This window comes from Pinus tabuliformis, chromosome 4_1 (genome assembly GCF_031772625.1).
Source record: "Pinus tabuliformis cultivar Carrire ecotype Pingquan chromosome 4_1, CPIR1, whole genome shotgun sequence".
NCBI classification, from domain to species: Eukaryota; Viridiplantae; Streptophyta; class Pinopsida; order Pinales; family Pinaceae; genus Pinus; species Pinus tabuliformis.
In genome coordinates, this window is record NC_142303.1 from 895,269,589 (window position 1) to 895,413,767 (window position 144,179).

General features: G+C 37.9%; 1 pseudogene; it reads left to right on the forward strand.

The window, feature by feature from the left end:
• The first annotated feature begins 13,926 nt into the window (after positions 1-13,926).
• On the forward strand, positions 13,927-68,809 carry LOC149179052 (putative histone-arginine methyltransferase CARM1 pseudogene; annotated as a pseudogene).
• The last annotated feature ends 75,370 nt before the right edge of the window (positions 68,810-144,179 follow it).

The following is a 144,179-nucleotide window of genomic DNA, read 5'->3' on the forward strand; positions in this document are numbered from 1 at the left end:
TGAAACCAGCTCAAGAAAAAGATAGAAAAGATATATCAACGCCTTAGAATTCAGCCTCTTCAAGGGGGCAACCTCCTTTACATTACATAAATGAACAATTCTTGGATGATTCAAACGACAAAACCTCCTTTCTATATATAGGAGTCTATGGAGTCACAATATAACCTAGACAACCTAACAATAATAATATAAAGCCACAAAAATAACAATGGGGCACAATAATAAAAATATGGGGACAATAGGGGCTCAACAATATTAATAAGGGATACAACTAAAATAGTAATGGGGTAATCACTAGTATTATAGGGACCTAACACATACATTTCTACAAGATTGTTTTTTTATCCAAGCCCCAAGCATACTTTAATTCCTATGCTCCATCAAGATTTAAGAGAATCCATCCCCGTCCTGCCACCCTTGGATTCCTTTTAGAAGTTATATCAAAGAAGAGGATCCATTTTTTTGTATGGTTCACCAAAATTCAAATTCCACACATGAGAGATGAAGTTTCTAATTCACTTTAACTAGAGGGTTTGTATAAACAAAGGAAGGAAGTTGGCCTATTGGATCGACAAGAAAATCCATACATTGGCTTTCATGATAGTCCAAAGAACGATCATGAACCTTTATTTTCACTCTATTGGATTCCACACATAGGGAGATGGATTTAATAGTAGTTATCTTTTGAGGGATTGAGTTATTTTTGAAAATGGAGTTGTTTTTAGAGAGTTGAATCTGCTAGAAGATATACTTTGGGAGAGAGATCAAAATATTTTGAAACTGGGCTTACTAATTAAATAACCCAAGTAATGTTTGTGTTAGCTAATACTGAGGCTAGAGATATCTATAGGCATATTCATATGGATAAATGAGGGACCCAATGCAACGTACCAAACCTGAGAAGAGTAGGGGAGGGATACAAACAAGTGAGGGATAGGTTATTCCTGCTAATTCCAAATGGGGCAACACGATGGACCACTAATCCCTCTTTTTATGATATTTCCAAAGGTAGGTATTTTCTTGTAGAGAAGGAGCTAGTAGAAAATATTGACTTTGGGGATGGAATTTTTCAACCAGATTTTTTCCATATGGATCATTTTGGATGGATTTGCACAAAGAAAAGAAATTTTTCATAACTCGCTTTAACCATAGAAACAGGATATTTCAAACACAACTTATCTTTCATTTGACAATTTAAGGGGGCATAACTTGATAGACTATCTTTGATGATATATGCGAGGTGGACAAATTTGATGGGGATATCATTGATATACCACCCCATCAATGTTCATGTGTCATTACATTTGGAGATGTTAGTTAACAGAGAGATCACTTAGTTGATTAAATAATTTTGGAGTGCTTGATGAATTCATATTCTTTGAGAGGGGGTTGTTCATGATAAAATCAAACCATAGAAGGATATTAGATCCATTTCCTAATGTCCAAATGAGATTATTGTTGATGATGCCAAATGAGGTAGAGATAGACTTCCAAGCAGGTGAACAAGGTCTTAGAGATGAGGGAGGGTCAATCCTATTCCCAATGGAAAACCTCAAATATTTGTTCGTGAGAAATCGGGCCCACCAAGCTCCTTTGTTTGTTCTCATTTTCTAGGAGAGTTTAGCTCCCATAGCCTGGTTCATAAGGGCTAGGTCCCTGGGTGCACGGATGTTAACCTAATTGATCAAATGGATTTTATTATAATATAATTTACTTCCTTATCAAAGGAACTTACAGATAGCCTTCCCAAGTGTCTATATGAAATATTGAGGAGCTGAAAAAGAAAATAACTGGTATAGAGGGATGGTCGATATGACATATATGATGAGGATGATGCAACCAACTATAGCAAGCCAGCGGGCACCCCAGGATTCCATTTTTTGGTTTTTATCTTTGAAAGAACAGAATTCCAAGCCTAGGGAGAGAGAGATTTTAAGAATATAGGGATTCCCAAGTACCTGAATTCTTTCCATCCTTCAATTGTGCTAAAACCAAAAATTACCTCAATTTGAAGGCACTTGGCCATTGATATGTTCCAAGTAAAGGTTTGTGACTTAGTTGAGTAGGTTATTCCCCTTGAAGTAGCAAGGAAGTGATCGAGGACCAATTTGAAGCGTCTAGCAATAACCACCAAGGCACCCCCAAGTAGAATTGTATCATCAACAAATTAAGAATTATTGGAACTTTTAATTGCAAGAGTGAGTTAGAGATTGGCAAGGTGACCATTGTTGTGTTTATATTCTAGTTGCTTACTCATTATATCAGCTAGCATAAAGGAAGGGGGGTAAATAACACCCTTGACGTAGACTGCCAGAGGCTAGGAAGAATCTCATTAATCTTACATTAACTAGGGGAGAAATCCATGAAGAACCAATGCAAAGAGAGATCCATTGGATGAAAGTGTTTTTGAATCCCAATCTACTCAACACTTTGAAAAGAAAGTTGTGTCTGACTCTGTTGAAGGCATTGGCCATGTCTATTTGAATGGCCATTCCCTTATCCCCTCTTGCTATACTAGAGAATATGACTTCCTGGACCATAATGATGCTATTAAATATTTGTCTCCTAGAACAAAATCCTACGTTATTTTATGATATAATAGGAGGAACGATCATTTTTAATCTTTTAGCAAGGATTTTGTAAATATTTTTATAGGGGAAATTTCATGGATATAGTTTTATAGGGGAAATTGCACAGACATATGGGGTAGAATTTGTGGAAGGATGAGGAATTGTTTTCTTTGGGACCCAAGGTGAGAAAAGAGGAATTGATCCCCCCACCCATGTCACACTTTTTCCAGGAATAACTTATCATTCTAAAAAGGTACCTCTTAATAAACTCTCATAAATGATGATAAAATTGAGCTAAGAAACCATATGGGAATGGGGATTTCTCCAGGTGGGAAGAGAAAGTAGTTTTTTGAATCTCCGCTTCAGTAGGTCATAGATTTAACTATCTATTCATACCTTTAGTGAGGAACTGCATAGTGTGATCTGAAATTTATTTTTTAGATTCTACGAAAGGGGGCTCATTTTGGGAATAAAGGTTGCTAAATAAAGTAACCACTTATTCCTAAATGTGATGAAAATCACCTACCTTGGTGCCATCTGCCATAATTTCCTAAATAGTTTTTTTCCTTTCCCTATTTTTGGCTTGTTTATGATATCACCTCCCTCGAGAAATACACTTCGGGATTTCAGTCTCCAATACTCTTGTTCTTCTTTCACCAATTCATGATACTTATCAAACAAGACTTTATCCTGCTTCATCATTTCCTTTGTTACAGGCTCCTTTTCCAGGGTGGAGTGAAGGTGACTAATTATTTGTTCCATATCTTGAATAGTTACCTCGTTTTCCCTCTATGAGGATTTTTCTGAGGCTTTAATGTGACTTGTCATCATTTTTATATTTTTTTCCCAGATTTGAATTGGGCTTCATTCAATGAAAGGGCGACCATATTGAGCAACCACCTCATTGGAACTAGGGTATTGGATCCAAATAGGCTTGAATATGAAAGGGATGGGGTCAAAATTCATAGGGGGTACAATTTGGTTAGATGATGGTTAAAACCATTCTAGGGTAGATTGGAGGATTTGTTTGTGAAATTGCAGTGAAGAAAGTCATCAGAGATTATAAATTTGTCCATTGTGGTAGCAATATGATTAGGCTCCACCTACTTATTATTCTAGGTGTATTTTAGGACAACACATTTAATTTCCATCATTTTTCCTGAGACATAAAATATTCCATTTTTTATTTGAAAGGATCTCTCATAGATGATCCCCCTTTTATCTCCCAGTTACTTAAAGTGATGTTGAAATCATCCCCAAATATACTAAATGTCTGAATTCATAACCTATAAGGCTATGAAGAGAAACCCAATAATAATTATTTTAACTAAGGTGAATAGGCATGTAAACATTAACCACAAAGCATACCTGATTTATAGGGAGATTTAGAAAGGAAGAAGCGACCCAGTGGTAATTTTTATGGGAATTAAGGAAGTGAACTTGAGATGGATCCGAAAGAGTAAATAGGCCTTCAACTAGACCTTGGGATACAAATAGGTTAGAGGGTAGATATAATATTGGAGGATCTTGATGAAGGATCTCCCCCCTCTTATCTTTCATTGGTAAGAACATCATACATGTTGCTTGTATTTCCATGATTAAATGATTTCCTTATGCCTTCCCCGATCTCAGAAGATTTGTTCTTAGGGGTGGATTTCCAAAATTCCTTCAAGGGGCCTTGCTTCTACTATTGGGAAGAGAGAGTTTGTTACTTTTGGGGGCCTTTTCTCATTTTTTCGAATTTCTATTGATCTCCCAATTCACCTTATTTTTCAAGTCTATCTAGTTTCTTAAAGAAGTTTCTTGCAAAATGCCCATAATCATGGAAAATTTTGCATTTGAAAAGGAGTTGGTTGTATTCCACCTCTTGAATGTTCATGCAACTATTTATGCTTAAGTTTATGGAAATAGGGATACCCTTTTCCAAATCTACCCATACACATATTCAAGCACAGGAAAATAACCCATCACGAGGCACAAACAGAATCAATGTATTTCCAAAGGGAATTTCCAATCTTCCTTAATGTGGCATCTTTCCAGCAGTGAAACGAGAGAAAAGGAAACTTCACCTAAACTAGAAAAATGGAGGAAGCATCACTATTTGGATTGAAGTTTGGGCTCCAACAACTGAGGTAAAGCCTTTTCACACCCATAAAGTACAAACTACTATAAAATATCTTGTTTTGATTTGATTTTTTCTCAAAGAAGAAGGTGAAAAAACCCTTGTTATAGAAGGACTTGGTAACTTCGTCCTTGATCAAGGGTTTCCGGTTGTTCAAGTTCCATAGGCGAGCAAATCTAGGGGAATTCCATAATACCATAAAATGTCCCATGAGGACCTAACCTGCCAACTGAAGAGAATGAAGTCTGGCCTAACAGGCAGAGAGATTAACCTTAGGGATCTCACCAATATTTTTTATGAAATGGGAGGGCGAAGCCTTATAGAACTTAGGGCCATTCAAGACTAAGGAGTTAAAAGTTGTGATCTCCTAGTTTAGCCAAGAGGGAGAGTTTGGATTGGTGATGATTGACCACCTGGTCAAATCGAGGTCCAACAAGGCAGGGGAAGGAAGGAGTGAAAAGCTAAGACAAAAATCAAGGCACATGGGAGTAAAGAGAAAAAAGAGGGAGGTGCAGTGAGAGACATCAGAGAGGAAGATAGGTTTGCTACGACCAATGATGTAGGCATGGTAGATCAAGGGGGAGCTCAGGGCCAAGAGACCATAGAGCTACAAAGTGGATAATCCAAAATATTGAATAAATACGTATCCAATATTGAAATAATGAATATTATAAATAATCCTAGAGGATATTGCAATATCACTAGGAGGATTAGAATGATTACCATGACTTTTGAATAATAGCACTAGGGAACCTACAACTCACTATGACTTTGATGATTTGTTTTCTCATCAAGCTATATTTATTTTCATGGCTTTGAATCTAGCATTTCATGGGAATAAATCATATATATTTTAAAAGAGAGGAATGGTTGAAGCATTCAACTACTCAGGTTCTTTGAGTGTGTCCAAATGAACATGAACAAGACTAAACTAGCCTTGGGTACACAATAATTTGATGAGGTCCACTACTATAATAACCCAGACAGCAACATGCACTTATCTATGATCAAGGGAATATGAAGACATCTTCCATTGAATATCAAATATTTGTAGCAATAAACATATAAAAATTAGAGATGATGCAATCAAGGGAAAGAAGAAAAAGGATGTCCAATGCCCAGTGCACCACAATGAGAAAGAACATATAGATTACAAAAGGATTCACTGTGACAATGTTGCAACAAACCATTGTAGTTCACATACCAATTGCGAAGTGTTGCACCACTCTGTCGGTGCAACAGATAGTAGTAGCCCACCTGATAATTGCAAAAGAATGCACCACACTACTCACCTCTTCTATGTTCTGACATAATTCTCCACTCACCACATCGTGGTTAGCTTTGTATATGTTTCAACTCCTTTATGACATAGTTCAATATTATAGATTCTTAAAAACATTTTAAGGCACATATGCGGCTTAGCCTAACCATTTTTCACAATAAATAGAAGGGTTCATTCCACAATATGATTATAGAGGACAACCCACACTTGGGGATGTAGTGGAATGTAGTATTGATGATCAATTAAAGAAGAATAATAACATATACAAGTCATAGAGCCAAGGATAAAACATTGTTTCATTTCCAAAATATTGTTGTTCAGTGTTTGAAGTATGGCCTTGAAATAAAAAATAGTCTTGTACCTGTAGTGTTAGCTAGACATTATATGTGTGGTGAGGTTCAAGCTGAAAATATTGGAGAGACACCTATAATGGATCTATATAGTTGGTAAAGTTTGTTGTATAAGACTTAAGGATGCCAATAGGCTTGCAAGCAAATCATTACTTGAAGCACTTGTGTTTGCACAAAGAGAAGAGTTTTGATAAATGAACGAGACTAATCTAACCTTGGCTACACAATAATTTGATGAGGTCCACTACTATAAGAACCTAGAGACCAACATGCAATTATTTATGATTAAGGGAATAGGAAGACATCTTCCATTGAATCTCAAATATTTGGAACTATAAACATATAAACATGAGAGATGATGCAATCAAGGGAATTAGACAAAAGGATATGCAACACCCAATGCATCATAATGAGAAAGGACATACAGATTACAAAAGGATTCGCTGCAACAATGGTGCAACAAACCATTGTAATTCACATACAAATTGTGAAGGGTTGCAGCATACCACCAGTGCAACAGATAGTAGTAGCCCACTTGATAATTGCAAAAAAATGCACTGCACTACTCACCTCTTCTACTTTGTGACACGATTCTCCACTCACCACATCGTAGGTTATCTTTGTATATGTTTCAACTCCTTTATGACATATTTCAATATTATAGAATTTTAAAAACATTTTAAGGCACATATGTGGCTTAGCTTGACCACTTTCCACAATAACTATAGAAGCGTTCATGCCACAATATGATTATAGAGGACAACCCACACCTGGGGATGTAGTGGGACGTAGTATTGGTGATTGATTAAACAAGAAGAATAAGATATACACTCTATTGGATATATGTCGCAGAGCCAAGGAGAAAAAATTATGTCATTTACAAAATATTGTTGTTGATTGTTTGAAGTATGGCCTTCAAATAAAAAATAGTCCTATACCTGTAGCGTTAGCTAGACATTATGTGTGTGGTGAGGTTCAAGGTAAAATTCTTGGAGAGACACCCATAATGTATCTATATAGTTGGTGAAGTTTCTTGTATATGACTTAAGAATGCCAATAGGCTTGCAAGAAAATCATTACCTGGAGCACCTGTGTTTGCATAGAGAGAAGAGTGTTCATATTAATTCCAAAATTTCTCTAATGAATGTTGGTCACAACCTATCATAGCTAGTGACTATTGCTTGAACTAATTATTTGGTGGAAAAGCAAACTTGTAGAGATACATGTCAGAGATGGATGGATGCCAAGACTAATTATTGGCTTATTTAGATTTGACAAGTCACACCACCAAAATGTTGAGCTCAAATTTTAGATTTGTTGCAATAGATGATCTCTAGTAGATTTACGAGTATGATATTCAGGCCTGCAAGGCTTACTTAATCCATGGTATCATATGTTCCAAGTTGAGTGGAGTTCATGGGCTCCATGGTAAGCAGCTAGCAAGTCAAAATAAGGGAGAAGATACCGAAATGGGCGTGTCAAGGCTAACCAATTCAAATTGTATCAGTCAAAACCCTCTAAATACTTTTATAACCCTAGTGTGATTTATGAATGGTAGACTGCTAATTTTAAATAACAACTGTATGTTCTATGCTTAAGAGAAATTTACTTCAACTTTTCTTATTATCCTAATAGCAATTTCCATATTAGTAATCACATTAACATGACATTAAATGTAGATAAAACATAAATAAAAAGAAGAAGACAAGCCAAGACAAGAGGACACAATATTTGACGGACACCATGGAAAAACCCCAATGTGGGGAAACCCTTTAATGAAGTCTTCTTGTTATTCTTCAAAAGTTCAGTAGAGAGAGAGTACAATATACACAATTCACTTGCCCAATTAAATTCAAATCTATCTACTCAAACAATAGTCAACAAGATGCCCTAACCAAAAATTCAATGCTGGTCATTAGTATAAATCTTCCTCCAATCAGCTTGGTCAAACCGAGTCAACTGGGCCTCCAAAGATAGTCCAAATTAACCCAAAAGAGTCTCAAAAATATCAGTCAAACTCAGTCAATGCAAAGTTAAACCTACGGTCAACACTAGTCAAACACTTTAGAATGCCTCGATTTTTGTTCCTAGAAATGCGGCCTGTTAACACCCAGGTTGTTCCCTTTGACTCTAAGGGAATACGGCCGGGGTAACCACTAACCAATCTTTTGATTACAGTACCTAGCCAGACTGTAATCAGAGAGGGCTCTCTCTTTATAGTTTGTCTCTGTTCTGTGGAGATTTTAGGCTAGCTATAAGTTCAGGTTTGTTTAAAGTTTTGGTTGGATGATAATTTCAGTCAAGGTGCATATGCATTCTCCTAGCTGTTCTAGTCCATTGGGCTATGGAGTCAGTGGTCCTTTAAATGTTTGATGTGCTGCTGTGATACTGTAGTGATGCTGCAGAGCCAGATTAGTGTCTGAGAAACAACGTTTATAATAGTGATTGAGTGGAGTGTATCCAGTTAGTGCAAGGCAATTAAGAATCTTACAGTAAACTGTTGGAGTAAGACAGTGAGAATATTGACCCAGGAGCATTTAAGAATTTCTAGGTGATATTCATACATATAGAATTAACAGACACATGAGCAGTTAAGAATTCATGTACATATTTAACCCTGAAGACAAACATTTACAGCAGTAAAAATTGAGCACAAGGTGTAATAAAACAAATCTTGTACTATTCTTTTTCTTCACTGCTAGCTTAGTGTGAGATAAGTATGATTTGATAAACATAAGAAAAACAAGAACAGAGTTTTGAAGAAAACTTGTTATTTCATCAGACAGCACAGGAATTCTGCATCAACACATGGAGCATCCTCCAGACATCAAATAATTTCAGGAAATCACTGAGCTCATCCAGCCCTTTGTATTAGATAATTCTGAAAGTGTACAATACAAGTCTCATAGAGAAAATTACCAACCCCTTATGAGTTACTCAGGGGAGTATATATACAAAATTTTACATCAAAAATATCAGCGAATGAGTTAGTATCTCATTTATGATATGCTAATCTCCGGAATGCAGTAGCTGAAGGAGTGAATGCTGCAGTAATTCCTTAATGCTTCAGCTGTCAAAATAGTCAGAAGATATTTGGACTTTATGGCTGTTAGAGTCGGTTGGAGATGCGCTGTTCAAAACTTGGCTAGCTGTCATCGTTTATGTGATGAGTCACTTTTTAGCTGTTTTTAAATGCTAACCCTTTTCTGCTGTTTGTCTTCTAGTGACCTGGAGCTGGCAGTGACCGAATGACTGAAGCTACCGTGGCAAAATCTGAAGCATAAATTGCCACCAATCCTCCTTAGGCATTTGATGTCTGCGCATCTTTATTAATGTTTCCTCGGCCTCGGTATGTCTATAAAGATTGGGAGGGGTTTCAAACAAGTGATTCACTTCATTCTCAATGAATAACAGGCCTTCAAGTTTGTCATATAAGCTCTTCCCTATGGGAGGCCCTGTTTGTTCAGATGAACTGCCAGATGCAATAATCTAATTTTCGATAGTGGTTGCCATTCTGTTGGCCATTTGATCTGGAGAGATCAGTTTTCCTGCACCACTTAATAAGCTGGGCAGGCCTTTTGCTTGCAGCACTCCCATTTTTACTTTGTATTCCTCCACATCTGCTTGCATCTCATAGTACTTTCTCTCCACTGTTTGTATATAGTTTCTGAGAGTTAGTACCTTCTTGGCAGCGAGGACAGCCTCTGTTCTGTTGGGAATGCCTATAGCTGCCAATTCCTCCCTTTCTTGCCTGTTCAGGAAGTCTATCATCCTGTTTGCCTGCTCTGCTCTGTTCCCCAGCACTGTCTTGGCCCTCTGAATGTCTGCTTGAGCTTGGCCCATTAAATCCATCTGCTCATGCATTATTTTTATTGACCTCCATTGTTGTTTGATGGATTGGCCAATTTTGGCCCACAGAATTCTCTTGATGTCGGCCATAGCAGTCTCTAGATTCAGCTCTTTTTCTAGGGCCTTTCTCTTGTCCTTTTGGGCCTTTATTTCTCTGCCCTGTTCTGCTACAGTCATTTTGGACTTGTCATACTTGGCATCCAGTTTTGCCAACTCCTCCTTGGCCTTCTTTATTTCATCTGCCTGGAGCTCCATTGCTTTGACGGCCTTGGTCAATTCCTCTACACTTGGGCTGGCATCTGGAGCTGCTGTTGTTCCTGCTGCTTCTGTTGTGGGGGCCACTGCTGCCCCTGAAGTTGCTGCTGTTGTGGAAGTAGTTGGAGGATCTTGGGAAGTGGATTCTCCCTGTTTATCTTGTAGTGCTCTTTCCAGCTCTTTCTCCAATTCCCTGATCCTCTGGTCTTGCTGCATTAAGAGGTCTAGTTGGTCCTCAGCTTGTTTTTGCTTTTGAAGTTCTGCTGTTTGAGGATGCTCTGTGGGCTACAGCTTTAACCTCTTCTTCAATGCATTGAGGTCATCATCTTTCTTCTTCATGAGGGCCTTTACACCCTTTGGATCACTAGGATCATGTCCAAGATCAATGATGATGTCCTCCAAAGATTTTATTCTGTTATCTTTGGCCAGAGAGGACATTCTCTCAAAGTCCAACTGTGTGTTGGTATTCTTTAGGGATTCTTTCAGCTCATGGGCCATAGTTGCCTTCTCCACCAAGGTTGCATAAACCATTTCTCCAGCTTGCTTGTGGAGTTCTATTTGGTCCATGGGATGGATGTCTTTGGCCAAGACCTCCACCCTTGTCTTTATAAAATCTGCAGCTGACTTAGGCTCCGACCCTTTGGGCTTAAAGTGGCTGAAGATTATCTTTTCCTGCTGAATGTCATACACCGACATTAGCCTTTCTTGCTGGGCTGGTGTTGCATTTATAAATTGCTTGTAGACCTCAGCCCTCAGCAGCTCATTCTGAGCCTTTATTTCTTTGAAAGAAGCCTTGGTGCTCTTGGGCTTCTTGCTTTGTTGGGAAGAAGAGGACACCTCCAAACCAAGCTGTAAAGTTTGCTCCTGCTGAAAGGAGCTTGTACCTGTATGCTGACTGCCCTCCCTGTCCTTTCTTTCACTGTCCAAGACATCTTCAGTAATGTCTTCTACCTCCGGGGACTCTGCTCTTTGTCTTTTAGCTTCTGGCTGGTGGGAGGATCCACTGAGAGGAGTGGACTCTTCTCTTTCTCTTTTTGTACCCCTTTCCTCATGTGCTGGGGTTTGCAAAATTGGGGTAGTCAATGGCTCAGTTTGAGCTGGTGGTGTTTGCATTATTGGAGCTGCTGGCAGCCCAGTCTGTGGCAGGACAGTTTTCCCTTGCTGCTGTTCTGGCTGCTGCTCTGTTACAGGGGCAGATTTTTCCTTCACTGCTTCCTCCTCTGCACCCATTATGCCTTTGCCTTTGTCTGTCAGTGGTGCTGATGTAGATGGCGCCTGTGGTGCAGTCCTTGTGGCCGAGGTCCCTTCTCCCACTGAATAAGGCGGTCTGAAAGGTACCTGCTGCACATAGTCCAGGTCAATAGTTTTTTCAAGCTCCCTCCTATTCTTTAGCACTCTCTCTTCCTCCGTTAGATTTTCAATTAGAGTATCCATCTGCCATTCTTGCAGGTTGGCATATTTTTCAATATGTGGGTACTGGCAATGTTTAATGCCTATAAGCCTATACTTGTTTCTCCTAGCAGTGATGAAACCTTCAGGGTCATAATGGACCCACCGAAAACTATAGTACAGCTTGTATTTGTCCTTAAGGACTAGGTCTGCCTCTTCCCACCCTTCTTTCTTGTTCATGATGAAGGGACCCAACTGATGTTTGAACTTGAGGTGGGCCTTCTTTTTGGAGCTGTGGAAATGGGTGAGGTCGGACTGAATCAATTGCCTGTAATACTCCAAGGCAAATAACCTCATAGGTACATATTTTGGGAGCCTGTATGGACAGAGCTCACAGCCATAGATCCTAATGACGGTATGGTTCTCATATAGGTACCAGTCACCTATTTTATATTTTTTGGAAAGCTGCAGAGCTTTCTTTATCTCATTTGATATTCTGGGAGGAGGGGACTTCATCAACAGGCAAGAGACTGGGTATACAAATTGGTCAACAAATTCATAGTAGGTATAGGGTGAATTTGTGACTTTGTGATAGACAGAGGTCCAGAAGATGACAGATCTTCTTTCCCCTTTGTGATCCAGCCTTCTGATGTAGCATGGGAAGGCTTCAGAATGGTAGTACATGAACAGGTGGTAAATATAGGCTGAGTACCTGAAGACCCCCTGTCTATCCACTTTGCTCAACTGATCATGAATCTTGTTAGCTATGAACTTAGCAAAGTTATATTTGCGGGCAGGGGGTTGGCGTGGGCTGTAAGCAGATAGCAATACCAGCATTGTTTCATCCACATGCTCACTGTTTTTGTATCCCAACACATAGGCAATCATGTCTAGTAAAAGCCTGCCTACATCATTGAAATAGACACCCAGGTAGGGAGGTGGCCCTGTAGGCTGGCACTCAGGTCTCATGAAGGTCCTGGTGACCTTTTGAAGCTCCTCACTGGTCATCTTGGCACCAGTTTCCAGCAAATAGCTCATGGAAAATGGGATCAGCAACTCTGTCTGATCAAAATGTAGCATTTTGTTAATGGACTCAGCATTAATGTAGAAAAGGATCCTCCCAGATGGAGTGCTAATAGCTCTGTGCTGCACATCATAGTTTTCAGCACATAGGTGAATGATTTCTGGGAAGACATTTACAGCTGGGAGACAGTAATATGGTAGGTTTGACTCCCATATCCCATGTGTACCATGACCATCCTTATAGTCCTCTCTTAGTTGAGTGAAGGTCTGCAAGAAGTCCCTGCTACCCTCAAAGTCTTCAATAAGATAGTCCTTGTCAGCAAATGCCAAGGCCTCCAGCTCTTTATTGGGTGGATTTAATGGAGCAACACTGAGGGATGAGGATGCAGAGGCTGCCATGATATAATCTGAAATTGAATAGGTAATGGCAATGGTTTGGGAAGTTTCTTTAAGAGTTTCAGTGATAGGTCAAATGCAGACACAGTCTGAGGAGTTTTTCTCAGTGAAAAAATGCAGGCTGGCTTCTGCAGTTTGCTGCAAATTCACAGGGATGTGAATCGCTAATGGTAAGTTGCAGAGAGTATGAGGTTTCCTTTGTCAGAGATTGAAGCTGGCCTGTACTCGGAAAAAGGGAACAATGCCGAGCACCTCGAGGAGAATTTTACAGTTTCTGGCCCGCGAATTGACTGCTTTGATGCTGAATTTGTGGTTCTGGGGATCAATAGGTCAGCTTAGCTTGTTTTAGGTAGTAGGTGCAGAGTTTATGTGGACTTCTACAGGTGTTTTAATGGCAATTTTACAGAGAAAAGGAATGCATGGGTGAAAAGTAAGCTTTACGGTGAATACCTGGACAAACGAGCTTGAAAGCCTGCGGGCTGGACCGTGAAGGCTTAAGGCAGCTGAATTCTTGACTTGTAGCGGTCTGAAACTTGAATTTGATGGCTGGAAACAAATTTTCGCGGCAGCTGGTTGACAATGGCTACGTCTTTTGCGCGTGAAAATGACCGCAAACGGCTAATTTGGTCGTTTATAACGACGAATTTGGACAAAACGTGCAATTGGCGCTTTTCCGCCGATGACGTCAGCATGACGTCATGGTGGGGCCCCGGGTACGGAGGTGACATGGCTGCTGAGGTGTCGGCCAGGGTGTCAGGACACGGTGGCTGGTGGATAAGGTGGCAGGGTTACGTGGAGGGCCACACGGCGCAGGGGCGGGGGAGGGCGCTACGTCAGGATGACGCAAGCATGACGCAAGGGGGAGGCGGTAACGGGATGGTGGTAAGCGGGTTCCCCGCACCGCCTTTGCTGATAAGTGGTATTGGGGAGGGGGGCTCCGAACAACCCCAGCGTTTGACACGCGTCCAGGGTACGGCGCCCAAAACCACTTTCCCCGGACGCTAAAGGTCGGCAGGTCGGGGGGTGAAAATGACCGCCCACCGTTAGATCTGGGCGGCATAGATCGGACGGCTGGCGGGTCCTCCGACGGATCGCGCAGGTTGGGGGGGTCCCGCCGGTTTATTTAAATATTCAATTAAATACCTTCGGCGGAAAACTTTAGGATTGTGGGTTTTCGTGAGTTTTTGGGGTTTTTTGGGTTTTTCAAGGGTTTTATAAGGGAAAAGGGGTTTAGGAGTGGGCTTAGCAGGGGGAAAAGGGTTTTCTGTGGCATTTTTTAGCAGAAGGAAGGTAAGGGCTTAGGGGAAAGGTTATCACTCCAACCAAAGGTTAAAGCAATCCCATCACAGGGTTGACCATAGTCCCAGTTGGACCACAGTCTCCCTAAACAACTTATTTAGCTATAGTGCCAAGGGAGGATATTTAGATAATGCTGGGATTTATACACCATAGTGTTATTATAGTAGGGAAAAGGGACTATAGGGGATTTAGATAATAGAGTTAGTGGTTAATATGGATGAAATGGGTGGATGAGGGGAAATATCACTAAGTTTATTTGAAAATCACTTAGTTTAGGGAGTAGATCAAAATGAAAAGATTTTTAGACAAGAAATGTGGCTTTTAAGTGAACAAGAACAACCATGAAACCATAAATTTTTCCATGCATCTCAACTGATGAGGGGATGTTAGTAACAAATGGGAAAAGGGAAAGAAGGGAGGTTAGACATGCTTCTTTGCTTTGCTGCCATCTGATGGAGAAGAACACCTTCTCAATTCATTGATTTTGCTTTGTGAACATGGGCCAACACACATTCCATTGTAATGAATGACACTTCTGCAACCCCATCTGCCTACCCATCTACTTGCCTAGCATTTTTTGTTTCTTCTTGGAGGGTGCACTTAGACTTGCAGACCCTTTGTGTGCCTTTTCTTTTCCTTTGGCTTTTTCCTTTGATTTTCTATCTAATGCTGCCCTTATTGCTTCCAAGGTCCCAGATTAAGCAGTTGGGAACCTTACTTCTCTACCTAAGCTACTTGTCTGCCAAGATTAAGCAGTTTGGACAGACTTCTTTCTCTATTCTACAACTAAAATTTAAAACATGGCATGATCCAGATTAGACTATTGGACCATCCATCAAACTTTGAGAGAACATGAAACTATTTACATACCTTGTCTTCTTGGAAATATGGGAGCTTTGTACCATCAAAGCAGAGCATATTTGGCTCTGGAATTTGCCAATCATGAAATATGAAACCTATTGGTATAGGTATCCAACACGAACTTCCCAAAAAGAATTTATCCAAGGAAAATCGCAGTTAAACAAGGTCAATTGTTGCCCTGTCAACACTAGTCAACCCTTCTACAATTCGTTCAACGCATAAAAGGAAATATTACAGACTTGTCCTTCGCACGTGTGGAGGAGAGAAGATGCCCAAGAATATGTACACCCAATCAAATGAAGAGAGAGAGATATGTGTGATGAGCCTCGGTATTGCAACAAGAATGTTGCAACTCCCAAGGATATCAACTTTAAATTATCAACCTGGGGTTCATAAAAACTTAAGAGGTATCAACACTATATGCATAGCATACAATGTGTCCTTCCTTTGTTGTCATGATGTAATGGAGTGCATGTACTGAAATCAAACCCTAAACTAATTGTAGAAAATGAACTGAAATGAAAACCCTAACCTATTGCAAGAAATAAAGTACAAGGAAAGAAACATATTCTAATTGCATAAAGATCATGAACTAAATGTAAAAGAAACCTAACTTAACCCTATTTATCACATGTGATGATTTAAACTAACTCAGCATGGAATCTGATATAGAGAGTTCTTACTATTGTGTGCATGAGTAAATATAAAATAACTTTTTCCTTTTTATCGTTTTGCTTGAAAAATGTAAATGCTAATCTTGCTTGGTTCTTTGGCAGGGGAGACAGGTGTGGAGGAAAAGGAGTAAAATGGTTCAGACATCTTGGAGGGCAAGTAGGGGCCTAATCCTAGAGTCTAGTGATGATTTTTCTTAATTCGGTCTCAAAACATGTCACTACAAGTTTTCCTATAGGATGTCTACAGGAAGTACTAGTTCCTATAGGATGTCTACAGGATCCCCGTTTTATTACAAAAAGCAGGCCGAAAGCTTAGGAAGTGGTCTAGAGGGTGGAATGGAGCTTGGGAAAGGTGGATAATGGAATAATAAGTCATGGAGGTTTGGACACAACGTAGAACTCAAGCAAGGGCTTCAAGATGGATAGATTTGATCAATGGAAATGACGATTTTTGCTTTGGCGACATGGGTGGATGAGGCTTGAATGAGGTGAACAAGATGAGGTCTCCCTACAACGTAGAAGCTCCTACAACAACACACATTTTTGTCTGCACCTATCCACAAATTCATCTATACATGGGTAATATTTATTAAATAAGGGAAAATTACTTAGTCTAAAAATCCAAAATTCGAGAACCAGTGAGCTAATAAATCTATCAAATGCCTAACCTAATCAAGTAAAAATTCAATGGGGTAATTTTTTTTATTAAATAGAATGCTTTTGTGATCTAATGCAAGTGGAACCAACTCTATTGAACATCGTTAGCATGCTCTAAAAAATAACATAAATTTATTGTTCTTTGCTAAAAAGGAGTTCCATAAATCTAGATTTGGGAATAAGAAGACTAATCTAAGTAACTCAATGATTACTACAAAGTTCCAAAGATTTTCCAAGGATTGAATGATGCTTTTTATCCTACAAAGGAACTTACATCGACCATTTAATCCAATCCTACACCAATAAATCATTAATACTAAATGCAACAATAGGAAGAAACAAAAACAAGAGATGCATGTGAATAAGAAGCGAAAGAATAAAAAAAATGATACAAAAGGGATCTGAGCCTCCTGGGATGTCCAAGCCCAAGGAAAATTAGAGACCTATGGAGGAGAACAAGATTTAGAAGCTGAACATGACACCAATCTTCAATATTTTCATCAATACAATTACATCACTGCAACAAAATACAATGTAGCTCCAAAAATACGAGTTCTCTCCACAAAAAGACTAATCAAAATCTCTCTCTAGAGGAAAATTCAACTTGGTACTTATACAAAATGATTAGGAATCATTCCCCTTGAAAGGAGGAAGCTTTCCCCACCAAAATCCCTTGATTAGTGGATCTGGTTCCCAATGCTAGGAATCTGCATTAAATGGCACGTAACACATTCCTAGATTTTCTCAATGATTGGAGTTCCACAATCTATGCCATAATTCCATAATCTTGTTGATTTATTATTTAATATTGATCCTCCTATAGTAGGAAGAAAGTCATTAAATTATCTCCTCCTCCAAATCTTCATAATTTGCCCAATATTCTCATAATATTCCACAAAAATAAATAATATTAGGCACAAATATGCAATTATTCATAAACCTTCCTAATGAATATATTAAAGTTAAAAATACATTATCTAATGTAAAAAGAGAGGTTTAATGTGCTGAAGGATGGTCATAATCCTTAATTTATGTTTAATTTAGAGGCATGGGCCTTAATTTATCTCTAATTTAGAGGCCCATCATACCCCCCTGCTAAAAGTGTTGCTCATCCTTTGAGCAACTCAGTGACCTCATTGTGCCTCATTCATGGCCCTAGTGGCCTCTCTCTTGTGCACCCCTCAATCCTTTCTCTTGAGAATCTTGGTTGTAGGTTATGTAAGGACAAGCCCAAAAATCTATTTGTGCATAGAAAAATCAATATTTCTTAAGACCATTAGCTTTCCTTCTTCCCCTTATTCAAGATGGGTTCTTGAATATTTTTCAATTTGGCAAGGTCTTCCACATCATTATCAACTTTCTACTACCTTGTTCCACCATTTTGGCACCTCTAAAACCTTGAAGATTCCTTTAGATGAGAACTAGGACATCTTGTAGTAATTCCTGTGAAAACTATAGGAAACCCTATTAAAATTATAGGAAATTTGTTTTGAGCATAAATGATAGTCTGAGGTTAGGGCAGGCCCTTAACTTGACTTCCATGCATTTCTCCCATATTTTAGGCCTTGGAAAAAATCTAGAAATAAATTAGGGACCTCTTAGAAAGCCTATTTTTATCACTGCATTTTGAGTTCTGTTTTGATGGAGAATGCCTCATTTCCTTTTGTTGCCTTATTCTTCTCTCTTGTGGCCTAGATGATTGCCTAATGGCCTTGAAGTTTTCTATTTTGATTAGGTTTGTCTTAGGTACTGTCGTTTTTTTGTTTTAGCACCATTTGTTCCTTTCTTCCTTCTTATAGCAACCATTCCTTCTCTTTCAAAGTATTTTAACTGTATGGTAGTGATGAGAAATGATGTAGAGGGTTTGGAGGATGATGCTAGGGCTCAGAGAGTAGTGTACATTTGTGAAAATGGAGAGGATGATCTATTTGTTTTTTCAAATATTTTTTAGGGTGAGAAAGAGTGTCGGGTTTTTTCTTGAAATTATGAAATGGGATGGATGAATGATGGATAGATAATGAATATGAAGTGGATGGAGGGCTTGGAGTGTTGTGGTGACTTGGCCTTTGCAAAAAATTCTTCTTTTAACTACCATCCTCATTCCTTGAAATCATCACCCTTTATAATTTGACTTTTCAAAATTGCCTGAGTGCAGGAGTTAGTTGCAATTGACTAGTTGAAGGCATCTGAGACTGCTGAACCATCCTTAGCTTATAAAACCTCATCTCTCATGCATTGACAACAAATTTATAACTATAATATGCTCAAGAGAAGAGTTCAATAATATTGCATACCTGTGCCTACCTGATGGTTGTTGGTGAGACATGCATTGTACTATTGAGTTGATGTTGTGTTGCTAACGACTCAGGTACATCTTCTTGACTGCCTTTTTCTTTTTTGTTGATCTCATTTTGTTGATGGGTTGTCTTCTTGTTGATGTGAAAGTGTTGGGGGACCTATATCAACCTTCCTTAAAGAATATCTGACCTTTGACCCATTTCTCCATCATATTGCCTCTTGTAGCTTCTTCTTGGCCTTCCTGTAGAGATCCTGTAGTAATTTAGAACTTCCTGTAGAGATCCTGTAGTAATTCAGGACAACCTCTTCTAACAGACTTGTTTTTTCCCTATCTCCCAAATGGTAGAATAAATTGAGCTAAAATTTTCTAATCATGTTGCCATAATCATTATGAACCTCCCCATCAAAAAATATTGGCGAATGGATGCATGAATCTTGAGAAAAACAGAAAATGGTTGAAGGCGATGGATGCCAATTTATTGGAAATTGGGCATTGGAATTTGCCGAAATTTCTTGGGCATGTTACCATCATCCATATGCATCTCCCCATCAATAAAATTTTTAAATGTATGCATAGATATTGATAAAATTCAAAAATGTTTGTAGGTGATGGAGGTTGATTTCTAGGAAACCGTGCACTGGAATGTGCTGAAATTGCTTGATCAGGTTACCATCACCCATATGTGTGATATAAGTAATGTTCCCTCTATGGACAGAGGCAACCCCTCTATCCCTAGAGTGGATCTAGTCACAGCAAGACAAAACAACAGCTAATTTCCTTAAACAGTCATTGTTGAAAGAGCCTATCTCAAACCGGTGTTCAATGGAGATTTTGTTGTACCGCTTCAGCTATCGTTTCCTTTTCCTCGATGAGCAATTCACCTAAAACAACAAAAGAGAAAAAAAAACACATAACAAAGCACAACAATGATCTATTGACCTACAAATTCAAGGAACCACAAGCTATCAAGTATATTTTACACATGACATAGGAAATCACCATTGATTGTATTAAAATGAATAAAAGCAAAACATACAACCAAGCCTTAACGTCGCAAGCTTCCTCGAAGGGTCCAGCCAATATGTTTATTAAAGCATTCACTCCCAAAAGGGTCTCCCAAAAGGTTGATAACTCTCTCTCTCACTCAAAATCACTAGTACAAGGCTAAAGCAATCCACAACCAATTGCTAGATTGTCAATAATTGACACTGCAAACTATCAATCTCACACCAAAACTAGCTAATTTGCTCCAAACCAAAAACTAGCTGATCATAGCAATGAGGACTACTTTTATAAGAGGAGGAGCCTCGATAAATGAGGGAGAGGGAGCTTATCCTCAAGGGAGGTTTCCAAAAAGGCGGAACCACCATCCCAGAGGAGGAAAAACAAACTTCCTCGACCCAACAACGAGTTCCAAAACCACCCAGAAGCTTTTTGTTTGAACTAATTCGCCATATCTGGGTCATCGTGAGTCAAACACTGGGACTTAGAGATAACGTCATGGGGAAATAGTGCATTTAGAGTTATCTTCGCAAGAAATACCTTGAGGACTTGCAACGAGCCCTAAAATACGACCATCATAGGGAACAGATGTACCCATGCGATGATGTCACGATGTTCTAGTTCATTACAGAAAATTGTCGCAGGTAGAATGGGGTTTACTTGTGATGATCTTGAAACATGGGTAAAAATGGGAAATCTTTAGGATTAAAGAGCATTTGTTAATCTTCTAGAATGATAGGGAAGATGTGGACACATTTGTTTGAGGTATGACACAAAATGAGATGTCACTCAAGGACTGACTTTATCTGAGATCAGGGGATACAAGGTCAGTGACAAATTACTATGTAACAGATGCCCCCTAAAGCATAAAGGCTGAGAGTGTGGGAGGGGTGAAATGATTTACTAAATCATAACCAAACGGGAACACCATTACTGAGGACCTGCAGGCGCAAGTATAACTGATATCTCTAATAGTGAAAGAAATACATGTAGTCTAGGCATGGGCATAGCCATCCAAAAGACAAAATAGAATTGGCCTGCGGTATGGACGTAGCCATCCAGTCGATAAGACCATATAAAAATATAGGTATGGTCGCAGCCATCCAGAAAGACTTAGGTATGGTCGTAGCCACCCAATTAAAGAGTCATGTATGCAATCACGAACCAATCCAGCCAACCCGAACTTATGTAATCTTAGTCTGGGGTCTTGAATCCCAACTGATCATAGTACAATTTCTAATATGCGAATAGATGTGCTGAAGTCGAGCATACTAGAAAATCACTTGATTACCGGTCAATGATATAAACTATGAACAAGCACAAGAGAAACCACCAGTAATGTCAATGGTTCTCAAGGTACTGTCTGTACAATCCAAAAAGTGTGAAAAATGATCTGGAGTCGAACACTTACAGAATCACCCGATCTAAGACCAATAGTGCAAGCCTATCGTCGAGTGTGAAGAACTTTCCATTGAGGCATGTAAGCTCCAAGGTACCGAAAGGAATCTCTAGATCAACTTCCTGGATAATGAGTTGATGTCGATAGGAAGCGATCTATCGCAGGAGGGCCATAATGTTTCCCACATAAATGACACGAGAAAAGGAACAAGATGAATATGGGTGAAACAGAATCAGAGGAGGGCGTAAGGATGCAAAATATAGAAGGATTAGACTCTTGAACATATCAGCAACATGACTCCAGAATGCGGCAGCATTTTGATACCAAGGGATCGAAGGTTCGGCTGAGACTACAAGGATCAAATGGAATGAGGCAAGATGAAAAACCCAAATCCCAGAAGGCCAATGGTGATGTGAGGATATCCCAAACCCGGCAAGAGGAAAAAGTGTCGATGTTAAGAGAGACTAGCTACCGTAGGTAACCAATGGAATATTTCCAAATTTTTTCCCCCACCATTGCTGGTGAGTATCCCAATTATTTTTGAAAAACAAGCTTGAAGGGGATAACATATGCTTGTGATATAAGTTCATCCTTCAGATAAATCCAGACTAGTTAAATTTTAATGAGCCCTAGGGAGGAGAAGCTCGGGTCTCATCATGGTGATGAGTCCAATGTCAACATGTTTTAATGAGTCTGACATAGGTAAAACTCGAAGTCTTTTTCATGTTTAGAGAGTTCGAAAAAGACATGTTTGTTCCCTCTACGGACAAACATAACCCCTCTTTCCCTAGAGTGGGTCTAGTCACAGAAAGACAAAACAACAGCTAATTTCCTTAAACAGTCATTGTTGAAAGAGACTACCTCAAACCGGTGTTTGATGGAGCTTTTGTTGTACCGCTTTAGCTATCGTTTCCTTTTCCTCGATGAGAACTTCACCTGAAACAACACAAGAGAACAACAAAACACATAACAAAGCACAACAATGATCTATTCACCTATAGAGTCAAGGAACCATAAGCTATCAAGTATATTTTCCACATGACATAGGAAATCACCATTAATTGTATTAAAATAAATAAAATCAAAGCTTACAACCAAGCTTTGATGTCACAAGCTTCCTCGAAGGGTCCAGCTAGTATGTTTCTTCAAGAATTCACTCTCAAAAGGGTCTCCCAAAAGGTTGATAACACTCTCTCTTACTCAAAAGCACTAGTACAAGGCTAAATCAATCCACAACCGATTGCTAGATTGTCAATAATTCACACTACAAACTATCAATCTCACACCAAAACTAGCTAATTTGCTTCAAACCAAAAACTAGCTGATCATAGCAATGGGGACTACTTTTATAAGAGGAAGAGCCTCCATAAATGAGGGAGAGGGAGCTTATCCTCAAGGGAGGTTTCCAAAAAGGTGGAACCACCATCCCAGAGGAGGAAAAGCGAACTTCCTTGACCCAACAACCAGTTATAGAACAACCCAAAAGCTTTTTTTTGAACTAATTCGTCATATCTGGGTCATCGTGAGTTAAACATTGGGACTCAGAGACGACGTCACGGGGCAATAGTGCATTCAGAGTTATCGTCGCAAGAAATACCTTGAGGGCTTGCAACGAGCCATAAAATTCAACCATCACAAGGAATAGATGTACCCCTGTGATGACGTCACGACATTCTAGTTCACTATAGAAAATCATCATAGGAAGAATGGGGCTTAGTTGTGATGATCTTGAAACATGGGTAAAAAGGGGCAATCTTCAGGATTAAAGAGCATTTGTTAATCTTCTTGATTGATTGGGAAGATGTGGACACATTTGTTTGAGGTATGACACAGAATGAGATGTTGCTCAAGGACTGACTTTATCCAAGATTAGCGGATACAGGATTAGTGACAAATCACTATGTAACAATATGCATCTCCCCCTGAAAATGTTTGGCAAATGGATGCATGTTTTGCAAGATATAGCAAAAATAGTGTTTTTCTCTATGTATTTCTATTTCATCTAGAGATCTTGTAGTAATTCAGGACTACAAGGAAACTGAATGGGAAAAGCTTTAGAATTATGGGTGGATGGTGGAAATAGATGAGGGTGATGGATTGCCATGGCCTTGGCCTTGCTGGAGCATTTGAGCAAAGGAGGAGAAAGTAAAAATTTGACTTATTTTGACTAGGCTTGACCAATTTTTCATTTGGTACCAACTTGTTTTTGTTGCTTGGAGATGTTGGAGAGTACATGTATTCATTAGAGAGATACATGGAGCAAAGTTCTTTTTATTTTTTTTTTCTTTTTTTCTTCTAGGTCTACTAGCCGCCTCAAGGAGGTTTTCAACTAGTAGGTATGCCTAGGCACCTCAAATGAGGTTTTCACCTAGGATCTTTTCTTTTTATCCGTTTTTCTCTTTTTTTCCAACCCATTGACTGTCTCATGGAGGTTTTAAATCAATGAGCCAATTTGAGGCACCTCAAAGGAGGTTTTCACCTGAGAATATTTTTCTCTTATTTTTCAAATTTTCTTTCTACACTTCCCTACTTGAAAAACAAAATCACTTTCAAGTATAAGAATACTTCCAATGGAGCCATGTGCACATCCAGATGATATAGAAACTAATGTCTAGGCTTGAAATGTATGCTTTGACATGTACCTAAATTTGAGTGATAAAATTCTTTGACTTTGATGATATCAAGCATGATTGAAGAAGATAGTATTGCTGCGACTTAGTGACTGTTTGGAACCATATTTCAATATAGTTGTGATGCCCCTGGTTCACTTGCTGATTTCGATCATCTTCGATGTATTCTTCTTCCAATGACCTTCAAATCTTCCTTTTTTGTTGGTTGTTCTCTTGAACACAAGGAGGATTTGATGATAACCAGGAGGGAGCTTTCTCAATCTATGATTTTTATGTATGCTCTTCATCAAATGAAACCCATGGTCCTTTGGTATTCTCATTTGAATCTTCTTCTTTTGGATGTGGTCCTTCAACAATATCAAGAGAATTTTTTTTTGCAATACTCTTCCTGAGCTATGGTGAATACCATTTAGCTCAAGAGGAGATGTTTGGAAGTGTTGTACCTCAACATGATAAGTGGGCTGAGCTACTTCAATGTGTGGGTTTGGAAATTGTGGCACAAGTAGTTGAGTGGGAGTGGATATTTGAGATCGATGTGATTGGGGTTGTGGTTGTGGTGGAGGTGGATGGTAGGGATTACATGGAGTTGGGTATGGAGGATATTGAAAAAAATATTGAGGATATTGTGGATGACTCCCAGAAGTTCCTTGCCAACCTTGTTGCTAAAATTGGTTTTGGGGTTGAGATGGCTAATGTTGCCAAGGAAAGGGTGTGTTCCAATTACTTTGAGATGGATGCGCATAAGATTGAAATTGTGAATTAGGCCCTTGCACTATAATAGGTTGAATAGGCTGCCATGGTCCTCTTTGAGCTACATAACATAGCTGCATTGGCAATTGACTTGCTCCATTGTCCTCTTGGTAAACTTCCTTCAACCTTGGTAATGATGGACAATGTTTAACATCATGTGCTTATGCATGGACAACACAAATATCAACATCTTCTTTTTCTTCATCTTGCATTCTTAACATTTCTACTTGTTTGGTTAGATTTCTTAGAATTTCTATTTTAAAATCATCAAATGAATTTCTAAGTTTAGCTTGACTTACCGATCTTGATGCCGATTTACCTGCTCTTACCCTTCCTCTTGATATGTGTTTGCATATTTCACAAATTTCTTCAAATGATAATCGGTATACATCACCTATACTCATGAGATAAAGGAAATCAATCCATTCATCCCCAATTGTTCCAAGTAGGAGGGTTTTTAGTGTGTCGGATCCTAAATGATGTAGTTTTTCCCTCTTAACATTATACATGAGCCTCTCTCTCAAATCCTCTAGACTCTCATCTTCTCTTTGATTCATCCTGAAGGTTTCTTCTTTAAGCTCATGATCTTTATTTTTTTCTAGGAATATATTTTGCATATCATTCCATGATCTTATTGAATTACTCCCTAAACTCATGAACCATTTAAGAGCTCTATCCTTCAATGTAGACGGAAAAAACCTCAATTTTTGAGCTTTCAATAAGTAACCATAAGATCTACAAACAATTTCAAATTCAAAGGGAAAGGTTTCCGGATCCCATAACCTTAGACGATGAAATTTTAGAAGAAAATATGGAGCGATGTTCTTCAGGTGCACATTAACATCAATATCTTTAGGAAATCCGAGAGGATATTCCTCATTTTCATCATCTCCATCCATTTCTTCTACATTCTTTTTCATATCTTCTTATTGTACCTGCAAAAGTGGATGCTAATGTGGCTCTTACTATACCACATGATGAAATAGGGGGGTGGGTTGGTGTTGGAGAATTTTTTCTTTTTATGATTGAATGGAAACACTAATGGAATGCACTTCTTTATTTTTGAAATGAAATATTCCTAAAGTAATTTATTTATTTATTTTTTTCCAAAAAGTAAAAATAAATGAATCAACTAGGGAAGAAAAAACTGCATACTTTGACACCTCCCCAATGACGGCGCCAAAAAGTGATGAGCGATGGTATTGCAACAAGAATGTTGCAACTCCCAAGGCTACCAATTTTAAATTATCAACTCGGGGTTCGTACGAGATTAAGAGGTATCAACACTATCTGTGCAGCATACAATGTATCTCCTTTGTTGTCATGATGTAATGGAGTGCATGTACTGAAATCAAACCCTAAACTAATTGCATAAAATGAACTGAAATGGAAACCCTAACCTATTGCAAGAAAAAAGTACAAGGAGCGAAACATATTCTAATTGTGTAAAGATCATGAACTAAATGTAAAAGAAACCTAACTTAACCCTATTTATCACATGTGATGATTTAAACTAACTGAGCATGGAATCTGATCTAGAGAGTGCTAACTACTAAGTGGATGGGTAAATATAAAATAACTTTTTCCATTTTATCTTTTTACTTGAAAAATGTAAATGCTAATCTTGCTTGGTTCTTTGGCAGGGAATACAGGTGTGGAGGAAAAGGAGTACAATGGTTTAGATGGATTGGAGGGAATGTAGGGGCCTAATCCTGACTTCTAGTGATGATTTTTCTTGATTCGGGCTCAAAATAGGCCACTACAACTTTTCCTATAGTAAGTACTAGTTCCGATAGGATGTCTACAGGATCCCCTGTTTTATTAAGAAAAGCAGGCCAAAAGCTTAGGAAGTGGTCTAGAAGGTGGAATGGAGCTTGGGAAAGGTGGATAATGGAAGAATAATGTTATGCTCTTGACTTGCGAGAAGATACCAAAATACCAAATATGTGAAGAAATATACCCAGAACAAAGAACAATGTGAAATAACAACATGTATTTTATTATTCAGAAAGGAAAGCAATGTTCACTTTCCTCTTCGAGGGGGCAACCTCCAATAGAGCTGGGCTCGATCACAAAATAAGACATGACGCTCCTCAAGGGGAGTCTCTATCTTTTATATAGGATTCATACATACGATACCATGGGTTAGTACCATGGTTCTTATTAATACCATCTATCTAATACCATGGCCCATTTGCGACTAACTGTGGTCCCTTCCTTAAATGTGGGTCAACCACTTACAATTATTAATATGGGCTTTATTGACTCTTTAACTAACTATAACTATGGTTTGACCCTATTACATAAATAAGGGGGTTAGGGTTAGACCCTAACATGCCCTCCCCCATAAAAATAGCCTTGTCCTCAAGGCTAAAGCTGTAGAAACTGTTGAAGGACAGTGGATGGTTCCCAGGTCGCATCTTCTGGGGGGGAGTATTTCCACTTGACGAGGATTTCCTTGATCATGCGGCCGCGGAGGTGTCGTTCTCGTGTGTCAAGAACCTGTTTAGGTTGGAGCCAGGTTGAACCTTTTTCATCCAATTCTGGTAGACTGGTTTGAATTTGGCAATGGTTCCCAACCACTTTCTTGAGGCATGGGACATGGAAGACTAGATGGATTTTTGTAGGCTACTTCTCCGATGCGCTGAAGTACTTGATATGGTCCATAGAATTTTGGAGATAATTTCTAACAACCCTTGTCTTTGAGTGATGTTTGCTTATATGGTTGCAGCCTCAAGAATACCTGATCCCCTTCTTGAAATTTGTGTGCTGAATGATGCTGATCTGCCTGTTGCTTCATTCGGTTTTGAGCTTGATGGAGATTCTCTCTGAGGTGGGCCAACATGGTTGTGCGTTTCTGTAGGAGTTGATCCACTGCTTGTACCTTCGAGCATCCTTGGATATAAGAAGTAGGTGAAGGAGGGAGTTGAACATAAACTGCTTCATGTGGGGTCATTTTGGTGGTGGCATGATAGTTAGTGTTATACCACCATTTGGCTAGAGGTAACCACTATACCCATAGATGTTGATTTTCTGAAGTGAAACACCTAAGGTAGGTCTCCAGACATTTGTTGACTACTTCAGTTTGACCATCAGTTTGGGGATGATAGGAAGTACTAAGTTGTAGTTGTGTACCTTGTAGCCTGAAGAGTTCCTGCCAAAAGTTACTGGTAAAGATCTAGTCACGATCAGACACAATGGAAGTGGGAATGCCATGCAATTTGAAGATCTGGTCCATGAAAGATTGAGCCACCAAAGCTGGTCTAAAAGGGTGGGGTAGGGCACAAAAATGAGCATACTTAGAAAGTCTGTCCACAACCACCATGATAACTAACTTGTTGCCTGACTTTGGAAGACTCATAATGAAGTCCATAGAAACCTCCGTCCAGATTGAGGTCGGGATGGGCAATGGCTGTAATTATCCTAGGGATTTGACTATTTCTCCTTTGTGGCGCTGACACACATCACACTCAACTACAAAAGTAAGAATGTCCTTTTTCATTCCTATCCAAAAGAATGAACGTAGAGTGCGAGTATAAGTCTTCTGAAAGCCTAAATGGCTTGTAGTGGGAGATGAATGCAACTCCGCCAAAATGAAACTTTTGAGGGTGGATGTTGGTGATATCACTACTCTGTCCTTGTAGCGAAGAATCTCATCCTACCAAGAGTATCTCACTGTGGGATTTGGATCTGCCTGCAATTTATTAATGAGTTGGGAGAGCAAAGGATGTGAAAACTGTTCCTTGCGAGCCTCTTCAATCCATTATAGAATGGGAAGGGAGATTTCGAGCAGGGTGCTTTCCTCCTCAAATTGGTGTGATAAAGCATCTGTTATGACATTTTCGTGCCCTTTCTTGTAAATTATCTCATAATCATATCCCAACATTTTGGTGAGCCATTTATTTTCTTGTGGTGAGGATAGGCGTTGCTCCAAAAAATATTTAAGGCTTTGATGGTCTGTGTGGATTTGGAAACACCGCCCCAATAAGTATGGTCGCCAGGTATCCACTGCATGTAAGATGGCCATCATCTCCTTCTCATAGGTAGATTGTCCAAGATTTGTCCCACTTAGTTGTTGGCTAGTGAAGTCCAAGGGTGGACCTTCCTGCATTAAGACCGCCCCAATACTTGTACTTGAAGCATCACATTCAATCAAAAATGATTTGGTGAAGTCGGGTAGTGCTAATACGGGAGTGGAACACATGGCATGTTTGAGAGCTTGTTGAAAGGCCCGAAAATCAGGTCGACAACAAGGGGGATACCCACCCGGTCCAGACCTTGGTTGGCAGCTCCTTATCTGTTTGGTATAGCGGGTCCGACTGTGGATAATGGGACCAGTTTCCCAATCTAAGGGTGTGTGTGTGTGTGCAAAGTTGGATGATGCTGATCTAAGAGTTCTAATCTAAGCTACTTTAATCTAATTCTATGCTATTGTAATCTAATGAAAACAGCACATCTAATCTATGCTAACCCGGGGTGTATTTCTTCTATTATGCGATCTAAAGAGATTTCAAACAATAACTAGTAATAAAGATCATTCAGCTATCATAAGAATGGAAATCAATTAAGATGAACCACTTTGCATAAAAAGTTAGGCAAAATAGTTATGAACAGCATGTCGCATAATAAGTTATTCATATATCAAACATAAATAAATGACTCCACCCTACAAAAGTGCCAAATGGTAACTCACACATTCATGCAATAAAATATAAACAACTAAAAACTGTATATCACTTTAAGAATATAAGCAGAAATGGTCAAGAGATAAAAGTACCATTTATGACAAGTCCTACTCATAAGCTTCAAGCAACAATGATTTATCTCTCCTTGTTCCAATATCTACCAAGAGTACAAAAGTGCAACATCAGTAGCAGATATCAAATGCAAACATTGATAAATCTCGATCCATCCATTCATTAAAACCTCCTCTGAGGGTGCAGAAGTGCATGTTCTGAGGACAAGTTTTTGACAAATTTCTGGACCCTTCTCTAAATGCATGAGAAGGGTTTAAATACTGCTAACTAAATAACTTAATTACATAAATTTCGGATACGGTTTAAATGACCGCCCTTTATCTAAGCAAACTTATTTCTAAAAATTGAATCTAATTTCTAACTATTTCTGCATTTGCTCCTTAATGCTGCGAGCATGCAACATTTTTTCTGGGAAGAGTTGGCTGGTCATCTTCTGCTTTCGTTTGAGTTACGAAAATAGAAATGGCAAGTGCTGGCACCACTTTTTAGTAAACTAGAAGATATTTTTGAGAATCATCTTCTGGTTGGGCGAATTTACTGCGTGTATGCTTGGTAACAACCCAGATTCTTCTTAAACTGCCTCTGCTTTTGCTATCTCGGCTTCCGGACTCGCGGATGACTGAGCAAGTTAGGGACTTTGCATTCTGAACAATTTTCTTAGCCTAATCGCGCATCAAAAACTGCCTCCGTTCTTTGATCTGGGCCTTTCTGGTGCATTTTCCGCCTTTAGCGCTTTTTCCTTTACCGGGTATGAGCTTCCGAATTTTGTAAACATGCTGATTTTGTGAGTTTTTTGACCTTGAGTGTCGAATCGCCTATTGATATCAGCACCTGTTCAGTAACACTCTGAAATCTGCGTTTCTGTTGCATGCGGTATCCGTTTATGATGGCATCTCTTCTCTGTTCTCCGAGCATTGGCGCTTTCCCTTTTTCCTTAGATGTTTCCTGCAGTTCACGCAAAGGAAAAAGTAATGATAATAAATTTTGACATGAAAGCTTTAAGTTCTACGAATGTGTAAAATCATGACACCCACAGTGAACTGACTCTTCGAAAAACACAAAACTGTCCTTCATGAATACCTTGGCGTACATTCATTAATTTTCTTTAAGGCGTGAGCCCAATTTTTTGGTTTAGGGACAACTTTTCTTGAATGCTGAGCCGAGGAAAATTTGCGATGGGTGATTTCTGCGACTCGTATCGCAGAATCGTGCAGATCGCATCATCGCAAGATCGCAGATCGCAGCATCGCAGCATAGCGAGATCGCAGATTGCTTTTATCGCAGATCGCAGATCGCAGCATCGCTTTTATCGCAGATCGCAGCATCGCAGATCACAGATCGCAGATTGCTGCAATTTGTTAAGTTATTCGTGTGCTGTTTATGCGACGTTGCGATATGCGATGTCGCATATCGGCCATCGGAGATTTCTTAAGATTATTCATTTATGGGCGCTTCTTAATGTATGCGATGCAGTGAATTTCGCGCTGTTTCTTCGCAGTTGTTTTAATGTGCTCATAAAGGAATGCTTGACTCTTCTCCGTGCAATGTATTTTTTAGGAGTATAATACAAAAAAAAATTATAAAATCTTTTTGGAATTTTTACTAAGGGTCCCCACTTCTTTAGCGTTATTGCTAATACTAAAGAAGGAGGGGGGTTGTTGGTGGTCACAACAATGGCGATTCACTTGGAAGAACCAATTATCTCTACTTTTCTATTGAATTCTTTAAACTTCTAAAACAGAAAAATTTTCATAAATCTAAACTTTGTTATGGATAGATAGAGTACATTATGCCTTATTCTATCAATGATATTTTGTTTCAACTTCTTTCTTTTCTAATTGTTTGCTTCCTTAAGCTTGTCTGTGTATCTACATCAGCCATTACTAGGTCATGTAAAGATAAAATAAAGTCTTCTCTGTGTGCTAGCCTTAAAATATGCTCATTTGCCGTAGGTAGAGCCTCTGCTGCCAGCAAGCATCCATAGCCTCGACAGGGTTACCTGTTACCCAACAATGATCCTTTATCCTGTTTAAAGTTATCTACAACCCTCAAAGAAAAATGGATTTTGACACTTTTTCCTTTTTTATTCTTAAAGAACAATGTCTTGGTTTGGTAGCCAAATTATGACACAGTCATTCACTTAATTTACACTTTTGCTGAACAAGCTGGCTCGTGATGAGACCCCTTGTCTTTTGATTTCAATAATCTTGAGTCATAGCCCTGTTTTGATGGACAGTGTTTGGCAAAGTCAGCAAAGTTATAATATATGTGATCATGATAAGCCGGCTCGTGATGAGACCTCTTATTCTTTGAGATATAGTGTTTCTTGGATTGTCCCTCTGAATGCTGCGATTTTCTTTAACAGGGAGGATATCATTGTTTTCCTTAAGAAAGCTCTGGACGACAATAATAGAGTTTGAAAACAGCAATTTTACATAGAATCTTTATTTTGTTATTGATACCTTTCATTGTGCTGATATAAAACAATTCCTTCGCTAAAGGTTGCTTTCATCAAATTTTTGAAGTTGAAACTAATATCATATCTAGGCTAAAGTTTTTTTTAACTGTATTTGTCAATAATAAAGATCAGATTTTCAAAAATTTTCTATTTATACAAGCGAAAAGCTCAAAATCTGAAAGAGAATTGGTGTCTTTTCGCGAATACCGATAGTAACCATTAACAACCGGTTTTATTATGAAAAAGAAAATAGAAAAAAAAAAAAAAAAACTATTCTACAAAATAGAAGAATAATCTTCTATGGAAAATATTTTTTAAGGATTTGACCATTAATAGGTAAAGAATCCCTTCTACCTGTTAGATCCTGTAAGACAAACGTTGATGGACCTATGACTTCAACAATCTGAAAAGGACCAAGCCACATATTTTGAAATTTTGTATGTTTGCCCTTTTCTTCATGAGCCTTATCCCATTTTAAAACTAAATCTCCCATCTGAAAATTTTCTCTGGTCATTTTGTTTGAATCGAAAGAGGATTTTATTAGCACTTGATGATGAGCATGGGTTCTCTTAGCTTGTTCTCGCTGTTCTTCTAATTTAATTATTTCCATTTGTCTTAATTGTATGGATGAAGTAGGCACTTCATCAATGTATTGTATTAAAGACAAAGAGGGAATGACTAAGTGAGTTGGAAGAACTGCTTCTTTCGAATAAACTAAATTAAAGGGGGAAGTGCCGATCGAAGCTTCTTTTGTTATTCTATCTGCCCATAAAGCATTTATCAAAGATTTATGCCAATTCTTTTGGTTCTGGTCAACTGTTCTTTGAATAATCCTGATTAGGTTTTTATTTGTTGACTCAGCTAACCCATTACCTTGCAGATAGTAATTGGCCAAATATTTTAGTTTGAATCCTCTTTTAAGTGCAAACTCAGTCATTGCATTTCCAGAAAAGTATGATGCATTATCAAACATTAAAGTCGTTGGCAATCCAAACCTAGTGATTACAAATTGATCTATGAATTCGATAATATTTTCAGAATTAGCTGTCTTGAGAGGAACTGTCTCTACCCATTTAGTAAAATAATTTGTTGCCATGAGGATGTATCTATGCTGCTTAGAAGAGTGAGGAAAAATCTTACCTATTATGTCCAAGCCCCACTGGCTGAATGGTTGCTCGATGTTTACCGGTTGTAGTGGCAGGGACGGCTTCTTTTGTCTTCCAGCAGTAGTTTGGCAGACTTGACATTTCCTCACGTAACTGTGTGAATCTTTGAACAACGTAGGCCAGTAATATCCTGCACGTAAAATTTTATGTGCAGTAGCATCTCCAGCATAGTGTCTGCCTGCTGGTCCATCGTGGAGTTCCTGCAAAACTTTTTCGGCTTTAGTTTTTTTAAGACATCTAAGAAGAACAGAATTATAATTCTTTCTAAAAAGAATATCATTTATGAGCTAATATTGTTTAGCTTTCAATCTTAGAGCTCTTTTCTTAGTGTGATCCAGGTGCGATGGAGCATACCCGTTCTTAAGATAATAAATGATATCAACATACAATGATTCTGCATCGTTTAGGCTTACCTCATACATTTGTACCTCTTCGGATGAAATTTCAGTGATTTGCGATGCTCCAGCCAACATTTTGCAGAAGCCTTGACCTCTTACGATGTTTGCTGGTTTAATCTCAAGATCGTATTCCTGTAAAGCAGTGATCCAATTTGCTCTTTTCTCGCCCATATCCTTCTGTACTAGAAGATTTCTTACCGCTGGAAACGGTACTATGATCTTAATATGGGTTTTGAGTAAGAAAGGTCTGAAATATTTGACCGCTTTGAAAACAGCATAGGTCTGTTTCTCTACGTCTGAATAATTGAGTTCAGCACCTTGTAAATTTGAGCTAAAAAACGCAATTGGAGCTTCTGTTTTTTCTTGATTTGCTTGGGTTAGAATCACAGCATATGATTTCTCTGAGGCAAATGTGTATAAAACAAAAGATTCTGAAAAATTCGGGGTTGCTAAAGATGGAGCATTAATAATAGCTTGTTTGATCAGGTTGAATGCTTCATGTTCATCTTGAACCCATTTGAAAGTTGAATTCTTTTTAATCATGGTTTGCAAAGGAGACACAATTCGTGACAAATCTGGGACAAACCTCTTTACAAAATTGATTTGACCAAGGAAAGATTGCATGGCTTTTTTATTATGAGGTATGGATATTTCAGAGATCTCTTTCATTCTGTCAGGATCAATGTGAATACCAGACTTTGACACTATGAATCCTAGAAGTTTTCCTTCACTTAATGCGAAAAAGGATTTCTTTGGGTTAAGTGAAATCCCATACCTTAAACATTGTTGAAAAATTTGTTTTAAATCTCTGAGATGGTCACTTCGCTTCTTGGAATACACTGTTATAGCATCCAAATAAATCACTACAGATTTGTTGACTAAACCCTTAAATGCGATGTCCATCGCTCTTTGAAATATAGCGCCGACATTAATCAAACCAAATGGCATCTTCCGATATGCGTATGTGCCCCATTTAGTTCTGAATGTGGTTTTCAATTGATCATTGGGATGTACCAGCACTTTATTATATCCTGAAAATCCGTCCAAGAAAGACATCAGTTTTGAGCCTGCCACTGCTTGTAACATCTGTTCCATAGGTGGAAGAGGAAAATTGTCTTTTCGAGAGGCTTTGTTAAGATTTCGAAAATCGATACAGATTCTAATATCTCCGTTTTTCTTCCTAACGGGTACCATATTGGAGACCGATTTGGAATGTCTGACGGGGAAAATTATTCTAGCTTTTAATAACTTATTTAGCTCAGTTTTTATCTGAGTTTCTAAATTAGGGTGGATCTTCCTCAGTTTCTGTTGGACAGGTTTTTCGTTGTCAATCATAGGAATAGTGTGTTGAATGATAAAAGTGTCGTATGTCTTCAGCTCATCGTAATTCCAGGAAAAAACATTTTTATATTGTCTCAAAAGACAAATATACGCTAGTTTTTCTTCAGGGGCGAGGCCTATGCCTAGATTAACGTTTTGTGGTTTATCATCGATTCCTAGGTTTACTAATTCGTAGTTCAGAGTTGAACTGTAAAGCTTTGAATTGGTAGACCTTTTAAACCGATTTTTCAAATCGTACAAGTCTTCTAACTTAACCACCGATTTAGGTATAGCATTATCAGTGCTATTTTGTTGTGTTTGTCGATCGTGATGGTCTTCGTCAATTATCTGATTGGAGTAGGATCCTTCAGAAGTGAGGAAATTTACAATATCAGGATCATCATTGAATACTCTCCAATTTGTAATGTTGTCAGGGATGGATGGTCTAAAGATTATTTATATTGAGAATCTATCTGGACTAAAATTTTCGGAGGGAATAACCCTAGAGGCTACATTAACCAAAAGGTCTGCGCTCGCGTTTTGGAGTCGCGGGATTGAAGAAATATTAAATGCTATGAAATGCTCAGTCAGATCTTGTACTAAAGATTGATAGTGTTTTAAATGACCTGATAGGCAATGTATAGTGTTACGTACCTGTTTGACGATAATCTCAGAGTCTCCAAAGACCTGGAGATACTTGACGCTTAACCCGATTGCTTTGTATAGGCCTTGCACCAAGGCCTCATATTCTGTTGTATTGTTTGTGCAATTGAATTCGAGTATGCATGTAAGCATGGTCTTGTTTCCTTCTGGACTAATCAGAACGCATCCTGCTCCTGCTCCTTCGTTAGATTTAGAGCCATCGAAATATAATTTCCAAAACAAAGATGTATTTACAGGTTCATCTACAAAATTAACACACTTTGAACTATTAGTTTGGGAAAATTTTTCGACTTGGGACTGTTACACTAAAAATGTCACCATGGCTATTTACAGTTAGTATGGCTCTATCAACAGTCATGCTATCCTCCTGGGCAAGTCTTATGCCTCTGCTCTCCATGTCAAACTCCAAGAAGAGAGAAAGTCTTTGTAAATGTGTTTATCTCTGGGTACGCAGATTCTCTCGGCCTTACCTGCGTATACGTACCTAATGTTCACAAAAACTGCGTACTTGTACGCTCTGTATGTAAAGGGGCAGGTGCGTACCCCTGTAAAGGTCAAAAGGCGCGAGTTTCATCTTTAAAAAGTTACTTGTGGTCATTTCTAGAGCATTCTAGAAGGTTGTTCAACGTGTATTGAGCGCCTCCAGATGGTTCATGTACCCCTATGAAAGAGGAACTTATCCCATCAAGAGAGGAGCTATCCCATCCAAAGAGGGGATTATCCCATTGATGGTGGACCTGATTAACTTCCTCTTGAGCACTATAAATACAGGCATTGGGCCAGAAGGAGGGGAGGTTGAAAGCTAAACATTTCTAAGGGTAGATGCTGCTGGAATTAGGACTCCCATTTAGAAGCTTGTGAGGAGAGATTCCCATCCTTTCTTGTTTCATTTGGAAGTGGGTGAGCTTTGTCAAAGTAAAGGAGAACTCTTGATGGACCCTGGGAGGGACTTGCACAACACCAAGGCTCAGGTTGTAATTGTTCCTTTTGTTTCCTATTAATGCAAATGAGTCCATTCTTCTCAATAACTTGTTATTTATGAGTTGTTTCATGTACTCCTTGGTCTATATGTTAAATATGTTTTATTTTATGAGATTATCAAGTGCTATTTAATCGTTTGATTGTTAGTGAATGCAGGTTTCGAAGTGAAGGAGGAGCTCATCCGGATCAGCGAGGCTGGACTACTACAACAGCGTTGGACTACAGGTAGGATCTAAACACTTGATTTCTCGTATGGTAAATGCATGTTTAGAGAAGGATCGCTCTTGTTTGTCTTGTTTGTCACTAGAGAGTCTTAGGCTCCTAGGGAGGTTGGTTGTGTCCGCACTATCGACTCTTTCCGCCTGACAAAATGGCGACCATACTGGGGACTCCATTGATGTGAAAGTTTTTTCCTTTGTATGCAACTTTGATCTGAGAAAAGTCATTTATTTTCTGGTTTTTGGCTGTGTGACTTTGTATTTGGGTGGGCTAGCTTAGGGATAAATTAGATTTAGTTTTTCTTGGTTTTTCCAGTAGTACGCACCCTCTGAGTATTGCACAATGCGTACCTGTACGCACTGTTGCTGTGTGCACAGAGCGGGCCCGCACCTGTCTTAACAGGTTGCCTGCGTACCTTGCTAAAAATTAAGAAATTTCCATTTTTTACATTTTTCCTCTTAGATTTTGCTTTTTCTTAGTTTTTACTGCCCAGATCCATTAGTCTCCTGTCAAAGATCTTCACCTGAACTTGTTTCGATAGCATTGAGTGTTTTAGTGGATTTCATAGAAGTTTAAGCCCTAGGGTTTGATTTTTGAGTAGGTCCTGTAGTGACTTTGGCGGTGGAAGTTGTCAAGCCTTAGATCTCTCTGGTTTTGTCAGCCTTCTTAGGAGTCGGACCTGTCATAAAGTCTACCTGTGAGAGCAACTTACATTTGAGTTGTCTCTTTGGCAAATTTCGAAGTGCTTGTTGATTGAGTATTGAATTCCATTTTACAAAAAGAACAAAAAGATTTGAGTTTTGTTTTGACTGGTTTTTTGATTCTGCATTAGCTGGTCCTTGGCTTGATTGTGGTCAAGTAAAACAACCTAGAATCATCCTTGTAGGCTTTTGCCTCGTTAGGTTTGCTTTAGAGTAAATTTCCTTTTGATTTGCTTGTGAGTCAATTTTTCATAGATTTTATAGATTTTGAGATTGATTTTCGTTAAAATAGATTTATATGCTTTATTTAAAAAAAAAAAATACAAAAACATCTCCTTTGAAAAGTCTTGTTTCAAGTAGCTTTGGAGTATTTTGAAAGAAAAAGAATTTTTCGTGCACGTAAGGAGTGGTCATGTTTGTATGCTTGGAAAGATAAAGAGAATTGTTTCTTTGATTGTCTTTACTAAGAAAGTTGTTTTCTATAAAATTTGCATTTTCCAACTCTCTTGGTTAGGAGTTTCATTGAAAGAGAAAAGTAGCGTAAATCATCTTAGGTGCATCTTTGTAGTGGTTTGAGTCGAGTCTACACACCATTGGTTTCATTTCCGCTACCTTTTGTCTTTAAAGAAAACCATAAAATTAACGCTTAAAGTAAAATCAACTTAGTAACTTTTATTTACTAGGGCTCTGAAACACCAATTTAGATCAGGCTAGTGTCTTGGAGTAGGAGAGTAATTAACTCTCCAGGACAACAAAACCAAACAAGTAGCTTATCTTGTGATAGAATAAATCCAATTGTCTCTTTTGTACTCTGGGAAAGCTCCTCTTAAAGGAGAAGCACGAGCTCGTGTCCGAACCAGTGAGGGGATCAATCCTCCCTCGTTGGGAACGATGCCAGACACGCACGTATTACAAACGGTAAACCTCGGATTAACCATTGTCGAGGAGCCAGGGGTCACTTGTCGGTAAACCTTGGATTATTGTCAAGGAATCGGCAAGGGGATTGAGCTTGATACTCTGCCCTTGCGTGCTGTCGGAGTGTAGACTGTTCCCCCAGGTGCATTTGTTGCGGTTGGGAACCTTAGTGACCATTATCTTTAGGATTCTACCGAGGTGACGGTGGAGGGAAGATCCCACTGTACCTGGAGCAGACGTCGGCTAGACTCACTTGGATTTTCCGGGGGGTTCACTTCACTCGAGACGGTTAAAGTGGAGGAACTTGTGCCGGTCTATTCATTAAGCAGGTTGCCGGGGTAACTGTTCCACCCGCCACTTCTGTACTGAATCCGGCGATGTTGGGTTTCATCTCCAACTAGCGTTTTCGGTCTGGAAGGCTACTGTTTGTGCTTGGTTTGACGCCCTAGATTCTTTAGGCGTGTGATTCAAATTTGTTTGGTTCTTTAGCGACTTTAGGTGGTTTGATTTGAGTTTTTACTTTGTTTTCGTGTGTAGTAGTTAAAAGTTTTTAGCTGTGGCGGAATTACCGAGACAGTCCCGTAGACTTCGGGGCAAGTCACCTGAGATTGTTACCGGAACTGATTTGTTGAGGAAACTCCGTAGATCGCGGGGTGGACCTCCTGAAGACGTCCCGGGTCAGTACGAAGGATTGAAGGTCCTTGTAACTCCTCCTAGTGGCAGTAGAGTAGGTTCACCTGAAGAAGGAGAGTCTTCCTTGGTAGTCCATCAAGATTACCAAAGTCTAGAGACAGGTTATAATCCCGAAGCTGTTACAGTTTCTGAGCTTGTTGGTAGTTTTTCATCTACTAGTGATATAGGCGAAGAACCTGAAATATCTGAACCTGTTACTCCAACTTCTAGTGTACCAGATTCACCCAGGGTAGAAAGAGTCATCACCGAAAATCTTCCTATTGGTTTGATAGCTATTGAAGAACTTGCTCCAGAGGAAGAATTAGGCGTATCTACCCTTGAAGATCAACCTACTATTGAGCTTAGGGAGCGTGAATCTATCTTTTACAGTCCTCCTAGAAGTACTACTTGGTACCTTTCGTTAACCAATTATTTAGACAACTCAGGGGTAGGTTTTACTCCACCTCGTACTCCTTTTCCACCTGGAGGTATTTATACTCCTGTAAATATGTCTGGTCAGTCGTCCGTGTTCACTCAATCTCCTGAATCTTTCTTACACGGCGGTCCTTCGGTTCCCACCGGGTATCAGTCACTTTCTGGTACCTTTGCGGGGGCATCTCCTCAACCCATTGATCATGGGTTATTAGCTGGAAACAATGGTAATAAACCGTTGGGTGTAGGAGACATTTACATGATGTCAGGATCAGTTCCCGTTTCTCAACCTCAAGGTGGCCAATTACCGCCTGGGGGGCAGCCTCAATTAACGCCTGGGGGGCAACCTCAAGGTACACAAATTGTGTCTGGGGGGCAGCCTCAAGGTCAGTATGTACCTATGGTACAATACATGCCTCAAGGTCAACCCCAGCCTCAATATGTACCCCAGGGTCAACCTCAGTATCAATATTTACCTCAAGGGTATCAACCTCAAGGTCAAGGTCAACCCCAGTATCAGTATTTACCCCAAGGTTATCAACCTCAAGGTCAATACTCGAGTCAAGGTTATCAACCACCTCAAGGTCAGTCATATGTTCAAGGTATGGGAACTGTACCTTTCAATTATCAATCCTATCCTCAATCCGGTTATGGATCTCAGTATCCTCAACCTGTTACAGGTCAATACCCCGGAATGATAGTGTGGGATCCATCACAAGGTCAACAGGTGTTGCAGCCAAGTATACAGTTGGTACCTCAAACTGGACAACCCGTAGTTTCTGGTCCACCCCAGCAACCGCAACCTGTCCAGTCAAATGTTCAAACTTCTGTAACTTCGGTAGTTACTCAGCCGCCAATTGCACCTAGTACTCCATCTCAAACGGCTGCTGCAACTACCGCAACATCTACCGCACTTACTTCTGGAGTATTGACAGCTCCAGTTTCTACTGTCTCTGCAACCACTCCTCAGACATCTTTACCGTTGTCCGGATCTACGATTCAAACCACGGTCCAAATGCCTGTAGGGCAGCCCGGTTCAAGTACTGTTGTAACAACTCAACCTCAATTTACTCACCAACAGTACTAGGGACAGTACCAATACGGTCCTGCTGTCCAACAACCGATTTACCAGTATCAACCGTATCCTGGGTACACTTATCAACAACCTCAACAACCCCAGTATGGTCCGGTTAATCCTGGTTTTCCAAGAGGATATAATATCCCTAATGCGATTCCTGTTCCTAGTTATCCTGGGTATCCTCCTCCTGGGACTGGTCTTGTGACCCAGAGTTTTAGAGATCCTAACCGGCAATTACCGTTTATCGCAACTTTGGATTTACCAGACTTGACGCGCCTAACGAACGATCCAATTCAATATCTTCCGTTCTGGCCGCCAATGCCAAATAAGTTGCCCAGTGATATACCCAAGTTCGAAGGTAAGTCTGGAGAGGATCCGTCCAATCACGTGATGACTTACCACCTTTGGTGTGCTTCCAATTCTATCTCGGATGATTCGATCCGCTTACGTCTTTTCCAGCGTACACTCATTGGTCTCGCGGCCAAGTGGTACATTGAGTTACTACGGGCCTCTTTTTACAATTTTAGCCAGTTAGCTACCTCGTTCTTAACTCACTTTCAGTTGCCGGTCAGATACGATAACGGCACGGAGTTATTAACTTCACTAAAACAATCGACGTCCACGTATATTTCCGATCACATTCATGAGTGGAGACGTCGAAGAAGGTTAGTGAAAGTTTTTATTCCGGAGCAAATCTTAGCTGAATGGTTTGTTAAATCATTATTACCGAAGATTACTGAAGATGTAGCTAAGGCCGGAGTAGTTACTGAGGAGCAAGTTATTGCTCAGGTGCAGTACCTTGACTTAGTTTATACTCAGTCGGGTACGTTACACGAGAAGATCCCAGATCTTCCAAAATCAAATCAAATCGCTGCTGCTCCTTCGGGATCTCATGCCGCTGATGGTATGATTGGTACGGTGAACACAAAGAGCAAGAAGAAGTCTTCCAAGAATTCTACTACTCCTATAATCACCTTGCCTGATTCCTCGACAGGAGAGTCTTCTCCTGAACTTTCCGCCGATATTCACGCTGTAGAGTCATCTACGGCCAAATCAAAAAACGGTGGAAAGAAGAAAGGAAAGAAGAAGGCTAAAGCAGACAAGGCTCCGAAGGAGAAAACAGAAAAGTCGGAAACCCATGACCAAAAGCGCAAACCTCGATATCCTTGTCTTATTTGTGAAGAGGATCATTTTACAAGAGATTACCCTCATCGGGCCGAGGTTGTGAAAATAGTCAAAGGTTCTCCCACTCCTGCTGTGTTGAAAGATCCATTTCCAAAGCAGGAGAGTAAGATGATAGGTTCTTCCTCGACTGCCAGTGAAGAACCCATTTTGATGATGTCTCATGTGAGGATTGCGACTCGGTCGCAAGATTATGGTAGTAAGAATCCTGTTGATGGTAAGGAAGCAGAATCTTCTCATTCTAATCCATCAACCTCAGCTCCTGGTTCCGATCCACTACAGATCGAAAAACCTAACCCGGACTTAGTAATCAAACCGCCCACCAAGGGTGTTCTTCGAAGGTCTGCTTTCAATCCACATGCGAGAGCGGCCCAGAATTACAACATTGTTGAGGACTTAGCTGTTTCACCCTCAGCAATGTCGGCTTTAGAAGTGCTGCAATCATGCCCAGCACAACGAAAATTACTTTTGTCGGCTATCGGAGCTGTTGATGTTCAAGACCCGAATCTGATAATCTTCGATCTAGAAAATAGTATACCGCGCCTACCCCATCAAATGGCTTTCCAGATTCCAGTGATAGTAAAAAACATGCCTATTCATCGGACTGTAATTGATGAGGGAGCTTCCACGTGTATTATGTCGATTCAGTGTTGGAGATCGCTTGGTTCTCCTTCGTTGAACCAATCCCCGACCATCCTTAAGGCCTTTGATGGCCGTGGGTTCCGTCCGTTTGGTATTTTACAGGAATTGCCTATAGGGGTAGAAGGTAAAACCATTAGTCTAGATGTGGAGGTGGTTGATGCCCCTCTAGACTACAACCTTCTTTTGGGTCGAAGTTGGTCATATGCTATGACGGCGGTTGTTTCATCGGTCTTCAGAGTAATAAAGTTTCCACATAACGGCAAGATCGTGACAATTGATCAGCTGACATACTTTTCATCCGACCCAGCCTCTTCAGAGAGTATCCAGCATGTCGGTAAGACGACAATCCCTTATAGGGACGTTGGCATAGGTTTAGTTAAAGATTCTGGTTTACTGGGAACTTTTCCTTTCCCTCCAATCAACGCAGACCCTTCATTTGCATCAATTCATATGATTACATCGGACACCATTATTTACAATGATCCTTGGATTGTCCCATGTGAATCTGAGATAGACTCATTCGGTGATGCTATGCCTTTGAGTCCATATGAAATTGCTTATGAAGCCGTCGTGTCTTTTACCGACTCGCGTTCAACCCAAATCGACCAAATGAATGTGGTCAGTGAGGAATCACTTTTCACATCAATCTCAGAACAGATAGCGTTTCCTGAAGTCGTGTCATCTGACGAACAACTTCGCGAAATCCTAAGTGTAGACGATCTACCATGGGAAGATCTCCATCATAGATCTTCGTTTTTACCTGAGGATGATGCTTTTGAAAACGATTTTTCATCTATTTTTACCACTGAATATGTCAAAGACGCTCAGAATCCAACGAAACATTCTGATTCAGAGTTGAATTTAGGGAATATTTCTCGCACTATTCCCATTGACATTTCAGTGAAGCCCGGAATTGAGGAAAACATTCATATAGGTGCCTCATGTACAGAAGATGAAATTCAAATTTACAAGGCCCTATTCGAAGAATTCCGCGATGTGTTTGCCTGGTCTTACGAGAAAATGCCAGGAATCGATCCTGCCATTGTTGTTCATGAAATAAAGACCTACCCGGACGCTAAACCCGTCCGGCAACGGTTGCGTCAGAGTCACCCTCGAAAAGCAGCTGCGATTAAAGCAGAAGTCGAAAAGCTGTTGAAAGCAAGTTTCATTTATCCAATCCCGTTAACAGATTGGGTATCGAATATTGTTCCGGTTAACAAGAAACAAGGAACAATAAGAATCTGTATCGACTATAGGGATATAAATCGAGCTTGTCCAAAAGACAACTATCCTACGCCCTATATCGATCAAATAATTGATGATTGTGCCGGAAGTGAAATGTTTTCCTTTATGGATGGTTTTTCGGGCTATAATCAAATCAATATTCTACCTGCCGATCAACCAAAAACGACATTCATTTGTCCATGGGGGACGTTTGCTTACTGCAAATTACCTTTTGGGCTTAAGAATTCCGGAGCCACTTTTCAACGGGCGATGTCTTATGCATTTCATGACATCAAGCACATTGTGCAACCGTACCTCGATGATTTGCCTGCTCATTCTTTACATCGAGCTGATCACCTTATCCACTTACGAGCAATCTTTATGAGGTGTAGGCATTATCCTATTCGGTTGAATCCGCACAAGTGTGTATTCTGTATAGAAGCGGGTCGATTGCTGGATTTGTTGTTTCAAAAGCCGGCATTCGCGTCGATCCCTCGAAGGTCGAAGCTATCATCAAATTGCCTCCTCCGTCGAGTTTGCGCCAACTCCAAAGTTTGCAAGGGAAAGCAAATTTTTACGCCGATTCATTCCAAACTACGCCGAGGTCACTAAGGGTTTTACACGGTTGTTGAAACAGAACGCTCAATTCTTTTGGGACGAGATTGCCCAACAATCTTTTGATGCACTTAAGCATGCGTTGACCCATGCACCGTTGTTGCATCCTCCCAACTACAACCAGGACTACTTCTTATACCTCGCAGCTTCGCATTCCACTATTGGAATGGTGTTAGTCCAAGAAGATGAATTCGGAACGGAACATGTGATATATTATCTTAGTAGGACGTTAAACCCCACTGAGCTAAAATATTCGCATGTGGAGAAATTGGCTCTGGCAGCCATTCAAGCTGTCCAGCATTTTCGTCACTACATTCTTCTCCGTAAAACTACAGTTATTTCGGATTGCAACCCTATGATTTATATTTTGACTAAACAACTGCTAGGGGGCAAGTACTCTAAATGGATCGTTATCCTGCAAGAGTTCGACTTGGAGTTCGAGAAGTCCAAGTCTAAGAAATCCTTAGTTTTTGCGGAATTGATGTGTGATTTCCCGCGTACTGACACAGAGACTGTGGCAGAGGAGTCCATTGTGGACGAATCTTTGTTTCTTATCAGTACTTTAGATCCGTGGTATGGGGATATAATCATCTATCTCCAAACCCAAACCTTTCGGCCTGAAGCTTCAAAGTTGGAGCGTCGAAAAATTCGGTTTCAATCCCAACAATACAGAATTATTAGAGATACACTTTATCGCCGGGGGGCAGACTTGGTTTTTCGACGTTGTTTAACTCACGAAGAGGCTGAGAGAGTTTTGAATGATTGTCACTCTGGAGCATGTGGCGGTCATATGTCTGGGTATGCCACAGCTCAGAAGGTGTTGCGTGCTGGCTATTTCTGGCCGTCCATGTTTAAAGATTGTATCATTGCGGTCCGAAAATGCCACAACTGTCAAGTGTTTGATCGCAAGATGCGCGCACCACCTGCTCCTCTCCATCCTATGATTGCCGTTGGTCCTTTCGCCAAATGGGGTATCGATTTTATTACTTGTAACCCTCACTCGGCCGGGGGGCATGCGTATATCATCCTCGCGGTTGATTATTTTACTAAATGGGCCGAGGTGATGCCTACATTCGACGCAAGCGGCAAAACAGCTGCAGTTTTCGTATTCAATCACATTATAACTAGGTTTGGTGTCCCGCAAGCGATCATCACTGACCATGGGAGCCATTTTCGAAACATCATGATGACTGAGCTTACAAGCCAGCTTGGTTTACGCCACGATAGCTCTACTCCTTATTATCCGCAAGCCAACAGTTTGGTTGAGTCTATCAACAAAGTTCTGGTTATCATGATCCGACGAATCATTGGTATTCATCGGTCGAATTAGCACAACATGTTATTTTCAGCGCTATGGGCATACCGAACTTCAGTGAAAACTTCAACAGGGTTCACTCCTTTCCAGCTAGTTTATGGCTTGGAAGCTGTGTTACCCATTGAATGCGAAATCCCATCACTTCAAATGGCTGTCGAATTACTCCCAGCTACTTCCGAAGAGGAGAAACATTTATTATACTTAGCTCAGTTAGATGAGACTCGACGTGACGCTGCATTGGCAATCGAGACTCACGCGAAGCGAATTAAAGCTCAGTATGATAGAAATGTGACCCCTCGAAGTTTTTCGGAGGGAGACCTAGTGTTATTATATGATCAAGCTAACGATAAGCTAGGAGCTGGAAAATTCGTTCCTATGTGGCATGGACCCTACATTGTAAAGTGAAAGCTAGCAAAAGGGGCCTATGAGCTGGTAGATTTTGATGGGGACTCTTTGGGTAAACCCAGAAATGGACTTTACCTAAAGAGGTATTATGCTTAAATGATGGGTATGGAGAATTTTTAGTTAGGTTAGGTAGTATGTTTGTTAGTTTAGATAGTGTGCTTAGCTTAGAAAGTGTGTTTTTCGTCGTTATTCTGGCTTATCTTGGTTTTACTCTTGATATTGCAGATGTCGACGCCTCTCCAAACGTACATTGGATTCGTCGATGGTGCTTGTCGTAGTACACGGAATATCTCTTCCGCAGCTTGGGTTATCTATTCGCCCTCTGACGAGTTAGTTTCTATGCATGGGGTGAGCCTCAGTCAAACAACGAACAACATTGCAGAATACAGTGCAGTGGTTGAATTATTGTCTGAATCTATTTCATTTGGAATTCGACGTTTGATAGTGAGGTTAGATTCTGAACTCGTTGTATTACAGCTTAATAGAGTATATGCCATTAGAAATCCTGTGTTATTAAGGTTGTTTTTGAGAGTGCGTCTCTTGGAACGTGAATTTGATTACATTGAATATCAGCATATTCCAAGATCTTTAAATACATTAGCAGATGCAATTGCTTCTCGAATGTTGGACAGACATTTGCGATAATCATGCAAGTAAATTTAAAAACATTTCATCACATATGTTAAACAAGATAAGCCGGTAATAATGATATATATATATAGATAGGAGTGTGTCAAAAATATACATCGTCTTCGATCATAGGTTGAAAAACACCTTATGATCGGAAAAAATGATAAGTAAAAAAAACCAAAAATGTCATATGTGTCTACAAAAGTGACTAGCCAATCACTGGTGGTGCTCTCTATACGAGACCACTGCCCGCGCTACCCTACACAGGAACCTCCTGAAAGGTCCTGGGACTACGACCACATAGCGCTGAAGCCGAATAGGAATGTCATCTATGGTGGTCTCTGGTATACCCGCCGTCAGACGCTCTAGATCCTGTTCCAGCTCGGCTAAGGTCTCTGCGGCCGCATCCTGTGGGGCTGGTGCTGGTATAGCTGGTACTCTCCTCTCAAAAGCCCGGAGGTTGGCCGGACGCCGTGGACCTACATCTGCATTTTGAAAATTTGTGCTGTCAGTTTTGAGGCGATATATAAAAACAAAAAAAAAAATACATAATTTAAAAACTTGTGAAAAATGGAATACCTCTGTCGTCCCACTGTTCTCCCTGTGGAAGAACCATGTCCGGATCATTCCGAAAATCCATTCCGGCATAAGGAAAATCCTGAATAGCAAAGACCTGGCCCTCTAGCCAGTGAAAGTAACCATCAGGAAATCGAACAGCTGTCGCGCCCTCATCAGGATGCCGGGCCATTACCGCAACCCATCTCGTCAACTTAGGTTCCCAAGGAGCCCCAACTGGGACAGTAAGATGCTGGGGGATCAGCATTGGTACTCTCTCTAGGGCAAAGCTCACAACTAAAGGCCCATATCCAAAGGTCTTTAGTTGTCCGTTCTTTTCCCTGGTTAGTTGGCCCTTCATATTGGCCAACACAGCATCGCACCAGTTGAAAATGGTGCCTCGGTAGCAATCTATCGCCATCCGCATTTGGGACCCGGTGGCAATGTGCAAGGCGGCTGCGCCGCAGAGTCTGGTAACAGTAAAGGCTATCACCATAAGTTCGGGCAGGGATATGTACTTGATTTCTATCCCTTTCTCCTGGTTTTGATTGTTGCACCACTCTAGCCGGAGGCTAGCAAGGGATTGGCCACCCGGCCTAGTCCCGGACAGAGTCAGTTGCTCGCCCCTATTAGGCAAGCCAGAGAGAAAATATATGTCGGAGGGCTCTATCTCGAGCTGGTTCTCTCCGATGTAGAAGCATTGGTCCTGAATGTTCCACCTTTCAACTAGCCACTCAAGGAATGGCACCTGGCCCCTCATGCCAGGTATGGCCCAGTATTTGTACAGACCGCATGCTTTTAACGCATCAATAGAAGGTTGATGACCAATTGCGGCCAAATCAACGTCCTCGTGTTCTCTTTCTCTCCAATCTAGCATGGTGAATGCCCTACACACCAAAAAACAATAGCTAGAATTAATGAAATAAAATTTGGTTGGTTGAAATTGGAGTTTGGGGTTTCAAAATGCGTGTTTCACGGGGTACGCACCCCGCGTTCAGAACACAGAGCGGCAGTACGCAGCTGGTCTGAAGGCGGGCTGCGTACCCCGACCTTTTTCCTATGTACGAAAAAGGTCGGGGTACGCAGGTAGCCCATAGGGCACCTGCGTACCCCGAGAAACATATCCTAAAACCCTAAACCCCCTAAAAAATCAAACTAAAACTTGAAATGAAATTCTAAACGGATGAAATTGAAGAGGAGGATGTTGTGGAATACCTGAAAGAGACGGCACTCGATTCTGACGGTCGGATTCTCCGCAATGTCCACGGGAAGTTTTCTTGTCAAAAGCCCTTTTCTCAACCTCAACAGTAAAATGGTAAAAAGTCTTTTTATAGGTTTTTTGGATGAATGAATGCTAAGTTTGTTTATTTTTCACCATGAAAGGATATTTTTCAATGTATTTTTGTCCATCTTAAACAGGTATGAGTAATGTGTTGTTTTTGTGCAGGACAAAAGGACTTTAGGGTAAAATCATCATTTTTCACGAACCAAAATATCAGAGTCATCTTTTAAGCTCTTTTCTGACTCCTAAAACATGAAAAGATTGCCGAGCGTTTCTTTTACACTCGTTAAAATGGAACTAAAAGACGGTCCCCTTATAGCTCTTTCCTGACCATAAAAACAAGAAAAGATTGTCGGGTTTTTGTCGTTTCAAACTCGATAAGGAAATAAAACGACGTGTCCTTGATCGCTTTTTACTTTTCAGGTCAGTGGCACTAATCATGAAAGTACTCCTTGGTCGCAAGATCAAGCGGTTCTCCCAGGTATTATTTTATACTTTTTTGGGCTTGGGGGACACAGATTTACGAAAAAGTTCAACCTGGAGTCTTCTTAAGTTTTTCAGACTCTCTAAAATTGAAAAACGCCGAGTTTCTCCTATACTGGGCTCGTTAAAATTTCACAGTAAAGGACCTGTTCAATTACAAACAGGAACGAACCACTCCTTCCTAGGGTTCGAATCAAAACTAGGTTGGACTCATCCGAAGGATGAGCTTATAATCAAGCATATGTTATCCTCCTCAAGCTTGTTAAAAATAAAGAGGTACTTGCCAGAAATGGTGGGGGAAAAGAGAGAAGAATGAACCGATTTGTCATCCTTTGTTACAGAAGAACCTTATCACCGCTCTTGAACACGACACTTTCCATTCACCTGGGTTGGGAAATCCTTTGCCTTAAAAGTTGATCAAACCACTTTGAAAGTCTTCAACCATTTCCGGGTATTAACTTTGGGTCAATCGTCACCAAACCATCTGTCGTGTCGTTATGTGTTCAAGAGGTCTCTGCAAATAAACCATTCATATGCAAAATACTTATCATCCATTTGACCATCCCTGAGTCAGTCCTTACAGCAACATTTCTTCAACTTGAACAATGATTTCGTGTTGTGGGCTTGCCTGCAACGGGTTGCTTTCTATCGACATAATTACATTATCTGGAAAGATGACTTAGAAATCGACAGTACCTTGAAGTCTGCATGCATCAATGGCAGGTTTCTCGCCTTTGACGACAGTTTACATCATTGACTTTCGATCAAAGGATTCCGTGATGTGTTCGACATCAATTCATTCATTCACATTTCATGGATTGTACTGGGTACTTTGAGAACCATTGACATCACTGGTGGTCTCTCTCACACTTGTTAACGGTTTACATCATTGACTGGTAATCAAGTGGTTTCTACCATGCTCGACATCAACTCATTTATTCGCATGGCTAGAATCGTACCAATTCAGGAAGTAGAAATGAAGACCCTGGATCTAGTTCCCACCATCCAGGCTGCGAGGAGTTTTGTATTCATTATATAGTAGACCAATTATAAACAGATGGCTTCATCCATACTGTGTCTACAAAAAGTCTATGATTATGATGTACTGCAAGATCATTCCTGTATCAGAGTAGTTAGTCTGTTAGTTAAAGTTTTGATCTGAGTATGGGAATGCCTACCTCAGCGATGATATAATCTTATACATGTATTTTGTATTGAAAATTGCAGGTTCTGACCAGGCTCTCCACAAGATAATCCTTGAAATGATAAAGCGCTTCACCCTTCCTAGATAATACAAAACCCTAATCTACTACAGGCTTCGCACTTTAGGGGGCAATCTGTTACACTAAAAATGTCACCATGGCTATTTACAGTTAGTATGGCTCTATCAACAGTCATGCTATCCTCCTGGGCAAGTCTTATGCCTCTGCTCTCCATGTCAAACTCCAAAAAGAGAGAAAGTCTTTGTAAATGTGTTTATCTCTGGGTACGCAGATTCTCTCGGCCTTACGTGCGTATACGCACCTAATGTTCACAAAAACTGCGTACTTGTACGCTCTGTATGTAAAGGGGTAGGTGCATACCCCTGTAAAGGTCAAAAGGCGCGAGTTTCATCTTTAAAAAGTTACTTGTGGTCATTTCTAGAGCATTCTAGAAGGTTGTTCGACATGTATTGAGCGCCTCCAGATGGTTCATGTACCCCTATGAAAGAGGAACTTATCCCATCAAGAGAGGAGCTATCCCATCCAAAGAGGGGATTATCCCATTGATGGTGGACCTGATTAACTTCCTCTTGAGCACTACAAATACAGGCATTGGGCCAGAAGGAGGGGAGGTTGAAAGCTAAACATTTCTAAGGGTAGATGCTGCTGGAATTAGGACTCCCATTTAGAAGCTTGTGAGGAGAGATTCCCATCCTTTCTTGTTTCATTTGGAAGTGGGTGAGCTTTGTCAAAGTAAAGGAGAACTCTTGATGGACCTTGGGAGGGACTTGCACAACACCAAGGCTCAAGTTGTAATTGTTCCTTTTGTTTCCTATTAATGCAAATGAGTCCATTCTTCTCAATAACTTGTTATTTATGAGTTGTTTCATGTACTCCTTGGTCTATATGTTAAATATGTTTTATTTTATGAGATTATCAAGTGCTATTTAATCGTTTGATTGTTAGTGAATGCAGGTTTCGAAGTGAAGGAGGAGCTCATTCGGATCAGCGAGGCTGGACTGCTACAACAGCGTTGGACTACAGGTAGGATCTAAACACTTGATTTCTCGTATGGTAAATGCATGTTTAGAGAAGGATCGCTCTTGTTTGTCTTGTTTGTCACTAGAGAGTCTTAGGCTCCTAGGGAGGTTGGTTGTGTCTGCACTATCGACTCTTTCCGCCTGACAGGACAAAACTGAATTTCCTAAGTAAGGTGATGGGTGAGCATTGAAATTACCGAGAAAAGAATCTACCGAGTAATTGCCTATGATACTGCTGTTATACGATACTGCTTCATTTTCTCCCTCTAATTCAGTTACTATGTACTTCTGGTGTAACTCTCGTTCAACCTTTATCTGGTTCGGTTTACCGTTGTAGGGTAACCACATGTGCGACCAGTCGATTGCAAAGTATCCATAGAGTTTCTCGAACCAATCCCTGCTAAGAATTAATCCATAGAATTCTGGGATATCGGCCATTAGAATGTCAATAATCTGACATACCTTCAGGTTAGATGACAATCTTATGGTTACTTGATTAATTTCACCGATCACTTCGACTTGAGATCGATCAAGATGAACTATACGCACTACAGATTTTTGTGGTTGAACATTTAGCTTAGCACATATTGATCTGGGTAAAATATTCGAAGAAGCACCAGAATCTACCAAACAATTGTGCACATTTTTGTTGAAAATCTCGTAAGTGAGAAGAAACAGTGGAGTGTGAGATCTTGATCTTCCTCCAATCAAGGCGATATCATTTGGATCAATCTTATTGATCGCATTAGTTGGAGGTCTTCCCATGATATGGGAAGCTTGAGAAAGTATAGCGGCAGGCAAAGGTACAATAGGCATGGCATGTAATTCTTTCATCATTATCTTCTGTTGATGCTTCAATTTTCTCAATTCATAAAGGGTAATATTAGCCCTAGTCTTTTTCATGTCATCAACAATATTGTACTCCATTTCATCCGACAATATCAGTGTTTTTGATGGAGTTGTTTGATCTGCTCGGACTGGGCTAGATTGAGTCGCTTTAGTTATTGTTTTCTTTGTTGCGACTTTATCTTTTGTTGTAGGGCTTGCGCCCTTCTGCTTAGGGGTAGTTTGGGGAGGATCAAGCTGATTTTTGCTTCGTGTGCTAACCGGAAATACTTCTTGATCTTCTTCTTGTGGGAGGATGAAATCCCACATTCCTTGTAATTCCACAACTTCTTCATCATCGGTTTGCCCTTCAGTGGCACTTTCTTCTTGTTCCTCTTCCTCAGTTTCAGCATTGGAGATGGCATTGGGTGGTTTTGCATCCATTGAAGGACCTCTTTTAAAAGTTCTGTAGGGCTTTTTTTAAGAAGTTTCTGCTACTTGTTTTTTTATGTCAATCATCTCATTAGACATGGTCTTTAATACTTTCTGCAATCCTTCCAAATCGAAAGGGTCTTTTGTTTGTTTCTTCTTGGAGTCTTCCTTGAAGGTGACTTTTTTAGATTTCCGTTCCTCTATCGCGGATCTCTTTTCCAGGGCTATTACGCGTTTCTCTACTGCTATCGCCTCTGTCATGTTTTCAACTAAGGTTGTTTTATTTGCTCTATCCACGAAGATTGCTATGTTTGATGGTAAAGCAGTAATGTACCATTCACATCATACTTCTTCACTGGGTTGGGAAGTAGTAGGAATTTTGTTGAGAATTTTATTGAACCGTAAATCGAAATCTTTGATAGGTTCTTTAGCTTGGGCCTTAAGATTGGATAGGTCATTGACTAATGTTGCTGTTGATTTGTCATCACAAAACTTGATAAGGAATTGATTGTGGAAGATATCCCAACTTGTGATAGACCCGGAAGGTAATGAAAAATACCATGACCCGGCTGTTCCTTGCAGTGTATAGGGAAAAAGCCAAACAACAGCATCTTCATTAGTAACTCCATTGAGATTGATAGAAAGCATGAAATTGTTTATGTGTTCTTCTGCTAGCATGCCTGCTTCTGGATTGAATTTAGGCAGCCATTTCTTAGGATGGGCCGGTATTGGGCTCAAGGGTGCAGGCATCAAGACTGCCCCAAGGTTGTTCCATGGAGATTGGGCCATCGTTGAGCTGCTAGTAGAGAAAAGCGCAGGAGATGATCTCAGCGGTTGGGAAGATGAGGATACTATGATCGTGGATGATTGAAGAGGGATTGTGGTATACGGATGGATGATGATTAGGAATGGAGGTGTGGGTGGTTGACCTCGCAGTGAGGTAGTTGAAATGGGCGATGAAGACGAAAGAGTCTCACTGTCAGACTCTTGTGGTGATTTCCTCGCTCTTTTTCTGGTGGGAAGAGGCAACTCAGTTGGTTGGATGCCAAATTTTTCACTTTTCAATCTGGTTAGGGGATGAGCAGGATTGTACTGCGAAGTCACACTGCTTTGAGATTTATCAGACCTCTGAGGAGAAATGGAAAATCCCTGAAGTTTGTGAATCAGAGATTCGACCCCAGGAGGTTTAATGGTAAATTGGTCTGAAATATCAGGGTGTGTAGCAACGATTGATACTCGAGCGACTTCTGACTCTAGATTTAAATATACTGGAGAAGTCGGGGGAGATGATAAGGGCGTTTTACTCTCAGAATGGTATTTAGATTTTGATTTAAGTTCCATTCATAGTTCAGGCCCTCCTTCTAGCGCCAGATATGTTGAAAGGCCTGAAAATCGGGTCGACAACAAGGGGGATACCCAATCGGTCCGGACCTTGGTTGGCAACTCCTTATCCGTTTGGTATAGCGGGTCCGACTGGGGATAATGGGACCAGTTTCCCAATCTAAGGGTGTGTGTGTATGCAAAGTTGGATGATGCTGATCTAAGAGTTCTAATCTACGCTACTTTAATCTAATTCTATGCTATTGTAATCTAATGAAAACAGCACATCTAATCTATGCTAACCCGGGGTGTATTTCTTCTATTATGTGATCTAAAGAGATTTCAAACAATAACTGATAATAAATATCATTCAGTTATCATAAGAATGGAAATCAATTAAGATGAAACACTTTGCATAAAAAGTTAGGCAAAACTGTTATGAACAGCATATCGCATAATAAGTTATTCATATATCAAACATAAATAAATGACTCCACCGTACAAAAGTGCCAAATGGTAACTCACACATTCATGCAATAACATATAAACAACTAAAAACTGTATATCACTTTAAAAGTACCATTTATGACAAGTCCTACTCATAAGCTTCAAGCAACAATAATTTATCTCTCCTTGTTCCAATATATACCAAGAGTACAAAAGTGCAACATCAGTAGCAGGTATCAAATGCAAACATTGATAAATCTCGATCCATCCATTCATCAAAACCTCCTCTGAGGGTGCAGAAGTGCATGTTCTGAGGACAAGTTTTTGACAAATTTTTGGACCCTTCTCTAAATGCATGTGAAGGGTTTAAATACTGCGAACTAAATAACTTAATTACATAAATTTCGGATACGGTTTAAATGACCGCCCTTTATCTAAGCAAACTTATTTCTAAAAATTGAATCTAATTTCTAACTATTTCTGCATTTGCTCCTTAATGCTGCGAGCATGCAACATTTTGTCTGGGAAGAGTTGGCTGGTCGTCTTCTGCTTTCGTTTGTGTTATGAAAATAGAAATGGCAAGTGCTGGCACCACTTTTTAGTAAACTAGAAGATATTTTTGAGAATCATCTTCTGGTTGGGTGAATTTACTGCGTGTATGCTTGGTAACAACCCAGATTCTTCTTAAACTGCCTCTGCTTTTGCTATCTCGACTTTCGGACTCGTGGATGACTGAACAAGTTAGGGACATTGCGTTCTGAACAATTTTCTTAGCCTAATCGCGCATCAAAAACTGCCTCCGTTCTTTGATCCGGGCCTTTTTGGTGCGTTTTCCGCCTTTAGCGCTTTTTCCTTTACCGGGTATGAGCTTCCGAATTTTGTAAACATGCTACTTTTGTGAGTTTTTTGACCTTGAATGTCGAATCACCTATTGATATCAGCACCTATTCAGTAACACTCTGAAATCTCTGTTTCTTTTGCATGCGGTATCCGTTTATGATGGCATCTCTTCTCTATTCTCCGAGCATTGGTGCTTTCCCTTTTTCCTTAGATGTTTCCTGCAGTTCACGCAAAGGAAAAAGTAATGATAATAAATTTTGTCATGAAAGCTTTAAGTTCTACGAATGTGTAAAATCATGACACCCACAGTGAACTGACTCTTCAAAAAATAAAAAATTGTCCTTCATGAATACCTTGGCGTACATTCATTAATATTATTTAAGGCGTGCTTCCAATTTTTGGGTTTAGGGACAGATTTTCTTGAATGCTAAGCCGAGAAAAATTTGCGATGGGTGATTTCTGCGACTCGTATCGCAGAATCGTGCAGATCGCATCATCACAGATCACAATTATCGCATATTGCAGCATCGCAGCATATTGAAATCGCAGATTGCTTTTATCGTAGATCGCAGCATCGCTTTTATTGCAAATCACTACAATTTGTTAAGTTATTCGTGTGCTGTTTATGCGACGTTGTGATATGCGATGTCGCATATCAGCCATTAGAGATTTCTTAAGATTATTCATTTATGGGCGCTTCTTAATGTATGCAATGTGGTGAATTTCGCACCGTTTCTTCGTAGTTGTTTTAATGTGCTCAAAAAGGAATGCTTGACTCTTCTCCATGCGATGTATTTTTTAGGTGTATAATACAAAAAAAAATTATAAAATCTTTTTGGATTTTTTACTAAGGGTCCCCACTTCTTTAGCGTTATTGCTAATACTAAAGAAGGAGGGGGGTTGTTGGTGGTCACAACAGAGCTATAAATTCCTGTTGTGCTTCATCATTCCAGAGATATGAATTTTTCTTGTGAAGGTGAGTGAGGGGTCTAGCAATGCGATCATAATTGTAGACAAATTCGTGATAGTACTCGGTGAGACGCAAAAATCCTCTCAAGCTCTTCGAGGTCTTTGGTTGAGGCCAATCCTGCATTGCCTGGATCTTATTGGGGTCCACCCTGACACCTTCACACCCCACAATGTAGCCCAAATACTCAACTTCTTCCATGCCAAAAGAGAACTTGGACATCTTAACAAATAATTTATGCTTCCAGAGCAATTGCAAGAGTAGATCTACATGTTCAAGATGTGTTGCCCAGGTGCGGCTGTAGATGAGGATGTCATCAAAGAAAACACAAACAAATTTTTTGAGATATGGTTTGAGCAGGTGGTTCATGAGGCTCTGAAAAGTGGATGGGGCATTACAAAGACCAAATGGCATGACCAGGAATTCATAATGGCCTTCATGATTTCGGAAAGAATTCTTTGGAGTGTCTACTTCTTTCATGCAAATTTGGTGATAGCCAGAGTGAAGGTCGAGCTTAGTAAAGAATTGAGCCCCATTTAGTTCATCCAGGAAATCATCAACAACCGAGATGGGAAATTTATATTTAACCCTTAGCTTGTTGAGGGCCCTGATTTCTGGACACATATGCCATTCCCCATCTTTCATGAGCACCATGACGACTGGCGATGAATAAGGACTAATGCTAGGATGAATGATGCCTACTTCCAAGAGTTCCTTGATGATTTTTTCAATTTCATTCTTTTGGGCGAACGGATATCTATATGGGTGCACATTTGGTGGTTGTGCCTCTGGGACCAAAGTACTGCTATGATCATGTATCCCTCTCGAGGGTGGAAGCTCATGAGGCTTGTCAAAGACTGGTAGATGGTTGTTTAATATCTGTTGCATCTCAGGATGAATATGAAGAGAAGTGGGTTCGAAGGCCTGGATGGCATTAAATTGGGTTATAACTCCATGGGGCCCTTTTTTAACAATTTTGCATCCTATGAGGGAGCACCCTCTTGGATTCCGCGGAGGGTATTTGTGTGGTTATTCTACTTAAAGCTCATATATAACTCCTGGAAATCCATTGTGATTGGGCCAAGTGTGTGAAGCCGTTCAGCACCCAAGACAATGTCACACCCACCCATGTCTATGGAAAACATGTGGGTCTTTAGTTGATAATTCCCCATTTGAGTTTGACATTTTCACAGCGGCCTTCACATTTCATTGGCCCCCCATCAACAATTTCGACCTGGAAATTAGAGATTACTCTGCAAAACAATGCACCACTTCAGTGACTCATTGATGGATAAAGTTATGCGTACTGCCACTATCAATCAAGACTACTACAGGGCGATGCTTAACAAAACCTTTGATTTTGAGAGTTTGGCGACAAGAAACCCCTGCCAAAGCATGAAGCGAGATAAATGGTTCTTCGGGTGTAGCTAGGAGCGCATTATCTAGCTGGTTGTCCTCATCTTCCTCCTTTGGTTCCTCAAATGGTGGGCTTCCTCCGATGAACTGTGATCAGTAGCATCAATTTGAAATAATTTGGGTTCCTTGCATTTATTCCCCGGGGATTATTTCTCATCACAATTGTAACACGATCCTTGCTTTCTTCTTTCCACCATTTCCACTAGTGACACCTTTTGAACCTTAAGTGTTTTGCTAGTGCTTGGAGCCTAGGTGGGGTGATCCTTGGGTATGAAATTTGGATGAGTCGATTGGGCCACTAATGCCCATTCTACTTTTTGAGATATATTGCAGGCTTCCAGCCATGAGATTGGGTGTTGCAGTCAAACGTGGGCTTGTATAGTGCCTTTGAGACCGCTGAAAAAACATTCCAAGTAGAACTCATCGTGTAGACCTCCTACGCGGAAGGCTAAGGCTTCAAAGGTTGTAATATATTCTTGCACTGTTCCTGTCTGTCGGAGCTTAGTAAGGTGACCCAAAAAGTTAGATTCATGGTCAAAGCAATCTGAAAGGGCTTTTGCAAATATCTGCCAATTGACGGGCCTTCCATAGCAACATTGATGCCACTGCCACCATTTCCATCTTTCGTGGTCCAAGTACATGCTGCCCGCACTTAGCTAAGTCACATCATCTCTGATGTGATTCAATGTGAAATATTGCTCCATTTGTGCTAGCCATGTGGCCAGATGAGAGCCATCAAATTTATACATGTCCAACTTGGGTGGTCACGGCTGGGACTATTGGTGGTTTCCATAGAAGTGAAGAGAATGGCTAGTCTTGCCCTCAAGGTTTTCATTAAAATCATATGCCTCTGATTGTTCCCCCGGCTTACCCTTTGTGAGAGTTGCCTGTAAGTTCGGGATCTGCTTCGTTAATTCCTCCAACTTATGTTCAAGCGTGTCTATCTTCTCATTGGCCATAGCTTGAGCTCTGGTTTGTACCATGCACATATCCAGTGCACTTGTCATTACTGTGAGAAAAAATTTGCGACCACCTGATTTTTTTGACGCTGACAAGTGAATGGTACCACCTTGCTTAGCTCATCGACCTGATTCTTATGGGCTAAGTCTCCTATAAACATCTCGGGAGTGTCTCAAGATCTTTTTTTTGTTACTCCGAGAGGAGTTTTACTCAACGCTTAGGAATACTGCAGTGATCGATTCCCTGAAAAGTTACTTCTACCCAATGTCCTGTGAGAATCCTGCCCAGGTATAGGAGTCACACAAATAGTCAGATCTATTGGCGAAACCCTCAACTGTAGAGAGTAGAAATGTGGCAATGATCGAACCCCTGTTGCTAGATCTAAATGGTAGATATGACTGTTGCGACTACTACAGAACCCAAATATTGGATCTAAATGGAAAATATGATATATCTGAATGGCGGATCTGATAGATCTGAGTGGCAGAACTGATTATTGCTGCAGTGACCAGACCCAACATGCTAGATCTGATTTGGCAAAGATGATGTGTGATCGAGAGAGAGACAAGGGAACTAGGGTCTCAAGGAGTGTCAGGTGCTACAAATCGCAATATACATAAGGGTTCGATAGTAGTACTCGGCCCAATCTTTCAGGGCACTAACCAAGGAGGATCAACCGTACCCTTAGCTATACCATCCGACTACCCTATCGTACGCGCGAGTAATCTCCCTGAGTGCTATTCTCAGTGTACTATAGTAGCAAGATGACCGAAAGTTTATCTATGGTGAGGTTTCAAGTGAGCCTAGAGGGCTTCTGATATACCCAAAGGGTACTTGGAAGACAGTCCATGCACGATTCTGTCTAATGTGCTACTACTCGAAGGGGTACCCATAGGGGTTACAAGGGAGTCCAACAAGTGTGACCACCTCTTGTATTTCTTGTGCATGCCTCACCAAATTTGCAGGTTTATGCACTCAACGACATATCCCGTGGTTTAAAGACGCCGGAACACGTCTCTAGCCAAAAAAAATTATGCTAAAAATGGAGATCCCACTGGCCCTGGCAAGTGCTCTGATACCACTTGTTATGCTCTTAACTTGCAAGAAGATACCAAAATACCAAATATGCGAAGAAATATACCTAGAACATAGAACAATGACAAATAGCAGCATGTATTTTATTATTCAGAAAGGAAAGCAGTGTTCACTTGCCTCTTCGAGGGGGCAACCTCCAATAGAACTGGGTTGGATCACAAAATAAGACATGACGCTCCTCAAGGGGAGTCTCTATCCTTTATATAGGATTCATACATGCGATACCATGGGTCAGTACCATGGTTCTTATTAATACCATCTATCTAATACCATGGCCCATTTGCAACTAACTATGGTCCATTCTTTAAATGTGGGTCAACCACTTACAATTATTATTATGGGCTTTATTGACTCTTTAACTAACTATAACTATGACTTGACCCTATTACATAAATAAGGCGGTTAGGGTTGGACCGTAACAAATAAGGCATGGAGGTGGTGGACACTGCCCAGAACTCAAGCAAGGGCTTCAAGATGGGTAGATTTGCTCAATGGAAATGTCAATTTTTTCTTTGGCGACATGGGTGGATGAGGCTTAGATGAGGTGAACGAGATGAGGTCTCCCTACAATGTAGAAGCTCTTGCAACAAAACACATTTTTTCTGCATCTATCCACAAATTCATCTATACATGGGAAATATTTATTAAATAACGAAAAATTACTTAGTCTAAAAATTAGAAATACGAGAACTAGTGAGTTAGTAAATCTATCAAATTCCTAATCTAATCAAGTGCGAATGTAATGTGGTAAATTTTATTATTAAATAAAATGTTTTTGTGATCTAATTCAAGTGGAACCAACTCGATTAAAGATCGTTAGCATGCTCTAAAAAATAACATAAATTTACTATTCTTTGCTAAAAATGAGTTCCATAAATCTAGATTTAGAAGTAAGAAGACTAATCCAAGTAGCTCAATGATTCCTATAAAATTCCAAAGCTTTTCCAAGGATGGAATGATGCTTGTGTTCCTACAAAGGAACTTACATCAACCATTTAACCCAATCCTACAACAAGAAATCATTAATACTAAATGCAGCAATAGAAAGAAACAAAGACAAGAGATGCATGTGAATAAGAACCAAACAGAATAAAAAAAAAATGATACAAAAGGGCTCTAAGGCTCCTAGGATGGCCAAGCCCAAGGAAACTTAGAGACCTATGGAGGAGAACAAGATTTAGAAGCTGAACATGACACCAATCTTCATTATTTTCATTAATAGAATTACATCCCTGCAAGAAAATACAATGTATAAGCTGCAAAAATACGAGTTCTCTCCACAAGAAGACTAATCAAAATATCTCCCTAGAGGAAAATTTGACTTGCTACTTATACAAAAAGATTAGGAATCATTCCCCATGAAAGGAGGAACATTCCCGACCAAAATCCCTTGATTAGTTGATCTAGTTCCCAATACTAGGAATCTGCATTAAATGGTAGGGAACACATTCCTAGGTTTTCTCAATCATTGGAGTTCCACAATCTTTGTCATAATTCCATAATCTTGTTGATTTATTATTTAATATTTATCCTCATGTAGTAGGAAGCAAGTCCCTAATTTATCTCCTCCTCCAAATCTTCATAATCTGCCCAATATTCTCATAATATTCCACAAAAATAAATAATATTAGGCACAAATATGCAATTACTCATAAACCTTCCTAATGAATATATTAAAGTTAAAAATACACTATCTAATACAAAAAGAGAGGTTTAATGTGCTAAAGGATGGTCATAGTCCTTAATTTATGTTTAATTTAGAGGCATGGGCCTTAATTTATATCTAATTTAGAGGCCCATCAATGTGAGTGATGAATGATGTCCAAATGAGGTAGATGCACCTTCTCTTTATATGCAACGTTGAGGATGAAAAGACATGTCTTTTGGGCTTCTCAGCCTACATTAGTTTGTTGGACGACCTTCACAATTTTTCGATAAATGAAATAAATTCATACTTCCATTTGTACATGTCAAAATGGGATGCTTTTTAGATCAATCCTACACCTCTCAGAAAGAGAAATCCAATAAAAATATCAGATTCATAATATGAGTTGTCCAGGGTGGAGTTTGACCCTAGTTTCCAAATTTAACACTCCCTCTCAACTAGGAAGATCTCCACCTGCCAAATCATCTGTCAATCTGTACCATCTCTGAGATCCATATTATACTCTGCTCTTCTATGTTGAACCATGAGCAAATAATGAAGAAGAAATGATCAAGAGTGTGTCATACCACTCTCCACTGAACCAAAGTTAGACTCCAATGATAGAGAGTGTATCATACCACTCTCGACTGACCTGAAGTTAGTCTCCATTGATCCCAGATCAATACCAAACATCCTAGGATAGGGATTACGGTAGTACACGATGCATCCATCGGTAGTGCTATGGTACCTATCCTAATTTCCCTACTAATTGGGCAGATAAGAGGTACTTCCCATGAGCTCCAGACTACATGGGTAGGATATATCAATAGGAGAAGGTGAACCACTCATCCCGCTCATATTCCATAGGAGAAGGTGAACCACTCATCCTATGCATATCTCATCCATCATTGGGTATCACAAGGGAAGGTGAACCATTCACCCTGTACATCACACACCACTAGGGGAAGGTGAACCACTCACCCTATGGTCCTTGGTCACTCCAAGAAGTACCCCAAGCCCCCTAGAGCTCCAAGAGCTCAATATCCAAATCAAGTGGGACCCTCAGAAGAGGGTCTCTCCATGACTCCAAGTCATTCACAGAAGGTTACAAATTTGACCTTCCCCATGGGCTTTGTAAGAATATCTGCAACCTGATTATTAGTGCCAATATGATGGAGCCTTATTTCTCCCCTTTTTATCATATCTAGGGTAAAGTGGTACCTGATATTAATAATCTTGGAGCGGTCATGAAACATGAGATTCTCAGAAAGACTAATCCCACTTTGGTTGTCACAATAGATCATGGTGGTATCTAGTACATGCCCAAATAGCTCACTAAAGAGATTGCTCAACCAGAAACTTTCACAGGAGGAAATACTAGTAGAAATATCTTTAGCCTTAATAGTGCTAAGAAAAACAGACTCCTACTTCCTTATCATCCAGGATATTGAAGCAGAACCTAGAGAGAAGCAACATTCTGATGTGATTTTACGATCCACCACACTGCAAGCCCAGTCAACATTAGAATAACCATGGAACCTCCCTTTCCTGATAGTGTATCTTATTCCATAGGGGATTGTGCCTTGAAGATATCTCAAGAGATTCTTAACAACAATCCAATGTATGTGATGAGGCTCGACCATAAACTGACTCAATTTATTCACTACAAAACATATGTCCAGAGAACGGTTCACAAAGAACATCAGGGCCCCCACAAGTTGACGATACTCAGAAGGATTTCCAAAATCAGACCCAAAAACATTTCCGCATAACTTCGTGAAGTTACGTTCCATCAGAGTAGTCATGGAATTGTAGTCCACCATCCCAAATCTTTCAAGTATCTTAACAATGTATTTTCCTTGAGAAAGGAAAATCTCACCATCCTTTTTCCAGAAATCCAGCCCTAGGAAATAATGCATCAGTCCTAGTTCCTTGATTTCAAACTCGGAAGCCAACTCCCTCTTACATTGATGAATAAGATAGTCTACACCTACCAGAAAGAGATCATCCACATAAAGTACCATGATGAGAGGTATGTCATTCTCAACCTTAAAGTAAAGGTTCAGATCAACTTCACTTCTTGTAAAACCCAACTTTATCAAATAGTTGTTAATCCTCTCATACCAAGCTCGATGAACTTTCTTCAATCCATAGAGGGATTTCTTAAACATGCATACATGTGTCACACGATCTTGAACTTCAAACCCCTCAGGTTGTTCTACATAGAATTCCTCCTTAATTGAACCATGCAAGAAGGTGTTATGACATCCATCTAATGTAGGTCCCATCCTTGCAAGGAAACAAGGGTTATAATCGAATGCATGGTGGTATATCACACAACTACTACAAATATTTCATTGTAGTCCACACCTTCCTTTCGAGAGAAGCTTCGAGCAACAAACATGGCCTTAAGATTTTCAACACTCCCATGAGCTCCATGCTTGATCTTGTAGACCCATTTCAAATTGACAAAAAAATTATCCTTGGGTCTGGGGACCACACCCCAGACATCATTTTTCACAATCGACTCATAATCTTTGTTCATAACATCCTTCAAAACTTGGTGCTTCACAACATCTTTGAATGTGCAAGGCTCAGATTGGACAATGGTGCTCATGGAAGCTAAGTACCCTTGGTACCTATTCATCTTCTTACTTTCGTGAAAGGTTCCCCTGGGGGAAATATAATTGTCGACATCTTAGAGAGTTTCCCTAAGCCATGAGGGTCTCCTTTTTGAGGAGGATGACTCATGAGGAGTTGGATCAATGGGATCCATTGGTCCTTTAACATCAGGAATCGGCCCATCCTGTGGTTCTCCCTACTTTCTTGTATCTTCTTCTTTTTCCTTCATCGGAATATGAAGGTTACTAATATTGCCAAGGGAAACATCTTCATCGAAGGTGACACCATGATTTATATCCTCTTCTCTTTGACCAGGTACATAGATTCTATATTCCTTAGAAGTTTCATTATAGCCCACAAATGTTCTTTTCTTCCCATATGCATCCAATTTTCTTTTCTTTTCTTTCAGCATATGAAAATATATGGGGTTACTAAAAATTCTAAAGTGATAAACATTAGGTTTCTTACCAATGAAAACTTCTTCGGGTGTTTTGGAGTCCAATGCTTGATGAGGGCATATGTTTTGAACATACACAACAGTGTTGGCATCTTCCGCCCATAAGAAATTTGGAAAGCTTTGATCATGAAACATGACACGAGTGCTTCTATAATATAACAATTATTCCTTTTAGCAACACCATTTTTCTCAGGAGTATATGTGGTAGTAGTCTCCCTCTTAATGCGAGCTTCTCTACAATAGTCATTGAACTCATTTGATTCATATTCGATTCCATTACAAATCCTCAATATTTTGATCTTCTTCCTTGTTTGATGTCCGATTAAGGCTTTCAAAGAATGGAATCGTGACAATACTTCATCCTTCTTCTTTAAGAAAAATATCCATGTTTTGCGAGAGAAATCATCCACAAAGATAACACAATATAAATATCCTCCCAAAGATGTCACGAGCAACATACCAGATAGATCATAATGAACCAATTGCAAAATGTCGATAGTATTTCTATCACTTGAGGGGAATGGTCCCCTTGTATGTTTTCCTTCGGCACATCCCTAACAAACACCTTCATGTTCTACTTTACATTCGAGCATACCTGTCACCATCTTCCTCACATCAGGTAGAGCCTTATCATGAAGATGAGCAAACCTTTGGTGCCATAATTTGGATTGAAGAGATGTATTGCAAGACATAGCTCCCAATGGGCTTCCTCCAACTTGATATAGGCTATCAACCCTAAATCCAAGATTAAATTCTTCTATGAAATTCCTTTTCCAAACACATACCTTTCCCTCAATGAATGCCACCTTGAATCCTTTATCTTCCATCGTCGAGATAGATATGAGGTTCTTCTTTAGATCAGGAACATATAGTACTTCTTGTAGATGAATGGTGTTACCTTGATTCAATTGAAGAGTAACATTTCCAACTTCCTTGACGGGATAGGTGGCATTGTCCCCAAGAATTATTTCCAAATTTGTATCTTTTTCTATCATATTTGAAAGAGCTTCCTTATACCCAGTAAAGTGCCTTGAGGCACCACTACCAATCAACCAATTTCCCAAGTTATTTGGAGGAGAGATAGTAGAGAGGGAAGATATAAGATAAAATTATTTTTTATTGTTATCTACAACATTAGATTCATCATACTTGGAGTTTCTTGATCATTTTGGAGGTTGGCCATTTCTATGTTGAGTAGTGGGACCATACCTTTTTCCTTTGTTGTTGAATCTTCCATTCCTTTGATTTTTGTTGCCAATGAAATCATTGTGGTTGTGGTTGTCATCATCATGAGGTGTATCCCTTCTATTAGGACACTCCCTAGCATAGTGGACAAACTTGTTACAAATGAAGCATCTTCCCTTCCTTCCATCTTTGAATCCTAGTCTTCCTTGACATTTCTTCTTTGAACCTACATTTTTCTTCTTTTAAGCATGAGCGGAGAATGCAATAGGTTCATTCCTATTTGAAGGCATGTCTCTCTCCATCATCCTTGTTTCTTTTTTAGTACATCTATTCAAAAATTCTTCAAAACCTAGAATGTTGTCATTGTTGAGGATAATAGTGTTGAACACATGTCATTCACGAGGGAGACCTCCAAGGGAAATGAGAGTAAGATCCCTATCTGGAATAAATTCTCCAATTGAAAGAATATCATTTTTTATCTTAGTAATCCTCATGAAGTAGGATTGAATATCTTCAGCTCTTCCCTTCTTTATGTCCTTCAGCTTGTTTTTGAGAAAGAGGACTTGGTTTGCATTTCTGACTTTGAACATCCCAACCAACCTATCATAAATCTCCTTAGACAATTTGGAGATGCGTGCAAGGAAATTCTTGTTAAAAGAATCCCTGATGATCTCCTTTGGTTTTAATTCACCTTTCTTGTACTTTTTCTTAGTGGAAGCCGGTGCATTTGAAGGAGGTTCAGTAATCATTCTCTGCACATAGTTCATAACATCCTGCTCTTCCAAAGTCAAATCAAGAGACATCTTCCATGCATGATAATCAAACTTATCATTGAGCTTGTCATCAGGTTTGAAGTAAGATGTGAAGGCCATTGTATCTTTTCCTTGTCCAACAAATATCAGTGATTTCTCTTTTCACTCTTGCTTGGGCTTTTTCTTCACTTCATCTTCAATACCATGTTAATTTTAGATAAAAATGGTATGTTCTATGCGTAAGAGGAATTTTCTTCAATTTTTGTATTAGCCTAATATCAATTTTTAGATTAACAATCACATCAACATGATAGTAAATGTAGATAGAACATAAATAAAAAGCAGAAGACAAGCCAAGGCAAGATTACACAATATTTGGTAGATGCTAGGGAGAAATCACAATGCGGGGAAACCCTTTGATCATGCCATCTTATTATTCTTGAAAAGTTTAGCGGAGAGAGAGTACAATAAATAAAATTCACTTCCCTAATTACAGTCAAATCTGTCTAGTCAAACTGCAGTCCACAGGATGCCCTAACTAGAAAGTCAACGTTGATCAACTTAGTAGAAATATTCCTCCAAATATGCTAGTTCAAACCCATTAAACTCGGCCTTCAAGGATAGTCCAAATGAGCCCAAAATAGTCCTGAAAATATAAGTCAAATGTAGTCAAGAAAAAGTCAAACCTGCAATCAATGTTGGCCAAATAACTCAGAATGCCTTGATTTCTATGCCCAGAAATCTGGTCTACCTAAACTAAATTTCTCCAACGAAAATAGCAGTAAAAAAAGGCCAAATAGTGCCTGGTCAATGCTGGTCAAACCTTATGAAATTCGGTCAATAAATAAAACAGAAAATTATAGACTTGTCCTTTGCATGTGTGGAGGGGAGAGGCTGCCCAGATATCCATATACCCAATTAGATGAGGAGAGAGAGATATATGTGAGTGATGAATGATGTCTAAATGAGGTAGATGTAGCTTCTATTTATATGCAATGTTGAGGATGAAAATATACGTCTTTTGGGCTTCTGAGCCTACATTAGTTTGCAGGCTAACCTTGACAATTTGCCCATAAATGAAATAAATTCATAATTCCATTTGTACATGTCATAATGAGATGATTTTTAGATCAATCCTACAACTGTCGGAAAGAGGAATCCAATAAAATTATCAACTTCATCATACGAGTTTTCCAAGGTGGAGTTTGGCCCTAGTTGCCAAATTTAACACAGATCCAATAGTTGAGTCACCCCCATGAAAAGAACAAGTTGCTAGAGAATTTTTTCCAAAAAACTATGGTGTAAGAAGAGTTTTGAAATTCACAAGAAGGAAGTTGCAAAAGATCATGTCTAACTATGTTGGAATAGTTTGATCCATTGATTGCCTTAAAATAGGTAATAAGTGTTTGGCATAACTAAAACTTGAGTGGAAAGAGCATATATTTCGATTTTGGTGGAAGCCATAAAAGGTAAATCTTGAAGTTTTTGAGTTGTAGAACTTATTTTCATGTGCCAATATAGTGGCTAGTAGTTCTCTAGAAAGACAAGAAAATAAGGGTTGAATTATATAGTGGACTTACCTAACCTTGTGGAAAGCTAGAGGCTTGCAACAATTTTATGGTTCACCATTAAATTTACTTGGAGCACATAGTCTGTTCCTAGGAATTTTGTTGATTCTATTTGGTTATGTGACAATCCAAATGAAAACCAGGGATAATGTATCTACATTGAACAAGCCAAATATGAAAAGGAAAAAACAAGAACTAGATTGCATGAATAAATTTCACCTATAGACATATTGCAACATTATGTGTAGACAAGGTCATATTATGCCATTGTCATAAAAATATATATAGCTTTTCATGGTATAATTTTGGTTGATGTAGGGGTTGGAAGTGGAACTCTTTCATTGTTTGAAGCATAAGGTTGTGTGAAGCATGTCTATGCCATGGAAGCATCGGAAATTGTAAATTGTGCACCTAGACTTGTTGCTGGTAATCAATATGTAGGTCAACATATAATAGTGATCAAAGAGAAAATTGAGGAGGTTGAGTTGCCAAGTAAAGTGGATAATCTAATATCAGATCCCATGAGAACATTATTACTCAATGAAAGGACTCTATAACCGTAGGTATTTGCAAGGAGAAGTATCCCTACTCCTACTAGGAAATGTTTTCCACTATTGGCAAGATGCATATGGCCCCATTTAATGATACATGTTGAACTTGCAAACAAGGATTCACTTTGGCAACAAAAAAATTAATATTGTGTTTCCTTGACCCCATTACATAGCTCTACATTTCAATGCTACTTCTCCTCACCTATTGTAGATGTTTTCTTACCGAAGGTTACTGATCACCCCTCCTATATCTCGCACAATGAAATTCAAAAATTTCGAGGAGGAAGAGTTGTATGAAATATAAATTCCCTTGAGATTTACTCCATATTTTTGAAATCACGTTCATGTCTTAACATGTTAGTTTGATGTTTTATTCAATGGAAGTGTTGTACAATGATAACTGACTATTGCACCTAAAGCCCCAACTACACACTGATATCGACTTCATTGTGTCCTGTCTCAACCTATTTATGTAGTGGCTAGGAAAGTTATTGCAAGTCAATTACATATGGTTTCCCATAATGCACATAGCTCTACCATATATCTTACAATTTTAGCAAAATGTGGGGTGTTGGTGCTAGTTAAGGATAAATCTACTCAACAACTAGTGTAGCAACAGAAAAATGGACTTATGCTACAAGAAGTTGGTGGCATAATCATTGTTTAGTAACCCATACAAGTTTTTAGGGTTTTGCAACAACAATAAGACCAACAATAGTCATCTTATAATTTCCAACAACAATCTCTATTTCTCCAAGAAAGTACAATTTTGGATCAAAACATGCTTGGGAACCTCGTGATTTCTCTTCTGTCATGTTGTAAATATCATTTTGTCATAATTATGAAAATGGAGAAATGCCAAAAAAGATTTAAAAGTTAATAAGAATATTAAAAGGCACTAGTAATTGAATAGGCCATGAGATAGTTGAATAGTCCTGGGGAAGGTGAAGAGTCACCTACCTATTTGTATAATTATATCCTCATGCATCTAGTAAAGGGATTTTTTCACTAAAGGCTTTTAGCATTGAGGCTTTTAGCACTTAGGTGACTCTTAGCATTGGTAATTTTGGATTGAGTTGTAGTGGGGCTTCAAACTTATTTTGGATAAGACATGAGAATATCACCTTACACTATAAATCTTGATGGACTTTTTGTACATGTACTTTTTTTTTCAACATTATGGATTCGAATATCTCTACTCTTGGAAGGATTCTTGTGCACTTTCATGGTGGTTGTAATGACTATCCAATACTTCTATTATGTGTTGATGCTTGCTTTCACATGAGTTATATGTTTGTGAACTAATTCATGGCTTATGACTCACATGCTTTCTAATGCATTTCTGCTCTTTCATCTCATGCATTAGAGTAGTTATTCGTTGTCAACTACTTTGCAATGAGTTGTTGGTTCTCTCCTTACTCTTGTATGCATTAAATGTTTTTGGCTAACTAATTTCTCTTAAGATGTACTTGGTCTTATTTCTGTGTTGTTATACACTTGTATTGTGTATTTCAAGTTCTATAAACTGATTCATATTCATACTCCAAATATTTCATACTTGCGCTCACATTAACATCTGTTCACATGAAATCCGAGACAAACAAACATGTTGGCAACCCATCCCACATACTAGATGGGACTTGTATTCCAAATGATGTGAGGTCTAATTGGGACTTCATACTGGGGAGATCCCCTTAACCATTGGTGGCTCATTTTTCCTGCTCAACGAGACTCTATAGTTGTTTATTTGTTCATGCATAGTATATTTAAACACCATGGTACGAAATACTCCATTGTTACAAATCATACCTCTACTTTAACTGGCTATTTTTAGAAATAGTTGGTTTGGTTTTAGGGCACTCATTTAAATCTCAACATTACACATCACACCCAAATTGATGGTAAGAATAAAGTAATCAAAAATTTATCAGAAGCATATTTAAGATTCTTTGCTTCAAAGAGACAATCCTAATGGGTCCAATGGCTACCTCCAGTTGAATGGTGGAATAATACAACTTATCATGTTTCAACTCGACTGACTCCCTTTGATTTTGTTTATAGATATAATCCTCCATCAATAATAGACAATTTACCAAGATTCCTTATGGTGCAGGAGGTTGAGAAAATGTTGGCTTGTTGGGGCCTGACCCAGGTTTAGAGTTAATTAGCCAAACAAATCCTTGTACTATTGGCCCTTTCGGCAACAATCCACGGAGCATGAACTGAGGTCTCACCCGAGGTAATATGGGGGGGTGCTGGAACTAGGTTTCCGCACCCTTGAGATGTCTGAGATATTGAACTGGTCCAACAATTATTCCCTTCGCGCACTTCCCAGGCCTTTGTGCCCTGATATACTTGCCTTGGTGCAGCCCTAACCAGGGACTGTGGAGCTTTCGCATTGCTGGAGCAGTGCTCTACGCTATTCCCCTAAGTCACACCTGAGATCTTACTTATCTTCCTACGCCTAGTCAATTATCTTCACGTAAATGGATGTCTTACGTTATATTTATTTATACAACACATTCATAAGAGTTTGAACAACAAATAAAGAATACACTTTCAATTTAAACCCAATCATACATTAAAACAGGGAAAGATACATAGTGATATGGTAAACTTCTCTTTATCAATTCTTCCAATGATTACAGACTCGACCTACCCTACGCACTAAGCTGCAGGGGTCCACGCACTGAGCTATGGAATATTAGGCCTCTACGCACTCAGTTGCAGAGCCTTCTCCTACTCTATGACCCAAAGACACACTTTACACTTCGACTCAGTCCCTTAGACTCATCATGTTTTCATTTTATTGGCTATCTCTACACTTAGAGCCTCACTCTATTTATACAATCCGGCTAGGTCTAACAAGTTGACATTACACTACAAAACGAGGGTGGAAAACCCTGTGACTCTATTATAGCTTCACACTCTGTGCCCATAATTCATGGAGCTTTTACAAAAGACTTGGTCAAAACTTGGGATCTAAGCCCTAGAACATGCCTTGGGGGGATTCCATGCCCAAAAAGCCCCCAACACAAACATCGTGACTCACCCTTGAGTCACTCTGTTGGCATGGAGATCTTCGCGCAGAGTCCCTCCAACTATGTTCGAACTACTGCAAGGTCGGCAGTGCATTGAGCGGTTGCCTGCTAGATCTCCTGTACATGTTGTTCTGAGACCGCGGTGTCAAAAATACTTCCTTGCATCTGTGCCTGTGTTCCTTGCATTTTCTTATAATCCCGCGCCTTTTTCGAGATCCTTGGAGCGTGCAGACTATGCTTCTACCAGCTAGTCGGATAGCCGAGCCACTCGTCTAGGGCTTCAATCAGCTGTCATTCACTTTTCCTGGGAAAGGTTCTCCATTTATCTTGACTAGATGTATCGCGCCTCTGTCTGTAACCTCCTTGACAATGTATGGTCCCAACCAATGCATTCTGAACTTTCCCGGGAATTTGTCAAACTTACTGTCATACAACAATACTGAATCATTTACCTTGAAGGTGTGCAACTTAATATGGAAATCATGTCAGGCCTTCTCGCGCTGCTTTTGCACCTACTGATGAAAGCCAGCCAGGAACCATTCCTCAAGTTCTTCCAACTGCGCGATCCTCTCTTCGAGGGCTTCACAGTCCATCATACCTATGAGCACTATTATGCGTAGACGAGGTACAATATACTCCATTGGCATGACAGCTTCCACCCCATAAACCAACCGAAAAGGTGCCTGTCCGATCATTTTCTTACACGTTGTCCTGTAAGCCCATAGTACTACAGGTACGTGCAGGTCCAAATCACTTCACTGCACATTGCATACTAATCCAGTCTCCAATATTTTATTGAATGCTTCTACTATCCCATTAGCTTGTGGGTGATACAATGTGCTTTTCTGATGATACAACTAAAACTCTTATGTTAATGCGTTGATGGTTTCATTCAGGAAATGTGTACTGCGATCGCTCATCAAGATTTTCAGACATCAAAATCGAGTCAACATAGTTCAAACAAAAACTTCGCAGCCGTGGTAGTTGTGCAGTCTTTGACCGATTCCGCTTCTTCCCAACGAGTCAGGTACTCTATCACGGTGATAATGTATCTCGCACCCTTTTTTACCTACGGTTTGACTACAAAGTCAATTTCCCACTTTTCGAGGGGCTGCAACATCATTTGTGGATTCAAAGGCATCTCATGCCTCTGCGATGGTTTACCTATCCTTTGACATATATCACAAGTCTTACAGTGTGCTTTCGAATCCTGATGAAGGGTTGCCCACCACAACCTTGCATGAAGAATCTTTTACGTGGTCACTCTCCCTACATAGTGTCCTCCTGTAGTGTCCCCATGTGCTTCCATGAGGATCTGGCTTCGCTCAAATTTAGGTACGTACCTTCATAATATCTCATCATTGCCCATTTTGTATAGGTGCCCCACCATGACAGAAAAATTAGTTGTGCGCACCACTAGTTCCTTCTGCTGCTGGACATAGTATTCCTTCAGGGTAGTTATCTTTGTCAGAAAGTGGATTATATCTTCAAAGTGTCTGTCTGCTACGCGCATAACAAAGAGTTGTGCGTCAGGTAATCCTTCCTCCAAACTAGTAGGTTCCTCTCCCGTCTCAATGCGCAACAAGTGATCTGGTCCCGCATTCAGGTATCTAGGTTTCACAACGACCTCAAAGTCATATTCTTGGAACTATAAGAGCCACCTGCATATGCGCCCCCCCAACACAAACTTATTAACCAAGTATTTCAGCGTGGAATGGTTTGTAGACATCTTGAAATGTCCCCCTAGAAAATAGTGCTGGTATTTTTGGAGCGCGTACACCCTAGCCAACCCCTTGCGTTCAGTTCTGGAATAGTTATTTTCTGCTTTAGACAACCCAAATTCCATAACGATGTATTGAAAGCAGCCCCAGTCATTTGCGAAGGTGCTCTTTCTCCTATCTTCCGGCGTGATTTTGATTTGGTGGTACCCTGAGAACCCATCAGTAAAAGAATATGCTTCTCGCCTGTTGGAATTTTCCAGTACTTTATCTGTGAACGGACTTGGTAATGGGTTGTGCACACATGCATCATTCAATTTCTTGAGGTCCACGCATATTCTTATCTCGCCCCTCTGCTTCTTTTCTTGCACTACCATAGGGCTTACCTAGTTGGATTCTTCCACTAGCTCAATGATTCCAACTGCGAGCATTTTTTCTAGTTTTGCATGGACCTTTTCCTAGTACTTCAGATTCAAGTGGTAAGGCCTCTGCTTAACCAACTTCATGTTGGGTTTTAAGGTGATCTTCATCATCCCTAAATCACCAACGATCCCCTTTAAGTTTGTGATCTTGGTCGGGAATAAGTCCTAGTACTCACGGAGTAACTCAGCGAACTTATCCACCATTGCGTCATCCCAATAGTCACTGAGCATTGCATACTTCAGTTTGGCCTCCTTACCAATAGTTACCTACTTGGTCTTTATCGGCGCGGTTATGTCAGGGTCTTCAATCAATGGCCGTTGCACCTCGCAATAGGCTTCAATTTCTGGAATGTTAACTTTTCATAGATCTTCATCGTCTTATTCAATATTCACATTGTAACACTGCAACGCATAGCTCAGCTGGGTCGCCGATTCAAGCTAAGGCACTTCCATTGGCTCCTGGAGTATTTTAAAGATAACTTCTTTTACTACTTTTAACGCATCATCAATAGTATCCCACCAATGATCCTCAAACATAAAGGTTAACAGGAATCCTTCTTGCAAGATATCCCATTCATTCATTCCATGGCGGAGCTCCATCTCTATATACTAGTTCATGGGTATGACAGAACAGGTGCACCCACTCAGGTTGTGTCTCTTCCCCATAGAACTTTTCCCATTTTGCGAGGTGCATGCACGGATCATCCCGTCCATCATACTTGTCCTTTAACCACATATGAGGCTTCCCAAATCGCATGTGCATCATCCTTCTGCACTCGCGACAGTCCTCAAAGCTTCTTTGGTGCATACCCCACCACATCGCGGGAATAGCGTGCAATACCCATTTCAAAGCTTCGAAACATTACTGTTCCAGCACTTCTCTTTCAAATTTTCTCAGGAATTCATCCACCTCACTTAACCCATCATACATAGGCAAGTCCCTCACGTCTGTCAATATGCAGCACAACGATCTTGTCACCATGTTACAATTCAGTGTGGTTAATTCATGTACCCGGTTCTGTCATCGTTCTATTTCCTCATCTGAATCCGATGTGTAGGAGCTTTCATGCTCCCATGAGATTCGTCCATCAGTAATTGGATTCACCCAATATTTCTCTTGCACGGTTATCTTGTAGATGCAGTCCAAGTCATCGTCGCTGTCGTAGTCGCGCACTGGCTTCGTGTAGCATGATCCTTCTGCAGGGTCCAATGGTACAACTATGCGTTGAGACTTCTTTTCAAAAATCATCTTGCACTTCTTCAGATTTATCACCCCATTCATGTCAGTGGCCCAATCTATTCCTAATAGCATGGGGTAGGGATTGCTGTCATCAACAATCTCTATCACATCAAAATCTGCTAGTGTACTTGCTCCTTCGATAACTACTGTGATTACCTGTAATCTCCCGATATGTTACAGGGAAAAGTGTCTACACAGAACTGCTTATCCCACTAAGGTGTGGTAGCTACCTTAGAAACAAACAAAGTAAAGCTACTTTCATTTTTCCTTTATGAAATATAGATGAGAGAAGAACAAAGAAGACCAACCTCTGTCTTGCGCTAATCTCCTAGTTCGATTCTTCTCTCTCTTGATAGTCTTTCATTACTTGCTCCTTTGTATGCCTAGCTTCACAGAGTACCTGTAGGATCACAGTAGCATAACACTATACAAGAACATGGATCTATAATCATAACAATCTAGGATCAGATGTAAATTGACCATACAAATGCATAAAACATAAATGGCACAAGAGTATGGAGGAAAACTTGAATAGCTTTTATTGATAATGAAGAAAGAGCCAAGGGAGTTACAACCAGTTGTTTTGACCCAGCATCATCCTCTTAGCAAGTAAGCCCTTCTTCACCTCATACAAAGCTTAGATCACCCAATACTATGATGTTGTCTCAAGAAACCAACAACAATTCCTTACAAGATGCAAAATTCCAGCCTCTGGATCTCTGGGATGAGGGATGCATATATATATATATATATATATATATATATATATATATATATATATATATATATATATATATATCTATATATATATATATATATCTGTAAGGGAGATGAGTCAGCTTGTGATTTGATTAGTGTCTCCCCTCTGATAGTTCTTGCTTCCACTTGGAGATTGATGATCTCTTACTCATCCTTGGTCGAATTCACAGAGGCAAGTGTAACAGGAGAACTTTCTGGAAGATTCCATGCCTCTCCACCTCACGGATTTACACTGCCATTTGTCACTTCTCGCCCATCGCACCCCATAGAAGGGATTTTTGAAATGAAACGCACCCATAGAGTGTACTTAGGTGAGATGCAACGCACTTTGCCTATGGAGCAGCTGAAATGATCCTGTTTTGACCAATTCTGAGCATTTTTTCATGGAGAACTTCTGGGAGAAGCTGTAATCAATTGACCTTGTTCCTTTAGGGGTTAGAAGAACACTTTTAGGGACTTAGGAGCCCTTGGTTTATGGACATTTCATGCTCAGGGTTGTAGTGCCAAAAAATGTCTATAACAGTTGCCCCCTAAAGCATGAGGTCGTTAATCTTTTTTATGTCGAGTGAAATGCTTTATCATGAGGATCCGAAGTTCTTTCAAGCTGGGAGGAGACCTGTAATAAGATACAATAAAATGCATTATATTCATAATATTTTCATGATCTAGCTGAGGCGGGCATTCCCATGCTCAGCTTTAAAAATTCATTTCATGTACATAGGACAGACAATCATCTGAGTGTAGACTGATGATTCTGGTAGAGCCATCATCCCTTTGATTGGATGATTATCTGTGAAACAACAATGTACATTTAATGTCTTTATTTCCCTGAATATATATCGCAGCCTGGATGGATGAAACTAGATCCAGGGTCTTCAATCTCATTCGATCTTCACTCGAAGTACAAGTCGATCCATGTGAGAGATGTTCTGGAGTCGAACATGGAAAGACATCGCCTGATTACCAGCCAATGATGTAAGCTGTTAATAGGCGCGAGAGGAATCACCGATAATGATAATGACCCTCAAGGTACTGCAGTACAATTCACATGGTGTGAATAAAGGACTTGGTGTCGAACACCACGCAAAATCTTTCGTTCGAAGACCATTGATGTAAACCTGTCGTCGGAAGTGAGAAACTTGCCATTGAGGCATGCAAGCTTCAAAGTACTGAATGGGGTTTTCCTAGATCGACTTCTTGGATAATGAGATGATGTCGACAAGAAGTGATCCGTCACAGGAGGGCCTTAATGAATCCCACATCAATGACATGGAATGGAGCAAATGATTTTAATGGAGGTGAAAACGATCTGGTGATATAAGGTTCAGGGTGGCGGTCATGAAAGAATGGAGTGTAGATGTATTGTAGTGGGTGAGACACAGGTGAATTCTCTGAATGACTTCTCTTGAACATATCGGCGACACTAACGTGATGGATTGGTAGCATTAACCCCAAATGTGGATGGCGTGACGGGACCATGGTGACGTGACCGGTGAATGAAACAACCCAACCCAACTTGGATGCGGAGTGAAAGTGTCATGTTCAAGAGCGACTTGCTACCAACAAAGTTTCTTCAAGTTTTCTTCCCAATTTTTCCCCAGTCATTGCTGACCAGTACCTCTTTATTTTTTTCAAGCTTGAGGAGGATAACATATGCTTGTTCTATAATTTTCCCTTCAGGCAAACCCATCGCTATGTTTTAACGAGCCTAGCGATAGTGAAACTCGTTCTTGTCTGCTATGGACAAGTTTGTCGCTGTTAAGTTTTAATGAGTTTAACGACAAAGATAACTCGGTCCTTTTAAATTTTAGAGAGTCTGAAAAGGGACGTAAAGGAAACTCCAAAATTCCTTTTTCGTCATCTAATCCCTTAAGTCCAAAAAAGTATAAAACAATACAGAAGGGATGAATTTTCGATACTTTTAACGAGCCGAACAAAACAAGCGCTCGATCTTTTTGTGTAATAATCCCTCAGGTCCAAAAAGATTAAAATCTGAAGGAGGGATAGCACTTCCGGTCCCTTTAACAAGCTGGAGAGGCCAATGGCTTAGCAATCTTTTCATATTTTACGAGTCAGTTGAAAAGAGCTTAAAGGAGACTCGTCTTTTGAGGAACGAGTGATAAAATTTGGTAGCAGCTGATTCTAGGTAAGGATTGGAATTTTCCAATCACGGCAGTGTTACAAGGATGGCTAGTGAGATCACTCTTCGCAGTTGTTCCTCAAAAAGGGTAAACAATCAAATGGAGGTGAATGATCGGCCAATACAGAGTGGAGGTGGTGATGAGAACACGACCAAGGATTTTAAAGGCTGAAGTACTACATTCACGATGGTTATTTACCGGGAAATAGTTCATTTTTTAATGCGCTTAAATGCGGGGAGAAACATTTGCTCATGAATTATGTTTATTTTTTAACGAGCTTGAACTATGTGCTAAAACTGCTCGATTAATCCAGTCGTATAATAAGAATGTCCCATTTAAAACCGATAATTTTTAGAGTTTTTCCCCACATCCTTTCTTTATGCAAGTTAGGAAACGACCAATCCTTCGAGTTTAAAGGGTTAGAGGACCTAAAAATTTAAAAAATAAATAGTCGCTCTTCGCTTGCACGCCAAAAGGTTTGCATGCCCCCAGGTATAAAACAGAGTTTCAAGGTCACCTTTCAAATCTCCAACAAAACATTTGTTTTATTAGGAAAGGTCTACCTCTTTCAGGTTACCAAATATTGCTCTATTCACAGCACAAAGAAAACAATTCTTTGGCGATGGCTACCGAAATAGGCAAAGGTGAGACAATCCACTCACATAACTTTGACGAGACAATCTTATTCCAGTCTAACCCCGTCTTCCAATCACGGATGGGAGTACAATCCAGTCATATATCTCTCGCAGAAACCTACCCTATACCCTGAATCACTCGCACTCATCAGGTGGACGGACTGGAGATTGATGAGACATTCCTTGTGTGAAAAGACCATTCAGGGATGGCATACGACTGTTTGCTCTGTGTGATCTGGGAAATGAAAGCTGGTCTACGAGCTTGACCATTCTTCCTTCGTGCGGAAAACACATTACTCTAAAGAGTGATGAGACAATGGCTCCCATGCAATAAATATAGTCTCGTCCAAGGAGTAGATTATAATCTAGGGGTCCTTGAACTACCATTACGTTCATGTGAATGGTTTTCCCTCTCAATGTTATGGGCACATTGGGAAGGATCCCTAACAGTCGATTGGTTCCTTTGTCAAAGCCTGTTAGATTTCTCATCTTAGGCAAAAGTGATGGCGAACCAAGCGCTTTCCAAGCATTCGAGGAAAGGACACTCACAGAAGCCCCTTCATCTATGATGGTACAAGCCATAATCATTCTATATATTTGAGCAATAAGCCGGAATGGTACACTAGCCGGTAAACGGGGTCTGCCTAGTTGATTCCAGTTGAAAGAAACAACTAGGTTTCTTGGAGGTGGGACCGAATAGATGGCCGGGTACGACTCTGATGAACTTCCTTCCTGCGGTAAGGAATGGGTAAATTGCCCCCATGTTCATCAGAGTCTATGCTTACAAAAATAATTTGGATGGTGTCACCCTTATTCTCTTCTGTGACTGTATCATCTAAAGATGGAATCTCTGAAGGCAAGACCGGGTCAACTGCCACCTCGACCTTTTGACTTTCATCTGGTATGGGTTCAGATGGTTTGTCTTCAATGATATATGCTTCGGCTGACCACCTGGGCGGGTCAGCCAGACTTTCAACTAGTGACGAACTTGGCAAGAGTTTTTTATATCCAGGAGGAAGTCGTAACGGTGAAACCAGACGATCGTCCAAAACTCTTTTAGCCTCGTCTAAGAAGGGACAACGGTGGACGACATGATCGCCTTTGCACAGTTTACAAGGAAATCTATATTTTCCTTTTTGTCCTGGGGCTTCATTTTCACTAGTCGACGGTGTGTTTTCAACATGATCATCAGAGGTTGACGACACCGGGTTGTGCAAACGTGGAGACCAATCCCTTAAGATCCGAGGGATGCAGGGACAATCTCTATGATAGTGGTCTCCTTTGCAAATGACACATGGCGATTTAGGCCTGGTCGGTGCAGTGTGTGGATTTTCGCTAGACGATGCTTGGTTGCCCCCTTTCGCTTTTGGTTCCTTCTTCTTCTTCTCTTTCTTCTTCTTTTCCTTCTTCTTCTCAGGTACTTGATTTTTGGCTTTACCAACCCCATCAAGCGAAGAGGAAGGAGAAGAGGAAGAATTGGAGGAAGTAGAAGGTTGGTGGGTAACTCTGGATTCGTCTAGTTGCTGACTCGATTGTTCAGGAATTGCGGTGTTCTGAACGATAGAGGTTGAGAAGAGCCATACGGGCAAGCCGATTGTCAATCCTGGAAGCGACAATGTGGCCATATGGGGTGCACCAACATCTCCCCAAGAGGAGAAGGGACTAGGGTTTCCTCCAAGGGGAATTCCTTAGTTGGTGGATTCCATTTTCTCAACCTAAGATCAATGTAGGAAAGGGTGATGATTATTCCGTTTAAAATAAATTTTAGACGCTTTGACACAACTTGTTTTTTCAATTTTTAAGAGTCGAGAAAAAACAAAATATGACTCTAGTCGCCTTCGATTTTTAATGAGCCTGAAGTGACAAGTGCTCAGATGGACCTTTTCAGTTAAGGAGTCTGAAAAGTAACGAAAGGGACTGCTCTGTAAATCTAGGTAGAGGGATTACCAAACCAATCGCAAAACTGCAGAATAATTTTTACGGTACGACAGTCAATCTTCCCGGATTCTGTGTTCAGTGCATTGCGATCGATAGGGCGGCAGACACGGCTTCCTATGGATAAAGGATTAAGCCTACTGTGGTCTCCCAAAATATAATCGACGGTACGTGGGAGCACAAGTCCGTACTGGCACTTATCATCTCAAAGTGGAGGAATCACCCAACCATCAGTGAGAACAACAGTTACCAGGCTTTACGACGCCGGAATACATCTCTAGCCTAGACTTCTAGATGTTGTGCGTTAGGTTCCAAAGCGTTGTTAGATTCATTAAATTTATTTTATAGTTGATCTTACTTAAGAAATTTGCCTTTCAGGTTCACCGCGAGATGTAGATGTACAATTCCTAAAATGAAGTCTAAGATGATAAACAGTCTTTTATCTTCTTTGGCAATGAAAATCCTAGCTACTAAGGAAAGAGAGATAGTATTCTTTCACAAAGAGAAAAGAGCACACACTAAATGCACTGTCCTAAATCAAACCAATCAAACAATCTAAATGCAAATGCACATGCATGTATTTGCTTTCAGCTTTCTTAGTATGTGAATGGTAAAAATAAAGCTAATGCACAAATCTGAATTACTTTTCAAGTGACAATTACTAACAAGTTTCTTTTCAAAATAAAAAATGGAGACAATCACAACATTTTAAGATTTGGAAATGAATACTTGCTTTCGACACTAGAAAAACTACAAATTCAGACCAAATACAATAGTAACAGGGTAATCGACTATCAATAGCAACCAACTCTTTCCTATGACTGAAAACGACACTTGCGACACTTTCAAATCAAAGGACGATAGTACAATTACGTTACTTTTTGCAAAGGAGAACTGAAAATGACTCAACAAATACACAAAAACATTTACAGTTCTTTTGCACAATGGAGGCTGAATAACAACAAGGAAAAGGGGTTTCAAACAGAGATATACTGATACAGGCAGCAAAATTCATGAATAGAACTGAAAAGAATGAATCACAGAAACCAAAACTGAACAATGCCTAGTCTGATCAGCGCACCTGTAACACAGTGAACTTGAAATGCAGCGCACCTACTACACTCGGGAAGTGCGCTGAATTTCAGATTCACAGAATAGTACCTATGCTGGGCCAGAGACGAGACTTTGCTTGGGTTCCGGGTCATAGTTTGAAGTTCAGTTCATGGGTTTTGGCTGAGAAAATGGTAATCAGTAATGCAACAATGAGGGGTAGATCTAAGGAGGTTCTAAGAGCTACCACAAGGGCAATTAGAGAGTTTGTGAATCAATTGTTTAAGTCATAAACAAATCCTGGAGATTGACTGAAGCGGCATTTATCTACTTTGCATTTGCATAGCAAATGCAGTTCGAAAGCTACCTGGCTCGACTTCAGGCTCCATCTGTAAGTTTATAAAATAAACAACAAGGAAGATAAACAAACAACCTAATTCGTCCCCAGTGGAGTCGCCATTTTGTTACAGGGAAAAGTGTCTACACAAAACTACTAATCCCACTAAGGTGTGGTAGCTACCTTAGAAACAAACAAAGTAAAGCTACTTTCATTTTTCCTTTATGAAATATAGATGAGAGAAGAACAAAGAAGACCAACCTCTGTCTTGTGCTAATCTCCTAGTTCGATTCTTCTCTCTCTTGATAGTCTTTCGCTACTTGCTCCTTTGTACGCCCAGCTTCACAGAGTACCTGTAGGATCACAGTAGCATAACACTATACAAGAACATGGATCTATAATCATAAACAATCTAGGATCAGATGCAAATTGACCATACAAATGCATAAAACATAAATGGCACAAGAGTATGGAGGAAAACTTGAATAGCTTTTATTGATAACCAAGAAAGAGCCAAGGGAGTTACAACCAGTTGTTCTGACCCAGCATCATCCTCTCAGCAAGTAAGCCCTTCTTCACCTCATACAAAGCTTAGATCACCCAACACTATGATGTTGTCTCAAGAAACCAACAACAATTCCTTACAAGATGCAAAATTCCAGCCTCTAGATCTCTGGGATGAGGGATAAATATATAGATATCTGTAAGGGAGATGAGTTAGCTTGTGATTTGATTAGTGTCTTCCCTCTGATAGTTCTTGCTTCCACTTAGAGATTGATGATCTATCACTCATCCTTGGTCGAATTCAGAGAGGCAAGTGTCATAGGAGAAGTTTCTGGAAGATTCCATGCCTCTCCACCTCGCGGATTGACACTGCCATTTGTCACTTCTCGCCCATCGCACCCCATAGAAGGGCTTTTTGAAATGCAACGCACCCACAGAGTGTACTTAGGTGAGATGCAACGTACTTTGCCTATGGAGCAGCTGAAATGATCCTGTTTTGACAAGTTTTGAGCATTTTTTCATGGAGAAATTCTGGGAGAAGCTGTAATCAGTTGACCTTGTTCCTTTAGGGGTTAGAACAACACTTTTAGGGACTTAGGAGCCCTTGGTTTATGGACATTTCATGCTTGGGGTTGCAGTGCCCAAAAATGTCTATAACACCATAGGTAGGATCTTTTGCTAGTTCGCCATTTTTAGTTGGATAGGAGACCATTGCAGTATAGGCCTTCCCATGCACTCCCATGTCTGCTTCGACAAGATGTTTGCGTCTGATCCTAGATCCAAAATCACTTGGTCCATCTCATATTCTCCAATCTGCGCAGTTAATCTCATCTCCCTTCCTATTCGCGTTGTGTGCTCTTTGAGCTTTTGGACTATGTGCGGTTCTCCTTGCGCTGTCCCAGTGCATCTATTTATGAGTTCTTGCAGCCCCTTTACAACCTTGCTGTCGCGTAGCAGCTTCATTCATATTTCCAGGAATGTGGTGAGCATCGACTGGTCCATTTCCTACTCTAGTCTGTCTTTACTTCCTAAATTGGAGGTATCCGCGAAGCTCTTCTTGCCTTCTATGAAGGTTTCCTTAGCGCGCTCCAAATCAAACTCTCATTCCTTCATTGGAGCCTTGTGAACCCAAGTACTTTCTTCAGTATGCTTACCTTTTTCATCCCCTGTCGTAATTCCACTTTAGAGCACAATATTCACATTAGGGTCTTCCTCACGCGGCTCAAACCTCATCATTTGTAGGTTCTGGGTCGGGGGAGGTTGGAGTGCTCCTTTATATTGTAACCTCGCTATCAGTGTGGGGCAATCCTCTATCTCGTGATAAAAAAATGTACAATACAAACATGATGGCCACGTTGGGTTTCTACAATCGTGAGCAGAATGTCCTGGCCCTCCGTAATTGTAACATATCAGCTGTCTGCGACCTCTTCCTGGTCCCCCTCCACCTCGACCTCATCCGTGCCCCTAAAATCCAGTTTGTGCCATCCCTGCATTCTGATCAAGGGATTGCGTTTTGGCGTGAAATCTGTAGGTAGGAGTTTGATCCATCATTAGCTCATAACTTCTATAGGTGCACTCATCATGTCCCACTCATCCACAAAAATTACAGAACAATTGTTGTGAATTTTGTGTGTACTTCTGCAATAAATGGCAGTTATTTGTAGCATGCTTTCCTCCTATCTGATAAATCGCACACCATCGTGCAGGCACCGTGCTCGGTCCTGCTTGTGCCTCTGTTCTCTATGGCATTGGCCCTCCTCCCGCGAGGTAATTAGCGAACACCGAGCAGCGGTCCTTGTTATGTCCCTGGCCCTTGCACTTTATGCACCATACCTCATCGCACACTTTTGGGCAAGCTATCCTGTCTTGTTTCAAACTCTGCATCTCAAGGCACAATTTTTTCAACTGCGCGTGAATCTGCTAAACTCCCAGGTTGGGATCTTATATCAGGGTCTCGTGCAATCTCATCGCGACCTCCAAGGCCTTGGCCTGAGTTGTTAGCCTCTGTTGTGATAGCACGTTCCTTAGATGCAGCGTTAACGATGCTACAAACCATTCATGGTGTTGTCCATCCGTCAACGTCATGTTAGCTTTGTGAATTGTGCACTTCAGTCTCTGATCCAACTCCCAAGGGGTCTCGCCTAGTAGCATTGTGATTTCCTTAAACCCAATGATTGACCGCACCTCTAACTTTACCCTGCTAAATTCTTTGTTTAGTGCATCTTGGATATCCGTGATCCCCACATTTAGATTGTCATTGGAATGCTTAATGTACCAGGTCAGTGCACGATCCTGCAGAGCATTGACCAATGTTTCTTTCTTTATATTGTCATCCACGACTCCCTGTGCTTCCCATACAGCTTTTATCATGAACCAAAACTATTCCAGATCTTCATTTCCTACTCCCTTGAATATTGGCAACTTTATCGTGCTTGCCATATTACTTCGTGGTGGTGGTGGAGGTGGTATGGGTGAAGATGGGGGTGAAGACAGTGAAACTGGTAGTGGTGTGGGTGGGGGTGGTATGTGCAGTATTCTCTGCCTTATTAAATTGATCGCACTTCTTGGTGAGACTTTCGCAAGCTCTTCTTCATCCCCTCATGGAGGTGAAATCAAGGGGCTAGTTTCTAGTTCTGTACTACCTTCGTTTCTGTATATTCTCTCACTTCGCGTAGCCCCAAACATCAATTTATTCACATAACCCATTTTTCACACACTAGCATTTTAATCCAAGTGTTCAAAGATTTAACGTACTTACCTCGTGGCCCTTTGCAGAAGTGTCGTTCTGCCTCACTATAGCTGACTGAAGTATCCACCGCGAACTCGGTGATGAATCCTCCTATAATTCGATCAAGCCAGTGATCAACAGCCCGTGCGATCTTATCCTTTGATGCTTCCAATCTACGGACCAATTCTGGAGTCCACACAATAGGTATGTCGAGCTTACACCTTCCTTGGTTGTCTGCTAGCTTCGCAATCCACTCGTATAGCTCAGTGGGGAAAGATGCAAAGAAAAAATTGTAGATCTCTGTATATAATTAGCAGTCTAACCACTCTTCCTTTGATAGTCGCGGATTCCTGTTGTCCTGCGCTATGACTTCGTGAATCTTTCTGTCCAACCAATCTTCAATTCCTTTCTTTGTTGGATTCCATTGATATGACATCAGACATCTCTATGCAGATCCTGGTCCCGGCAATGGAGCCATTTGTTGGCTTGTTGGGGCCTGGCCCAGGTTCGGAGTTAATTAGCCAAACAAATCCCTGTACTATGGGCCTTTTTGGCAACAGTCCGTGGAGCACGGACTGAGGTCTCACCTGAAGTAGTACGGGGGGGTGCTGGAACCAGGTTTCCACACCCTTGAGATGTCTAAGAGGTTGAACTGGTCCAATGGTTAGTCCCTTCACACAGGTTGCTTTAAACACTTCCCGGGCCTTCGCGCCCTGAGATACGTACCTTTGTGCAGCCCTAACCAGTGGCTGTGGAGCTTCTGCGCTGCTGGATTAGTTCTCTGCGCTATTCCCCTAAGTCGCACCTGAGATCTTAATTATCTTCCTATGCCTAGTCAATTATCTTCGTGTAAATGGATGTCTTATGTTATATTTATTTATACAACACATTCATAAGAGTTCACGTAGCAAATAAACAATACACTTGCAATTTAAACCCAATCAGACATTAAAATAGGGAAAGATACATAGTAATAAGGTAAACTTCTCTTTATTAATTCTTCCAATGATTACAGACTCGACCTGCCCTGTGCACTCAGCTGCAAGGGTCCACACGCTCAGCTGCAGACTACTAGACCTCTGCACATTCAGTTGCAGAGCCTTCTCCTACTCTACAACCCAAAGACACACTTTACACTTCGACTCAGTCTCTTAGACTCATCATGCTTTCATTCTATTTTATATCTCTACACTTAGAGCCTTGCTCTATTTATACAATCCCATGGTCTACAGACCATGGGTAGGTTTATCAAGCCAACATTACATTACAAAAATGAGGGCGAACAACCGTATGACTCTATTATAGCTTTGCGCCCATAATTCGCAGAGATTTTACAAAATACTGGGTCAAATTTTGGGCTTTAAGCCCCAGAACATGCCTTGGGGGGATTCCATGCCCAACAGAAAACCCTCATAGCTCAATCCATTATTCTCCATACTCTCAATGATAATCATCTAGTCATGTCTCAAAACTAGATGAAGCAATAAGTTGATCAACATTGTTCCAAATTCCATTTTTATGAAGGGGATTAGTCATTCCTCCATAGAAAACCTTAAAAGTATAACTCACTTAACGAAATCCACCAAAAGAAGCTTTCTCCCAAGTTTTATAGTGCCATATAAGGTCCTCAAACATATTGGGCTAGTGGCTTACAAGTTGAAGATTCCTAGCCACATTAAATTCATCCAAGTTTTCATATCTTCTACTTAAGGAAAGCAACCATTTTTTAATTCATGTATCCAAACACGCATTCTAGAACTAGATGAAGAGGGTTCCATTTTGTTGTGGACAACAATCATCCTTTACAAAAGATAGAAGTGTCTCTGCCAATGCACTATATAAGAGGTATTGATACAATGGAAGGATACACAACCCAACAATGCCAAATGGGAGCCAACATAGATACTTTATCAATTATCTCATCTCCAGCCTTGAAAGTAATGTTAATTTATTAGGGAGAGGGGATTTTAGGGTCTTATCTTAAACCCCTTAAATAGAGAGATAAATTGATGTGCATTTGTTTTCATCATAACACCCCTACATGGGTCGAACTCTCACCCAATCGACTCTATCACAAGGAGTCTAACCCTTATGGACCCAATGAGGATTAAACTCGTGCCTCAAGACAGAGGGCGAATGACTTGTCACGGGGGCTTCAACCAACTGGGATACCCATTGGGATTTCTATATTGATGTGCATTAAGGTCCTTTCGATTAAATAAGGCTCATGTAGTAAATACAGTGTGAAAGAAGTAATTGTAAGAAAGCTCACTAGAAGGTTCAACCTATTACAAAATTAATTCACTAGGAAGTTTCTATGAGGATAAATAGAATCTATGTAATGAAGTAGAAACAAGGTAATGGGATGTCTTTTGAACCATATTTGTGATTAGAGTTATGTTCATATAGAAGTTACCCCCTGAAAGACTCAACTGAACATCATTTTCATCAATAAAGATATTGCTATTTGTGGTATTCTAGTTCTTCTACTATTGCCTATTGCTAACATATTTTTTCATTTCTTCGCTAAATATTGATATATTTTGTTATTTTCATCTTGGATCTTCTATTTTTCTAATAAATAGCACCACAATTTCTTACTTTACTAACCATCTTCTCTCATCACTAGATCTTGACATTTTCTCATCTTTTTGTTTCCACTTTAGTTGTTTCAACCATCAAGATGCAAGACCTTTCAGTATTTCACAAGCAGTATTCACTTCATAGGGCTATTGTATCATGTTTTACTCAAAGCAATAACACATTGCTTCATTTTATTTCACCAAATCTTCTAGGTATAAACTTCCACAAAACTTAAGCATATTTATCTACTACACTTCCTCTAGTTCTTCTTAATGAAAATACCATTCCTTTTCATCTTTGTTATTTCTCTATCCTTTCACCATTCTTTTATTTTCAAACTTTATGGAATCCATCCTTTCTTATGGTAAATGTCCTCACTAGTGTTGTAAATCCATCAACACCATCTTCATATTTCCTTATGTTCTTTCTTCTTCCACCACTCGGATGAAAATCTCTTCTTCTCATCATTGTCTTCTTCAACATTTCCACTCTCAACAATACTTATTTTTCCCTTTTCATTTGTAGATTTCATCGATACAAAATTCATCCAATCACTATTCCCAAAGATGACTAGTCATTGTGGCAAGGATCCTTGGTAATCCTCTCCAATTGCCAAATCTCATTGTGTCTCCTACATAACCACTAACAATCCAGTCATGTAGCGGAAACAAAAAAAACTATAAAACTATACAAATAAATTAAATATAAATTACACATTTTCCACATAGCTTTCTGCAAGGTACATTCCAAAACAATCCTTATATACCTATTGATTCAATGGCTAATGATTTTCTTCCTCATTACAATCATTTAGGCAATGCATAAGTCTCTAGCTACTCACACAATTAACAATAACATAATTCTTGAAGTACGGAGAACTAAAATGCCCTTGGCTCATTTACAAAGCTTAAATTTTTTCTTGAAACAACATCTTTTAGGTTCCAAGGTATTTCCACTTTCTTACGTAGCTCAGACACAATTACAATTTATGAATGGCCAATAATTCACTCTTTAGCTTCATTGTTTTTTTCCATTTTCTTGAATGGCCAATAATTCACTCTTTAGCGTCATTGTTTTTTTCCATTTTCTAGTGTGCTCCTAATGGAATTAAACCTTTTAAACTTTATCTTTTGATTCATTTTTATAATTATCAATAAATAAATATATGTTATACATATTTTACACTTTTCAGATTCTAACTCTAAATGTGGGTTGTTACACGCCAAAATATTGAAATTGTGTTTTTAGAAAATTCCGGAGAGGCACAACTTAGGCCTGATACATAAAAACTAAATAAATTCTGGTGAAAATATAGAGGAATGTACCATTTACATCTCCAAATTTCAAACCTTAGCTATAAGGTTCAAAAGTGTGTCAATTGAAACAAAACCTCTATAAATGAAGATATAATATTTAGAAATTAGTGTGTATGGATATAATATATATAAATATTGGCAAACATATATCAATATAAATTTAATATAGATTTATTTTAAATACGGATTTAACATGAGGCTTATGGATTTAACATTAGTGGAGAGGGATCCAATATGGATCTAACATGAGCTCAGAAGGATCCAATTTCTTGAAGTGCAAATTTATTTATGAGACGATATTATTTAACATAGATTTATTTTAAATACGGATTTAACATGAGGCGTATGGATTTAACATGAGTGGAGAGGGATCCAATATGGATCTAACATGAGCTGAGAAGCATCCAATTTCTTGAGGTGCAAATTTATTTATGAGAGGATATTATTTAAATGTTTTTTATAGTTATTTAATTTCTTTAATTTTTAGATTTTTATTTTATTTTTTATTTTTGACAATATGAACAAAATTTCAACTATTTGTCCTTGAACTCTCACACCAAATTTGGATCCTTGGTTACAAAATATTAACATCTATTGATAAAAATACTAACTCAATGTCTCCATGAAAACTTCTTAGCACATTGAATCTAAGCTTAAGTGTAAAAATTAAATATCCAAGTTTTAAAATAAGTTTTAAAATAAAGCTAATAGTTTTGGAGTATACTTTAAAATTGTTTTCCATTAGGTAAAATAATGGGGGCCACAATTAACCCTCAAACCACCGTTCAATGCGTCAATTGGAAACCCCTTGGAAGATTCGAAATGAAGAAACTGGAAAACGTTGGCGGTCCCCCTAATGTAATAAACGACGACTGAAAAAAAACCTAAAATGGAAGTTTTTTGTCTAACTTGAGAATCTCTCGGCAGAAGGTACCATGCCGACAATAATGGGTATTGCTTCGAAGGAAAAGGCCACAATAACAGATTGCAGTCGGTGCATAAGAGCAAAAACGATATGGAATGCAACGAAGGATGGGCAGTAACTGACGCAAGCAATAAATGCGTGAAGAATATCGCAGAAGGTGGCCAGGGACGGAGTATATCTGGCGTAATGGAAGGGAGTATATCTGGCGTAATGGAAGGGAGTACCTACAATACAGTGACGTCGGTGAGCTTAGACTGATAGTTATATCTCTGCATTCTTACCAGGCTAAATTTAATCTGACTGTAAAGTAAAAAATTTATGTGTAAAGTAAAAAATTTATGTCAGTCTCATTTGTCTTACTATCCTGTAAAGTGAATATTCGATCGTCTCATTTGTTTTTCTCTTTTTATGTTCCAGGCAGTTTTTGAATTTTTTTGTGGTGTCTCACCTTGCTGAAATGTTTCTTAAATAGCTCTATTTTATAGCTCTATTTTATAGATGTAATTACTTTATACAGTAGTTTAATTAATTAGAGGAATTGTTTGGAAAGTTATGGAAATTCTTGTCATATTTAGAGAAAATCCAAAAAGGATTTTTGTAAAATTAAATTATAGTTGTTAAATTTTAAAATTTTAAGTGTTTTAGATATTTTTGATGGTGCTGAATCCATTTCCACCATCAAAAAGACGATTCAAAGACTGTCTCTACAAATATTTTTGAAATTCTTTTATCCAAATTCCGACCACTTTTGACCATCTGAGCAATTCATCCACTGGATAAACGACTCCTTAAATTAAAAGTGTGTGGATGGCATAAAAAAGAATCATCCAAAAGGATTGTAAATTTGTATTTAAATGGATTTGTAATTTTGGTTGATATAAGTGATGGGCTTGTTTATATTCAAAAATATGATATTTTATCCATTAGTGGGGAGGGACAAGTTCTTCAAAATCATTCATGAAGATTAATCCTCCTTTACTCGAGGAGGAATCACTATAAATGAAGATTAATTCTCCTTTAGTGGTAAAGGAATCACTAAAATTTATGATGAATAATTTAATGGTTAGAAAAAATATATAGCTTCATTTTTTTTAAATGTCATTGTTACCTTTTTATGGTACTTTATAGTAGCTAGGCTTATGCAATACTGTCTTTTAAAGTTACTGAAAATGAAATTAAATATAATAACATAGTATTATATTTTTCTTTAATAATAATATTGTAATTATTTTTTATCTTTTAAATATAAATTTAAAATTATAATTATTTTATTTTAATAATATTTTATAATTTATTTTAAGCTAAATTAAATAGAATTAATATAATTATAAGTATTTTATTTTAATAATTTATTTAATCTTAAATTATGATAGAAAATACAATAAAATGTTATTGTTAAATTCATTTTGAAATATGTTTAAATTTTTTGAATATTTTTTTTTTAGAAATTTTTTGGCAAAAATCACATGAAATCTCATTTGTCGACACGTTTCGAATCAACAAGTGTGGTTCATCGTCACGAGGAGTTGGTTCGAAACGCGTCGACAAATGAAATTTCTTGTGATTTTCGCTGAAACTTTTCTCATAAAATTGATCTGGATCACAGAAGCCTCAATTTAGCAATCTCTTGAATATCTTATCTTAATTTTATTGTCTAAATATTAACATACCTTATTCTTTTTATTCCTTGCAACTTGGTATAAAAAGGTATCTAACTTACAGTTTTAACCAGGGCAAATGTGTAGTGGTAATACATACAAGGTTTTGCAATTTGAGTACCTCTAACCACAACACTAGGGTATAAATTAGTCAACATATGTGTAAGGAAAGTCTGTAAGGCACTCTGCCTTTTTCAATCGTTGCAACCTAACTAGTATTTGTTTATGAAAACCCATCTATCTCAACAAGATTCTTTGCCAATATATCCAAGAAAGGTGCCCATCAACATAGTGGACAATATACTTTTCGTTCATTAGGTGGTGGTTGTATGGTGGGCACTAACATCCCAATGTAAACTAATTAACTACAATTGAGTTCTAACTTGCAGAAAATAATTGATAAGAGGTAACAAAACTACTTGATAATTGAAGGAAGATAAATGACCAAGATTAAGCTCTAATTGTTACTCTAAACACGTTTATCATAATTTTAGCATCCAATTTTCTAACGTGCAAAACCACGGATCATGCACAATAATAAGAAACATATGATAGGCATGTCTTATAAATTCACTTTCAGAATAATTCTAGTTTAGGAAACCACATGTGCAAACCTCACGAGATAAGTGGTCTTCCTACCTCTAAATGGAAACTTCATTGCAAGAATATGTTGGGTGCAAAAACTCGTGAATTCTCCACTCGTCATCTTCACCAATATCTAACTCATTCAAATGAGATGAGGCAATTAGGAAAGTATCATCATATCCAAATAGGGATAGATTTTGAGCTTCCTTAACTCCCTCAAGTTGTTTGCAAACACCCCATCAACCCTGCCAATGTTTTTAGCATTTCCAGGTCTGCCCAAAGGTTCATAGCATGTGTAGTTTGAAAACTATAGACCAAAACATATATGTACATATGTTGACTTGCATTTATTAGTGGCAATCTAGTGAGTGAAAGATAGAATATTTCTGATTTGATTCTAAGGGAAAAATATATAAATCTTTGGATCAATGTAGTGGGGAATTAGCACAAGGAGTATAAGGCATAGATGGAAGTGCAATGGTGAAGCCTTGAATTAATTCTCATAGATAGAATTATTGGGATGGAGAATCCTTGAATTAATTTGCATGAATACTGATCCCATATGTGAACAATGAATAGTAAAACGATGTCCAAAAAAATGTAAGCTCTAAGACGATGAACCTCCCGAGTCCATGTAATAAAAATCTCTGATAGTGATGAGTATGGTCTATAGTGTTAGTGTCGGTATCTTCATTCCTCCATTAGTGATCAAATTCTCTTGTTGCATTGCATTTTAGGTGTCTCGCTCAGTCAGCTGCATTCCATTAGGATCATGGATCATCTGACGGTAGTGGCTTATTATACATTTTCCCTCATGTCCTTTACCTATTGGCCCATTTTCATTCATCTAGATCATCTACATTCATTTTTTGTCTTTAAATCTGCAAAAGTTGTTTTTAGGGTTTTAGGTCTCATAAGGTCTAGGGTTTTGTCAAAAAGGTCTTCAAAATGTTCAATAAAGGTCAGCAAGCGCATGAGGAGGACAAATAAAGTTTCAACAACAATAATTTCTATAATCACATGCTCAATGATTGATTTTTCCTTAAAACCCTGTTTTGAGGAAAAACAAAGTGTTTTATGTTTTTATGTATAAATTTGATGTAATTTCAGTTTTTCCATATGTAATAACTTCAGTGGCAACCCTGGTCACCTTGCCAAGCTTCAGCATCTCCATCACCTGCAAGGCAAACAAAAAATCAAAGCATTCAGTTCATCATAGGCAAAAATAAAGCAAACTGCCCAAAAACAGAGTTTGAAAAACAAGTCAAATGCAAACATTACAAAGTGGGTTTTTGATAAGTGAAAAATTAAAATCTTTTGTATATAAACCATTTGTCATGTTTAAAGAGCTCATTTGCATCCAAAGGAGAAGGAGTGAACAACAGAACAGTTGGGTTGAAAGCAAAGAGCAAAATTGCAACAATTTTGGGCACGTTTCAGGGGCGCGACACATTGTGTCGTGGACGCGGCGCATAGGGCTGGCGTGACGCATTGGGTTGTCAGCGTGGCACATAGGGCTGGCACAGCGCATTGGGCTGCCTTATGCAGTGTTAAACTTACATGGGAACGACGCATGAAGTGGTGCAACGCACTGGGTTAGTGGCGCGGCGCATAGGGCTTCAAGCCGATTTCACCCACAAACTCTCCCAAATTTGCAAAATTTGCTCAATCTTCAGGTGTCCAAGTAAGTCAAGCATTCTTCCACTGCCAGTGAATGAGTTTCTCTTAGATTTTATGGTGATTTAATGAGAAAAGCTTGAAACCCTACCTCCTTGAAATTTTGCCAAAAATAGTTGCAAAGGGTTTACAATTTTTGTTTTCGCTGCCAATTCCACTCCATCACTCCCTCACTCTATGATTCCCTCATTCATTTTCCAGTTTCATCAACCCATTCCCTAGTCCCCATATCCCTAAATTCATTCACCCCCTATCCCCAATTCCCACTATCCAAAACCCTAGCCACAAATCCCTAAACCCTAATTGTTGTCCCAAGAGCCTAAATACTATTCCCTAAACCCCCTATTCCCAAAACAACTTATCAGCAACATTCCAAAAACCCCTCACACACATTCCCTCCACAATCCCTCATACATTCTTATCCTTGGGAGCAAAAATCTAAAGACACCATAAATCTCTTCATACTCATCTAAGAAAACTCAAACATTGGCAAACATGGAGTCTGATCCTTCCTATGAGAAGGATGATGAAATTGTTAGTGATTCTTCCCAAGAGCTTCATGTCACCATTCAGCTGAGTGTACCATCATTCATAGGGTTGTCATCATCATGTCAGGTTCCAATGGGTCATTTTACACCTTTTTCATGCTTCAGTTGTGCCTAGGTATGGTTCGTTTCCCTCTCCTAGGGTTTTGAAGGTAATTTCTCTTGGATGGTCAAATCATCAGCAAAACTTGTATCATGATGTTCATACACCTTCCCCTATCCTTAATGTACCTTATTAAACACTTCCCATCACTAATATCCCTTAAATTCCTCATTTTCCCACAAACCATAGTTTCTTGCTACAATTTGGCAATTTTCTAGGGTAGGCCTATGTTTTGCCCTTTTGGACTCCTTCCCCTCATTCAATCTTTGAAATTCCACTTTCCCCTGTTTCCTAACATCCCTCCCTACTTTCCAAAATTTGCTCAAGAATTTAGAAGCCCCTTATCTCCTTCATTGCCCTTCATTTTGACAAATCTCTTGTTCCACACAGCGGGGTAGGTTTTACTCAAATGATGTTTCTAAGCAAGGAAAGATGAATTTGAAAAAATTGAGAGAGGTTTGTGTCCAAAATAGGCCATGGAAGAAAAAACTCCTTCACATTTTACACAGGTTTCATGGTTTTAGAGAAATGTCAAAAATACAGTTGCCTTAGGAGAATTGATTCACCTTTGAAGTGACTTTGGGAAAATCAAAATTTATCCTAGCTTGGTTGGCCAAATGACTTGCTTGATGAGTCAAATGATAACGAGACAGAATGAGATTTCCAATGAGCTATCATGAGCTCAATTTGGGGTTGAGGAAGACCTTCAAAAGTTGACTGCAACAACACTCTGCCTTTAGGCAGCCTCATTTTTCACATTTTGACCAGTCTTGGGCGATTTGACCTTTGATAGGGCAAATGAACTCCAAATTAAAAAATGTAATCTGCGTTGGAATGTAGACTCAATAATATTTCCAACGAGCTATTGTGCACCCAATTTGGACACCGGGAAGGCCCTCAAAACGGGTCTGCAAAAAGGCGCTATGCATAGAAATTTTTAACACAGGTTTTTCTTCCCAATGCGTCGTGCCACCTGGCGCTCGCTTTTGATGGGGACCTCCTTTTGAGGAAATCTTAGCATTTTTGGATTTTTCATGAAACAATATGTATGCTCGCAGTGGCAAAGAAATTTTGATAGGTTTTGGGCTTCCAAAAAGGTCAAAAACAACCCAAAAATCACCTTTCTGCCCCTTTTTTGACACATAGGAAGTAGTCTTGGGAAAACTCAGTTTTGGAGGGAAAATTTGAGGAAAAATTAGAGAATTCTTCTTGTGTTGGAAAGTCCATAGGCGAAAATTTCCAAAAAGCACACTTGGAGAAAATTTGGACACCGGGAAGGCCTCCAAAAGTGGCTGCAAACAGGTGCTGCACATAGAGAAATCAGCGCAGTGCATAGGGGAAATTTTTCTCAATTTGACCAAGTATACTTTGTTTTTCGCCTAGTTCCTACACAGTTTGACTTTTTTCTTTCTTAATGTCAAACTTATGATGTAGTTTAATGTAAATTGATGGATATTGATGTAATTATGTCAATTTTCACTCATGGGGGTAGATTCATCCAAAAAAAGTTAGTTTGCAACTAAATGAATCAGTTCCCTAGTTTTTAGAGGCATGTTGTTCCACTACCTAAGTTGTAGTTCTCAGTTTAGAATTAGTTGGATCAGCTCCTAAACTAATGAGCTTGACTGCTGAAGGCTAGGATGAGTTTTTATTTTCCTATATCTTATGTTTTTTCAGTCATTAGCATGTTTGGACTTTTGAGAAAGCTTGGAGCTTATTGTATACTCATTTCAGCAGTTTTGGCTAAGGAATAGACTAGTGGTTTGCAGCACTCTTTGGGATTCATGTGGCATGTTGCTTTGATATTGTGTCTCCTTCTATAAATGTAAGTTTATATGTGTTTTATGTATGCCATTATCTCTCTTGCTTCTTCTTACTAAAACAAACAAGGATAAAGGTAGAATCCATTGAAGTTGCAGTGCTCTACCTAGGGTTTTCTTAGTTATTGATGTTTTTAGCTGTTTGAAGAGGATCCTTGAGGTTTTCTTGCCCTCTTCAACTCCTCACCTATATAAATCTTTCCATTTCATTCAATTTGAAGTATCAAGTCACTTTCCTACCTTGCCCCATTGAGACCTCTGCAAAACTGAGCTTTATTCCCAAGACCCAAAAACTGCCTTTCCATCTGAGCCAACAAGACATCATCAAATTCAATCAAACTCTTTTACACAAATACCTAGCCTAACATCAGTATTCATTCAAGTCATCTCAAGCCTTATTGATCATTTTTGCTGAGATTGACAGGAGAGAGCCCTCTCCCGACCTGGTAGGGCTAGCTACCAGGTTAAGCATGGTTTGATGTTACCCTAGATCCTACCTTTCTCAACCTGGGGTAGATTTAGTCACTAACATAGTGGCAACCATACTAGGGAAGAAATCTTATTTTTTTGTTAGTGTTTTTGCTTCATAAACTACAGACGGAGCTTGAAGTTATGCCAGGAAGCCTTCGAACTGCACATTGCTTTGCAAGTGCATAAGTAGATAAAAGCAGCTTCAGTCAATCTCCGGTCTAGTCTTATAAGCTAAACATATGACTTGCAAATTTCCCCAGTACATGAATCAAGCTAGATATGATTGTTGATGGTGGATAGCAGTCAGAAACATATGAAGGATGAAATCATTCTCCTGGCGACTCCAGTGTCGAAGAATCCCAAGCTTCAGAATTTTTATGGAAACTCCACTCTTCAAGAGCCAGTAGCCTGATGAATTTCTTGGTGAATTCATTTTTATCAAAATGGTTTCACTGGATCGAAGGTATGCTCCCATGATCTGAGATCACATTCCCGGTTTTCCAAATAAAATTCCTAAGGTAGATTGGCAAAGGAATTTGCCTACATTTAAAGATGATGATAGGAAGGATGTTGCTTTACATTTGGTTAGATTTCACATACATATTCGCAAGTTGAAGGTTGATTTTCCTAAAGATTGTTTGATGAAGATATTCATGGCCACTCTGGAAGGTGAAGCCCGATCTTGGTATGAAAGTTTGTCGCCTACTTGTATTTACTGTTTGAAGGATTTTCATACCATGTTCTTTGAGAGGTATAAAGAATCTGATCCATCCTTAACCTTAGTTCAGGACTATTGTAAACATGTTTATAGTTTTATTGAAAATCTTGAAAAAGTTTATGAAGATGATGACTTCATGGACGATGAGATCATGGACGCTCTATACGAAAATCCATTTCAGCAGCACAAAGAGAACTTAGGGGATACTCATCAAGATGCTCAGGAAACTTTGCAACAGGATCAAGAACTTAGTACAATGGAAAATAATGAAAGAGAGTTTTATTTCAGATCTGTCCATAGAAGAAAATAGTATGCAGGAAAGTCAAGTTTTAATTTCAGAATGTGATAAAGTCAAGTCGGCTATTTTAGATCTAATTTCAGATTGTGATGATCAAGAGTACCTTGGTCTGAATCCCATGAAGGAGAGCTCTGCTGTTGAGATCATCTGGAAGGAAGAAGATAGAGTTATTGACCCAAGTGTTCTCATTTCATTAGAACCAAGCCTTCATGAGGAGGTAATCTAGTCATTTTATGAAAAATAAGATGAGATCTTTGTTCAAGTAAGTGAAAAATCATCTTTCGATAACTCAGTGGTAAATGATAATTTGATTTCCATGTCATATGAAGATGATCAACAATTTTTTCAAATTTCAGAAGATTAGGGAAATGAGGATTGTTATTCAGGTTTTTCATGTTTTGAAACATTATTTCATGAAGAAAATAACCGCATGAGCATTGGGTTGTCGGCGTGGCACATAGGGCTGGCACAGCGCATTGGGCCGCCTTCTGCAGTGGTAAACTTACATGGGCACGGTGCATGAAGTGGCGCAACGCACTGGGTTAGTGGTGCGGCGCATAGGGCTTCAAGCCGATTTCACCCACAAACGCTCCCAAATTTGCGAAATTTGCTGAATCTTCAGGTGTCCAAGTAAGTCAAGCATTCTTCCACTGCCAGTGAATGAGTTTCTCTTAGAGTTTATGGTGATTTAATGAGAAAAACTTGAAACCCTACCTCGAAATTTTGCCAAAAATAGTTGCATAGGGTTTACAATTTGTGTTTTCGCTGCCAATTCCACTCCATCACTCCCTCACTCTTTGATTCCCTCATTCATTTTCCAGTTTAATCAACCCATTCCCTAGTCCCCATATCCCTAAATTCATTCACCCCCTATCCCCAATTCCCACTATCCAAAACCCTAGCCACAAATCCCTAAACCCTAATTGTTGTCCCAAGAGCCTAAATACTATTCCCTAAACCCCCTATTCCCAAAACAACTTATCAGCAACATTCCAAAAACCCCTCACACACATTCCCTCCACAATCCATCATACATTCTTATCCTTTGGAGCAGAAATCTAAAGACACCATAAATCTCTTCATACTCATCTAAGAAAACTCAAACATTGGCAAACATTGAGTCTGATCCTTCCTATGAGAAGGATGATGAAACTGTTAGTGATTCTTCCCAAGAGCTTCATGTCACCATTCAGCTGAGTGTACCATCATTCATAGGGTTTTCATCATCATGTCAGGTTCCAATGGGTCATTTTACACCTTTTTCATGCTTCAGTTGTGCCTAGGTAAGGTTCGTTTCCCTCTCCTAGGGTTTTGAAGGTAATTTCTCTTGGATGGTCAAATCATCAGCAAAACTTGTATCATGATGTTCATACACCTTCCCCTATCCTTAATGTACCTTATTAAACACTTCCCATCACTAATATCCCTTAAATTCCTCATTTTCCCACAAACCATAGTTTCTTGCTACAATTTGGCAATTTTCTAGGGTAGGCCTATGTTTTGCCCTTTTGGACTCCTTCCCCTCATTCAATATTTGAAATTCCACTTTCCTCTGTTTCCTAACATCCCTCCCTACTTTCCAAAATTTGCTCAAGAATTTAGAAGCCCCTTATCTCCTTCATTGCCCTTCATTTTGACAAATCTCCTGTTCCACACAACGGGGTAGGTTTTACTCAAATGATGTTTCTGAGCAAGGAAAGATGAATTTGGACAAATTGAGAGAGGTTTGTGTCCAAAATAGGCCATGGAAGAAAAACCTCCTTCTCATTTTACACAGGTTTCATGGTTTTAAAGAAATGTCAAAAATACAGTTGCCTTAGGAGAATTGATGCACCTTTGAAGTGACTTTGGGAAAATCAAAATTTATCCTAGCTTGGTTGGCCAAATGACTTGTTTGATGAGCCAAATGATAATGAGACACAATAAGCTTTCCAATGATCTATCATGAGCTCAATTTGGGGTTGAGGAAGACCTTCAAAAGTTGACTGCAACAACACTCTGCCTTTAGGCAGCCTCATTTTTCACATTTTGACCAGTCTTGGGCGATTTGACCTTTGATAGGGCAAATGAACTCCAAATTAAAAAATGTAATCTGCGTTGGAATGCAGACTCAATAATATTTCCAACAAGCTATTGTGCACCCAATTTAGACATCGGGAAGGCCCTCAAAACGGGTCTGCAAAAAGGCGCTATGCATAGAAATTTTTAACACAGGTTTTTCCTCCCAATGCATCGTGCCACCTGGCGCTCGCTTTTGATGGGGACCTCCTTTTGAGGAAATCTTAGCATTTTTGGATTTTTCATGAAACAATATGTATGCTCGCAGTGGCCAAGAAATTTTGATAGGTTTTGGCTTCCAAAAAGGTCAAAAACACCCCAAAAATCACCTTTCTGCCCCTTTTTTGACACATAGGAAGTAGTCTTGGGAAAACTCAGTTTTGGAGGGAAAATTTGAGGAAAAATTAGATAATTCTGCTTGTGTTGGAAAGTAGATAGGCAAAAATTTTCAAAAAGCACACTTGGAGAAAATTTGGACACATGGAAGGCCTCCAAAAGTGGCTGCAAACAGGGGCTGCGCATAGAGAAATCAGCGCGGTGCATAGGGGAAATTTTGCTCAATTTGACCAAGTATACTTTGTTTTTCGCCTAGTTCCTACACAGTTTGACTTTTTTCTTTCTTAATGTCAAACTTATGATGTAATTTAATGTAAATTGATGGATCTTGATGTAATTATGTCAATTTTCACTCATGGGGGTAGATTCATCCAAAAAAAGTTAGTTTGCAACTGAATGAATCAGTTCCCTAGTTTTTAGAGGCATGTTGTTCCACTACCTAAGTTGTAGTTCCCAGTTTAGAATTAGTTGGATCAGCTCCTAAACTAATGAGCTTGACTGCTGAAGGCTAGGATGAGTTTTTATTTTCCTATATCTTATGTTTTTTCAGTCATTAGCATGTTTGGACTTTTGAGAAAGCTTGGAGCTTATTGTATACTCATTTCAGCAGTTTTGGCTAAGGAATAGACTAGTGGTTTGCAGCACTCTTTGGGATTCATGTGGCATGTTTCTTTGATATTGTGTCTCCTTCTATAAATGTAAGTTTATATGTGTTTTATGTATGCCATTATCTCTCTTGCTTCTTCTTAACTAAAACAAACAAGGATAAAGGTAGAATCCATTGAAGTTGCAGTGCTCTACCTAGGGTTTGCTTAGTTATTGATGTTTTTAGCTGTTTGAAGAGGATCCTTGAGGTTTTCTTGCCCTCTTCAACTCCTCACCTATATAAATCTTTCCATTTCATTCAATTTGAAGTATCAATTCACTTGCATACCTTGCCCCATTGAGACCTATGCAAAACTGAGCTTTATTCCCAAGACCCAAAAACTGCCTTTCCATCTTAGCCAACAAGACATCATCAAATTCATTCAAACCCTTTTGCACAAATACCTAGCCTAAAATCAGTATTCATTCAAGTCATCTCAAGCCTTATTGATCATTTTTGCTGAGATTGACAGGAGAGAGCCCTCTCCCGACCTGGTAGGGCTAGCTACCAGGTTAAGCATGGTTTGATGTTACCCTAGATCCTACCTTTCTCAACCTGGGGTAGATTTAGTAACTAACATTGTGGCAACCATACTAGGGAAGAAAGCTTATTTTTTTTTTAGTGTTCTTGCTTTATAAACTACAGACGGAGCTTGAAGTTATGCCAGGAAGCCTTTGAACTGCACATTGCTTTGCTAGTGCATAAGTAGATAAAAGCAGCTTCAGTCAATCTCCGGTCTAGTCCTATAAGCTGAACATATGACTTGCAAATTGCCCCAGTACATGAATCAAGCTAGATATGATTGTTGATGGTGGATAGTAGTCAGAAACATATGAAGGATGAAATCATTCTCCTGGCGACTCCAGTGTCGAAGAATCCCAAGCTTCAGAATTTTTATGGCAACTCCACTCTTCAAGAGCCAGTAGCCTGAAGAATTTCTTAGTGAATTCATTTTTATCAAAATGGTTTCACTGGATCGAAGGTATGCTCCCATGATCCGAGATCACATTCCAAGTTTTCCAAATAAAATTCCTAAGGTAGATTGGCAAAGGAATTTGCCTACATTTAAAGATGATGATAGGAAGGATGCTGCTTTACATTTGGTTAGATTTCACATACATATTCACAAGTTGAAGGTTGATTTTCCTAAAGATTGTTTGATGAAGATATTCATGGCCACTCTGGAAGGTGAAGCTCGATCTTGGTATGAAAGTTTGTCGCCTGCTTGTATTTACTGTTTGAAGGATTTTCATACCATGTTCTTTGAGAGGTATAAAGAATCTTATCCATCCTTAACCTTAGTTCAGGACTATTGTAAACATGTTTATAGTTTTATTGAAAATCTTGAAAAAGTTTATGAAGATGATGACTTCATGGACGATGAGATCATGGAGGCTCTATACGAAAATCCATTTCAGCAGCATAAAGAGAACTTAGAGGATACTCATCAAGATGCTCAGGAAACTTTGCAGCAGGATCAAGATCTTAGTACAATGGAAAATGATGAAAGAGAAGGTTTTATTTCAGATCTGTCCATAGAAGAAAATAGTATGCAGGAAAGTCAAGTTTCAATTTCAGAATGTGATAAAGTCAAGTCGACTATTTTAGATCTAGATTCAGATTGTGATGATCAAGAGTACCTTGGTCTGAATCCCATGAAGGAGAGCTCTGCTGTTGAGATCATCTGGAATGAAGAAGATAGAGTTATTGACCCAAGTGTTCTCATTTCATTAGAACCAAGCCTTCATGAGGAGGTAATCTAGTCATTTTATGAAAAACAAGATGAGATCTTTGTTCAAGTAAGTGAAAAATCATCTTTCGATAACTCAGTGGTAAATGATAATCTGATTGACATGTCATATGAAGATGATCAACAATTTTTTCAAATTTCAGAAGATTAGGGAAATGAGGATTGTTATTCAGGTTTTTCATGTTTTGAAACATTATTTCACGAAGAAAATAACCGCTTGAGCAAAATAAAACAAAAAGTAGTATCTCCTTTGTCTGAAGATGAGATAGATCAACTCCTGAAAGGTCAGGTTACAGCCTAATCTAATGCAGATCTGCAGTGTGCACATGGTCAAGAAAGTGCTGGTGAAACTTCTTCCACTTTTGAAAATGATGACAGTCTTGTGATTAGCTTTATAGATTAGCAAACATATAATATTTTCTTTCATGAAGATGATAAGGTTGTCATGTTTGATAATCTTGAAGATTGTTTTCTGTTTAAGAATGACCTAGACCATGAAGTTGAGGAATATGAGCTTAAGAGAGACAATATGCCAGAATTTCTCATGGTCAAGGAATTTATAGCTAACACTCAGATGGCAGAAGATTATACCTCTCTCTGCCTTCCTATCACTTGGTAACTAGTTGTTCTTTCAGATCAAAATGAAGGGAGTACTTGTATTTTTGCTGCTGGATCTCAAGCCAGGCTAGTGCTTCAGGACTTTCAAGATCCTTTCGACATTCTTTTGCAAGCACTAGAGAAGATGAATGTTGGCTGGTTCATTATCGTAAGCCTTGGTTTCAATGGTTATTGTGAGTTGCCTACATTTACATCATTCTACCTGCTCGGGAAAAGTAAGAGCATAATTTCAGCATGTAGCCATCTACTGGATTGGTTACATTGGAAGGCTCACTACACATGATTGTACATATTTCATCAGTAAGCAGGTAGTTGTTGTCATGATTTGAAGCCCTCAAATCTTGATGGACTGTTGCCCTTTGAAAGCTTTGTAAGTACTTGTTTCAGTTAAGTCAGTCTTGAGTCATTTTTTGTTTTAGTCAGTTCAGTTTAAAGATAGTTTCAACTGAGTGTCTAGTTTTAGCTTTTGAGAGTCTTGTTTCAGTTTTGAATTAGTCAGTTCAACTATGATTCTTGAGTCAAAGTTTCATAGTAATTGGTTTTTGGTTTATCGAAGTTATTGACTCCATAGCCCAATGGAAGAGGCACTACCTGCTTTCCCAGACATCTGTAGTTCTTGGCACCTCCAAGGAGCTACCATCCCCATTAGAGCCAATGTTAGTGTCGGTATATTCATCCCTCCATCAGTGATCAAATTCTCTTGTTGCATTGCATTATAAGTGTCTCGCTCAGTCAGTGGAATTCCATTAGGATCATGGATCATCTGATGGTAGTGTCTTATTATACATTTTCCCTCATGTCCTTTACCCACTGGCCCATTTTCATTCATCTAGATCATATGCAGTCATTTTTTGTCTTTAAATCTACAAATGTTATTTTTAGGTTTTTAGGCCTCATTAGGTCTAGGGTTTCGTCAAAAAGGTCTTCAAAATGCTCAATAAAGGTCAGCAGGAGCATGAGAAGGACAAATAAAGTTTCAACAACAATAATTTCTATAATCACATACTTAGTGATTGAATTTTGATCAAAACCCTATTTTGAGGAAAAATAAAGTTTTTCATGTTTTTATGTATAAATTTGATGTAATTTCAGTTTTTCCATATGTAATAACTTCAGTGGAAACCCTGGTCATCTTGCCAAGCTTCAGCATCTCTATCACCTGCAAGGAAAACAAAAAATCAAAGCATTCAGTTCATCACAAGCAAAAATAAAGCAAACTGCCCAAAAACAGAGTTTGAAAAACAAGTCAAATGTAAACATTACAAAGTGGGTTTTTTATAAGTGAAGAAATTAAAATATTTTGTATTTAAACCATTTTTCATGTCTAAAGAGCTCATTTTCATCCAAAGGAGAAGGAGTGAACAAGAGAACAGTCAAGTTGAAAGAAAAGAGAAAAATTGCATCAATTTTGGGCAAGTTTTAGGGGCACAACACATTGGGTCGTGGGCGTGGTGCATAGGGCTGGCGCTGCACATTGGGCAACCCTTTACAGTGTTAAACTTAAATTGGCACGATGCATTGAAGTGGTGCAATACACTGGGTTAGTGGCGCGGTACATAGGGCTTCAAGCCGATTTCACCCACAAACTCTCCCAAATTTGCGAAATTTGCTCAATATTTAGGTGTCCAAGTAAGTCAAGAATTCTTCCACTACCAGTGAATGAGTTTCTCTTAGAGTTTACGGTGATTTAATGAGAAAAACTTGAAACCCTACCTCCTTGCAATTTTGCCAAAAATAGTTGCATAGGGTTTACAATTTGTGTTTTTGCTACCAATTCCACTCCATCACTCCCTCACTCTTTGATTCCCTCATTCATTTTCCAGTTTCATCAACCCATTCCCTAATCCCCATATCCCTAAATTCATTCACCCCCTATCCCCAATTCCCACTATCCCAAACCCTAGCCACAAATCCCTAAACCCTAATTGTTGTCCCAAGAGCCTAAATACTATTCCCTAAACCCCCTATTCCCCAAAAAACTTATCAGCAACATTCCCAAAACCCCTCATACACATTCCCTCCACAGTCCCTCATACATTCTTATCCTTGGCAGCAAAAATCTAAAGACATGATAAATCTCTTCATACTCATCTAAGAAAACTCAAACATTGGCAAACATGGAGTCTGATCGTTCCTATGAGAAGGATGATGAAACTATCAATGATTCTTCCCAAGAGCTTCATGTCACCATTCAGCTAAGTGTACCATCATTTATAGGGTTTTCATCATCATGTTAGGTTCCAGTGGGTCATTTTACACCTTGTTCATGCTTCAGTTGTGCCTAGGTAAGGTTTGTTTCCCTCTCCTAGGGTTTTGAAGGGAATTTCTCTTGGATGGTCAAATCATTAGCAAAACTTGTATCCTGATGTTCATACACCTTCCTTTATCCTTAATGTACCTTATTAAACACTTCCCATCACTAATATCCCTTAAATTCCTCATTTTCCCACAAACCCTAGTTTCTTGCTACAATTTGCCAATTTTCTAGGCTAGGCCTGTGTTTTGCCCTTTTGGACCCCTTCCCCTTACTCAATCTTTGAAATTACACTTTCCCCTATTTCCTAAGATCCCTCCCTACTTCCTAAAATTTGCTCAAGAATTTAGAAGCCCCTTATCTCCTTCATTTCCCTTCATTTCGACAAATCCCCTGTTCCACACAGCGGGGTAGGTTTTACTCAAATCAAAGTTTCTGAGCAAAAAAAGATGAATTTGGAAAACCTGAGAGAGGTTTTTGTCCAAAATAGGCCAAGGCAGAAACACGTCCTTCACTTTTTACACAGGTGTCATGGCTTTAGAGAAATATCAAAAATACCATTGCCTTAGGAGAATTGATGCACCTCTGAAGTGACTTTGGGAAAATCAAGATTTCTCCTAGCTTGGTTGGCCAAATGACTTTCTTGATGAGACAAATGATAGCTAGACACAATAGCTTTCCAATGAGCTATCATGAGGTCAATTTGGGGTTGAGGAAGACCTTCAAAAGTTGATTGCAATAGCAATTTGCCTTTAGGCAGCCTCATTTTGCACATTTTGACCAGTATTGAGAGATTTGACTTTTGGCAGGGCAAATGAACTCAAAATTGAAAAATTCAAGTTGGGTGGGAAATTAGACTCAATATTATTTCCAACGCACTATTTTCCACCAAATTTGGACACCGGGAAGGCCCTCAAAATGGGTCTAAAAAAATGTGCTAAGCATAGAAATTTTTAACATAGGTTTTTCTACCCAATGCGCCATGCCACCTGATGCTTGCTTTTGATGGGGACCTCCTTTTGAGGAAAGCTAAGAATTTTTGGATTTTTCATTAAAAAATATGCATGCTCACAAATTTCCAAGAAATTTTCACAGGTTTTGGGCTTCCAAAAAGGTGAAAAACAACCCAAAAATGACCTTTCTGTCCCTTTTTTGACACATAGCAAATAGTCTTGGGAGAACTCAGTTTTGGAGGGACAAATGGAGGAAAAAATAGAAAATTCCACTTGTGTTGGAAATTATATAGGCAGTCCTTTCCAACAAGCACACGTGGAGCAAATTTGTACACAGGGAAGTCCTCCAAAAGTGGTTGAAAACAGGCATTACGCATAGAGAAATCAGCGCGGCGCATAGGGGAAATTTTGCTCAGTTTGACCAAGTATGCTCTGTTTTTCGCTAGTTCCTAGATAGTTTGACTTTCTTCTTCATTAATGTCAAACTTATGATGTAATTTAATGTAAATTGATGGATCTTGATGTAATTATGTCAAATTTTCATTCATGGAGGTATATTCATCCATAAAAAGTTAGTTTGCAACTAAATGAATCAATTCCCTAGTTTTTAGAAGCATGTTGTTCCACTGCCTAATTTGTAGTTCTCAGTTTAGAATTAGTTGGAACAGCTACTAAACTAATGAGCTCGACTGCTAAAGTCTAGGATGAGTTGTTGTTTGCATATATATATATATATATATATATATATATATATATATATATATATATATATATATATATATTTTTTTTTTTTTTTTTTTTTTCAGTCATTAGCATGTTTCGACTTTTAAGAAAGCTTGGAGCTTATTGTACACTCATTTGAACAGTTTTGGCTAAGGAATAGACCAGTGGTTTGTAGCACTCTTTGGGATTCATGTGGCATGTTCCTCTGATATTGTGTCTCCTTCTATAAATGTAAGTTTATATGTGTTTTATGTATGCCATTATCTCTCTTGCTTCTTCTTAACTAAAACAAACAAGGATAAAGGTAGAATCCATTGAAATTGCAGTGCTTTACCTAAGGTTTGCTTAGTTGTTGATGTTTTCAGCTATTTGAAGAGGATTCTTGATGTTTTCTTGCCCTCTTCAACTCCTCATCTGTCTAAATCTTTCCATTTCATTCAATTTTAAGTATCAAATCACTTGCCTACCTTGCCCCATTGAGACCTCTGCAAAACTGAGCCTCATTCCTAAGACCCAAAAATTTCCTTTCCATCTGAGCGAACAAAACATCATCAAATTCAAACAAACCATTTTGCACAAATACCTAGCCTAAAATTAGTCTTCATTCAAGTCATCTCAAGCCTCATTGATCATTTTTGCTGAGATTGAGAGGAGAGAGCCCTCTCTCGACCTGGTAGGGCTAGTTACCAGGTTAAGTGTGGTTTGATTATAATGTGTGATTTTTTAAGTTCTGACTATTGGTGCTTTTAAAGGTGGATTTTATTCAACTTCGAATGAAATATAAAATCTCCATCTCATCATTGATATGAAAGGTCATGCTTATTGATAATAAAAAAATCTCAAATGGAGGGGGATACACTGCCCTACATCTTTTCTCATGACAGTTTGCAATGGAAAATTTCCAAAGAATTTTAGAAAATGTATTTTTATCCTAGCTCATGGCGTGAATTGTTCTGAAATTTCTCACTCAAATTTTAACATTTCAGTCATTATACTTTTTTTAAATTGAACAATTTAGAATGATCAAAGTGGAATATGGATTCAAATATGAAGAATTTATTAACAAAAAGACTTCCTAACAACGGTGATGTATGGAATTTGGCACATGCCCTCATATCACTCAAATTTCAATTGAATGAAATTGTCGAAATACCTACAGCGCACCCTTATATGGATACATAAAACACTTCGTCAAACATAACTCTACATCATGGAAGAAATTTTTTTGATGGTTACTCTTGTATATTACAAAATTCATGCTACTAGTAAAAAACAAGAATTCTAATTATTACAAATATTAAATTAGAATATACCAATCTAGATAATAATCACTAAAATATTAACTTGTTAACCTGTCATAATTGGAATCTAATATAGATTCTATTGAAATCTATAATAGTATTCTAATAATATAAGAATCCATATTATAGGATTTCTATAATTCTTATATTAAAGAAGCTATATTAAATTATACGATTATTTTTAACATATGGGGATTCTATTATAAGATTAGTTCATACAATCTTGGTGCAAATTCAACTCTTTCTAGAGTGAAAATTCAACTCTTTGTAGAGATTTCCTTATTGGGTTATTATTATAATAGTGACACTTAATAGTTTTTAGACAAAATAGGATATGGCTAATGTCTAGAAAGATAATATCATTCTTCCCTTCGGATGTTCATGAGCAGAAGGACATGTCTTATGAATCCTTTTGGTTCTTATGGATTGATTGGACAGACTGATGGGTTGGAATTCAAATGTAAGAAAAAATATACATTCAAAATTAAGGAAACAAATTAGAATTGAAATATATAAGACTCTCTTTCAAAATTCAGACCTTATTTTTTTTTTCTTTAAATTTAATTATGGATTTGGATTGATACAATTTGGTTTACCACATTCACAATCACTATCTCAATAAATTTGGTCTTACCATAAATTGTACCTTTTTGAGCATGCAAAGAAATAGATAGAAACCTTTGCTCCTAACAGTTCAATGGTATGTTTTTTACAACAAAAGGAACCTACTCATTACAATAGAGGCATAGAAAGGAGACCACACAAACCTCTAAATACTAAATACCATGCAGATAATTACAATGAAGATCCAACACTGCAAAGAAGGGAGCATCTACCATAAGGTTGTATGTAACAATTTTTTCTACATCGAAGAATAGAAAGCCAACAAACGAGTAGCTACAGGGCTTTGCTAGTTGCATTTACCAAGTCAAAATGTTGATAAGCTAAGAAGATAAACCAAGGTAAAATGATAAGCATAAAAAAGCACAACCATGTATATAACCGAAAACATTCTAGAAACAGAATTAAAAAAACAAAAAAATAAAAAAACCAACTTCCATATTAGCAAAAAGCTAACACCAAAGCCATTAGTTCATATTGCTCCTCACAGTTCAATGCCATGTTTTTGACAACAAAATGAGCCTACAATTTACAACAAAGGTGCAACAAAGAGACCACACAAACCTAATTAAAATGAAGATCCAATGCTGCAATGAACTGAGCATTTACAATAAGGTTGTATATAACAATTCCATGTAGACCGAAGAATAAAAAACCAACAAGTCGACAGCTACAGGGCTTTGCCAGCTGCATTTACCAAGTCAAAATGTTGATAAACTAAGAAGATAAACCCAGGTTTAAATGATAAAGATTAAAAAAGTACAACCATTTACATAACACAAGTTTTTTTAAAACGAATTAAAAAATAAATAAATAAATTTCCATTGGAAGAAACTAGCCACATTACTGTATATGACTACTTCATGGCTTAACTAAGAATTTGTCCAGCTCTTTTTTCTAACTACTTGCCTAGTCGGGACGAGACTTGATCACAAAATTTATATCAACATGGACATCACATAACAAAAGTCTAAAGCATATTTTACTTCTATAAACACTATTATCTACACTCATACTGAATTTGATCTCCAAGTGTTGTTGATATTTTTATTCCCTGAAAACAACGTTGATTTAACCAAAAATGCTCAAGACATGGAAGTAATAACATAAGGCATAAAATTTTATTTATGGTAACTTGTTTAGTGATATAGAAAAAACTACAAGAAACATAGTTTAGGCTATGATAATATATTATAGGTAAGGATAAAAGATCATGTTCAAGTAAACAACTTAGCTTATTCAACTTGAAATTTAATTATAGTACTTTTTGATAGGAAAAATCAGTTCATCAACACCTCTTCACATTTTTACTCACTCTCCTAATTCGTACAAGACATTATGTAACATCCATCAAATATCCTCCCGAACCATCCTTCCCCATTTCTTCTTCGCATGATTCTTATATTGTTACATGTCACTCTGATCACCGAAGAAGTTATGTGAATATGAATGAACTTCCATTACGACCAAAGAAAACAAAGTACCAGTTTACTTAATTGGAAGAAAATAAGATGATCCACGCTTATAATACAAAAAAATGTAAATAAATTACCTTACATTACTGAGTAGCTCTTCTCAGAATATTGTCTCATTTCCTTGCAATGTTGTCACTTCTGGACTGCATCAAATAGAGCAGGTATAACTGAATGAACTTTAGATAAAGGTACAAACCACAACAACACAAGTAACTAAGACCCCAAGAACTGGGACATAGGCTTGCATTGATACTTTTAAATATATGTATGTTTGTGTCCAAACAAAAAGGAAAATGCATATATATATATATATATGCAGTATTTTTTTATGTAAGAAAATAAAATCTTGAAAGTGACACATACATGAAATTTTAAAAAGATAGTATATATACTTTTACTTCAAAATTTAATGTCACTATTGATTATTAATTTTTAAAGTGATAAAGCCCATGGGCTAGCTCAATTGGGGATGGGATGAGATGGGATTTTATGAAGTATTATGTAAACCTTCAACCCAACCAAAAAAATTAAGACCGTAAAATATTTTAATTTTTCTTGTTTTAAAAAGTTATAAATAGAATGTAAGATGATATTTTTCCATAAATCTTAGGTTCTTTTTGTGATGCTTCGATAAACCAAAAAGCTTCCAAAAAAAAGTGCCCAAAACATTGCTGAAAATGGATTAAACACCTTGAAAACACCATCAACCATACCATACAAGGCATTTTGTACCTATTGTACAATATGGTTGACAACTCTTCCAAGGCTAGGTGTTTGAGCGGAACATGCAAGTATGAAGTGACTAAACCAAATGTTTCCTGCAACTTAAGACCAAATTGACAAAAATCACAAACAAGATTTAATATACAACTGAAAACTTAAATTTTTATTTAATCTCTGCATTAAAACAAAATCATCTAAACTCATATAATATCTACCTTTTAATTATTATATAGCAATGTAAACACCAACTTGATATGGAATAATTGTTAATAAGCTAAGTTTCAACAACTCAGCTAAACCTATATGTGATATGCTCTTCAAAAATTTTGAACCTAAATACATGAGTTCCATATGCACATACAATATACCAACAAACCCAAATTTAAAATTAACTTCAAAATTATAAAGTGAAACATTAACCTAAAACCAAATATGGCCATCTAAATATTATAACATGGATCTAAAGAATTTAGAGGTCGACTTGGAGAAACGAATTACGGATATAGACTTGTTTATATGCATCTCATGTAAACTTATTTAGCATGCATCTTCAGATTACCAATCTATAATATCATCACAAATTTATTTAACACCTAGTTTCATTTCTGTTGGACACCTAATCCTCTAAGGGTTGGTGTGGAAGCTCAAAAACCAAAGGGAGTCCAAGAGACCACTTGGAATATGAATCCAAGGGTCACATCATGTACTATAAATGTATATGACATCAATAATAGACGCAATCTAATGCTTATCATTTACCTTGGTTGTCCACTTTCCATGTATATCTAACATGGTGCTAGAGCGTAGGTTAGGCCTGGGGATTTTCAGAGCTTGTCAACCCTGCATTATTTCCAGAATTTGTCTTTCATTTCTCTATTTGGCTAGCCAGCTATAGAAATAAAGTTACTCTATGTATATAACGTTACTCTGCTCCACCTGGGCACTCCTCTAGATTGAAACCTGACCAATCTGCCTTCTCCCCAGCCTGTGTGTTACATTTACCTTAGAGCGAATCCTATCGGCTATATTCTAGCTGCAATTTTTGCCCATTTCTGTAGTGTGAGTTCCAACCATTTTATTGTTCTTGACAGAGGATTCGAAAGTAACCTCCAATTCTGAATACATTACATCCACAATTGAAGACATATGCTATCAATCCATGTGATACAATAACCAGGTTCAGCTCATTGCTACCATTACGACTGTTATTCCTAATCCCATTCATGTTGATATCCCTCCATAAATATTTCAGAAAACTTGAGACACGGTCAAAGACATCGACAACGGATTCACCCTCTGGAAATCGGTAAAAAAAAGTGGCCGAATCTTTCTCGAGTTTTCTTAATGATATTCATCTGCTTCTCTTCTTGAAAATTTCCGAAGTCTTTCTCTCTGTGAGAAACTGGAGGTTCTACAGAGATGAGAAATTATTGAAGCAACGTTGGTCTGACCTACATATATTTTGTAGATAAAAATCAATACGTGCCTATGTTTTGTGGTCTGTTACTGGTTTGAATGTTGGTCAGAGCAATATTTGTATGTTTAATGTCTCTTCGTAATTGAAGGTTGGATAACAATGGTAGAGTCGAAGCCCAAGGAAGCTCTCTCTATGTAATACTTTTTGTTGATTGACTTGAAGGAGTATTCAACGTAACTGCCATATCGGAGCATTGAAATATGGCTCTTCAACTTCAAGATCTTCAAATGTTGAAGCCGAGAGCTCTGAAAATCTAGCCGGCGCCCATCCTTTTTGTTGGAGAACTGCAAGTGTGTTGTTTATATGAAAATTTCAGATCTGATGGACCAACTTCTGCACCGTTGGCTGCGATGCACAATGTGGCACTAAGAAAAAAGAACATTGTACCTAGAAGAATTCGTCAGTTTAGCCAACTCCAAACAGATTCTAAGAAAATTCCAAACAGTATTTGCACTGGCTAACTAATGATTTTACAGCAACTAGGTGTGATGTCTTTGCGTTGTCCCCGTGTGGAGTCCATGGTCATATTTCTGTTTTGGCATTGACTAAACTCCTATGCATTGGAACTATGCATTTTGGTTAAAGTTGCAGAACAACCATTTGCCAAATACTATAGAGCCATTCCCTTAACATATTGAACCAAAGCTACGAAACAAGTTTTGTGGTGTCTCAGCCCAGGTCTCCACGGCTCCATTCCACCCTCCATTCCTGCTAAATCCACCGCCTCTCGACTCTCTCCACTATGTGTTTAATAAATCCACAACCTATCGACCCTAGTATCATATGTGTTTAACATGAACATTGGCCTACCACCATACCATGAGTGGTATAACGCTATCGACTCCCATTGTGTAAAAGAGCATCCTATATTCTCCGGACCGCACAGGTAGTGTAACAATTTTTGCAGCTGTTTCACCTCCCGGTGGAGACTTTTCTGATCTGGTAACTGCAACCACACTTGGTATTATCTGGGTAATTTTGGCACATGACAAAAACAAAAACAAAAAGAACTTGCTCAATGCAAGAATTTTCCATCTGTCAACTGGCTTATTTCATATTCAAAATATACAAAGGCATTAGAATATTTCTATGAGCAATTCGACCCATATTTTATTTTTATTAGGACCAAAGCTCGTGAAGGAGAGCCTGCCCTGGTCCAAAAGTTTAGTAAATTATATGAAGACTTGACGAATGGTTTCTGCAATCTTGAAGATGAATATCGATAAGTTTGAAACTATTAGTGGTGCTTGTTGCAAAAGTTTTCTTGTTCCTTTCTAGTTATTTCCAAAAGCATATTACTTTGCACATTTGTATTTTTCTATGTAGGGTGATTTAAATTATTGAAAACAACCAACATATTTCTTGATGTGTCGCATGTTTGCTCATAATGATTAATTCTGTAAATATAACAAACCACTCTTTTGTTTTAAGTGGAAATGGCTTTAATTAGTGATGTATTAGAATTATTAAATACCTTGATACATTCCACTACTAATGGGAAGGTAAACATCAAAAAAGGCTCTCTCTCAAAAATTTAAACCTGTCTACGATATTCACAAGAACAAATTGATTTTTTGCAGCTTGAATCACAACTACAATAAGAGGATTTACAAAAGTATAGTCATGATTCTGAACTTGCTTCCGTTCAGAACGATTCTCTTTCTGAGTAAAAAATTGACTCCCATCAACATGCAGAAACTAATCAAGACAGTAAAGTTGAGGCTGATTCAAGAGCAGCTGTGAATGAAGATTTAGAAGTGCAGCCTACACTTCCCAAGCCAACCATTAGACCTTGGGAAGAGCTTGTCCATAACAATAACAAAATTGGACTTAGATATGATAAGGAGGTTTCCTTTCACATTCCAGATTACTGAAAGCCCATCTTGTTTCAGAGTGTTGGATTTCTTCTTCATAGTTCACCTTTAACTGTTTCAAATTCTGTTCATTTTCCACAACAACAACAACAGAATGTTAAATGCCAACACTGTGACTGAGTTGGCCATGTGAAAGATCACTATTTTGATCTTCATCCATGTAAGCACTGTCATAAAACCAATCATTCTTCAAACAAAATCTTTAGAAGCAAACCCCCTGAAAGAAAAAATATTCGTCTTGGATGGATGCTTCTTGGCAATGGGCTTCAACAACCAAGAATATATTTCACTCATACAACAGGATTTGTTCACGAATATTTAACAATCTTGTAGTTGAGTTTTCTCCATCATCTCACCTTGTATCTCACAGGGGGGGAAATGATGGTCATCTACAAGCTTCAAAGCCACATCAAGCAAACCTAAGCCACAAACTGCCATACCAGATTCAGAGTTGTAGCAAGAGACAAAGATGCCCTTGAGAATTCCTTTAGTTGGTGATGCATCTTTAAATAATTAGTGACACTTCCTCTAGCAGAATACTTCATCTTCTTTCCAGTTTTGGAAGAGTTCCAAGAATTGGATAAAGAAGTCCAGAGTTGGTGGTAATCCTTAAACCATCACAAGTTGAGACCTCCCTTTTCAGGTTGAGGTTCTCCCTTTTATGCGGGGTGAGACCTCCCTTTCATGGTTTATGATTTCCCTCTTCAAAACATCAGGAGCACTTCTTCTCGCAAAAGACCTCACCTTCTTTCCAAACCTGGAAGAGTTCTAGGAACTTCACTTAGCATTCCAGTGTTGGTGGTAATCCTTAAACGAACTGCCTTGATACCAACATTTCAGAGAGCACATTCAGCCTAGTGCTGCCATGCATTTTTGCACATTGTGTATTACAACTCTCTTCTTGGACACATACATAACCCTTTGGATTAAGGGGGGGAATGTTGGACACCTAATCCTCTAAGGGTTGGTGTGGAAGTTGAATAGCCAAAGGGAGTCAAAGAGACCACTTGGAATATGAATGGAAGGGTCACATCATGTACTATAAATGTATATCAAGTCAATAATAGACACAATCTAATGCTTATCATTTACCTTGGTTGTCCAAATTCCATGTATATCTAATAGTTTACGTTTCTCTAAAACCCTAATTTTTGGTGAAGGCAGGATTGAAACTCCTCAGGCATATGGTTTTATGGATTCTCAGACAAATTTACACCAAAAAATTAAAACTAAAACCTAGATTAATGAGCATAAACTCCCAAAAGTTATATAACTCTATATTCAATTCCAATATAGAATCAATGTGTGTCATGCCAAAGCTAAATTTATTCTATTCCAATATAAAAACCAATGCACATCATACACTGACTGTTATTTAATATGCACCTGGAAGCTGACCTATTTAACACGCATTAGTATGCCCCTATTTACTTTGGGCCTCTAGGCAGCTATCGGTCTTGCCCAATTGGATTTACCAAGTCAAAATGTTGATAAACTAACAAGATAAACCAAGGTTTAAATGATAAGGATAAAAAAAACACAACCATTTACATAAAACAAAGCATTGTTGAAAAGGAAATAAAAATAAAATAAATAAATAAATAAATTTCCATATTGGAAGAAATTCACCACGTTACTATATATCATTGCTGCATGGTTTAGCTGAAAATTTCTCCACCTCTTTTTTCTAATTGCTTGCTTATCCAGGAAGAGTCTTCATCCTTCATCCCATTAAATCATCCACAAATTCAGACTTCAGACCTCATAATCACCTTTTTGCCTTACAAGCTTTACAACCTTAAACTGAACCCTACATAGTAGCATTCTCAGTTTTCAAGCTCATTGAGAGACATAACATCTGCATTGTGTTATCCATGCTCGTTGAGAGACATCATACTTGCATTGTGTTATCCATGTCCACTCCAGAAAGAGATTTGAAATTGCAACCTACATTAAATGTGTAGTGCAAGGAAATTGCAGGGACTCTGCGAAACTAGATGTTGAGTTCTATAGAGAAATGGATGATAGGTGGAAAAATGGTTCCTTATTGGCATGATTACTAGTTTTCTATACAAAGTCCTCTAGCATATCTTCAACAACATAAAGATTAAGGTTATATAGTGTATTAATTCCGTCGCTCTGAACATTAACAAAGTAATTGAATATAATAATTACCATAAAGTTAAATATAAAAAAAAGAGGAAATCATTTTTTTTTAAACTTGGGGGTGGGCACACAGACTTTGCATGCAGCCCACATATTCAATCTCCACACTAAATGTTTGATTTCTTGAATCCTTTGTGCTATATATTTAATAAATTTAATCCTTTGTCCTCCCACGAAATATAATATCTGAGTTAATGACTTTGTAACACGATCTGATTGAGCGAACTCACCGAGACATATCAATTTTGGCATATCAATAATGTGAGTGAGTTATACTCATAGGAAAACACATACTTATCTCATACTTGTTGATATAGCTAATTTATATTACCACAATTCTTGGTTAAGAATCTGGGGGTCAAGCTAATGTTTGATACTTTGAACCACTCTGGAATGCTCTCAACATAAGATATTAATTCTATTGGTCGACCACCTAGTGCTATGTATCGATATGAATATTTGGAACCAATATAGGTGAGTGGATTTAATGGGTGGAAGGACACCTCGAGATACTCAAGTGGTCTCTAACCTGTAATAAGGTTGTCCTTGGATCTAAAAATCAAACAAGTTATATTAATGGAGGTTTGGGGGCCAAGGAAAACTCAAACGAGTTCTATTAATGGAGGTTTGGCTCCCAAGGTTCTACATAAACCACACAATTATCACTAAAATTAGGTTTTGGGAGGTTCTTATAGAAGGTATGCATTAACATATACTAACCTTGTCATAATTTAATATTCAAAATGGTCTTCCCTTCTTGAGAAGGGCATATTTTAGTAGGATTTCTAGGTAATAAGTGGAATGAAACAGGTTGATCATATTTTCAAATTTCAACTTTCTCTTGCTATAACACATCCTCTTGAACTCACAAATGACATAGTTGAATCTGTACAGTAACCGCACTTGCCCAATTTCATGGAAACTTGTTTTTGTTATATTATTTAACACTATGTAAGCATCAAAGCCAACAAAAACGATAAGTGCACTAGTATATCCAACATGGACAAACGTAGGGTTGTTTACCAAATGGACTCTGGTATTAAACTTGGAAAATTTTAAGGCTCCATGTGCTCCTGTAGGTTATGGCCCCTGTTTGAATATGGGCGAGGGAAGCCACTATGAAACAGATATATTTCTCACATATTCACTCTTATCGCCACATAATCATGGGAATCTTTCCATACTCTCTAGTGCATAATGAATGGAATCTCATAGAGGCTGAAACCTACATAAATCTATAGAGTTTTAACATATGTCTTCAAATAGCCATAAGAATAGGTAGAAGTGTTATCTTTCTACACAATTTTCTTTTTAAAAAAATAAAAAATTAGATTGTAAATATTCTTTTTCCTGTTACCTACAAAATCAGAGACATTAGCTAAACAATAATTTGAACTTGCCTTGAAAAATTGTCTTTGATAGTTCTTCTTAGGCTTATTTAGGTTCATTTTCTCCACTTTTGCAAAATGTCACTAGTATTTCTTCTTGATCTTATTGTGGTTGGTTTTCTCCACTCCAGGGTTTCATTTTCTCTCTAACAAAAAATTTTGATACCTAAGCTCTATTACAAGAGGAGAGGATTTAAAAAAAGACAAGAGACTCGATTCACGAGGATTTGTTTGCCCTCGAGTAACATAGCCTGATACCTGAGCTAAAGAGCACTCTGCTATTATTGATACTTGGGCTAAAAGCACTCTTGCAAGAGTATTGAAAAAATTTCAATATTGAAAGAAACATCGAGAACATTGACACAATACAAGCAGAGATTATTCCTTGCACTCTTGTAAGTGGATTGAAAAAGTTTCACCCTCAAATTCATCTCCAAGGGTGGTTTAATGTCAAGGTGGCAACTGACTATGAAATCACTATTCCCATCCGCTTCCATACTCACCCCACCATCGAAAATCCCTTGTCTTCTTTGTCATAGATTGTGGTATGCAGATATACACGTTGTTTCAATGCCTCTAAAGTGTAATTTAGACTTCCATTTATGCTTTTAAGGGTTTCTTCAATCCCATAGCCAAATTGGCTTTGGTGGTGTCTAGCAATGGCTCCAAACACCTGAATTGCCTAACATCCCCATGAAGCGCTTAACATAGTAGCTCGATGGAAAATTATTTTATTCAGACAATGAGGAATAAATCTTCAAGGTGGTGGGATGAGACCACGTGGTAGGCGTTGAGGTAGCGACACAATTTGTTACACCTCACAACTCTATCTTTGTGTAGCAACACTTGATAGTTGAAGTGTCAAAGGTGGTTTGTATATGCAAAAATAATTGTTGTAGCGCGTAGACTTTGGATATATAAAATTCAGTGCAACATAAAAAAATGGGATATAAACAAATCTTTGGTAAAACTTTCGAATTAAAGTGCAGTGTATCAAAAAGCTTTGCATATAAAAAATTTATCCCAATCTTCGTGCATCAGGCCACGTGAAGTCTGTAGTAAGAGGAAAAATGTTTTCCCACCCAAAATACTTGGTTAAAATTTCAGTGAATGAAATTTCCAATATTACAATTTGGTTAAAATGTGAGAAAGCAAAAAAAAATTGATCAAAGAATGAATTAATAGACGGTCAACGATCGTTATAATCCTCTTGAAGGTAGGGACTAATAATGAATATCTCTCATAGTGATTCTAGGTAAAGGATATCATAATATTCTAATAATTAGAACTATCTTGTTTATATTTAATCCACTCATTTCTTTTCTATAAACTATTTTCAGTTTTCTTTGAGTTATAATGTTTTCCGAGTCACAAATTCAATTGTGTATTTTTTTCATTTATTTAAATATAAACAATTTGTTTTCTAGTTATAATTAGTTTCAAGAGTTGATTTTTTAATTTGTATCCTAATTTAGTAATTCGGTTATTAGGAAGATTACAATATTTTTAATTTTAATTTTATTTTTAAATGTAAAAATAATACGTTTAATTCAACATATTGAAAACAAATTATATTTTTAAATAGAGAAATAAATTCAATACTTTGAAAAATCCAAAACCATTTAAATTTTATGAACTCAAAAGTTTAGAATAATGATTCCTTCAATTTATAATATAATTTCAAACAAAATTAATCAAATAATTTATTTTTTTTTAAATTAAAAATTTATCTCCATAAACTAATTTATATGTTGTTCATGAACCTGAAAGATCGATGACTGCTAAGTCCATGGAATATTTGTACCAAGAATATCTACGTGAAGAGATCACTTCTTGTCAGCTCAACCACGAACCCTGACCCTAAAGATGTGAAGAGAGTTGAACCCGTGACCTCTCGATAACAAAAGTGCTTAACGATGGGAGTTAAGCGATCGGGACTTATTCTCCATAAACTATTATATTACAGCATATTCTAAATTTTTATTTATCTCTCTCTCTCTCTCTTTCTTTCTCTCTCTCTCAATATATATATATATATATATATAGATTATTTGTTTTATATATGTGCAAAAATAAAAACCATTTCCTCCTCTAACTTAATTCTACACTTGTCCTTATAAGGAACCATTTAGTGTCTTAAGAGTATATATTTTGTTCTTCCACAAACTCGAATTATTAATAAATAATTTATCATACTTCACTATGCAAGATAGTGATGCCCGATGCATCGCATCAAACCCTCTTTCTCTCCCTATTTTGCCCATTGGTCGAGTGTTAATTATTAATGAGTAATTTATTTCACCAAGAAGCACTGTACAATCCAATATAGGGATAGATGTGTAGGCATAAATGTTTGTAAACATAAACATTTAACATTTAAAATTTATATGTAGACTATGTCAAAAAATTAAAACATGATATAAAGTAACCTAAATTAAAAAATAAAAACATACAATATATATACTGTTATATAAATATTATGTGTCTACCAATATCAATACGATAATTATTTTGGTCATCAAAATTTATGAGAAATATCAGAGAGTCAAAGAAGTGAAGAAAAATCAGAGGGTTGAAGAAGTGAAGTATGAAAAACGTTTGAAATTAATGTCGACAATAAAACTCAACATGGAAACTTTTAGGGGCTAATATTCACACTTGGGCTAATTTTCCATGATTTCTCCGAAAACAAAGATTCGCCAATTTCCATTTTTTATAAAAATGATTCACCCAAATTTTACTATATATAATTTTTTTACCTTAAAAATCGCCAACATTATATAGAGAGTATATATAAAATTATTAGAAATTTGAATAATTTTACAAATACATCAATAAACATTTTATAGTTTGCATACTATAGACTAGTGAGATTCACCAATGTTTTTAAACTTCAAGATAATTTTCCATCCTTAAAATTTTCGTTGAAAATCAAGTTTCAAATGATATGGCGATATACTTTCAAATGAAGTTTCAAATGAAAATGTGCTATATTTGAAAATAATGATGTTCATGAATGGAATTGATTTTGTTTCTCCACTTAGCATGCACACAAATATTTCGTCATGATTTACACTCAAAAAACTCTTTGCATCTTGAGAAATTTGATCTATCTCAATCCTTGATAAGTGCAAGGTTAAGATAGATCTACTCTATCACACTTTATTAGAGAAGACAACAAATCAATTTACACATATTATTTTTCATATACACAGTTGCATAAGTGTTAAACTAAATAAAATGAAACTAAGATAAAGAAAATCAAGAAAATATATATGTATAATAATATTAATATTAGAATTAAACATCTTAAATAAATTTCGAGATATATATATATAGGTGTAATGAAATTATACATGTCGGGCTAATCTTTTTTATTTTTCTCACTTCACCATTCCATCTAATATTGGTGTTGGTCCTAAAATAATATATATAATGGTTTTATTATTATTTTGAGAAATGGAATTAATATTATTACAAATCCATTACTCGATGATATACGAGATTAGCATATTATGTGCAATAAACATTATCATGCATAGTACATGACATTCGTCCTTTTTCTGGATTTGAAATTGCTTTGAATTTTAATCCTCCTAATTAAAGAAGAAAATTTGCATTTGTCACGATAGAAATAAGGATAATTAAAATTATTTATCAGCATCGACTACTCACGATATATCTTCTCCTCACTCATTTTTCCATTTAGCTAAGGGTTCATGGAAATTTGGTAGCCACAAGGGAGCCATGGCTCATGTATTAGGCATCGGCCACTACAATATCAACTTATGTGCCTTATACCACATACATTGCCGCTATCTGTGCATACCACGTCTCAACCTTCTAATAGAGGGAGAGTGTCATTTTTTGAAGGTTAAAATCCAAAATTCCAAAGAGATTACAATAGCATTGGAGGGCGACTTTCAAGTTTACAAGTTTTGAATCAATTCCATCAAAGGTAAAGGGAATTGAAACATAAGGTGGTAGAGGTAAATAAGGAAGAAAAACCAATATAATTTTTGGGACTTTGCGCAAAGCCATGCTTAGAGTGAGAGTTACACCATAGAACATGGATTTTGGGTGCAGACAATAGTGATATGGCTTTTCTTTTTTCATGCATGGATGTAAGTTGAGATGTTTTGGGTTTTGAATATGATGTATGAAGAGAAGGGTGTTGCTTTTCTTTATTTTATTGATAGTTGGTCTAATTTCATGGAGATGCATAGTTTATATTTCTCCTCTAGGTTACGATAACAACAATGCCTATTTCATGTTGCATTATATTCATAATGCAAATAATGCACTTTCGTCATTTAGATTGATTGAGAAATTCTTTTTTTTGGCTCCATAAGTATGTTGTCAATGTACCATTTGAATACCTCATAATGCATTAACGTGTTAATTTTATGTTAGGATTTATCAACACTTCATATTTTAGGGATTGACTGGAAATTGCTTGTTTTTGTTATGGATCACAATTATCAATGTATTGTTCAATGTAACAAACTGGAAAAAATATTGAAGGGGTTTGTTCATTAATGCGAATCTAGGAATTAATAGAAGCTTATTATTTTCTTTAATTAAGTGGAGATGTGGTTTGATATAAAATTAGTTCTACTACTAATTTAGATTCTTTTAATAATCTTGTCAATTGCCTGCAATTATGATTAAAATTGGATTAAATAATTAAAAATCAACATTTAAAGACCAAATTTAAAACAAGAATTCAAACGACATGGAAAATTATCAACAAATTGATAATAGACTTCATGCTCATGCCTCCAATTCCACTTAAATTTAATGATATGATCCATTAAAATGGATTCAATTGCTTCATTTCACCTTTTACATTGTTTAATGGCATCATTCTAAAAAAAACATCTTTCATTTTCTCTACGAAGATAATAAAGACTTGTTCTTCTAATCGATAAACTCAATCTTTCCTTATTCACCCAATGAAGGGGTTCTCTATTGTTGATTGCTTTTCAAGGCCTAATTATATGACTTCTATTATTTTCAAATCATATATGTATGGATAAGGTGTTATTCTTTTAAATCTCTCCAAATTTGAATCACTTGACCTTAATGGTACTACTTAATGGCTACATTCTCTCTCTAATGAATCTGTGCTTTAGCACATAACTATTAGATGTATACTTAAGAATCTTAATGTAGAGTTTTTCTACGTATATTTCTATATATCTATGCTCCTCCTATCCATTTAGGTTTTGAATCTCCTCAATGGCACAACATTTCTTTCTCTGTGATACATACAAATAGCTTTGAGTGATGATTTTGGACCACCAAATGTGTAATTCCATTAAGAAAATAAGGATACATTCTCTCCCTTTTCCAGTTTCCCTCCATCATACTTTACTTTGATGCATTCCTTTTAGACCCACATGAATATTGTGTGTAATATGTCTTTATGAAGTCCTTACATTTGTATTAAGAATAAATCCTTCCCATAACTCATCAAGATATATAGGAGAAAAATATTCAATATAAGGTACTTGAACATTTTCTCCTTGATCCATGACCATAGGAGGCTTATATATTCCAAATTTTCAACATTAACGATGGAATACATTTTCATATATGGAGTTAACTTCAACTAGAAGGAGTTGTCACCAATCTTTTCCAAACTTTTGAATGGACCATATTTTATTGGCATAATCCTTTTACCCTCGGCTTTAAGGTGTTCTTTGCTAATGTATAGCCAAAATTAATCATGAACTTGGAACTATGAATAAATAATTTCTTGTCATACCTAGCCTTATGCTTAATTTAGCTCTTTTCTAAGTATTATCATATAGCTTGATGGAGCAATTGGATCTTGTAGATGAACTTCTTGACTTTGTCTACACCATTGCTTTTATCTACCACTAAATATTTCCAAAGAGAAAAGTCTAAAGGAGACTTAGGAAAATATCTAAAATATGTATCAAAAGGATACCTCTTGATGTAGGAGCATCTACTTGTCAAAACCAATTTTGACCTTCTTAGGTCAATCCATTTACTAAAGGAAGTTCGTTTCCTTAAATTTATTCCATTTGTAATATTTTCATGTATAATTTAGAATGAATATATAGTGTTAGAGAGGATAATATGAGTGTCATTTAGTTTCTATGAAATGGGATAGACTTAGCCAATTTAAGAATTTGTTAAATAATATAACAGAACAAATTGAATTTGTTCAGGGTTAGTTACGAGAGTTTTATGAGAGGATTACTTTAATGCAATTCAAATAATTTGAGGGAAGAGATTCATATTTGGAGTTTTGAGAGTCTGAGTGGTGTGTAGAGATGAATATTGTATGCATATTGTACATTTTTCATAATGCTCTTTTAGTTTGAATATAATTTGGAGTATGAATTTCCGTGTGTTCATGTGGTCAATTTTGAGTTCTGATTGAGTGCATACAAGATTGTATTTTATTATCTATTGTAAAATGAATCTACTATTGTAGGTAATGATTTCCGGGTTTAATTCCAGATTTCATAGTAATCAACTTGAATTCGATGTTTGCAGAATACCATCTGGCTTATAGTGCAGTCTGAAGGTTTCTAGAAAAGGGCAGATCCAATTCCTTATAACAAAAACAAAAATCTGTTAGTTTAAAAAAAGGGAATTTTCATCATGTATTTTCATCAATTCAAACTATGAGACTATCCATTTTGAAACCATTGACAAATTAAAACAAGGAGCCAAATCTTGGATACTCGTATTAAAGTGAAGATATCTAAACTGAAGAGATATCTAGACTGGAAGAGATATCTAATCATAGTGAAATTTGGAATGGTGACTCACCAACTATATTTCAGAGCTATGCATTAATCTAGACTAAAGAAAAATTGCTCATAATAAGTCGAAGACTTAACAATCATATGGATCTCCAAATTTGACGTTGTATGCAAATTTGCGTTTTTTTTCTTTAAGTAAATATGGGGTTTGAAATTCCCATGGGTAGTAGAATAGACAGTGATGAAGTATATTGTTAAGTCACTCCATCATGTCAAGGTCATAGGTTCAAATCACTATGGGAAAAAATTAAATCATGTTAAGGGTTGGTGTGGCCCAGGTTGGGTGCGATCCTTGAGTTATTTTGACGACTTAGATGTTGCTGGGTCATAATTTCTCAAGCCAAAGGTTAAGCTTGTAGTCATATCTAGAGGACATAGACAAGTTGACAAACAAACAAAAAAATATATGGGGTTTGAGTTTTGAACATAGCACCATTAGCACCAAACTCTGAGTTCAAAGATGATCATCACTATTTCCATCGATATTTGTAACTATAGTGTGAGAGACTCAAATATATTAATAGGTTTTTCAAGAGATTTGATCCATAATTAAGGCGAAATTAAGTTAAGTGAGGCTAAATGGAATCAGTTTAGTATTAATGCAATGAGTGCTCATAAATGGGAGAAACATGTAGAGGAGAAACTAAAGGAGTAGGTCAAGTAAGGATTATAGTGAATGAAGCCTTCTAGGTAGACATGAGGCATATTCAGACAAGGTTAGAGGAGTTAGAGACAAAATAAGAAAGAGTAGGTAACATGGGAGGTAGAAGAAGAATATTCTAGTGAAGAAGAAGGTGAGGAATTAATGGAGAAGAAAATGTTGTTTAATGCTAGCTAAGATGAGTGTTAGACCAAAGAGACATAAAAGATGGAGGTGCCTAGATATGAAGGTAATATAGATATTGATGAACTAATGGATTCAACCAATTCCATGGACAAATATTTTTGATTATGAATATGTTGATGAAGAGAAAGGAGTAAAATATGTAGTGAAAATGTTGAAAGGTGTCACGCATCCCTGTGGTGGGATGAAGTGCAAGGAGATGGAAAGAGGAAACACAAGTCTAAGATCATGAGTTGGGATAGAATCATATCCAAATTAAAAGGTAAATAGAATCTTAAATATTACCAGTCATGTTTTTTCAAGCAATTGCAGAATCTGAGAAAAAAATCTATGTCAGTAAGGGAATACGCTAAAGAATTTTAGAAATTAAACATTAGATCTAATCATGTTGAATAGGATTCTAAAAAGGTTTCTAGGTACATTAATGGCTTTACGTATGGAATTTAGGATGATCTTAGCATATTATACATAAGGATATCTGAAGATTCATATCAAGTTGCTTTGAAAGAATAAAAGAAGGTATCTAGAAAATAGAGTCAAAAGAGTAAAGGAAGAAGCCTTGTAAGAGGAAAAGGACAATAAAGTGGAAGAGGAATATTTCAATCGTAGAGATAGTAAAGTGTAAGTTCAACTACTCAGTCACCAAGAGGAGGTGAATCTAGAGGAAGAATATATTTCCCAAGAGGTAGATGAAGAGGCAAATATTATCTATCCAGATTTTATAGATGTGGAAAATTGGGACATATGTCATCGTAATGTCTAGAAAATAACCCAGTAAGTCAAACAAGTCTAGATGTGACAAAACCAATAGAAGAAAGTGTGAATTCAATAGAAAATAAAGAAACCCATGAAGCATGAGATTCAATATTAATTAAGAGAGATTTATCTAAATTAGAGAAGTAAGCTAAGGAGCCATCCTAGAGGATAAGTGTTACAAAATTGTGATTGGTAGTGTTGCTACACATAATTCTCTTTGTACTGAAATGGTATAAAAAAAAGATTTGAAAAGAACAACAAACCCTACTATTTATAAAGTACCATGCCTGCAAAAGGGACATCAAATTCTTGTGAACGAATAGTGTAAGGTGAAATTTCAAATTAGAAACTACAAGGACAAGATCTTATGTGACATACTACGCATGGATGTTTCTCATATTTTGTTGTGAAGAGCATGAAATTATCATAGAAATCTTATTCATGATTGTAGGAAGAAAACCTATAGATTTGAGAAGAATGGTTAGAAACATATCTTGTTACTTTTTCAAGATGAATTATTAAAGGAAGAAGTTGGTTGTAATGTTTTGTTAATGAGTGGAAAAGAGTTAGTACAAGAAGTCAAGAAAGAATAAGTACATTTTCCTTTGTTTGGGAAACCCAAGGTAATTCTTATTAGTACAAGCTTAGATTATTTTCTTGAAGAATTCAGTGTTATGTTCGATGAATTGTTTGATATCATTTTTAGTAATTTACCTCCTATTAGAAGTATTAATCATCATAAATGTTTAATTCTTGAATCAAGTCATCCAAATAAAAAACATACAAAATGAATCCACCAGAGAATAAAGAAATGAAGAGACAACTACAAGAGTTGTTAGGTAAGGGTCTCATTAAGGAGAGTTTGAGTCCATGTGTTATTCCTAAAGAATGAAACCCAAAAATGATGGAGGATGGATAATATGTATTGATTCGAGAGCCATCAATAAAATTACAATTAGGTACATATTTCTACTTCCATGCATTAGTGATTTAATTAATTATTTAAGTGGCGCCAAGTATTTATCCAAGATTGATCTTAGAGTGGACACCATCAAATTAGGATTAGAGAAGAGGATGAATGAAGAACAACCTTCAAAACAAATGATGGATTGTATGCAAGGGTAGCGTTGTGTTTTCATCTCACTAGTTCCCCTAACACTTTCATGAGACTCATTAATGAGGTTTTAAGGAATATATGGGTAAGTTTGTTATAGTATATCTAGATGATATCTTGATATATATTCAAATTAAGGAGGAGAATTTGAGACATATCAAGTTAGTATTAAGTACCTTTCAACATGAGAAATTATTGATTAATTTGATGAAATGTAGTTTTATGAGGAAGGAATTGATATATTTTGGTTTTCTGATTTCTAAAGATGGTTTGAAGATGGACTAGGAGATAGTTAAAAAAATTATTAATTGGCATATTCCATATAATTTCTCTGAGGTGAGAAGCTTTAATGTCTTACCAAGATTTTATAGAAATTTTATTGGAAACATCTGTAGTCCTTGTGCTCTTGTTATAGAGAATAAATGAAAGTAAACAACCATTCAACTCGATTATAGTAGGTGATATAAATTTCATATTAATGAAGAAAAATATAACATAACAACCTATCTTGGCCTTACCAAATTTTAATAATTTGTTTCAACTTGAGATGGATGCAAGTGGAACTTCTATTGGTATTGTTATAAGCCAAGAGGGAAGATCAAATTCCGATATTAGTGAGAAACTTAATGAAGCAACTAGAAATATACCTCTTATGGTAAGGAATTATATGTAATAGTTCAAGTATTTAATAAATGGAGTCATTATCTCATGCCCAAGGAGATTTTTTTGTATATTGATAATAATTCTTTGCAGCTTACTAGTAGTCAACCAAAATTGAATGAAACCCATGCTAAGTGGGTATAATTTCTGCAAAATTGTACATTTGTAATTAAGCACAATAGTGATACATCAAAGAAGGTAGCTAACTCATTAAGTAGAATTAATTTAATTCTACATGAATTTCAAGTCAATGTTTTGGGATTTGATGAGCTAAAAGATATGTACAAGGATGATGCAGATTTTAAGGATGCATATGCAACATGTGAAAACCTAGTTAGTATGAACATCACTAAGTGGTTGAGCTATGTTATTCAAGAAGCCTTGCTGTTGAAGGATGGAAATCTTTGCACACCAAAATTCTCAATGAGAGACATTTTGATAAAGGAAATGAATAGTTAAGGATTGTTAGGACACTTTGGACAAGATAAAATATGTTCCTTCTTGAATGCATTTTACTTTTGGCAAGGTTCACAAGCTAATCTGAAAATGTTTGTTTTAAGGTGCATATCATGTTAGCATGATAAATAAAGGAGTCAAAATGTAGGTTAATATCAACCCTTTATGGTTCCAAGTAGACCATGAAAATCTATAATTATGGATTTTGTATTGGTGTTGCCTCGAGCATAGAGGTGTAATAATTATATTTATGTTATTGTTGACATATTTTCAAATATGACACATTTAATATCTTGTACATGAATTAGTGATGCAACAAGTTGCTAATTGTTTCTTTAGAGTGATTGTAAGGTTTCATGCCTTTGCTGGAAGTATTTCTTTAGATAGAGATATACGATATATAGGCCATTTGTGGAGAAAATAGTGGAGGAAAATAATAACTAAATTGTATTTTAGTGTAGCACACCACCCACACACAGATGGGTGGACATAATTGGTAAAAAAGAGCTTAAGAAATATCTTAATAAGTTTAGTACGTGAGAATTCCAAGTAGTGGGATCAAGTACATTCTTAGGATGAGTTTGCATATAATGGTTCACCAATTAGAAGCAATGGGATTGTTCCATTTTAGATAACATATGGAATACATCTGAGGGGATCTATGAGTTAAGAAATTTGGTAAAGAAGGAACTAAGGAGTGCTGATGGTCAAGACTTTGCATCAAGCATGCAAGAGTTGTGGGAAAGAGTTAAGAAACAATTGTAAGAGAAAAAAAAAATTATAAATAGAGAGTTGATATGAAAAGATGAAAACTAGGCTTTAAAGTTAGTGACTTGTTATGGTATATATTAAGAAAGAAAGGATTCCTATATGGAAATACAACAAATTAAAGCTTAAGAAAATGGTCGATGTAAGATTTTTATAAATTTTTCTTCTAATGCTTATGATTTAGAAATCTGAAGTGATATTTGAATTTCTCTAATTTATAATGATGCAGATTTTTATTCCTTGAAAGTGACAAAAATTGTTACACCAGGTGAGGATGTAAGTGATGAAGATCATACTAGTGGATGGAAGAAACAACTACCAAAAATAGTTCAAAAAGAGATTGAAACAATGTTGGATCCAAGGGTAGCTAAGAGAGTGAGAGGTAAATAATATTTTTAGTATATGATCATGTGGAAGAATCGAAGAAAAAAATATTATACTTGTACAATAGCAACATATATCTCCCAGTATGGTACAAATGTTTAAAACTTTATGAACAATTATTTTCTCCACCAAAAGTTTGATGTAGGAGCATCTACTAATGAAATCCATTGTTGACCTTATTAGGTAAATCCATTTTCTAAAGGAACTTGCTTTCCTTAAATTTATTTAATTTTTAATATTTTCCTAAGTATAATCTAGAAGGAATATATATTGTTAAGGAGGATAGGATGAGTGCCATTTAGTTGATATGAAAAGGGATAGACTTAGCTAATTTAGGAATTTGTTAGATAATTTAGGATAATAAATTGAATTTTTTCTTTTATGAGAGGATTATTTTAATTAATTGAGAGAATTAGAAAGGAGAGTTCTAGATTCAAAGTTTGAGGGCATGTGCGGTGTTTATAGAGGAATATTGTACATAGATTGTACATTTGTAGTCTTTGCCTTTCAGTTTGAATATACTTTTGAGTATGTGTAATTCTTTATGTGTTCGTGTGGTCATTGAGTTGTGATTGAGCATAGGCTACATTGGAATTTCTTATCTATTTTAGAAAGTGTTGGGATCTTTCTTTGTCATGTTTTTCAATGACATATTTAACATTTTTACCGCTTACAACCTACACTTGAAACCACAAATCTCCCTCTTAATATGCATTCTTAACCCTTTGAACATGAAAATATTTTGACACGCATAACCATGTAAAAGTTTTTTATTTTCATTAATTCCTAAGTTTCTAATGAATTAATTGAATTTTAAGTGTCTTTACTAATGATAAATTGTTTAGCTATGTTTCAGTACCAACAATGTAGTTTCAGTACCCGATAGTGGTTGGCATATTTGTGCCATTTTGTTACAATTCCCTAGGGGATAAAGAATAATCTAAAATTTCTGGAACATGGATTTTGTTCCTAGTAAATCAAATTGGCTAATTCTTAGACCGTTTCCTGAAACAAATCATGGTTTGCAAGCTATACTTAGTTATTTGACACAAAAATACCTAAAATATACAATTTTCTCCGATTTCCAAATCATGCCATGTTTGAGGAAAATGAAAAATTAGCCATCCAAATAGCAAGGGGAATGAAAATAAACTATTTTCAAAGCATAGGAATCATCTTCTTTTATCTTATTTGTATATTTCAGGAGCAATCACCCATCCTTATTTTGTAAAATCACCATTTACTCTCTTGAATGTAACTTATAGTTGGGAAAATCAGTGATTGGGGGTTGGAGTTGATCCATCCAATACTCCTCTTTGTAGACATAACTAAGCTAAGAATAAATCTGAGGTTTCTGATCACTCATTCATGTAATATGCTTGGGATAAGTAGTTGATAGGAGGTTGATTATGGTAGAAAGCTTGTGTATTTCCTCTTTGTAACGTTCTTGATTTATTCATCAATGGAAGCTACTTGTTCCTATGTTTTCGTGCAGCATTGTACTCTTATTTCATCGTCCTTCGTAAGTTTTCTCAGGTTGAAAAGGATCTGTCCATGTTGGGTGATGTACTTCCATTTTATTTTTCCAAGCTAGTTTAGTTTACTTAGATTGTTCTTCATGATTTTACATTTCTTTACAATTTAATGATCTGCCTTTTCATTTGGCTAGTTTAGCTTAGATTACTTAAAATTGTTTTCATTTCATTACATTTTATATGTTTCCATGCTTTTCCTTTGAATTTCAATATTTTATTTTATGAAACTAATATCCAGAACTAGAATCCTTTGTTTTCTTATATCCAACCTATTATTGAATGCATGAACACTTAGCTATGAGCAGTGAAATATTGGATTCCAGGGTCATGTAACGGGATACGAGTCAAGGTCTATCTAGAAAGTCTTTGGTTTCACCTTTTGTTTCCTTTCATTTATTTTCCTTTCTGAATATGTTATTTACTTGTCAATTTGTAGAAATAGTTGCCAACATTAGATTATGATAGATTAAGCTTTAATCCTACGTATATTTTTCTAGTATCTTAAGTATTATGATCTTGGTTTGCTAATAAATTGTTGGAATGATAATACATATATTTTAACAAACATTTTCTTGTCTCATTTTCAGGGATCTGTTAAAACAGGACTCAAGCATTTGTATTTTTCTTGTTTTTCCAACACTTGTGACTTTGGTGGGGTGTGTGGGGGGAATATTAAGACACAAAGACACCCTCGTCTCGAAATATTTGAAAAGGGTCCTAGATTTCAGAATCCACTTCAATGTGATTCTCCCAAGCCTCATCGTATTGATTTGGTTTGTTTTTATGAAAGTCTGGTGTGCTTTAATTTTGAAATTATTTTTAATTTTATTGATTTAGAAGTTAAAATATCAATTAATTTTGGGCGTTGTAAGAACCACACATACATTGATCCATGTGTTTGACAAGAATTAGTGAGTAGAAATGAAACATGCAAGAATTTTCAAGAACCTATACGAGAATGTGACTTGAGAACTCTCTCAACTCCCAAGAGAAGCTATGAAACTCTCAGTATCTTAGGAAGAGAAAATCTTGGCAACTATCAATAATATACCTAGACTCCAAGAAGCAATAGGAGAAAAAAATATCCATGAGCCACCTCCACCAAAAGATCCAGAAACATTATTTGATCAACATTGCCAATTTTTTTATGAGACCAAAGAGTCATGGGTCAAATGTCATGTAGAGTATCCATTGGAACATGATATCGATGAATTCCTAACATGGCTATTGCCAGATCCACCATTCACTCAAGATATGAGCTATCCAGTGGTAGAGAATATGTATGACGTGACAAAGAAGGATGTGTATGGTGGACAAGATGAGTAAGAGAGCCCATAATATCATGATTACATTGGATATTGGTTGCAAACTATCATCAAGCCAAACTACCACTCTCTTCTCCAAAAATTCTTGACACCACATCACTTGGAGTAGTTGGTACTTCATAGTCTGGTATATATCGAAGCTTATTTTTCAAATCCAAGTATGAGTATATTCACTTTCTTGTTATGCACAAGGATTCATCGAAAGTACTCCTATACTTGAAGAAAATTCAGTTTTTCATTAAAGATAGGATAACATAGTAAAATAAATGAAAAAAATAGTAAATATAAAAATAAGTCTAATTGTGAAAACCTAACAACCTATGTAACTACACATGTATATTTCTTGAGAACTAGGTCTCTTGGTGTGAAAGATACATAATAAAATCTTTACGTTCATATTGTTATCATTGCTTCTTCAAATTATTCTTGGTTTTATACTCGAGTTGGTTAATGTGGGATTCTTTAAGGCCCACCTTCCAACATATCATGTCCCATTAATTTCAACACCTTATCTGGGACCAAGATCCAAGATTTTTCTTAAGTGCCTTAGAGTTAGGATACATCAATGACATACTTCCTCGTATACAAAAAGGAAAATTCTCAACATTTCTTGATTTCCATATTCCATAGGTGACTCAACTCTAACACATCCATTCGTACCTATTGAAATGCACTATAGAACCTTGACACTAATTGGCATTAATGGTGAGTTGTCTCACACTAGTTAATGACATTCATCAATGTTTGGTAATTAAGTGATTAATTTTTATGTTTGACGTTGACAAGATTTGTTCATATCAAAATAACTTTTCTATATGTGGGTTTAAGTTTCACGGTTCTAACATTAGTTTGCAACAATGTGCTAGCATCAAATTACATTCACTTAGGTCTCAACTTGGTTTCAACATTTCTTAGATTTCTAAGCATGTATTTGGGACGCATTTTACTTATTTATGTTCAGGATAAAAACAAATATTGTTTATCAACATCATCAATCACCCTATAAGATCCAACCTTCTCTAATTAAAAAATGGCTTGAAAGGTTTTTTTTTTGCCTCTGATCAATCTTGTTTTTATGGTTTTTACATTTTCGAGATATTTAGATCCAACAAGGAATGGTAATTAAACATATTATGAGGTAAAATACTTCTAATTATTTGATTCATCATGTGTGAAGAAAATATATTGTAAATTTTTAAATTCTTGTCATTTAATCCATCTTTATTTTCCATTTCTACACATGTATATTATCCTAACCATTCCTTATCTATCATTCTACCCATTTTGTATTCATATTTCCATGAAGAAACCACTTTGTGATGTAAATAAGATGACAAGCCTAATAGGGCAACCATAGACAAATAACCAAGTTGAATTCCTGATATAGATAAAAATTGAATTTCTTTTTCAATTTTCCCCTTTTCTAATTTTTAGGGTGACAATGGGTTACTACATTCACTATTTGTAATTTGAGATAGTTAAGGGGTTTTCTCTATATAAATAGGAAAAGAAAAAATTGAGGTCTTATATCAACAAATGAATTAAGGTCATCCTATGAATGAGAAAGGATGAGGAACTGAATAGGAATCTTGTGGGAGATATTTAATGGAGAATTTAAACAATGAAAAAAGGAGAAACAACATTGGAGGAGTTCTTCCAGAGAATAACCATTACCAACATTATTTTCTTTGCATTGGATGTATTTGAAATAATATGATGATACTCTAAGTATGCAAGCTTTAATAATTTCAGTGATATTATATTATGGGATGTTACATTGGGGGTTGTGATCATCATTATCTATAGCAACTATTAATATTTTAATACTAGGTAAAAGGTTATATGGACTTTTGTGGTGCTAGTGGGGAATTGTATTATTAGGGTCACATATTTTACAAATGCAGAACATATTGAAGTTTGGTTAATAGGATTCTATAGGAACTCTACCTATGCAAAGATTGATGGAGGCACCAAGGTTGCAAGTGAAACGTCGAAATCGTCTTTTAGAACAGGGAATCAATGAATTTTCAAGATGAGACATAATAATCCCTTTTTTAATGTGTATATTGGACATGGTGGAAAATAAATGCTATCAATGTTGTGATTGCTACAAGAAGGAAAGCATATCATACAAATGTTCTACAATAGGCTCTCAATATTGTATGAGGTGGGTGACTGAAGATTGTAAAGTTCTATAGGGAAAATAAATAGATGTTTTAGTATAATTAACCTCTGCAATTCGAGTTTTAGTATAAATCTCCTCACCATTTCTACAAAATAATGCACACCATATTCAACTTTTATTATATTGTTTCTGCTTGCACCACCCACTAGAAACTCTTTTATTCATATCACTATGTCTTATACAACATGTCCACTCTCAATAATATCACCTTTTCCCTTTTCTTTTGAATATTTATTCAATTAAAAATCCATCTTAACACTAATCTCTATCCTCTATTCGTAGAGATCATTTATCATCTTGGAAACAATTCTTAGTAATCCTATTGAAGTACTAACTCTCATTCCATCTATTGTAAATTCACCCATACTTGTAATATTTGTCAATGGAATCATCTTTAGAAATGAACAAAGGCCACAAACAACCACTCTTCAAAGAAACAAATGATTCAACATGAAAAAGGATCTTTTTGGGTACCACTTAATGCAAGCTCCACAATGTTTGTTTGTGTTATATTCTTTCCACGTAGTTAATAGGGGGTTTGAAGGGCACCCGTAACCCCACTTTATGGGGTCCGAGGCATATGTTAGGTTGGGCGGACCCACCTATGGTTTTGTGCATGATTTTCGCACATGTTTTTTGGATGCGATGGTTTTCGGTCCATGGTATTGGACGCGATGGTTTTTGGTCCATGGTATTGGATGCTTCGGCATGTATAAATATGTATTGTAACATTGAAAGGAAAATAATGAAATATCAAGCTGGTAGTCCCGGTTTTGGGATCCAGGGAAAAATATCTGTGCATATGTGTTTTATGGGTTATGCTCTCGCATTGTTTATTTTCTTTGTTTAAGAATTCGTATGCAGGTAATTTTTGTACAGGGTTAAAACCTACATTTGGTATCAGAGTTGTTTTGGCTTCAAGGGGACGCCTTTGTTGCTGAGGGGTTTCGCTCGGGTCTGTGGTAGACCCTGTTTAGTGGGAGATCTGCGAGATCGATTCTAGTGGTGAAAGAAGATGGCGAGCAGTGGAAAGATAGAGATTGAGAAGTTCAATGGTCAGAATTTTGAGTTGTGGAAACTCAAGATGGAGGATCTGTTGGTGGATAAAGATCAATGGATCACGGTAGATCTGGGTACTAAACCATCGGGAGTGACCGATGAAGAATGGAAGAAGTTGGATCGGAAGGAAAAGAGCACAATACGATTGTGTGTCTCGGATTCAGTATTGCTGAATGTATCAGGGGAAGCTACGGCAAAGGCTTTGTGGGTCAAGTTAGGGACTTTGTACCAATCTAAGTCTCTGGTGAATAAACTGTTCCTATGGAAAAAGCTATATAACCTGAGGATGAAAGATGGAGACTCGGTGACAGAGCATCTGAATGCGTTTAATACTGTGGTAAGTCAGTTATTATCTGTTGATATTAAAATTTCAGATGAAGATAAGTGCATCAGTCTGTTGTGCTCTCTACCAGATTCGTGGGATAGTCTAGTTATTGCAATAGGTAGCAATGCAACTGCTTTGCAGTTTGATGAAATAATCTCAGCCTTGCTGACGGAGGAGATGAGACCGAAAAATATGGACAACCAGAATGGTGATGCCTTGTCTGTACGAGGACGGTCCCAGAACAGAAACAAAAATAAGTCATCGAGTGGGAGATCTAAATCTAGAGGGAGATCTAAATCTCCAGGAAAACCTACAAAGGTGGTGTGATGGAAATGCAGAAAGGAAGGGCACTTCAGAAGGGATTGTAAATCTAAATCTCCTGATAAAGGAAAGGGATCTGATGATGCTCCTTTTGCAGAGGCAAAAACCACCTCAGATGAAGGTGGGGATGTGTACTTGGCTTCTTCAAGTACACATGTAGATCATGAGGCATGGTTGATTGACTCAGGTGCATCCTTTCACTTCACTCCCCATAGAGAGTGGTTCTGCGAGTATGAGAAATACAATGGTGGTGATGTCTTCTTAGGAGATGATAGGAAGGCTAGAATCATTGGTTGGGGAAAAGTAAAGTTGAAGTTGCAAGGTGGAAGGGTTAGAACACTTCCGGGTGTTCTACATATTCCTGCATTGGCCAGAAATCTGATTTCTATAAGCAAGTTGGATGATGCAGGTGTAAAGACGGTGTTCGAGAAAGATACTTGCAAGATGGTTCGAGGAGCACTGATATTAATGCGGGGAGTTCAGGTTGGAACTCTGTACAAGCTGCAAGGTAGCACTGTTGTTGATGGGTGCAATAGTTCTATGGTTCCTGAAAATGGAGTAGAGAATCTAGTGGTCTCTGGAGTGAAGACCATGTTGTGGCATCAAAGGCTTGGACATATTGGAGAGAAGGGCCTTCGAATACTTCATGGTAAAGGTATGGTAGAAGGTATGAATAATAGCTCTCTGGATTTTGATTTCTGTGAAAATTGTGTATATGGGAAGCAGAATCGGGTGAGTTTTCCCTCTGGTGGTAAGAGGACGAAACAGATATTAGAGCTTGTGCACAGTGATATGTTTGGACCTGTGAAGGTTCCATCACTGGGTAAGTCTGTGTACTATGTATCATTCATAGATGACTTCTCAAGGAATACATGGATATATTTTCTTAAGAAGAAATCTGAAGTCTTTGACAGGTTTAAAGAATTTAAGGCTCTGGTGGAAAATCAGACAGAGAAGAAGATAAAGGTGCTGAGGACAGATAATGGTGGAGAATTTTGCAGCAAGGAATTTGAAGAATTTTGTAAGAAGTGTGGTATAGCATGGCAGAAGACTACTCCATATACACCTCAGCAAAATGGAGTCGCAGAAAGAATGAACAAGACGTTGATGGAAAGGGCAAGAAGCATACTCAGTGGTGCCGGGTTAGGACGGGAATTCTGGGCAGAGGCGGTGGATACTGCATGTTACCTGATCAACAGATCACCTTCATCAGCGTTGGAGGATAAGACTCCACAAGAAGTATGGACTGGTAAGAAACCCTCTCTTTCACATCTAAGGGTATTTGGATGTGATGCATATGTACATGTTCCAAAGGAGAAACGAACAAAGTTGGATAGTAAATCTGAAAAGTGCATCTTTATTGGGTATAAGGATGGTTTAAAGGGTTATAAGCTTTGGAACCCAGTCACACGGAAGGTTGTGTACAGCCAAGATGTGTTTTTCAGAGAGGTAAAAGATGTTATTCAACATGAAGTCCAACCAAAGGAACCTGAGAAGATAGAGTTTGAGCCAAAGGAGGAAGAATCAGACTCTGCAGCAGAGGAGGAATTAGAAGATGAAGATCCACAAACTCCGGCTGTGAGAAGATCAGTTCGAGAAAGAAGGCAGCCAAAAAGGTATAGTCCATCTGCTTTCAGTTCAAATTTTGCTTTGTTTGTTACTGATAATGATCCCAGAACTGTGAAGGAAGCAGTGGATACAGAGGATGGAAAACTCTGGAAAGAGGCCATGGTCGATGAAATGGCATCCTTGCACAAAAATGAGGCTTGGGATCTGGTGGAGTTGCCGGCTGGAAGGAAACCCATTGGCAGCAAATGGGTGTTCAAGAAGAAGACAAATGCAGAAGTAAAGGTGGAGAAATACAAAGCTCGGTTGGTAGCAAAAGGTTATTCCTAGGTGCCGGGAATTGATTTTGGTGATATTTTTTCTGTTGTTGCCAAGGTAACTTCTATTACATTACTTTTATCTGTTGCTGCTACTTTTGATTTTGAGGTAGAACAGATGGATGTGAAGACAACATTTCTTCACGGGGATTTGGAAGAGGAAATCTACATGAAGCAACCTGAAGGCTTTGTGGTGAAGGGTAAGAAAGAACTGGTATGCAAGTTAAAGAAGTCTCTGTATGGGTTAAAACAGTCACCAAGGATGTGGTATCAGAAATTTGATACATTTATACGGGGACTTGGCTTCACCAGAAGCAAAGTAGATCATTGTGTGGATTTTAAATTAATTGGTGACCGTATTATTTATCTGGTCTTGTATGTGGATGATATGTTGCTGGTTGGAAATGACAAAGAAATTATCCAAGATTTCAAGACCCAATTGTCCTCCAAATTCGACATGAAAGATCTTGGTGCTGCAAACTATATTTTGGGCATGGAAATTAAAAGAGATCGGTCAAAGAGGAAGCTCTGGTTAAACCAGAGGAAGTATGTCGAGACAATACTCTAGAGGTTTAATATGTAGGATAGTAAACCGGTGAAGGTTCCTATTCCTATAGGTGTGAGGTTATCTGCTGAACAGTGTCCGAAGACACAAGAAGAGGAAGAGGACATGTCCCGTGTTCCATATGCAAGTGCAGTGGGTAGCCTGATGTATGCAATGGTCTGTACTAGACCAGACATTGCACATGCAGTGGGAGTATTGAGCAGTTTTATGTCAAAACCTGGGAAGGAGCACTGGATAGCAGTGAAGCGGGTTTTCAGGTATTTGCGTGGCACTAGTGATTATGGTTTGTGCTACCAAGGAAGACCAGGATTGGACAGAGTGTTGGATATTCATGGCTTTATTGGTGCAGACTGGGCTGGAGATCTGGATCAGAGAAGATCTACAAGTGGGTATTTGTTTAACCTATTTGGAGGTGCAGTCAGTTGGATGAGTAAGAAACAATCTATAGTGGCACTATCAACTACAGAGGCAGAATACATGGCAGCCACTCATACAAGCAAGGAAGCAGTTTGGTTGCAAAGATTCTGTTCAAGTGTGGGGTTAGTACAGGGAGCTATAAGAATAGACTGTGACAGCCAAAGTGCAATTTTCTTGGCAAAGAACCCTGCTTATCATTCAAACACAAAGCACATTGATGTTCAGTATCACTTTGTGAGGGATATGATAGAAGACAGAAAGGTTTTGCTGGTAAAGGTGGACACTTTGAAGAATGCTGCAGATGCATTGACAAAATCTATGAGCTCTGAGAAGTTCTCTTGGTGTAGAGAAGAAACGGGAATCTCAGGGCTGAAAAAATGACTAAGCTCTCCTGTGGCCCCCTGTGGAAAGAAAACAACAAGTGGGAGATTGTTGGGTTGTGTTATATTCTTTCCACGCAGTTAATAGGGGGTTTGAAGGGCACCCGTAACCCCACTTTATGGGGTCCGGGGCAGCGCCCCGGAAAATTTTGGTTTTGGACCATATGTTAGGTTGGGCGAACCCACCTATGGTTTTATGCATGATTTTCGCACATGTTTTTTGGACGCGATGGTTTTCGGTCCATGGTATTGGACGCGACGGTTTTCGGTCCATGGTATTGGATGCTTCGGCATGTATAAATATGTATTGTAACATTGAAAGGAAAATAATGAAAAATCAAGCTGGTAGTCCCAGTTTTGGGATCCAGGGAAAAATCTCTGTGCATATGTGTTTTATGGGTTATGCTCTCGCATTGTTTATTTTCTTTGTTTAAGAATTCGTATGCAGGTAATTTTTGTACAGGGTTAAAACCTACTAAATCAAATTCAAATAAAAAAATAAAGAAAACTACAACAAATATGAAAATGCATTAAATATGAATTAGACATTTCACACATAGTTTTCTACCAAATCAATGATCATATCAAAGTTTACAAAAGGTACTTTCTGAAATAATCCTTACATATTTATTAATACAATGGCCAATGCTTGTTGAATTCATTACAATCATAGAAACAATGCACAAGTTTCTAGAACCATGTTATAGGTAAAAACAATAGAAATCCCAAACCATGGAAAATTGAAAATCCCTTTGCTAATTTACGTACATAATATTTATGTTTGGGGCCACATGTATTAGGTTCCAAATAACTTCCATTTCCTTAGGTATGTCAAACACATTGACAACTTATAAATTGGAGAGTGTTTAGAGTCTTGCATGAAAAAATTTGTTTATGACCATTTTGGGCTAACTATCACAGCCCTTTAGCAAAGAGTGTTTAGAGTCTTGCATGGGTAATTTTTGTTATCAACATTTTAGGCTAAGTATCACAACCCATCATCATGATCAAAGCATCTAATATCATTCAACTTATCCATTCCATGTTGGGATAAGATTAGCATTCTTATGTTTTCGCACATTAGAATTGGAGACTCTTTAGAGTCCTACGTGGTAAATTTTTGTTATCAATGTTTCAGGATAAGTATCATAGTCCATCACCATGATCAAAGAAGCTATTCTCATTCAACTTATCCCTTCAATGCAGGGATAAGATTAACATTGTTGTGTTTTTGCAGGTTTGCATTAGAGAGAGTTTGGAGTCATGTGTGGTAAGTTTTTCTTATAGACATTTTAGGCTAAGTATCACAACCAATTATCAGGATCAAAGTCTTCATACCACCATTCAATGTGTCAATTGGAATGCCTTTGGAAAGATTAAAAAAAAGAAAAAAAAGAAAATGATGGTTATTCGTGATGATGTAATATATCGAAAATGGAATATTTCTTGTCAACTTGAGAATTTGTCTGTGGGAAGAAGAATGCCGAAAATGATGGATGGTGCCTCAAAGGAGAAGACCATAATAACAATAATGAATGCAATGCAACAACGAATGGACAATAACCAACACACGACTAAATAAATACCACGAATGGAGTGATTCTGGCATAATGGATGATAGTGCGTCCAATAAGGTGGTGGATACCTTGATGAGGTTGGACTTATAGTTATATAGCTACATTAATATGACCACAAAAATAACGTATGCTACAATCCAAGGCAAGGTATATAAGCTAGCTTTTAAAAAGAGTAGCTAGGCCCAATCAAATTTTGTACCTCGCGTCATCAAAACTTGTTCCACTATCATACATGTGCTTATATATAAATCTCCTCATTCTTGAGGTTTGTGATCTTTAACAAGAGTCTTTTAGTTTTCGATCTCCTTTATCTAGTATGCTCTAATAGGTAACTTGAAATATTCCAATGAATCACATTGAAGTTTTCTCAAGCAAGTGGAATATGCCCCAGCTTCATTTTCAAAATCCTCAACATCTTTGACAACTTATTTGATCTTAAGGGAACAAAATGACATACAGATTAATAACTGAAACATAGAAATGCATTGAAACTTGAATTTTTATCAATAAATGGAAAGTGTTGAAATTGTATAGATGTAGAATGAAAGAAAATTATCTCGAATTGTGGTAACTTATATTTGATAAGAGTTGTGATAGTTACAAATCTGCGCTGAACTGAGTTATGATGAGTGTTTGAGGCCTTTTTATCATGAAGAAGCAATGAGAAGCATTAAAAATCCAAAAACTTAACTTTAAGAGATGAAGCGTCAAAGGTTTCTGGGCCCCGATGGGGTAAGTTGGAATGTCAGGTTCACAGGGTCGTAAGTTTGGCATATTATCTACATTTGGAATTCATGATATCCTATTAGAAAGGTCTATTTGAGAAGTGTATTTTTTGACTACCATTGGTAGTCTACAACTTTCGTTGGCCTAATTCACCAAAAAACACTATTTAGGGCATCAAAACAATTGGGGATATACATGACCTAAATGCTATAGAAAAAACTACCAAAAGAGAAAATTATGTTGTGAGCTAACGGAATAGGTGGGTGGTCATCGATATCTACCTCAATCAGTGCTTGCCCTTAAGAAGTAATTGCCTCCATTATTTTGATTGCCTCCATGTGATGGGGAAGCTTTTGCTGAACGTGGCCCCTAGTGAGCCGCTTTCCTTACTGTAGGAGTTGGCCTGCTTTGACAACCCAATATAGATAGATATTCCATTGGTTAGTTCTATTAATCTATGTATCTCTGATATGATTAATTTTGGCCTCCTAAATGCAATTTGGATTGATATCTAACGATGTCAGCCACTTTATGATTTTTGATGTGTCCAACAATGATGGAAAGTATGGCCGAAGTTGGTGTACATTGAACACTAGATACAAGCCAAGGAAGGGGGAATACTTAGTTCAAAAGAGTTGTCACCAAAAATCTTAATGATGGTGTAGTCCATAGTGGAGTGGATCAAGCTTCTAATGGGTGCTTGCAAGGTGTTCCTTCCACAAATGAAATCAACCTTATCTCTGAGGCACTTGAAGCTTGTGTGGCACCTAGCTTTTATCATGATGTTGCTTGTACATAGTATTGAATTTTTCCAATATATCATAGCCTTGTTTGAGAATATGTTGAATTCATTCAATAAAATTGGTAGCTTTGTCAACATCAGATTGAACATGTTCATATTCTACATGTCTAGTTTCAAGGTGCAGTGCAACATTAGTAGGACCTAATGGTTGAAATCCTAAGCCCACATGAAAGGGGTTGTAACTAGTTGAGCTATAGAGAGATATGTTGTAGTTGTGTTGAACATTATTAGGGGAGACTCTCATCCCATGTGTGTGGATTCTTGGAGTAGCACATGTGAAAAATATCTGTCCATCAATATGGAAGTGAAAGGTAGTTGATTTGGTGAGCTTTGTGTCCAACAATGACCAAAGGCTTGACCAGAATGCACTTAGGAATTTCTTATCTTTATTTGATATGATGGTCTATAGGATATCAAAATGTACCCACAACCATTCAAAGAAGATCTTGATAATGGATTCTACTATGATGCTTTTCTTCTAGGAAATCAGAATGTCCATCTTAAAAAATATATCAACAACCAAAAAAACACAGTCATTACCATGCATGGTAGAAGTAAGGCTAGACATATAGTCTGTCAAGATGGATTGCAAAGGTTGGTTAGGAGTAGGCAAAGGGGTGTTCAAGCCTTACTTCTTAATCGCTAGTTTGTAAATGACACATGCGGTGTGGAGCTTGATATACTTGCCAACATCCTATCGAAGTTTCAACCAATAAAAATACTTTTGCAGTACTACCATTGTCTTCTCCACAACAGAAACAAGGTGCATTATACAAAATGATTGTTTTCGGGTTCTACAAAATGTCACTTTCAGGGTTTGACAGAGTGAACAAATAAATGTGCCAATAACCCTATAAAACAAAAAGATTGAAGTATATATCAAGGTTTGAACTATTGAACTCTCATGTACAAACCTTGTGATATATTTATATTTCTATCTCATTTCATCTTTCCGAAAAGTATATAGAATTCTTCAAGTGGTATGTAGATCTAAGATGAAGTCAAAATGGGTGGAATGATCTTGACTACTAGTGATATTGAAACAAAGTGAAACCAAATAATAGTTTAACCAGAAAACCTCAGACATGAGCTCATAGGTGGCTTGACCCTACCTTGAATACAATTCACATTGAACTAGAGTGATAATAAATAGCCAATCAACCACAAAAACTCAAAGAAGAGCTGATTCACTTCTCTCCACAGTGCCAAATGAATTGTTCATTCAATTTTTTTAGTCCAACTTTACCACAAACACACACACATACACATGTATGTACATTCATTCATGGACCCATGATCTGTAATTGAAACTTGAAGGTAATACACAAATTGCAAGTGAAATTTTTATATGTGTTTTGGGTAATTGATCAAGTTACTAAACACATAAAGAAGTGATTTTAAAACAAAATTAATAGGAAAAATAGAGACAAAATACCATATTAGAAACACATAAAAACAAACATGATAAAGGAGTTCAACCCTATCCTAGGCTAGATCT